The sequence below is a fragment of the Wolffia australiana genome, chromosome 4 (genome assembly GCF_029677425.1).
Source record: "Wolffia australiana isolate 7733 chromosome 4, ASM2967742v1".
Taxonomy (NCBI): Eukaryota; Viridiplantae; Streptophyta; class Magnoliopsida; order Alismatales; family Araceae; genus Wolffia; species Wolffia australiana.
This window is the reverse complement of record NC_135838.1, coordinates 18,072,551-18,191,771: the sequence shown is the minus strand read 5'-3', so window position 1 is coordinate 18,191,771 and position 119,221 is coordinate 18,072,551. Positions and strand designations below refer to the sequence as shown.

Genomic DNA, 119,221 nt, shown 5'->3' with positions numbered 1-119,221 from the left:
GATCGTGTTTCATGGTGCAGCGCAGCCTTCACACCACGGCTGACTCTCGCCGCGACCGCCTTCAGCTCACTCATCAGCGCCTCGGCCACCCGCCGTTTTCTACTTTACAGCGTTTGCTTCCGTCCTTATGTATGGGCTTGGACCTTCAGACCGTTGTTTGCGAGGCATGTCAGTTAGCCAAACATCGACGTTCGTCATTTTCTCCATCTACTTCCCATACGACGGTGCCGCTGTATCGTGTTCACAGTGATGTGTGGGGCCCGGCTCCGCGGCCTAGTCTGAAGGGGCACCGCTGGTTTCTCCTCTTTGTTGATGAAGCCACCCGCTACACGTGGACTTACTTGCTGCCTACCAAGTCCGCTGTCGCCGCCACCGTTCAGCAGTTCTGCACAATGGTTCAGACTCAGTTTGGCCGCCCAATTCAACGTTTCCGCTCGGACAACGCTCGCGACTACGTCAACCAGGAGCTGACCTCGTACTTTGCTACATGTGGTGTTCTCCATGAGACGTCCTGCGTTGCCACCCCGGAGCAGAATGGCATGGCAGAACGTCGGATTGGTTACGTGACATCTACCGCCCGCACTCTGCTCGTGAACTACTCCGTCCCTTGGACATACTGGGCGGCTGTCTTGACGGCCACCCACCTCGTCAACCGGCTACCGTCTCAGACTCTTCAGTTCTGTAGTCCGCTCGATCGTATGTCGACCGCCTTTCCAGCTGTGACATTACGAACGGGCCTCCTTCCTCGTGTCTTCGGGTGCACGGCATACGTCCACGACACGGCGCCCACTTTGACGAAGCTTGACGCCCGTGCCCTCAAGTGCGTCTTCGTCGGCTACTCCTCTCTCCAAAAGGGGTACAAATGCTATCACCCTCCCACTCATCGTTTCTTCGTGTCTGCCAACGTCACCTTCGCTGAGTTTCAACCTTTCTTCGCCGCCTCCTCTTCCGGCCTTCCGCTTGGCAAGGTTTCCTCATCCCCTTTGTTAGATCCCTTTCCTCCTGCTGCGTCCCCAGCCAGTCATTCCCCTACGGACGTGATTCCTCCCTCGTCGTCCCCTCCTCAACTGTCTTCCACTTTGGACCCAAGTAACCCCTCTCCCTTGCTTCCCACTCCACCCGAGTCCTTTCTTCCTGCCAGGCCGTCCTCTCCCACTTCCATTGCTTCCGCTCCTACTCCCGTTGGTTCTCCCTCTCCGTCGGCCCCCTCTAGTGCTGACGATGACTCTCTTGACTGGCCGATCGCTCTTCGCAAAGGCGTCCGCCAGTGCACCCGCACACCTCTCTACCCCCTCTCTCATTACCTCTCCTACGACCGCTTGAGTCCCTCATACCGTCTCTTCTTGACCCGCATTACTTCGGTCTCTGTCCCACGCCGCCTGGCCGATGCCCTTGCCTGTCCTCATTGGAAGGCGGCTATGGACGAAGAAATGCGGGCTCTGGAAAAAAACCATACTTGGGACGTCGTTCCTCTCCCCCCGGGAAAGAAGGCCGTGGGGTGCAAGTGGGTTCACACCCCGAAGCACCGTGCGGATGGCTCCCTTGAGCGTTGCAAGTCTCGGCTTGTCGCTCGGGGCTTTACGCAGTCCTACGGCATCGACTATTTCGAGACCTTCTCTCCCGTGGCGAAGATGGAATCCGTCCGTCTCCTTTTGGCACTCGCCGCTCATCATGGGTGGTTGATCCGGCAGTTTGACGTGAAGAACGCCTTTCTCCACGGCGATCTTGAGGAGGAGGTCTACATGAGCCACCCCCCCGGGTATCCCCTCGGTCCTCCGGGCACAGTCTGCAGATTGCGGAAGTCCTTGTATGGACTGAAGCAGTCTCCGCGGATGTGGTTCGGACGCTTCTCTTCCGTCATGTGCGCTGTAGGTTACACTCAGAGTAACGGTGATGCTACGATCTTCTTCCGTCACGGGCCGGCCGGGGTTGCCATCCTGGTGGTCTACGTCGACGACATGCTGATTACTGGCTCCGACACTGCTGAAGCCTCTCGCCTCGGTCTCGCTGTTGCTCGGGAGTTTGAGATTAAGGCACTCGGCCCTCTCCGCTATTTTTTGGGCCTTGAGGTTGCCTACTTGTCTCGCGGCATCTTCCTATCTCAGCAGAAGTATGCTGTTGATCTCCTGGCACTGATGGGCATGACTGATTGCTCTCCTCTCCGGACGCCCATTGATCCCAACGTGAAGTTGGGCGAAGAAGCGATTCTCCACGGTCAACCCCTACCAGTACCAGCAGCTGGTGGGAAGCTTCTGTATTTGACCCACACTCGCCCGGACATCAACCGCGTCAACCTTCTCAGCCAGTTCATGCACGCTCCGCATGAGATTCATCGCCAGGCCGCCAATCGGGTCCTTGCATACCTGAAAGGCTGCCCCGGGAAGGGCCTACTCTTCCCACAGAGCAATGACCTGACTGTGAAGGTTTATACGGATGCTGATTTTGCTGGGTCCGTCGTCGACTGCCGATCCACCACCGGGTATTGCGCCTTCGTGTTTGGTGGCCTTGTCAGCTGGAAAAGCAGTAAGCAGGACAAGGTGTCCCGCTCTAGCGCCGAGGCAGAATTCCGTGCCCTTGCCGATGGGGCGTCGGAAGGCCAGTGGATCTACGGGATCTTGTGCGAACTTCGCGTCAAGTATACCGCCCCGATTCACTTCTACTGCGACAACAAGTCGGGTATTGCCTTGGCCAAGAACCCTGGCCAGACTAGTCGGATCAAGCATATGGAGCGTGACCGCTACTTCTTCAAGGAGCGGATGGATGAGGGCATCTTTGACCTCCAGTTTGTTCCTTCCGCCGACCAGGCTGCAGATGTTCTGACCAAAGGCCTCTCCAACCCCCTCCTGCTACGTGCTGTCTCCAAGCTCGGCATGGACGACATCCACACCTCGCTTGCGGGGGGCTGTTAGTGAGATATATCTTGTATGGGTAATGGGCCTCTATGTTTAGCCCATTACCCTCTTATTCTCGTTTCTCTCTCCTAGGGTATATATACCCAACTCATGTACCTTCACTATTATGGGATTATTCTTCTTCTCTCAATCTCATCTTCTTCCTCCTAACCTAGGTTAGGGTTTCACAGTAGCAAAATTTTTAAGAATTTTGAACTAACGTTTAACAAGTCCTCAGACTCATAATCAATTTACTCTTTTATAAAAAAATAAAATATTTCTTCTTGAATCATCTTTTGCACAACCATAAATGTAACATAACTAGAATATATTTTAGGATAAAAAATAACATTTTTTTCCTTAAAATCAATGATATGATGTTAACTCGATAATTTATATTTAAAGCATTTCCTAACCAATCTGAGGTCTTGATGGGAAGGTTCATCGGTGATCCTGAAATTTTTTTCAAGCAGATCTGTCGTGATTTAAGGCTTTAGGTCAGGAAAAAAATCATCTTGGAAAGCCCATCAACTGAAGCTGTACCCGAGAAAATAACCACCTGGACCATTACATACAATGGGTTATCATCTTCATGGTGCACCACCAAAGTAGGTGATCTCAGTATCAACTCCTTTGAATTTGTATATTGTTATCCAGTTATTTATTTTATTTAATCTATCATTATTTTTCTTCTTATATTTTTGAGCTTTTTTCCTCGATGAACTTGATACTTTTCAACTATAGAATTTCAAGTATTTAAATATATTTGAACCATTGAAGGATGAGAAGGAGACTTTGGCGATCAAGTTATTTGATTTTTTATCTACTTAATTTATCTTTCAATTATGTTAAAATATCCAACAAATTATGATTTTCAGAATAGGTGTGAATGCCTCAAGGAATAATGAAATTACTCAATAATTAAATGATTCAGTCCCTAATAGAAATAGATGGCTTCTTCATACATAAAATTTCCCGAATTCTAAACTGAGGCAAAATGCATATTCTAAACCTTCACAAAAGTTCATGATAAAATGGAAAAAATTCTTTAAAAATATTTGTATCCAAATCATATGCAACAAATGGATTAGTGCTTATTGGGAGAAGAAGAGAGCGAGGAAAAAATATTTTGTATTAGGATGAAATAGGAAGAAACTGGAAACTCACTAGAAAACATAAGGAAGCTTGTATGGATAATTTAGGAATACAATGAAGTACATTACTCTTGATTCAAATGCAGGAAAATTTATTGAAGGGTTGACTAGGATATATTTACTTATATTTATCAGATTTGAATACATAAAGATTAGTGAAATTATGCAATGAAATATTTCAGTGTTTTATCATAACTGGATACTTTTAGTACTAGGAGCATGCACAAAGTGATGTGGTGGTACATCACTGAGTAAAACATCAACATGTTCCTTTAAAAACCTATTAAAAAGTAATTCATGCTCGCCACATGTAATAGGGACATGTCCGTCACATTACCTGTGTTGACCAGTCAAGGGAAAAAATAATTATAAATTAAAAAATTTCAATTACCTCAACCTCCACATGGCATTTCTTGTGAAAATATAGCTTATTTTTGGATTGGACAACACCATCATCTGCAGTAAAACAATATTAAAAATCTAGTCGGTAAGTAGTGACACTATGTCATCACTAGTAGCAAAGCCATAACTTTTTTGCTCGAATCATTGGCTGATGCTAGTCATTAATCAGATTTAATGTTTGCTTATCACAAATCATTAGCAGTAATCATCTACTGGTCACGTTCGATGAATCAAACAGCATGTGGCACAACAAAATACTTAATAAATCATATTAAATTAAATATAAAGCCAAATAAATAAATATATATTCTAGCTTAGAAACATAATATGTTTAAGAATACAATGTTGAATAATTCAGGAAAAATATATTCCGACTCAAAAAGTATTTAGTTTCACAATATGATGTCACAAAAATCCCTAAATAAAATTTATAAAAAATTAAAACATCATTCTCAAAATGGATTTTGCCATTTTTGGCTTGATAACACACATATGTAACCATTTTGTTGCAAATAAACATGTAAATAATATCATATTAACCTAATAGTAATATGACAATAACACCTGTTTAGAAATGGAGGCCGAGATCCAATCTGCTAGGGCTTCATACAAAATCGGTCTACAAATCTGTCAAGCTCATGTGGAAACCACTTCTCGAAGCACTTGGTTTAGGTGGTACCATAGGTTAGGAGCTATAGTTGGTTCTAGAGGCCTTGAAATGGATGAAAATGATGATTCCTCACTGCGGAAGACACGCAACATAATCAAAACGACATCGATAAATCCATGAAACGAAGTATCTTTGCACGGATTGAGATGAGTCGAGCTGCTCAAGTGTGCAGCCTCTATACGTATCCAAAAGATCCTCGACACGTCAAATTACCTCTTTCTCTTTGAAGAGGCCCGTTCAATCTTCGTCGTTGTCGTTACGTCGCCCCGATCGCATCAGGAGTAGAGATGGCTTGTGGGGAGAAGGGAGAAGAAGGGGAAGGGCCTTGAAAAATTCTGCCCTGGGTGAATTTTGTTCGGGGCCTTCCCCTATTTATACTTGGTGGATATTTTTCATAAAAACCCCAAAACTTAAGTATATATTTTGACGTCCAAAAGACCATTTGCGTGTGATCCTCTAGGCCCATGTATCATTCTAGTTAACAACTCTAGTGTCTCAATAACCTTTATTGGCCTTCCAAATTAATTAACTATATCATCATATAAATTAATTAATGTCGGATTGATTTAATCCAATTGATAGGTTAAGTCTCTAACATGTGGGTTGCCAAGCTACACCTCATGCTCTAGAAGATACAAAAGAGTGTGTATTGACTCACTCATGGAACTTGCTCGTCATCGGTTACCATGTACGTATAATCCCTCATCCACTTGATGCTCCTTGAACGACTTAGGGTATGGTCAACTATCAAACCCTAATCGCTCATCTAAGTTAGTACTCATGCACTAAAAAATCATTGGAGAACTTATTGAAATTTCACTGCGTTGGCCAAGGACTTCATCGCATCGTCTTCCTTGAGTTGTCACCTCTTATACCAAGGGTGGACGATCCCATCTTGACCACTCGATTGTCTTTGTGAATCTCTTGATGTACCCAAACTAAGACCGTTTAGAATCCCATGATTAGATACTCGTTGGCCATAGTCAAAGTACAACCGTTCGTCCACAAGACGTCTTTGGTGGCTCAGGTTTAAGGACCACTTACACAACTGTGACGTGAATCAACCTGATTGACAGTATGGTATTATACCATTCAGGGATTCTTACAGATCAATTTAGTGAACTCTTTCCACTAAAGAGCACCCACTATCTATCCTTAGTGTCTCCACACTAATGACTATGGGACTGGCCATACTCATCCTATGAGTGAGGCTAGATAGTGTTATTCTATCAAGATACTTCAATGTCCTTCTTGTGTATCCTTTGAATAGGAGTGCTAAGAACACATGCTTAAAAACTAGTGATCTCCGTATTACAATCTCATCATAATTCACTAAGACCGATCATGTATCCATGAACTTCATTATAAGCATCACACGTGCACTATAACGAATATGTTCTATTAATGAATATGGAACGAGATGTGGAATGTGTGATTGGCTTGCTGGCCACATATATTTCCATCAAGCTGCTCAACCCTATCTAGTCATGTGGTGCATCATATATACATTTGAATAAAATATACTTAATTATGATCTAAAATACACTTGATTAAAGGATGTTTCATGAAATAATCATGAATACAAAAACATACTATGGACTTGATTTAATTATTTTCTTCAACTATTTATTGGTCAAGACTTATTATTAAAATGAAGTCCCAGAAAACATTGGCTGTAACCCTTCAGAATAATTTTTTAAAATGTAGAAAAGCTGGGCTTGAACATATTATTTAAGTGTGACTAAGTTATTATTTCAGAGAGATACTTTTAAAGGATTTTATCTGTTCGTGGGAAAAACTGGAGACATGTAGAAACCAAGCATCCACTTTTGGGGCATTTGGCTGTGTGGAATATACCTATGTATATATATAATAATAATATGAGAAATCATTGCAAAGTTTTATGAAGTAGTAGCCCCTTCAAAAGTGTTCCAATAGCTCCAAATAATCATGATAAGTGTAAAATCATGTTATGTGCAATGTGAAAAAGTTTCATCTTAAAGTTCTAGATGATGATAAATAATTTGAATTACATAAGGTATACATTCATGCATCAATGTATTTACATCAAATTCCTACGATGAATGCCAATAATACATAGGTATGAAGTTTCACAGTATTATTTGTAGTGCTAAATACATCCAACCATGATGCATGAATCACATGTTAATATGCATTCATTATCAGTATTGATAACATGATAAATGAACCTATATTTGTATACATTTTAGATGTTTTTAGTATTATTAATTTATAATTTATCATGTTATTGTTTGAATTAACCAAATATTTATGCATTAGCTAATAATTCCAACTTTTGCACATTATGATTATTTTTCACTAACTTCATTGACTTCTATGAAGTCAATAAGTTTGATTTCTGATGAGTATTTTATAGTTCCAAATGTGCAGAAATTTACAGGAATTAGAAGATATCATTCTGAGAAAAATTGGAGGATTTTGGGAGCTTAGTGACTATCAAAATGGGCTACAAATGATGAAACGGTATTGTAGGCTTTTAAAGGAGAGATCAGAGGGGCTTGGACCACGACCTGAGCTACCTATTGGGCCTGAAAACACATTACAAAGGAAACAAACTGGAAATTACAAGGCAAAGCTCTCAACCGATGGAGAAAAAGAGGCAAAATGGCAAGAAAAGAGAATAGATAATGCCCAAAGGGGTATTTTAGTAATTCTCACAATGTATAAATAGACTTTTTCTCCCTCATTTTCCCTCATTCTGGACGTGCTCTAGCAAGTGGCTGGCCAGCAGGACAACGCATTCTTCAGAATCCAGGTTGTTCAACTTGCTTAATGTAAGTTTATTGAAGTTTTCTCTTAATCTCGTCTCTTGTTTGCATTGAAAAATGCCTGATCCTGGCAAAATATAAGGATCCATACTTGAGAGGAAGCATTGAGGGCTCAGTAAACTTGTATTGAGGCTTTAGGATCTTAGATTTCTACCTTCTCCATCATTTCCCATCCATTTACCCTTAAAATCCATCACTTTCTCACTCTAAACACTAATTTTCTCTACTTTCTCTCTCTAAAATAGGTTTTTTCTCTCGCTAGACCTTCATCTATATCCATAGTTACTCCCCTAAAAATTTCATAAAAAATCTCCTTCACTCCTTAATTTGCACATCCAAATTCTATCTCAAACTCCTTCTACACTCTCTCTTCATTTTCTCTCTCTATCTCCTCATTTCGGCCCTTTCTCTCTCTAGAATCTGTTATTTCTCTCTGTAGACGTCCATCCATATCCACAGTTCATCACCTCAAAATTTCATAAAAAATCTCCTTCATCTACACCTTCAAATTCCCTCTCAAACTCTCTCTACACTATCTCTTCATTTTCTCTCTCTATCTCTTCATTTTCTCTCTATCCTCTCATTTCGACATTTTATCTCTCTAGAAACATTTGTCTCTCACTATAAAATATCTCCCTATATCTCTCTAGATCCTCAAGCATTCCCTACTTCGAATCCCAAAAAAAATCGCATTGAAATATCATTTCTTATCTTTTCAAAACACTAATTTTTGTCTTCTAGCCGCCACCATGCGGTGTCGTGCGGCGCCGTGCGGTGCCTGTGCGGCAGAAACAGCCCTCTGCCCACCGGTCCGCGCGCAGCCAGCGCACAAGACCGCAGGGCACAGGGTAGCCCTGTGCAGGACTTAGCCAAATCGGCTAAGTCCTAGCCATTGGGTTAAGCCCAATAAGGCTTAAGCCCAATTTGGCTAAGTCTTGACTTAGTCAAATTGGGCTAACCTTAGTGGGCTGACCCACTAAGAGGCCAGCCCTCTACGGGCCAACCCAGGCCCGCCGGCCCATTCCGCCGCCGCTCCGCTGCCGTCGCCGCCGTCGCCGCCGCTCCGCCGCCGTCGCCGCGCTCCGCCGCCCGTCGCCGCCCGCTCCGCCGCCCGTCGCCGCCGTCGCCGCCGCTCTGCCGCCGTCGCCGCCGCTCCGCCGTCGCCGCCCGCTCCGCCGCCGCGCCGCCGCCCGTCGCCGCCGCTCCGCCGCCGTCGCCGCCGCTCCGCCGCCCGTCGCCGCCGCTCCGCCCGCCGTCGCCCGCTCGCCGTCTGCCGCCGCTCCGCCGCCGTCGCCGCCCGCTCCGTCGCCGCCGCTCCGCCGCCGCGCCGCCGCTCCGCCGCCATCGCCGCCGCTCCCGCCGCCGCCCGCGCCGCCCGCCGCCGCCGCTTGCCGCCGCGCGCCGCTCCGCCGCCGCCGCTTGCGCCACCGCCGCTCCGGCGGTCGCCGGAGTAGGTAAATTTCATATTTTTTCGTATTTAAAATTATTTAAAAAATAGAAAAAAAATCTGAAAAATCGGAAAAATTATTTTCTGCATTGAAAAAAATCCAAAAAAATTTGGAAAAAATCTATAGAATTAATATAAGTTATTTAAAGTCATTTTAACACCTAAAACATTTCAAAAAAAAAATATATTTCTCGTTTTTAATACTTATAGTTGTTTTTTGTATGTAAATTAATTCCAGAAAATTCTAAAAATATTTATTTCTGATTAATTTGCTAAGAGAAAATAGAAAAATTAGGTTAGAGATATGATTTTGTGTTTCTCCTTGTACTTTGGCTTAATTTAAATCATAGGGAATTTTGAAATTACCAACAAATCTAGAAACATCCCAAAAAAATAGTATTTTTCACGTTTAAAATCATTTTCTTCATCCCAAGCTTGGGAAAGAATTCTGAAATTAAATTTCTGCCTCTCTGTGGATCGACCCCTAACTTGCCCTATATTAATTTTAGAGAATTTAAGCGGAAAATTTTCATAAATATTGTTGGCTAAGTCTGAATCGAAACAACGGCATAAAACCCCGAAATTTGGACTTATCAAGTATGCATTAGAAGCATACCGGGACATCATCCACATCAAACTATGATATCTTGTACTTGGAATAAATCCATTAATAAGGAAGTGGCTGAACTTCATTATAACATAATAGTAGCCCAATCATGTTGACTACTTATCTTTAGGTTTGATATGGAATTATTCACCTTTTATGTTCAATTTAATATTTATTTTAGTAAACTCTATTTTTATGTATTTTAGTGATTTTGGAGACTAATCCTACTTGACTCAGATTCAAGTGGATCTCTCACATCTTCTTAAATTTTTATTTGAAACACAAGGTTAGGGAAATAAAATGGTTAATTTGGGATACAAATGGAAGGAAAGGATAAACTAAATCCATAGCCTAGATAATAAAAAAGGCCCAATACAAACTAAGTCCATTCTTGAAGTCCATTCAAGCCTTCTTTAAGAACTAGGTTAACCCACCATTTTAATTTGATTGGTCCAATTTTAATTTTGGGAAGAAGGGAATGTGGATTCAGGATGAAAATCAATTAATCCTAGTCCTCCAAACTGTTGCAAATAAATATAATGGTTGGGAGAATCAGGGCACTTCTACTTAAAACTCTTCTCCCCTCTGTTTGTATCCCATTTGGATCTCTACCCCAAGTTTATTGGTGGAGGTCTAGTGCATAAAATTTATTTAATACATTTTCAAGTGTGATCAAGATTCTCAGAGAAAAATCACCACTTGGACATTAAGGAAATGTGATAAAAAATTGATTTAAATTTTCTCAAATTTTGAATTACATATTCCAGGGGATAGCCTGGATGTCAAGGGACACAAAAAAGTCCTTATAGCAAAAGTTACAAAATATTTAGTCTACTACTTTCTGCTGTCCCATTCTAATGTCTGGCGGCATGCCACCACCTGTGGAGTGCGGGACGGCCATTGTGGCTGCCCACACATTTCACTATGGGGGGGTGGTCCAAGGTCCTTCTTAAAAAAAACAATTAATTTACCTAGAAAACCTTAAATTCTTTAAAATTATAATAAATTGTTAGAGCATATTAAAATAATATATATATTTTCTGTAATTTATTTAAAATATCTTTGAGTTGCCTTCCTTCATTTTAGTGAGTTCATTTTTAGAAAATAGTTAAATATCAAGAAAAAATTAAAATCACCTCAGAACGATATTCAAAAAAATATTTTAACCATAGTATACCCTGTAATCATCTGCTCCTTGTGGACTTGAGCCTTGCTTACCCTGTGCAAAGAAAAAATTTATAAATATTGTTGCATAACTAAGAGCCTTGAAATAACCTATTCAATCAAAATTCCGTTTTATCATTTCACATATTAGGCTGAAGGACTCTGCTTGACTTTGTATAGTAGTCGATGAAGCAAAGACACACAAGAAGACAACTCCCTAGAATGAGCAACATAACTCAGAGTTTGCTCTATAAACTCCTATTGATCTAATTCCTGATAGAGAAAGGAACTGAGATGTCAAGTTAATTGAGGGACTAAGAATGATTGATGGAAAATGATAGATGAATCCTGATGGAAATCAGACATAAAACATGTGAAATGGCCTTAGTGTGATCAGTACCATATGCCTAATTGAAACCATAAGGAACTAGGAAGGCTTTGGACAAGAGATAGGGCCATCTGGCTTGTACTTGAGGGTGAACACCCATTTCAAGGTCGCAATGTTAGCCTTAGAAGGATGCGTGACAAACTCCCATGTGCCATGATACACCAAGACTCGAGACCCATATGCCTAATTGAAACCATAAGGAACTAGGAAGGCTTTGGACAAGAGATAGGGCCATCTGGCTTGTACTTGAGGGTGAACACCCATTTCAAGGTCGCAATGTTAGCCTTAGAAGGATGTGTCACAAACTCCCATGTGCCATGATACACCAAGACTCGAGACTCAATGTCCATCCAAACCTTCCACCCATGAATCTTTTAGGCATCAAGAAATACCTATGGCAATGCATTGGAGGACATAGATTGGGGAACCTTTAAAAAACCCAGACATAGATAGTCACCAGAAAGAAATGAGAAATAGGGTGATGAGTAAAAGAATGCTTATCATTGTATAAGGTTATTGAAATGTGGAGATCACTAGGATTGGAAGGTAGTGACGGATCTGTCAACAGTGATCTATAGTTGGGCATATGTAATATATTAGGAATGTCAGAAATGGTGCCAGAACTGTTAGACTACAAGCCTCCTCAAGAAATTATATAGGTATTGATGGAAAGGAGGCAGAGATGGGGAGCCGGAGGGTGGAGAGAGGGAGAGAGATGGTAGGATTGGAAGGATGAAGTAAATGGTGTTCTTGAAAAAAGTTAAATCGGTAGATTTGACATTGTAACAAGAGTCAACAAGATAGGTCAGATTCCCCTTTTGTGTGCTGGGGAATATGATGAAAACACCCAATAGAGAAGGGAGTGTGATATGCTGCTCCCCTATCTAGCAAGACGGTGAACTAGCCCAGATGGGCCCAATACCGGGCCCTTAAGAGGGCATTTCCAGGATGGGAGAGGCACCTTTGACCATCGTAAATTCTTCTACGAATTCTGTCTAAGGTCCCCCCCGCACTCGTGTGCTCATCGTTTCCCTTGAAGAAGATCATCCCTACAGCAAGCAGTCGAGCTTGGAGCTTGTGACACGCATCATTCCGTCACCTCGGCGTGTCAAAATCATCATACGCTTTCCTTCTTGTGCTTTCTTCCTTATATTCTCTCTCCTTCTCGTGCTCTTCCCACAATTCAGACTACTCATCTCTTCTTTCGGACAAGATCATCACTGAAAGTACTAGTGTTTGAAGGTACAAGGGTCCTAACACTTTGGTATCAGAGCCAGCCCTTTGCCTTGGCCATGGAAGACCATCTTCATCGACTCGAGCTGCAGCTCGCGAGATTTATCCAACTGCTCGACATTCAGGGGGGACCGAGCAAGCGAACACCAGAGCCAGCATTGCCACCATCGGCGACACTTCCTCCACTGCCAAGGGAATCACCACCAGCAACGCCTCCACCTCCCCCTCCACTACACGGGGAGAATGAAGCATCTCCTCTGAGCGAGGAGCTTCCATTTGACCCCACAAACCTAGTGGGCTGAGGGAAATGAAGCGGCAGGCCCACGAGATCAATCCAGAAGGGAGGGGGGCCGTCTGAATAATTTAACAAAAGAAAGTCGTTGTCAGATGTTAGTGAGCCGTTGTTTTTGGGCTTCATGGAAATGGGGTTCACTGAACCAAAGTCACACGCCCAGATCACACTGTTTCATCATCCGAAGGACTCGGTAGACTTCTTACCATTGCAACATAATGTGGAAGAGAGCTATTGGACCTCCCAATGGAAGGATGCCAGGCTGGACCACCCATTCCCACCCTGCTTGAACAACCAACTGGCCGAACTCAAGCATGGCAGCAACAATAGTCCGTGGAGCAAGAAATGGACGAGGCAATGCGCCATCCGTGCAACCCCCCCATGAGATTAGGTATGAAAAAAGGGGCATATTGGGATGAGAGGATGGGGGGGGGGCACTCTTGTTGCCGCGCGACCCCAACCATTAGCACCAAGCCTAACCTCCTAACGACTCCTCTAGCGTTTACAACACATGTCCACGCCAAAACCATCTGTCGCAAAGATGACTTCTGGCATGATGCCACATCGTGACCTCAGACTTTGTGCACGTACCGACTGATTCAGATGAAGATGAAGAGTGAAATTATGGGGACGAGCACCTCCGAGAATGGACTTACCGTGGTCAAGCGCACCCAACCTGGAGTTTCGGGCGCCATAGTTCTGCAAAAATTCTGAAATTTTCTGGAGGCGATCCCGAGCGCTGGCTAAGACATGTCGAGCATTATTTTTGAGTGTACTCGGCTTAGGTAGCAGAGTGACTCCGAGCAGTGTCATCATAAATGGAAGGCAAATCCTCGGCCTGGTTTTGTTTCAAGGAAGACCGAGCTGGGTTCAATAGTTGGGATGATTTCATAAGACAACTTACTATCGCTTTGGATTACAGTCGAGGGAAGCTTAGCACAAGCTGTTCAAATTATAACATACAGGTTTGGTAAACGAGGTTGTTTTCGCATTTGTGGACCTCATGGCTATCTACCAGAAGTATAAGAAGATGCATACTTTGTATTCAGCTTTAAGACCTGCGCTACAAGTCAAGATCAGCTACTGGGAACCTCGCTCCACTAAAGACCTCATAGACTGCAATTTCAAAGCAGAGAAGCTGTTGTCTCAACTCGAACTAACAATGTAAAAATGAGATATCCTAGGACTACACACAACTACAGAACCATCTCGTAAGCGGATTGCTATAGTTATAACCGGGGCACTTGGAAGTGGAGCGTTCAAGTGGCCACCCCCGTTAGTTCCGACTTTCCACTGAAGAATTTGCCAACTGAAAGGCGCAAGGCTTATGTTTCCAATGCAATGAAAGTTTTACTCAGGGCATGCCTGCCAAAAAACTCTAAACTTTTCTGCATGATTACTAGCGGATGAGGAATTTGACTCCTAGACAGAGCAACGTCCCCCTGAGGCACCTGCTGTGGAACTCCGTCAGCTTTAGCTTCAAGCTGTCACCAGTATGTTGCTGCTGGAATCCCTTCAACTCAAAGGCACCATTTGAGGCCAAGACGTTACCATCCTCGTTGACTCAATAGCATGTGACAATTTTATCGACGACACTCTTGTGTGCAGACTAGACCTAATGAAGGGAACTATATCGCCTACCTGCATAAGCTACGGCGATAGCCACGGGCTTAATATGACTACCGTCTACCAAGGTGTCCAGATCCATATTCAAGAATACTCAGCCACTCTTGATTGTTTTCCAATGCCAAACCTTTGCCTTGACATTATCCTAGGGTTCTCTTGGCTACAAACCCTAGGATGGACATCTACCCAATGGGACTTACAACTATTGCAAGTCCAAGTTGATGGCATCTGGTACACGTTGCATGGAGATCCCAATGTGACTCAATTGGCTGCTGCATTAGCAGCTTTTCGACGAAAGAAGAGGCGCGCCTATGGCGCGACTATGAGCCAATTACCACTAATGTCGTTGTCTCTTGTGCAGAACTCAAGTGCCATAGCGCTCTTTGAACATTATTTGACATATTTTCCTTCAGTTTTCTAGTCAACCTTGACATTGCCGTCGCATCGCTCCTGCCACCACTAGATCACCTTACAGCCCCAATCACACCAAGACCACTATTGCCCGTATTGGTACTCACATTTACAAAAGAACAAACTAGAGAAATTGGTAGAAGAACAACACCTCGTTGGCATCATCCGACCATCTCGCTGCCCGTATTCCAGTCTCGCTGGACTAGTGAAAAATAAGACAAGGGGTTGGCACTTCTGCATGGATTACCACACACTCAACAGTGTTATCGTGCCCAACCGGCTCCCAGTTCTCGTCATCAATGAATTTCTCAAAGAACTCTATGGCTCAGAGGTCTTCTCCAAAGTCGACCTCAAGTCTGGTTGTCATCAGATCTGGATGTGAGCAAAAGACATCAAGAAGATGACATTCTGTATGTATTTAGGTCAGTACAAATACTTGGTAATGCCTTTCAGACTTTGCAATGCCCCAGCCACCTTCTATGCACTCATAAAATCTATATTCTATGTGTATTTGTGTGAATTTGTCCGTCTTTTTTGATGATATTCTCATATACAGTTGCTTTGACGTCAAACATCAGGAGCATTTGATGCGAGCTTTACAGGTGCTCGCGATCCACACATTTTGCATCAATTTGAAGAAGTGTCTCTTTGGCCAGTCGAAGCATGAATACTTAGGCCATTGGATTTCCACTGAAGGGGTAGCCACCGACATTGGAAAGGTGGAAGCATTTCAGACATGGCCGATACCCTAAACCATCCGACAACTAAGAGGCTTTTGGGGCATCTCAGGCTACTACCATTGTTTCATCACAAGTTATGAAGCTCTGGCTTGGACCCTCACGTGACTGCTAAAGAAAGGGCACTTCAAGTAGTTAGACGACGCCCAACATGTGTTCCATAACTTGCAACACGCCTTGTCATCAGCACCGGTACTAACTCTACCAGATTTTGGCCAACCGTTCACGGTGGACACCGACGCCTCTGGGATAGGCAGCGGTGTTGTTCTACTCCAATGAGAGCGACCAATTGATTTCTTCAGTCAAGCACTTCCTGTGATAGTACGGACATGCTCAGCTTATGACGGGAAACTGGTGGGTGTTGTCCTCGCAGTTAAGAAATCGAGGCACTATCTAATGTTTCAAGCCTTTGTCATGCGCACCGACCAGTGCAGCCTCAAGCATCTACTAGAGCAACGAGAAATCCAAGGGGATTATCGCCACCTTCTCACTAAACTCATGGGTTATTATTTCTCAATACAATACAAAGTGGGTAGCTCCAACCAGGTAGCCGACACACTTTCACACCAAGCCGCAATCGAAGAAATTCACCTGGGTGGGGTTTCAGTATCCACATGGGGCGACATGGGAGAAGTCCAACAGGAAGTGGTGGCTGATCCAAAAATACAGACTGTGATCCAGCAATTGTGCAGGGTACTGGCAAGTCAGGGGAAATTTTCATGGACCAACAATACATTACAACACAATGGTCGCCTAGTGATACTTGGTGGCTGTTCATTTATTCGTTGCATCTCAGCAGAATTCTATGATGGAGTTGTCGGGGGCCATTGGGGTTCCTAAAAATGTACAAGCGGGTAGCTCAGCAATTCTACTCAAGTGGTATGAAGAGAGATATTAAGAAGCACATCAGCGCGTGTCCTGAATGTCAACAGTTCAAATCATCCATTCTCTCTCATACTGGCCTCCTCCAACCTCTACAAATTCTGTAGCAGATATGGGATGCCATTTCCATGGATTTTATTGAAGGAGTTCCCATGTTCGGTTGAATGGACATCATCTTAGTGGTCATCGATCATATCATCTAGTAAAACCATTTTAATGGCTTGTGCCATCCTTTCTCTACTCGAGCGATTGCTGTCAATTTTGCACTCGAGATCTTAAAATTACATGGCGCTCCACTCATGATTGTCTCAATCATGGCAGCACCTTTTTAAGTCAGTTTTGGAAGGAGCTTCACACCTTGAAAGACACTCCATTGAAGCACAGTTTGGCATACCACCCCGAGTCAAACAGCCAGACAGAAGTGGTCAACCATTCACACGAAACTTACCTTTGTTGTTTTGCAAACGATCAACTAAGGAAATGGAGCGCGTGGCTCCATTGGGCAAAGCTCAGCTACAATACATCCTACCACATTTCCATTAAAATGTCTCCTTTTTAGATGGTTTACTTCCGAGAACCACCAATGCTCATGCACTACGTCAGCTCTACAACCCCCTTGGACGACCTCGACCGCCTCTTGCAAGAGCACGACCAGATGTTGATGCTATTGCGCCAACACCTGTGCATGCCCAAGCCACTATGGAAACAAAAACTTATCGTCACCGACGCCACATTGAGTTCAATGATGAGGCCATGGTCTACTTGAAGCTGAAGCCCTACCGCATGCGGTCCCTCACCTGCATTCCAATCGAGAAGCTAGAAACCAAGTTTTTTTGGCCCTACAAGGTCACTGAGAAGCTCAGACAACTAGCCTACAACCTTGACTTACCACCCAAAGCACAGATTCACCCATTATTCTGCATATCACAATTGAAGCCGATAGTGGGACCAACGTAACACATTCAACACCTTCCCGCTAGGCTTACGCACGAGAATAAATGGTCGGCCAGGATTGCAGCGTTTTGATTGTCTGCCGACGGCCTACAAGTTCTCACTCACTAGGAAGGAGTTCTTGATTTTGAAGCAAACTAGGAAGTCGCAAACGACGGCGGACTGGCCAAGATGGGCTCAGTTCTAGGCCCTTAAGAGGGCATTTTCAGGATGGGAGAGGCACCTTTGACAATCATAAATTCTTATACAAATTTCATCTAAGGTCCCCCACACCCGACACTCTCGTGCTCATCGTTTCCTTTGCAGAAGATCATCCCTGCAGCAAGAAGTCGAGATTGGAGCTTGAGACGTGCATCATTCTGTCACATGAGGAGATGATGATGAGTGTCAATGACCTTATCAAATATACATTCCCATGACCATAATTCCAATAGGGGAAAATGCAGGCAGGTAAAATGGGAGTGATGAGTGCAGTCGTGTGTTGTGAACATGTAGAAGCATGAATGAGTGTGATAGAGAGTGTAATTACATAACCTGAAGGGTATCCTCATACACCTTGATCAAGAATGGTAGGATATGTCAAGGCATGCACAAGAAGATTAGGCATCGGCTATGGTAATGGAAAAGTCAGGATGGCTGGCGGCATGGTTAGGGAAGGCATAGTGGAGGTCATGATAGGGAAGGGCATGGCAATGACACATAGAAAATCAGCCACCAAAGCATGACATACCAGATTAAGGACAGGTCTAACAACAGAATAGCATGTTAGTGTGTTCAGAAGCTGGGGAGTTTGCGCTAAAACAACATAACAATATGTGTACGTGGGGGAGCAACAAGGCAAGATATGTTTTGTCAAGCAGCTGCTCTAATAACATATTCATTAGAGAATTGATATCATAAATTCGAAATTTATACTTCCACTAAACCATATATAGATGTTGTCACAGATTTCTATGATAAAATTCATTTAGTATGATTTTACAAATTTCTGATTTTAAAAAATTATTGCTTTCATGGTTCTTATAAAATTTGAACCATCAATAAAATATTTAAAAGGTTGGAATTTATTTTTACTAAATCCTTAAATTGTTCTATTAATTTTATAGTCAATATGTTGCTTTTGAATTTTAGTTGTGCAATATGTCATAAATTTATATTTTTTGATTTTCCGCTTTCCTGAATATATACAAAGTTGTTATTATTTTCAATAATCAGCTACACCTTATTTCACAGTAGAAAATTTTTTTATAAAACTTGGGATAAAAGATAAATTTAATGTGACATGGTTTTTTACAAAGTAAACAATAAATTTGGGATAAGTAGCTGAATAAAAAATAAGTGCACACATCACTCGTAAACTATTTGTGATGAAAGATAGAAATAATGCAGTTGATAATTGGAGTATCTAACAACTCAAAATAGAGGGACTTAATCGAACAACTCAAAATCTTCCAACTTCCAATTACAAAAACTAACAACCCAAGGGGATATTTTAGTTTACTTTTGATGAATCCTTCACGTGATCTTCTCTATCTGTCCATGTCTAGAATGGATGGATAAGGAGCATCAGAGGATTGAGTTTGAGCATACAAAAATCCGTAAAAATTAGTCGAAATTTTTTGTTCATCTTTAGCATCATTTCTTTTCAAACCTCTTCTTAATGATGAGTATCGTGATATTCTAGAGAAGATAAAGTTTTTCAAGATCATATACTCCTCTCAAATATTCCAGTCTTACTCACACCTAAATTCTTCCATATTTTTCTCAAACTAAAAGTCATATTGATTGATCCTCCTCTCTATATTTCGACCACTTATTCAGTCAATATATTATATAAAGTGATTAAGGTGATTTTATACATTTTATAGCATAATTGTGAGGCCTAAAATTAACTATATATATACATTTAGGAATTTATATTGGAGAACTGATTGACAGCTCGATTCTGTGTTTACATTTTTCATAATATGACGAAACATTATTTAAAGGGCAAATATTCCCATATATCCCGGGTTTTTAAAAAGGTCCACAATCTATCCCAGGTTTTAAAAAAGTTCCGCCATCTATCCCTGGTTTATTTTATTCCGCGATCTATCCCAGGTTTTCCCGACGATGACGCGGCGTCCGACGCGGACGCCCAAGTGGGCAACTGGGCTGACCGTAATAGACGTGGCATCCAAGTCGGACGCCACATCATCGTCAGGAAAAAACCCCACTCTCTCTCGCCCTCCGCGATCTCTCTTTCTCTCTCTTCCGCAATCTCTCTCTCTCTCTCTCTCTCTCTCTCTCTCTCTCTCTTCCGCGATCACGTTCTCATTCTCTCTCCCGTGATCTCTCTCTAATTCTCTCCGGGTCTCTCTCTCTCTCTCTCTCTCTCTCTCTCCCCCCCTCTCTCTCTCCGCCATCTCTCTCTCTCTCTCCGCGGTCTCTCTCTCTCCCTCCCTCTCTCTCTCCACGATCAGTCTCTCTCTCTCTCTTCCACAATCTCTCTTCCCCTCTTTCTCTCTCTTCCGTGATCTCTCTCTCTTTCTCCCCTTCTCTCTCTCTCTCTGCCTCCCTCTCTCTCTCCGCGATCAGTCTCTCTCTCTCTCCGCGGTCTCTCTTCCCCTCTTTCTCTCTCTCTTTCCGCGAGACTTGGAGAGAGAATGAGAGAAAAATGAGGAGAGAGAAACTACGTGTCTGAAAATTTCCTCCAGGAACCTAGAGAAAGAGAGGCACCATAAAACCCATATGCGGCAATTTTACAGCATCCGCCGCCATCTCTCTTTCATACCATAGATAGAGAGAGAAAGAGGGAAAATTGAGGAGAGAGAAAATACATATCCAGAAATTTTATCCGGAAACCTAGAGAGAGAGAGAGAGAAATCAAAAAACCCATATCCGGAAATTCAGTAATTTTATAGTATCCAGCGCCGCGCTCTCACTCTCTCCCTAAGTGGGACCTTTACTTTCTCTCTCATAAGTCCCTAAAACTAACCCTTTTCTTCCATCTCCCGATTCCTCATCCCTGAATTATTTCCTGAGAGTAACGACACCTTTGGGCTAGTAACGACATCTTCATAATCTAAACCAGCTTGTCGTTCTTGTCCGTGGTTGAACTGCTCATGCCGGGGGAAATATGAACTGTTCTTGCGACTCCCGCCCACCTCGTTTAATAGTGACAAACTGGCCTCCGTAACTTCCCAAATAACTAGTTCTTCAGGGGACACCCGACGTCTGTATAGAGAGATACGTACCCCAATTTACTTATTAATGCAAACAACGTATTTACATGCAAAAAATAAATTAAACTTACGCAGTTGTACATTGTTCCACTAGCTCCATTTATTGCCCCATAAACTGGCTGTTCTGGTGATTTTTCTCTTTGTAATCGAACATCAGTACTTTGTTCCACTTGCTTCTTTCGTCCCTACAAAGGATACGGAACCGATTAGAGTATGGCAACTTACTAACAAGTACACCGCATATATATATATGACAATGAATCATACCGGTAACTTGCGGACGCTTTTCTGCAAATTTTTAAATGCGGAAGATGAAACCTCTCCCCTTTCATGCGTAGTGGGTCTAGGATATGGTTGGAGTACCTGCTGGCTAATTTCAGGAAGTTGGTTGTCTCTATCAGTTGTTGTGTGGTGATAACACCCTAGTTTCGGTCTTTATTTCATGTTATTAGCATGATTTATGCATTTAAAAGGCTTAAATTTAGGTTGTTATCATATATTTACACAAAAATAATGCTTCCAAGTAATTTATGATTTTTCCCTAATTTTCTGTTAATTATATGAATTTTTAAGGATTTATTGAAGCTCGAAATAATTATTTTTGGTTGAAAATGGCACATTAAAAAGTTTATTTCGACATTTATCAACATGGGAATTAATCAGGGAATTTTCTAGAATTTGCTAGAATTTTTTACGAAGTTTTAGGAATTTTCTGGGATTTATTTCAAGAAGAAATGCATTTATTCTATGAAAAAGGGCATATTTATAAGAGAAAAAATGTATTTCTGCAATTTCTAGACTTTTCGGGGCCTTTTTGCAACGTTTCGTTGCAAAAGACCCTGAAAACAGCTCTCGGTCGCCACGGCAGGCGTAAAGATCCTATTTAAAATCATTCAGGGTTTTATTGCAATTTTTAATATATATTTTTAATGTCTTAGGAGAAATCGGAGGAGAGAGAGTGCGCTAGGGGCATATACGCAATTACTTTTGGGCGGCGTCCAAAAGCAATTCCAGGCTTTTTAAGGACTTTTCTGCAAAAAGGAGGATTCAAAATGCGCCAGCCAATGAGAGAGCGACACGTCATTGCGTGTTTAAAACGAAACTAATAAATAAATCAATTTTAAATCCAATGGATTAAATTGGTTTAAAATTGATTTATTAATAAATTTTGATCCTGAAGTCTGATTGAGATGATTTTTTTATGGATTTGTTCGTATTGATCCCCTCTTTCTATCTGTATGGTTAGATCATTCAGATCTAGCCTACATTGATAGATAAATATTAAGTACTAAACGGGGGTAAAATGGTGATTTTTACCCTATAACCTAAGTATAAAAGCTAAATTTCGAGAGGGGGAGCTCATTCTGGATGGTGCTCTATCACAGCTGCAAGACAGGGAGGAGCTCTAGCTTGGATCAAGTTAGCTGGTACTTTTTTTCCTTGATTGTATTTGAACTTTTATGCATTTTGAATAAATTAGGTTAAGTTGTTTGTTTCTTCATCTCTATTCTGATCTGAACTTCTAAATCGCTTGGCTTGAGCGGCATGTACAAGCCCTGATTAGGATTGAGAGGAGAAATTGAGGGATTTACCTTGGCATTCTATTGCATTCCAAAAGAAAACTCTAAAAAATTTAGTTTTAATTCTTAGGAGATTAAGATTTCCCTTTTTATTTCTGATTTAGCAAATTCTCAAAACCAACCAAAACTTAAATCAAAAATTTCTTCCAACCTCTCTAATTGAATTCTTTGATCCATCCAATTGGATCAATTAATTCAATCTAGAGCCCACATTTCTTCTTTTCATCTCATCTCTTCTACCCCCCTCTCTAAATTCTCACCTAATTAGGGTGACTTGATCCTCATTGAAGATCAAATTCACTCTAATTAGGATCTAAAACACCAAAAATAAAATCAAATTGAAATTCCTACTTGCCTCCCTTGGATGACACTCATACTTATCACTATACATATTAAGTAGAGTTTTATAAATTTTATTGCATAAGCCAAAAATTCACAACGACAAGGGCTAAAAAATTTGCGTAATTTTCACCCCTATGTTTGGCTTATCATGTGGCATGCGTCATCCACCTCAAGCCGTGAGGTTTCTACGACTCCTTGTGAACCCTGAATATTTGTTTAAAACATGTTCAATTATCGCGGTTGAATAAAATTCAAAGAAGGTAAAGCTAGATTCGATTCATACCATGTCTGTAGCCTGATCACGTCTTCGAGGGCATGTCTTCCGATTGTGACTAAATTCTTGGCAAAGAGAGCACTGCTTCTGCGCGCCTTTATTTGTTAATCCTTGACGATTAAAATCAACTCTCTCAACCATGTCAACTCTTCTCTTCATCTTCGGCCTCCCAGGTTGTCGCTTGACTAGAGGAGGGAATACATAGTTCACTTCATCTTCATCCCACATGTTTCTCATATTCATTGGTGGTATACCCATATGATACGCCCTCTATTACATATCTCTCTTGTACCAGTCATCGACAAAATTTTCAGGGTCATCCTTGATCCAATGAATGCAAGCGATAGCATGGGGGCAAGGAATACCCCTTTATGCCCAATATCTGTAGCTACATTTCCGGGCCCGCAGGTCGACCACATATCCGTCTCCGAATATCATAACTTCGAATTGATAATGGCCAGCATGTTTGAGTGTGCATTTCCTAGACTTCAATTTGTCCTCTTCGAGCAAGCCTCTTATCCGGGGCCATAACTGGTCCGAACTGTTAGAGAACAAATCCCTTTTGCTCACTATCCTCTGCATGCATGCACTCCTGATATCTTCCAACATGTCTATGATACGTTTTCCTCTGTACGGCAAGATGTAACTATTGAAGCACTCTCAGATGTTGTTATCAATCATCTCACATTCTGGCCATTCATTAATAAACGTCATGCAAAACTTGTGCACACCTACGGCTTCAAAATCACGCGCGGCCTCAGGTTTAATTGACCTCATCTGTCGTAGGAGCTTCCAGAATTCTTCGGGATTTATGCACTTGACAGTCCTCCAAAAAATATTCTTCAACAGCTCAGTGGAATGCCCCCTCTTCTTCCAATTTGCGAAGATATGCCTGGCACAATTTCTGTGCTCTGCATTTGGCAACAGTTTTTCCATTGCATTACCTAGACCCTTCTGCTGATCACTCATAAATGTCCAACCGATACCATCAAAAATCCCTAGGTCCTGCATTAGCAATTCAATAAACCAAGTCCAGGAATCTTCGTTTTCTCCTTCGACCACAGCCCAAGCAATTGGAAACATTTAGTTGTTTCCATCCTTCCCACTGCACTCAACAACTACCCTTTCACCTCAGTCTTCAAAAAACAACCGTCCAGTCCAATGAATTTCCTACACCCCTCAAGAAAACCCCTAGCCAAAGACTCAAAGCATATATAGAGTCTCTTAAACCTAACTTGCGAATCAGGGGTGTCCGTATCGAGCACTAACTTGAAGGTGCTATTCTTGTTACAAAGCAAGATCTACTGCTCACAAGATGCTTCAGGGATCCCTGGATGACCACTACCACTTGTTGTCATCCTACGTAGTCTTCCCACCGTGATTCCAAATTTATGGTTGATCTCCCGCATCATATCGCCGACAGGCCAATCAATATTCATGCAAAAGTTCTCGATGAAATGATTCGCAATCCACTTATAATCAGCCTGTCTATTCTTTGCAGGCCGATTGCACGTATGTCTATCGTTTAATGTCTTCACGAGGATAGCATCTTCCGTCCGGCTCCAGCTAGCATATACCCGCCACGGGCAATCATTACTGCAGAGCACTTCAACCTTTGTCTCACAAGACTTTTTCAATCTAAAATTGAACCCATTCCATATGGCATGGTTCTTCATAGCCGCCATAAATTCAGCAGCCAACTCAAATTTCATGCCTACTTCAAACCTAATCTCCTCAAGGGGGCAACTAGGATCGTACCTTTTACAATGTGGCACAATCCTTACATTTCCAGACTCCTCATCTATATCAGTGGGAGTTATTATCTCATCTTCAGAATTAGCATACTCACTACAATTCCCTTCTTCACTAGAATATCCTTCAGAAGCACTTCTACACGCGTCACTTTCACAGTCATGCTCACTATCGTAATTATATCCAAATACATTTCTCGCCTCATCAGCCCTATTCAACGGAGATAATAAGAAACAATAACTGACGTATTGTAATAATTCTAATTTCAGATTCACCTATATGGTGAGGAATAATAACATATCGAATAAAAATTTAATGGGTGTAATAAATGTGTGCTTAGATTGTTTTTTACTTTAAGGTATGCTAGAAGAAATGATGAAAATTCGTAAAGGACTCCTCGAATTCAGCGTTGTCTCCAGGAACAATGTCAAATTTGAGCTGTCAAGATATATGTCTAAAATCAGATTGAGGGTCACAATGATTGAGCCGTGTTGTGAAATCCTGAGATTAAGAACAATCTTTCTTGGCTCAAATGATAATTATCGAATATCGAATACTGAATGCAAGATGGATATCGGATATCGTGTACTGAATTTATGGAGGGGATGATTCCATTGTCGATATCATGGTATCGAGGTCTTATTGGGATACCAAATGGTTCTAATTGGTATTGAAATACTGATATAGATATTCAATATTGAATATTGGATACTTTGACTCATGTTTAGAATACCAAGAGCAATATTCAATATCGATTGATATCAACATATCCAGCGATATCGAATACCACCGTTGGTATCGGAATAACGATATTGATGTTGGTATCCAATATCGCATCCATTTAGATCCGACACTGAGCGAGATCCTTTGAGATATTGATACCTAAACTAAATATTCGATATTCAGATCCATGTTTTGAAAACTGATTTCTGATCGGCATTTAATTAAAAAAAACCCCGTGGAAGAAGTATCGATATTAGTCCGAATATAAATTTTTTGGATCCGGTAAGGATAATGAATATCGATTATGGTATCGATATATCGATAAACATATCAATTCTTGAATCCAATTAAACCTGATACTGATCGTGATCCAATTGGGATATCTACATCTAAACTCGATTTTCGATATTCGATATTCGGACCCATGTTTCCGTATATGATATTGGGATCAATATCGGATACTGAAACTGAGTATTGAACACCAATAAGAATCAGTATCCAATGTTGATAAAGAAAAATCTCGGAAGAAGAAAAATCGCAGAAGAAGAAGAAAATTGCGGAAGAAGAAAAAAATCGTGGAAGGAGAAAAAATTTGCGGAAGATGAGGAAAATCGCGGAAGACAAATACCGGTTTTGCAGAGACGCTTCTTCGGGATCGATCCTTTGGCCCTTGAACGGATTGCTCGTCGAAATCGCTGGAGAGATGAAAAGGGTTTTTTCCCCGATGATTTTCGATCGAAGATGATGACTTATTAGGTTCTTTCCGACATTGATGTGGCGTCCGACATGGATGCCACGTCTATTACGGTCAGCCCAGCTGCCCACTTCGCCATCCGCATCGGATGCCACGTCAGCGTCAGAAAAAACCTGGGATCAATCGCGGAACTTTTAAAAAATTCGGGATAGATTGCGGAACTATTAAAAAACTGGGGATAGATCGCGTGAAAAGAAAACCTGGGATAGATCGCGGACAATTTAAAAAACCTGGGATACATGGGACTATTTTCCCGAAGACAAATTCCGGTTTTGCAAAGACGCTTCTTCGGGATCGATCCTTTGGCCCTTGAATGGATCGCTCGTCGAAATCGCCGGAGAGATGAAAAGGGTTTTCTCCCCGACGATTTCCGATCGAAGATGATGACTTATTGGGTTCTTTCCGACGCTGACGTGGCGTCCGACTTGGATGCCACGTCTATTACGTTCAGCCCAGCTGCCCACTTTGCCATCCGCGTCGGACGGCACGTGAGCGTCGGAAAAAACCTGGGATCAATCGCGGAACTTTTAAAAAATTCGGGATAGATTGCGGAACTATTAAAAAACTGGAGATAGATCGCGTGAAAAAAAGAAAACTTGGGATAGATCGCGGGCAATTTAAAAAACCTGGGATATATGGGACTAGTTGCCCTTATTTAAATTATATTGAATTTATATGTTGGATATCTGAAATACCAATATCCCACTCCTATATCTATGGAAGGACACGGTCTGACCAATGTTCGGTAAGACCGGACCAAACCAAACCGTCGGTCAGCCTTTTTAGGGCTGACCGAACCTTCCGGTTCGGGTCCGGTTTCTACATCAAACCGGACCAAAGACCGTTACTCTCTCTCTCTCTCTCACCTGCTCCCTCTCCCTCTCCCCCTCTCTCATTCTGTTTTTTCTCCCGTTCTCTCTCCCTCTCTCTTTCATTCTCTCTCCCTCTCTCCCTCTCTCCTTCTCTCCTGCTCATTCTATCTCTCTTTCTGTCATCCTCTTTCCCTCTTGCCTGCGCATTTTCTCTCTCTCTCTCTCTCTCTGTCTCTCTCTCTCTCTCTTTCTCGCGTTGTCTTTCCTGTTGGCTGAGATTCGATCTGAATCGTGAAGACCGATCTCAGTGCTTCCTCAGAATTCAATGAACGAACATACACTCTGATGAACAAGAATGAACAGAAAAAATGAACCTTGGCTTACTATTGAATGTAGCAACAATTGGTGCTTTTATACCCTCGAAGTATCTATTTCGGGAAAGAAAAGAAATAACTTCAGAGTAGCCGTCTCCGGTCCACGTGGACCAATCAACAACCGAATAACTCCTCCGTCTAACGACCAGTCACAATTCCTAAGTGAACCGTGAAGGGATCCAAGACCATCCGGGATCATATGCCTTCGATCTCCTCCTTAATCCTGGATGCCAGGGTCAATCTTTTGCTGCCCTGTTCTGTCTCGGAATTCTTAGAACTTGATCTTTCCCAGTGATTTGGTGAGGAAACCTGCAATCTGTTCACCAGTCCTCAAAAATATTACCTTGATCTGTCCTGCTTCCACACAGTCTCTAATAAAATAAAATCTCGTATTGATATGCTTACTCCGACTGTGATGCACAGGATTTATGCTCAACTGTATTGCTGAATTGTTGTCTACCATAATCTTGATAGCATTCTGTGATTCCCCTCTCAGCTCTCCTAGCAGTCTGCTCAACCAGATTCCCTAGCAGGATGCAGTTGAAAGAGCTATGTATTCAGCTTCACATGAAGAGAGAGCTACCACTTTCTCCTTCGAGCTACTCCAGCTCATTGCCATCTAACCCAAGAAGAATATTTGACCAGAGTTGCTCTTCTGGTCAAATGTATCTCCATCAAAATCACTGTTGCTTTGTAGCCTATCAACGCAACAACTCCTTGGCTTTGTTTATATAAAAGCCCATTGTTTTGAGTCCCTTTAACATACCAGAGTGTTCTTTAAGCGGCCAGCATATGAACTGTAGTGGGTTTCTGCATGAATCTGCTCAGAACACCCACGCTGTGCACAAGGTCTGGTCATGTGTGAGTGAGATACCTCAGGCTTCCCATCAATTTTCTGAAGTGAGTTGCATCAACTTCCCTCTCTTCTTCATCCTTAAGTTTGGTCAAACTTCCAAAGGAGTCAAGGAGCGAGTGCATTCCTCCATCTTCAAAAAATGTAACACTTTAGCAGCATACCTGCTCTGCATCATGGTAATTGTGGCCGATGACTGCTTTGCCTCAATTCCAAGGTAAGATGAGAGCAGACCAAGATAAGACATTTCGAACTCTTCTTTCTTGGAACCTGTGACAATCAGATCATCAACATACACACCCACAATCAAATTATTTCTGTCCTTGTGCTCCATGTACAGAGCATGTTCGAGTTTGCTTGTGCTGAAACCAAAAGAGGTCAAAACAACATCCAACCTGTGATACCAGGCTCGTGGAGCTTGTTTTAACCCATACAAAGCTTTTCTCAACTTCATAACATCATCTTCTCTCCCTTTATGGTGAAACCCTCAAGTTTTCTTACATAAATCTCCTCCTGAATTTCTCCATTCAGGAAAGCTGACTTTACATCTAAATGATAGATGTGCCAACCATTGAGTGCAGCCAGCCCAATAATCATCCGAATTGTCTCAAATCGGGCAACAAGGGCAAAGACTTCATCATAATCAATTCCAGGTCTTTGGGAGTACCCCTTTGCCACAAGTCGAGCTTTATGCCTTATAATCCTGCCATTCTGATCACATTTGACTTTGTACACCCACTAAAGGCCAACGGGTTTACAATCATTCGGTGGAGAAACCAGTTCCCAGGTCGAATTTCTCTCAAATGATCTGATTTCTTTCTCCATGGAACGTTTTGAATTCACATCTTCAGCTGCTTCACGGTAGCTTGATGGATCTTCATTGATCATAAGACAATTCTCATCAATTCTGGATGTTGCTGCTGGTACTGTAGCTTCATAGATTTCGTCGAGTGATCTCATCCTCACTGGAGTCTTTGAGGTGGAGCTCTTTGCCATTTGACTCTGCATTGATGATGATGACTCCGCAGCATCATCATCTGTAGGAGATGTTTCTTCTTCTTTAGTCTGATCAACTACAGCTAATGTAATAGTGGTGACCACCAATTCAGTACCCGAGGTGGCCCACGGACTGGACTCCCAATCCCATTCTTTTTCTTCTTCAAAGATTACATCCCTGCTGATCTGAATTGTAGAATTTTGTGGAAAGTAACATTGATATGCCCTAGAACCGCTCTCATAGCCAAAAAATACTGCTGGTTGACTCTTGTCTTCCAGCTTCTTCAGATGTCCACTGACTTTTTTAACATAAATGAGTGATCCAAAGATTCTCAGATGATCTATTCTTGGCTTTTGACAAGACCATACCTCGTATGGTGTCTTCCTAGCAAGACTCTTTGTGGATGACCTGTTGAGCACATAGATGACAATATTCACTACCTCTTCCCCCCCTGAATTGACATATTTTTCTCTTTGAGCATCGCCCTCACCAAGGACATTACTGTCCTATTACGCCTCTCTACCACTCCATTCTGCTAAGGAGTGTAGGGCGCCGTCAAATGCCATTTGATTCCATGTGAATCACAGAAGGCATTGAACTCATCTGAATGAAATTCACCACCTCTATCGGTTTAGAGACACTTAATCTTTTCACCCTTCTCTGTTTGTGCAAGTAATTTGAATCTCTTGAAGGCTGCCAAAGCATCAGACTTTTGCTACAGCATGGCCACCCACATCAATCTCGAATGATCATCTACGACCAGGAGAAAATAGCAGCTGCCACCAACTGATGTCGGTGAGATGGGTCCACATATATCAGCATAAATCAAATCTAGAGGCTTCAATAACAAATGATCCTTACCCTTTGGAAATGGTGCTCGGGCATGCTTGCCAATGATGCAAGATACACATCGATCTTCCAAAACTTTAATTTCTGGAAGACCTTTGAGTGTGCAGCTCTTGCCGTCTGATGAAAAGTGTGCAAACTCTGATGACAGAATCTGCGATGCCCAGCCTTGATTTTCTGCTGCTTTCCTTAGAGAGATAACAGAACTACACACATCCAACTCTAACCTGTAGAGACCGCCTGATTTCATCACCTTTTCCAGCAATCTCTTATCTATGTCGGAGATGAATATAGTACCCTTACAGAGATTCATTGGGTACTCTAAATCATCAAAAACACCCAAACTGAGACTGTTGACCTTCAGAGTTGGTGTATAAGCACCTTATCGAGTTTTAGCACACTTCCATCTTTATTTCTTGCATTGACTGTCCCCGTGCCGACATAGCTGATTCATGATCTATCACCAAATCTGACTGTGCCTGTCAATGACAAATCCAGGTAACTGAAATAATTTTGAATACCTGTCACGTGCGATGTGGCTCCGTTGTCAAGAAACCAGACATTTCAGGCTGGAGAATCCCCACTTGAACTCTAAAGTAGCATATCTGAGGCTTCTTCTTCAACTGCCATCAATAGTGCTGAGACCTCGTGATGCCGGACACAAAAATAGATTAGTGAATTTAGTAAAGTAACACAAATATGTTGTTAATTATGTATCCTTGAGGGTGATCCAAATTTGGTTTAATCCTATAGGAAGGGATTACGTAAATGGAGCAGGGGTTCTACGAGGCACTTTGGTAATACAATAACGTAATAACTAATGGAGATATAGTATTTGAAATGGTCATCTAAAGCTTAAAACTGAAAATTCTAAAGCAGCTTTCACTAGAGAAAATTAATAATTATCATAAACCATAAATATCTCAAAAGTTTAAGGTGTCTCAAGGTACCTGAGATATGGAGCCAATAGCTTGAGTATCTTGATGTTGAATGGCCTTGATTTACATTGGTCTGCAGCTCCACGAGTGATGTGAACGAAGATAGGGGAAAGTGTGGGAACGTGGATAAATGGAAGTGTGTGATTTGATCGGCACAAGAGAGTATTGATGGGTAAAGTGAAAGGAGTGGAAGTGAAGTGCGAAGTTGGATAAATTGGATGGGATAAGGTGTGCGAGTTGGTGAAGGGAAGAAAGGGGACAAGTTGAACTAGGTGAAAATGGTGGGTTGGGTTGAACGAAAGTATTCAATGATGGGGAATGGTGGGTATAAGTGGATAGAAAAATGATGGAGAGGCTTGAGTATGGAGAAAAAGGAAGAAGAAACCCAAGAGGAGTTGATGATGTTGAAGAAAGACAAACCATGTACTCGTTCTGTTGTCGATCTGTTATCCGTTGCCCTTATTGCCAGAATAAAATACCAAGGAATCACTCTTTTTCTCACAAAACACTTCACAATAATTCTCAAGAAAAAGTGTACATACAAGCAGGCTCATGGCCCCTCTAAAGGAAAAGAAAACATGCAGTTACAAAGGAGAAAAACCGTCAATTTGAAATGGTGCTTTTAAGAGAATGTGGTGTTCAGAATGGTGGTTCACTTAGAGGAAGTTGTGGGGAAAGGTGAGGGAGAGAAGTTAGAGAAAAGTTAATTCAGAAGTTGTAGAAGAGAGAGAGAGAGAGAGAGAGAGAGAGAGAGAGAGAGAGAGAGAGAGAGAGAGAGAGAGAGAGAGAGAGAGAGAGAGAGAGAGAGAGAGAGAGAGAGAGAGAGAGAGAGAGAGAGAGAGAGAGAGAGAGAGAGAGAGAGAGAGAGAGAGAGAGAGAGAGAGAGAGAGAGAGAGAGAGAGAGAGAGAGAAAAGGAGAGAGAGAAAGAGAGAGAGAGAGAGAGAGAGAGAGAGAGAGAGAGAGAGAGAGAGGAGAGAGAATTAGAGAGGGAAGAGCATGGTGGAATAGTCAATAATAGTGGGCAGTTAAGAAAGTGAGAGAACCGATAGAAAGAAAGAGAATAAGTGGAGAAGAAAAGTCAAAGAAAGGAGAGAGAAAAAGAAACATGGGAGAGAAGAAAAGAAAAGAAAAAAAAAAGAGAGAGGAAGAGGGAGAAGAAAGAGGGAATCGTTTCCCATCACCTCATCTCCACCAGCTTCGACCAGGTTTGCTTTTTCTTCTTTCTTCTTGCCTGATCTGCATTCAGACTTGTAGTGACCAAGTCTCTGGCACTTGAAGCACTGTATCTTTGACTTGTCGAAGACACGCTTCTCATTGTCATTTGAATATTCTTAAAAAGACTTTCCACGAACTCTGCCTCTTCCTCTGCTCCTTGATTTTCCTCTACCTGCGAAATTCTGTCTAGATTCTTCTTTCTTGAACTTGGACTGAGCTCGCATCAACAGAGCTTGCTCTTCCTCTCTCAACTCACGTTCATTCAGTCGCAGCTCATGAATCTTCAGAGAACCAATAGCCTCCTCCATTGTCATCGAGATCATGTCACCAAACTGCTCAAGCTACAGTGTCAGTGCATTCTACTTTGACGGTGTTGACCTGAGAAGTTTGCCAGCAACTTCACGCTCCAGGAGTCTCTCACCGAGACTCCTCAATGTACCAACGATCTGTGTAAATCTCTGCGTGAATTCACTTACAGCTTCGTCCTTCTTCATCGTCATGAGCTCAAATTAGCATCGCAGTCCTTGAATTCTCGACTGGATGATGCGATCCACTCCAAGATTTGATACTCACACGATCTTCCAATTTTCCTTCACTGATTTCTTGGGATCGAACTGATCCATCACGTCTTCAGGGATTGCAGAGAGGATGACTAACAACGCTTGTCGGTCCTTCTTCCAATTCATCTCCTCACCAGAGATAACCTCCCACAATCCGCTAGCATCCAGATGCACTTCCATTCGCATCACCCACTACCGATAGTTTGTCTTCGACAGTAGGAGTGACGGGAAATGACCAGACATCAAGCTCCGTACATCATCAACTTCTCCAGTGCTGATCTTCTCAGACAATGATGAAACTTCTCCCTTCTTTGGCATCTTCGCAGGTCCAGTGGATTCAGAACACGCTCTGATACCAATTCTTGGCTGAGATTCAATCTGAATCGCGTGGATCGATCTCAATGCTTCCTCAAAAATCAACAAATGAACAGACACTCAGATGAACAAGAACGAACAGAAAAAATGAATCTTGGATTACTATTGAATGTAGCAGCAATTGGGGCTTTTATGCCCTCAAAGTTTCTATTTCGGGAAAGAAAAGAAAGAACTTCAGAGTAACTGTCGCCGGTCCACGTGGACCAATCAGCGACCAAATATCTCCTCCCTCTAACGACCTGCTGCGGTTCCTCAATGAACCGTGAAGGGATCATACGCCTCCATCTCCCTTTCTCCCGCTCGTTTTTTCTCACTCTCTCCTGTTCGTTATCTCTCCCTCTCTTTCTCTCCCTCTGTTCCGGTCTCACTCTCCGTCCCATTCTGATGGCGAGGACGCCAATGCATCAGCCCGGGACACGTCACCGCAGGCAGTCGGGGTCAACACAGACGTTACGGATCCAAAGATGAAGTCAACAGAAGTCAACCCACCTCAGTCAACAGGAGTCAACGAAGAAGTCAACACGCCACAACTGTCGTCCGCCACGTCACCACCCGCGCACGTCTCCACGCGCGTCATGACACGACGCCAAAGGCAGATCCACAACTGCCCTTTGGCGTGACGTGATGCACGTTTTCCCTTGCGTGTCTTATTTTCTAGTTATTTTCTCTTTCCTCCAAGGCCTATATAAGGTCATTTGTTTCAAGAACTCATTAGGCAATCATAATTCAAGAATTGAGTTTTCTTTCTAACTCTTCTTGGAGGATTGCCCTACCCCTCATCTTGCCCTAAATGCGTCGTCATCACCCGTCGTCGCGCCGCCACCGCCCGCGCCGCCGCCGCCGCCGCCGCGCCGCGCCGCGCGGCGCGCGGTCACACGCGCGCGATCGCCGCGACCGCGCCACGCGTGCCATCCCGCCGCCGCCCGTGCGCCTCCGCCGCGCCGCGACCGCCGCGCCTCAAGCGCGCCGCGCGCTGGGTGCGCTCCGCCGCACTCGCGCACTCGCGCGCGCAGGCGCTCGCGTGCTCCGCACTCGGCGCTGCGCGCCTCGCGCTCGCGCACTCGCGCGCGCGCGCTCCCGCGCCGCGCGCTGCTCCGCGCCCGCGCGCGCTGCTCCGTGCTGCTCCGTGCGCTCCGCGCACCCTTCGCGCGCGCGGGAGTTCGTCGCGCCCGACCCGGCGTCCCCGCTTCATAAAGTCAACCAGGGCCGGACAACGCCCGGAGCGCCCGTTCCAGTATCACGCCGCCTTCGTCGCCACGAGCAGAATTACCTGCAGCCTCTACACGCACTACGGTGCTGAGGTATACCTGAACCCTGTGGTGTCGACGTGTTCTCCGCTCAGTATTGTCTCGGGAAGTTTCCACCGCCGTCAGAATTAGACTTGGATTTCCTCTTCTTCTCTCCTTTTCTCGAGTGTTTCTTCGCGACGTGAATTCGAGGTATTGATTTCGGTGCTTAGGCATCGTCGCGGTGGGGAAAGACAGTACTCCCGCCCTCGATAAGGGTCGGAGCTGCACCACCAGATTTCATCGGTCTTAAGTCCGAGAATCGACCGTGATTTCTATGGATTGTTTTATCCCTTAACCCATTCCTACCCATAGCCTCGTCATCCGCCCTAAATCGTCCATCCCATAGTCGTCCTACGTCACATTCGCTCTCCCTCCCTTTTTCCCTCCGTCCCGTTCTCACTCTCTCCCTCTTGTTTTCTTTCCTCTATCCGTCTCCCTATCTCATTCTGTCCCTCTCTTTCTCTCGCCCTCATTCTCTCCCTCTCTTTCTCTCACCCTCTCTCCCCCTCTCCCACTCTCCTTCCTCTCTTCCTCACTCTTTCACCCGTTCTTCCTCTCTCTCTCTCTCCCTCCCTCTCCCTCTCTCTCTCTCTCTCTCTCTCTCTCTCTCTCTTCTGGTCTTATTCTCTCTCTCATTCACTCTCCATTCCTCGCTCCCTCTTTCCATTGCTCCCGTTCTCATTCTCTTCCACTCATTTTCTTTCCCTCTATCTCTCTCTATCTCGTTCTCCCCTCCTCTCTCTCACCTTCTCTCCCGATCTCCCTCTCCTCCACTCTCTATCTCGTTTTCTCCTCCAGTCCATTCCGTCCGTCCAGTCCTCCCCAGATGACTTTTCGTCCCGTCCCGGGAAAAAAACGTCCCGTCCCCTGTCCCATACAAAAAAAAGCCATTTGATATTTTTAATATATTAATATTGATTTTTATAAGTTTTTGGGGAAATATAGAGGAGAGAGAATCCAAATGGACATAGGTACAATTATTTCTGAGCGGCTTCAGTTTGCACGCACGAAAAAATACAGGGACTTTGATGCAAATTGTCATAGCAAGGCCATGTGGCTATATCTCAACTGTCGGATGTGAATCCAACGGTTTTTCGTCCACATTCATCCGTCCATCGTCCGAGACCTTCGCACGGACGGTTTTTTCGTCCGACGGGACAAAAACCGTCCTGTCCGGTGGTCCCCGGGACGAATTTTTGTCCTGAACTTTGTCCATACCCTTCGACGGGATGATTTTTTTGTCCCAGGATGAAAAAATCGTCCTGTCCACGTCCCTGAACTACACTCTTCTCTTCCTTCTCTTTTCTCTCAATCTTCAGGTTCTTTTCTTCTCTCTCCTCACTCAGCCTTTTTCTTTGACTTTTCTTCTCCACTTCTCCTCTTTCTTTTTATCAGTTCTCTCTCCTTCTTAACTGCCCACTATTGTTGACTATTCCACCATTCTCTTCCCTATCTAAATTTCTCTCTCTCTCTCTCTCTCTCTCTCTCTTCCATAACTTCCAAATTGAATTTTCTCCAACCTCTCTCCCTCACCTTTCCCCGCAACTTCCTCTATGTGAACCATCAATATCTCCACTAATTTTCTTTAAAACTGACGTTTTATTTTCTTTGTAACTGCATGTTTTCTTTTCCTTTAAAAGGGCTATGATCCTGCTTGTAAGGACACTTTTGCTTGTGAATTATTGTGAAGTTGTTTGTGAGAAAAGAGTAATTCCGTGGTGATTTTCTGGCGATAACGGTAATGGAGAATCACCGGAGCGACTACGGGGGCTTCTCTTCTTCAACATCGTCAACTCCTCTTGGGTTGCTCCTTTTCCTTCCTCCATACTTTGTCATCTCCATCATCTCCCTACCATCTTATCCCCATCATCCCCATCATTGAACCACCTCTTCATCTCACCTCATCATCCCCATTTATTTCTCATTGTCTCCCTTCTTCTAAACTTCATTAATTCCCACCCCTTGTTCCATCCAATTTGTAAATCATTCTCCACTTATCATCTCCACCCATTTCACATTACACATCAACATCCTCTCGTGACGATCAAATCTCACACTTCCTTTTATCCGCTTTTCCACACATTCCCCTCTCTTTATTCGCACCCACTCGTGGAGCTGCAGATCAACGTCAATCAAGGCCATTCAACATCAGAACATTCAAGCTATTGCCTCCCATCTCTAAGGTACCTTGTGTCACCTTAACTTTGAGGTAATTGTGGTTCATGAGAATGGTTAATTTGCTCTGAGTGATTGTTTACATTAAAGTTATCGTGTTCTAAACTTTGGTCGTCCATTTCAAATATCCTATTCCCATTAAATTAGGAATATCATATGTATTACCAAATTGACTTTGTAAAATCCTTTCTCCATTGACTTAGTCCCCTCTATAGGATTAAACTGAATTTGGATCACCCTCAAGGAACACATGATTATATACACATATATTTGTGTTAATTTATTAATTTCACAAAGTCCATTTTCGTGCCCCACATCACTCTCACTCCGCTCTCCCTCTCCTCCTGTCTCTCTTTCTCTCAAGTCCCTCTCTCCCGCTCTCCCTCTCCTCCTCTCTCCCTCTCTTCCTCTCTCCCTCTTTCTCTCACCCTCTCTCTTGCTCTTCCTCTCCGCCTCTCTCTCAAGGTCCTCCCTCTCGCCCTCTCTCCCTTTCTCCCCTTGTCTCTCAAACTCTCTCCTACTCTCCCTCTCCGCCTCTCTCCCAAAGTCCTCCCTCTCGCCCTCTCTCCCTTTCTCCCCTTGTCTCTCAAACTCTCTCCTACTCTCCCTCTCCGCCTCTCTCTCAAAGTCCTCCCTCTCGCCCTCTCTCCCTTTCTCCCCTTGTCTCTCAAACTCTCTCCTACTCTCCCTCTCCTCCTCTCTCCCTCTCTCTCAAGCCCTCTCATTATCTCTCCCGCTCTATGTCACCCCCTCTCTCTTCCTCTCTCTGTCACCCTCTCTCATTCTCTCTCACGCACTCTCTCCCTCTCGCAATCTCTCTCTATTGAACTCCCTACCTCTCACCTGCTCCCTCTCCCTCTCTCCCCCTCACTTCCCTCTCAGGCTCTCTCCCTCTCGTTCCCCCTCTCTACATCTCTCACTCTCTTCCTCTTTCTCTCTTGTACTCTCCTTCTTACCTGCTCCCTCTCTCCCTCTTGCACACACACACTCTCTCTCTCTCTCACTCTCTTCCTATCGTATTCTCTCTCCCTCTCTCATTCTCACACTCTTTCACTATCCCCTCTCACTCTCTCATTATTGAACAAGTCAACTTAACATTGACTAGTCAACATAACTGACCAAAGACCGGCTCGGACCAAACTTCAGGTCTAGGTTTAGGTTTTCGTTGACTTAGACTGGACAGTGTCCTTCCCTACCTAGACAGTGACCTAGACTGGACAGCATCCAATCCCTGACAGAAGATACTGTGGCAACCGGCAACCGATGTTGGATTTTAGGATGGATAACGGCATCTGTACTGTGGCAACCGAAGTCCGTCCTAAGAATAACCGAATATCAGATTTCCCTTTGTCTCTAGACAGGAGAATACTACTTTGGACCATATCGTAGAAGCATTGAAAAGGTTTTAAATATGGGCTTCCATTCTGGCCTGATCTTACTAAAGCCGAGCCAAGTCCTTGAATCGGGCCACCGGACCCTTTTTCCTGTTCCCCATATCACCATATGTTCCATGAAGGTTAGCAATTCTCGTAGGTCTTTCTTTACCGTTACGATGAACGCTCTCTAATAATTCGCACGATTATTACGCGCCTCAACAAGAGTTCTGTTCCAGGAGGCGAGCAGGTTCTTCGGCAAAGGTCAGGATCTCAAGACTCAGGAGCCGCGCGGTACAGATCAAACGTTGTTTATTTGTAGATGAAACATTCTCATTCTTTTAAATTTTTTATAAAGTTCAAAAATAGGGAGCAAAGTCAACTGTTCTGTAGTCACTGGAGACGTGAGAGGCTGCCATTTTACGCATCCCATTCCAAGCGCCACATTTTTCATTAGCTGATGACTGGGTATTCTGAACACTGCCCATGGAAAACATGATTAATTCTTACCCTGTGGCCAATTGATGATGTTTACAGAGGAGTTGATAATCTGTAAAAGAATGGATATCTGAGTGAAACATAAAATAATAACAGAAAAACTGAGCATACTTAATAATATTCTCCCTCGCAACGCGGCAACCTTACGGCTGCTCAAGAAGAAGCCTTGATCTGAAGCAACCTCCGCCGGCTTTCTTACACTCTATGCCATACGAGCATATGCAACGGAGCTCATCGACCTGACAGCTCTTGAAGAGCACGCAACTGATCAGGGTATCAAGAACAAGGAGCAGGGAATAAATATAGCTAATGGTCGTAGCCTCTCCTATCGTTGCCGGAGTCAATCCTTTGGCGGCCACCCGGACCTGGAACACAGCCTCGGCCCCCGCCATCGTCAACGACGAGAACACAGCCAGCCAAAGCGCCGCCGCCTCCCTTCTCCTCAGCAAAAGGCAAGCTCGCACTACAGCGCAGAAGCTACTGCCGCAGTTGCCGGCCCCTGCCACAACCATCGCCAGCTTCCCCACCACCAGAGACTTGGCGAGCAGAACCACATACAACAGCCCCACGCAGCCGCATATGCCCATTACTAGCCTCTCCGACTCCGCCCCGAGCGCAGCGGCACAGCCCACTGCCGCCGAGACGGCGACAAAGGCAGCGCCGTTGGCAGCTAGCACGACCACGAACAAGCAGAGGTGGATCCGCAATAGACGAAGATACAGGTTCGTGGTTTTACCAAATACCAGAGCGATAACCCGGGCCTGAGCGAACACTAAGAAGGTGAGCACCAGGGGCAGTATCAAGACCGAGGAAACCGCAGTCTGGGCGAGCTTAAGGCTAGAGAAGGAGAAGACTGACGATCCCGTGGGCAGCCCGGCCGCCGCGAACAGCGCACTAAGGCGGGTCTGGGCCGCTGCCATCACCGTTGAAGATGTCAGCGCTGTTGTGCCCGACAGCAATAGCCCCAGGGAAACAGGCATGGCAAGGAGTGCCGGGCCGGAGGAGAAGCTCTGATAGCCCTGGAAAAAAGAGAAGACAGCCCGCCGGAGAATTATCCTCGCCTCCTCCATCTTCCCCCACCCTTCGCGTGCGCCAGAGTCCACCGGCTGCGATCTATCTCTATATTTTCAAAGAGAGAAAGATGGCCCAACGAATTACTGATAATCTAAGGCAGACGGCATCTCTAATCTACCGGCGGAAAAGGCCGTTGAAGTGGACCGTAGGATTCCGGCAGAACGTGTCGACTCGGCGGGCCCTCTGATTTTGCCGTCTCCGGTTGATTCTCAGCCCCGACTGCTGATCTGTTGGGCGGTCGTTGGCCTCTCCCGCGCGGACCCGTGACAGTTCAGTTCCCTACCGATACAAACGAAGCTTCGCATGGGTAGGGAAACGTCGCCTTTGCGATGGAAGTAGACGTCTGATCTTATCTGGTGGGTTCTCTCCGCTGCAAGTTGTCTTTGACCCAGCAACGTCCAGCATGACTTCGTCCCTAGTCGAATATAATGACGGGGGACAAGGTAGAATTGATTTCTCTCAGTAAGTCAACAGACCAGAGAGGAATAGTAGGTTTGTACTCTCGTCGCATCAAACCAACGGGGAAAAAAGCTAGTTTTTCTCGTACTAGGAATAAAGAAAGAGCACGGTGTAATAATCGATTGCTACTGATTCGATAGGCCCTCGTCTCTCAGTGGGTCTTCGAGAGGGTTGGTGGGTTGGGAGGGTCCAGAAAAAATGTAAAAAGGGTGAGCGATAAAGAGGGAGTGAGCGAGAGACAAGCAGGTTTTGGGTGAACGCAGAGGCTAAGACGGTGTGGCGTCACTGGCGTGTCTATTGGGCGAACGCCCATGGGGAAGAAAAAACAGTCTTATATTAATAATCTAATGATGGTCTAAATACCGTGGTGGTGGCCAAGTACTATTCCAACATTACGCTAAAGAGACTGTCAGATCTCCCCCAATTAGTTAAGTCTTTGAAATGATCTGCTTCTTGTTCGACATGATGATGATGATGATGATGATCGTGTAACGAAGATAACTTCAGAACAAAAAATTGCAGATTCTTTTTTTCATTATTTGATCACCTTGAAACCCAATTAGTTAAATCTTTTCTTCCAGATCTATTCATCAGCAAACGAAGCCATCCGAATCCTGTGAAGCGCACCCGACGGCGAAGTGTAAATTTGCATGGAAGACCTGACTACCACCTCCAGCATGATGCCCTTCGTCAACAACTTACTGTCAGAACAAGGATTAGATGAAAGGGAGAGAATGATCAATCACCTGAATCTCTTCGGTAAAGTCGCCGGAATCACTGGTCGTAAGCCGTGAAAATTTTGATATTTTCTTTTCATTTCCTTACAAAAGAATTCGCACCAAACAAAAGCCTACGCGGTGCGATTGTTCAGCGTTCACCATCACTTCTCTTCCCCTCAGCTTTGGCCCGAAACCTCCAATTCTTTCTCACACACTCTCTCCCTGATTCTTTTTTCCATTTTGTTTGGAATGGAACTTATTTACATTTAGTTTTTCATTTCTTATATTTACTGGGGCCTCGCGAATCACTGGCAAATGATTATTTGACGTGATAATTTCTTGTCTCATATTTGTATTATTCCTTTGGTCCGATGCGGCGGAACTACATGTAAAGTTTCTCTCCCTGGTACGTTGACTTGTTCTGAGAAATCCACTTTTCCGAGTCAGTAGTCACTAGAATTGAAATCAGTTTGGACGAACTCAACTCGTGAGAGCGGAAAGAACCACCAGATAAGATCAGACTGCGGTCACTCACAAAATGTCAAAATCTGTTCGCCGATCCAGACGAAGTTTCTTTGTATGGGTGAGGTCTGTCGCGTCGACACGTCACGCCGGACCCGCCGTTTCGCCACAACGGCCCGCTCCACCGGTGGATTCGACATGCCGTCTGTCTCAACGTTTCGTTGGTTCACCTCTCGCCTTCCACAGATGTAGAGAGATATGTATGCCGATGAACTCAGTCGACTGCGAAGAGGATAGAAGATGGAGGAGGCGAGGATAATTCTCCGGCGGGCTGTCTTCTCTTTTTTCCAGGGTTATCAGAGCTTCTCCTCCGGCCCGGCACTCCTTGCCATGCCTGTTTCCCTGGGGCTATTGCTGTCGGGGACAACAGCGCTGACATCTTCAACGGTGATGGCAGCGGCCCAGACCCGCCTTAGTGCGCTGTTCGCGGCGGCCGGGCTGCCCGCGGGATCGTCAGTCTTCTCCTTCTCTAGCCTTAAGCTCGCCCAGACTGCGGTTTCCTCGGTCTTGATACTGCCCCTGGTGCTCACCTTCTTAGTGTTCGCTCAGGCCCGGGTTATCGCTCTGGTATTTGGTAAAACTACGAACCTATATCTTCGTCTATTGCGGATCCACCTCTGCTTGTTCGTGGTCGTGCTAGCTGCCAACGGCGCTGCCTTTGTCGCCGTCTCGGCGGCAGTGGGCTGTGCCGCTGCGCTCGGGGCGGAGTCGGAGAGGCTAGTAATGGGCATATGCGGCTGCGTGGGGCTGTTGTATGTGGTTCTGCTCGCCAAGTCTCTGGTGGTGGGGAAGCTGGCGATGGTTGTGGCAGGGGCCGGCAACTGCGGCAGTAGCTTCTGCGCTGTAGTGCGAGCTTGCCTTTTGCTGAGGAGAAGGGAGGCGGCGGCGCTCTGGCTGGCTGTGTTCTCGTCGTTGACGATGGCGGGGGCCGAGGCTGTGTTCCAGGTCCGTGTGGCCGCCAAAGGATTGACTCCGGCAACGATAGGAGAGGCTACGACCATTAGCTATATCTATTCCCTGCTCCTTGTTCTTGATACCCTGATCAGTTGCGTGCTCTTCAAGAGCTGTCAGGTCGATGAGCTCCGTTGCATATGCTCGTATGGCAATGAGTGCAAGAGAGCCGGCGGAGGTTGCTTCAGATCAAGGCTTCTTCTTGAGCAGCCGTAAGGTTGCCGTGTTGTGAGGGAGAATATTATTAAGTATGCTCAGTTCTTTGTTATTATTTTATGTTTCACTCAGGTATGCATTCTTTTACGGATTATCAACTCCTCCGTAAACATCAGAAATAGGCTGACAGGATAAATATTAATCCCTTTTTCCATGTGCAGATTTCAGAATATCCAGTCATAAACTTATGAAAAATATGGCAGCCTCTCACATCTCCATTGACTGAACAGTTGACTTTTGATTTCGCTATTTCTGAGCTTGTTTCAAAATGTGAAAGAATGACAACTTATCATGCGCAAATAAACAATGCATGAAACGCCGAGGCTTGAGTTCCTGATCACTGTAGAATAATGTGTTCACCCCTAGGAGTGAGCGTTGATGAACTAGCCTAGGAAACAAATTATCATAATAGAGAGAAAGTTCTTCATCGAAGGAGGAGAAGGAGAATTTGGGTGAAGAGAGAGACGTGTAAAGGAAATCGGGTATTCTCCTACATGTAAAGAAACCACCTCATTTTCGTAAGTCATTTGGAGGATTTTATTTAAAGAAGAACAAAGGCGATTGAATCAAATCGTTTATATACGTCCACAAGATATTCAAGGACTTCCTAGTTACGCTAACATTTTAATGCATTTATGTACTCAAAAAGACCAGAAATAATCAAATCAATATAGCTTATTTTTTATCCCCAATTTTCCCACATGAGCCAAATTCTGAATGATTTAGGTTCCTACAAAAATTACAAGGACCAAAAAATAATTACATCAAGCTGGCTCAGTTTTATTTCCTAATTTTTTCCAAGGAACAAATTTTAGAATACTTACGTACTTAAAAAGAGTACTAGGGACCAAAATATACTCATATCAAGCTACCTGAATTAAAGAATACATGAGAACCCCTCGTCTCCTGGAGTGTAGTGGGCGTGTATTCCATAATCTGGGAGCAATCATAGAGTTGATTCCATCAGCAGTTTTACTTAATTTCAATATTTCACAACTCAAGTACTCTTCAGATTTTCTTAGTTCGCTGACAGGCTGATATGTTCTTTTCAAAGAAGTACAAGAGAAGGCATAAGATGCAAGCCGATCAACGGATCGTTGACCGCACTAACTGACTAAGGGGGCCAAGCCTTTTCATAAGAAAGTGAGATCAACGATCTTAATCCTTGTCTCCTTGTTCTGTCTCTTCTTCTCATCTATCTTTATTCTTATCTTCTTCTTCTTCTTCTACATCATCTGGAGACTTTTACACCTAAAAATAAGAATAAACATCGACGGGGAAGGGCAGGGAGTTTTCTTGAATTAGGAGGTCTACGGTTACACCGTTGGAAAGGCCAGAGCAGCAGGGGTCAGCTTGCTGATCTGGAGTGGAGCTTCGTCGAGAAGGAGAGCCACCAGTTCTAGAGATGGAGAGCTTCGCCGTGGATGAAGAAAGCTACCATTGATACTAAATCGTTGTATCACAAGCCAATGAATTGCCCGAGGTGAATGACTGGATACACCACAGTTTATCTCAGTGGTTCTAGATTCCCTCTGATTTCATTGTATCAAATGGATGTATCCAATTATAATAAGGACCATTTCAACATCCAAAAATAATGTCCGATTTGCCTGGTGGACTCTTAAAGTATAAGGTGGAGATTGACTGTTGGTATTTAAAAGAAACCAAATGTAAAAAATTTGGTTATTTGAGCTCTTTGGAATATGACGTTCAGGGAAGGATTAAGTATAATAATGCATTATGTAGAACATATTGGAAGCATCTAAATGGAAAGAGAAAAAGAATAATTTAAGTAGGAAGATAAAATTGTGGAAACATCTAAAATCTTCAACAGAATATGCATTATGGAAAATTGATCAAAGCGTATCATTATATCTTCAAATTTGAATTAGCGAGAACGAGCAGCTATAAAAGTTTACAAGTAGTGAAATTGGCATTTGATAGAAATTTCTGATTTTAAAGGAATTAGCCCTGATTTTGAACTCACCATCTTTATTTAAAAGAAGGAATCACCCCTGCATCTAGTTATGAAGGATATTTCACCCTCACATTTATAAAAATAATTAAATAAGTATTCGAGTAGTAAGATGCAGGCTTCATTTTCTATTTCATATAGTAAATTAGCAAATTACCTACAAAACCAGAACATATTGAATGTGGGATGAAATTAATTAATTTCCTGTACGATTAAGACTTGAAATTATAATAACAACTACGTGAATAGTTTGGAATAGAATGTAAAACATAAAATTCTAATTATCAATACAAATTTGTTTTCTGATCCCTTGATTGCAGTTACTGTATATTACATTTTACTGTATCTTGGATAACATAAGAAGATCACAATTACATTTAAATTTGGTACATCTAAATTTTCAAGAATGACACTTTGATTATGCTGCCGGTCATTTATCAGAGATGAATGAATAGTATATTAAATGATGAGGTTGGGCACAGAACAGAAGTGTCAATGATGATTTTTTTGTAGTGGGTGGATATTTTTTGAAATACTTAAATGTTAATGTTACAAAATATCTCAACAAATGTATGGACAAATATATGACACTTATATGTAAAAAGAGTTATGATGGTACAAGAAGGGGGTTACGACTCAATTTGTGTTTATGGAATGTGGTTTACAAGAGGAAAATGCAAAAATTAAACTAATTTGAAAAAATATAATTCATCCCACAAATATAAATAAGATACTATTCTTTATTAGTCTTTTTTGGTTATTAAAATGATATAATGTATTATTCAAATATTCAGATGATTGGTATTCTTATGGCATGCAAGTTGATTGCACATCTATTTCCCATTCATCATTCTTTATTTCAATCATAATCAGCATTAAGATTTTTTTATGCTTTTAATGAAGTCCAAAGTGTTGGGTTCTGGAGGCCTTGATGTGGATGAACACAAGGATTCCACGCAGGGGATAACAAAATCATAACGTCATCAACAAAACATTGAACGAGGCACCTGTGCACGGATCACATCCGTGATTTCTAAGATCCTGGAGCAAGATGAGTTGAGTTGCTTAAGTGTGCAGCCTCTAGACGTATTCCCACAATCCTTGGCATGTCGAATTTCCTCCTTCACCCTTGCGAACTCCGTTCACCCTCCATCGTCGTCCTTATGCCATCTTGATCACATCGGGGGTGGAGAGGAGGTGAGGGAAGAAGGGGAGGGCCCTTGAACAGTTCTCGCCTGGGTGGATTTCATTCAGGGCCTTATTTATACTAAGTGGGCATTTTTCATAAAACCCCCGAACTTAAGTGTATCCCTTGACGCCCAAAGACCATTTATGACTCCAGCAGCCCAATAACCTTTATTGACCTTCCAAATAAATAAATTATATCATCATATCGATTAATTAATGTCATATTGATTTAACCTAATCGATATGTTGAGTCTCCAACATGTGGGGTTCAAAGCTACACCTCGTGCTCCAAAAGATACAGAGTGTGTATTGACTCACTCATTGAACCTGTTCGTCATCTGTTACTGTGTACGTATAGTCCGTCATCTACTTGACGCTCATTGGACAACTTAGGATATGGTCACCTGTCAAACCCTAATCGGTCATCTGAGTTATTAGTGATGCATTCAATATTTTAATGACTTGGCTAAGGACTTCATCGCGTCGTTTCCTTAAGCTATCACCTCTTACACTAAGGGTGGACGATCCCATCTTGACCAGTTAATCATCTTTGTGAACTTCTTGATGTACCCGAACTATGACTATTTAGAATCCCATGATTAGAAACTCATACGTCATAGTCAAAGTATAATTGTCCCTCCACAAGACGTGTTTGGTGTCTCAGGTCTAAGGAACACTTACACAACCATGACGTGAATTAACTTGATTTACAGTTTGGTATAATATTGTTCAGGGATTTTTACGGATCAATATAGTTAACTCTTTCCACTAAAGAGCACCCACTATCTATCCCTACTGTCTCTACACTAATAGCTACGGGAACAACCATACTCATCACATGAGTGAGGCTAGATAGTGTTATTATATCTGGATACTCAGATGTCTTTCTCGAGTATCCTTCGAATGAGAATATTTAGAACACATGATTGGAGACTAGTGATCTTCGTTCTATGATCTCATCATAATTCACCAAGTCTGATAATGTATTCATGGACTTCATTATAAGCATCACACGTGCATTATAATGAATATGTTCTATTAAGGAACATAGAACAAGATATGGAATGTGTGATTGGCTTGCAGTTCACGTCTATTACCATAAAAAAAGATATGGAAAATGAGCGAATTATGATGAGATCATACTATACTGATTACTTTTATTTCAAACATGTATCCTAAAAATTCCTATTCATTGGATACTGTGGAAGTAAATAAATATATCCTAATAGAATATCATAGGCTGATAATGGTTGATCCAGGAAGCATTTAATTGGAAACATAAATGATAGATAGTAGTGCTACTCAGGGAAAAGTGCACTGAGCACACACACACACACACACACATATATATTGGTTAGATACCTAAATCTAAACTAGGTATCATATCACAATTGTGTTAGTTGACCTTATACTTGAGGCACCAAAGATAGCTGGGTGGGTAATGATTCTGTCTTGAATATGACATTTGAGTCTTGATCATGTCATTCCAAACAATGGCTGCTCAGATGTAGTAACAAGTCCACAAACATGATCATGTCTTCAAGATGGTATTGTCCACTCTCAGTCCAACAGGATACAAACTGAATGAAGATGATGTGAAATTCTAAACCAAGTTACTGGAAATATCGTAGAAGAGGTTTTCTTACGATTTCTGAATGCAGCAACCTTAAGTAGGATGATGGATTGGGATTTATGGTTGACCACACCTAATTCTTTCAAGGAATGTCACACAGATCACAGATAATATGTAAATTATATGCGATGACAAAAATGCTACATCAAAGAGCTGATGTACTCCTTTGTACCTTCTTGAGATGATGTAAAAATATTTAAAAATAACTATCTCCGATGATTATTAACATAAATTTAAGAGAATACATTGAAATAAACCGAATCAAATCTAAATATAAGGTCTTTTATTAGTTTTTTGATTTTATTTGGTGTGTCAGAAAGCTTTTTATCTGGTCTATCCATTGGAATATTTATAGAGAAGAGTTGAAAAAATTAAAACAAAACATACTGGAGATTTTATGAATCTTATTGTCATTTCCCCTAAGGGCCAAGTGGTGTTTTTTCTCTAAGAATGTTGATGAAACTTAAAAACTCTCTCCCACATTATTGAAGAACAATAATGTATCAAATAAATCTGATGCAAAGAGAGGGAAAAAGAGTTTAAGTAAATTTGACCTAGCTTTCTCAACCATTAGATTTAATTTCAGGGGTTTGGAGGGCTAGGATTATATGATTTAAAGACTGGATACACATTCCTTCCATACCAGATTTGAAAATAGACCTTTCAAATACAAATTGTGGGTTAGTTCCACAACTTTAGCTTTTAGTGGACTCAGATATTAAAAAGGGATCAAATGGGCTCCAATAATATATCCTTGAGCATTACTCCTATTTTTATAATCTAGGACATGGTTTGAGTTTCCTTTTTCCTCCCATTTGCATCCCAATTTACCATTTTCTTTACCTGAGTCCAGTATTTGAAACAAAAGTCCAATAACACAAAAACCAATGATAGAAAGGTTCCATGAGTGACTCAATACATTCCTTTGTATCCTCTAGAGCATGAGGTGTAACATGGTAATCCATAGGCTAGAAACTCAACCTCTTAATTGTGTTAAATTGGTTTGTGGTTAATTAATCTATATGGTGATATAGATAATTAACATTGAATGCCAATAAAGGTTATTTGGCCACTACAGTCATTAACTAGACAGATACATGGGCCTAGACGGTCACACACAAATGGCTTTTGGACATCATAGTATATACTCAGGGTTAAGGGCTAAAAGCTTGCTTTAAGGCCGTTTAGATTTTTGTTTTTTTCTCCTGCTACATACATCATTAATGTTTCAAGTAAATTGTGGCCTCAAAACCCTCAAAATGTGACTTCAAGTCAACCTTTTGTCCTTTAAATATCTATGTGCCCACATATTATTTAGAAAGTGATTTGATTCAATATTTTGACATTGGGTTGAAGTCTTCTCTTAGTGAAAAAGTGATACACAACGTTAAGTGGACAAAAGTAAGAATGACAAGAGGGCTATATTGAAAACTGACCATTATTGTGGTAAATAACAGATCAATGCCTCTATCAGAGCAATGCCAGTTTCTATAAACAATGACTTTGAAATCATTAGTTATTTGAGATATCATTTCCTCAGTTCCCCATGATTTAAAGGCTAAGGGTATGCATATTTGATATCGGTTATAGTATATCACAATATTATTATTTTAGAAAATAGGGACACTGAAGGTATCAGACAAGATATATATGTATAATACCATTTGTAGGTGGAAAGTAGGTAATGATAATGAACATAGTTAAGTAGATATCAATAAAGAAATCTGTAACAGTCACTGTGCGCCACTTGCTCTCTATCTCTCTGCCTCTCTCTCTCTCTCTCAAGGTCCAGGGCTACTTGATAAGTCATTTATTTCTTAAAATATTTTGTAAGTTGAATATACATATGAAATATTTTTGGACATTGGGCTTAAAATTGATATCTGATATTTGTTCACAATATAATGTATCACAACATACAAAATAATCTAAATATGAAATTCTAAAAGATAACAGACCCAGTAACAAATATGGTAAAAAAGTTTTTTATCTGTTATCGCTATCAGACATTGAATATGGATAATGGATTCCCAGAAACCGACGAAAGTTTTAACCAAAAACTTTTTGATATTGACATCTGATATCCAGTTTTAGATCCAACTTCTGAAAGGCATCATCCTATTATTTGAGGGTAGAAATAATGTCACATTTGGCCTTTTAATAACCCTTTCTAAGAGTACCATAGATCCGACATGCATTACCATAACCGTCACTCACATTATGTCTTTACTCCTTGTGGTGGAGTACATACACCCTTCATTGGGGAAATGACATAGGTTGAGAAAACTCATGTATTTTAATGTTAATCATTTTGGATCCTTTTCATGCCATTAACTCTGTTGTATCTGAAATAAACAAGGTATCTACCTAAAACTTGACTTTTACACCCATCAGCTATTTTTCAAAATCAGAGATGATGCGATTATACATCCTTTAATGGAAAATAACAAATACCAACTATAAGAGATCATAGTTTTCTAAAGATTACACAGAAAATATAGATTATCCTGGAAAATTCCGACTAAATTACATAATAATTTACAAATTTTATTTTGATTGGCTTAATTAACAAGGACAAAGCTAAAAAAATGACTTGTTCCCATATAAATAAATAGACATAAAAAGATAAAAGGGGATAAATCGCTGCATTAATCCAACATCATCTGCATTATCCATACTAGATATCAAGTCCATGAATTAAGTCAACAATACAAATCTTCATAGCATCATTTCCTTGTGAAATAAATATTGTCCCCCATATTATCACAAACCTTGCAGCAGCATGTGACATTACGATAAGGTTTCTTGATTCAGATTGCATCTACCATAGCAACCCTTTTATCAACAAACTTTCACAAAATCTACCCTGCTTGTGGGTCAGGTTGAGGTTACATTGGGTCCACCTGGTCTCTCTGAACAGGGATCACAAACATCATCTATCATGTCATTTGACACACTGATGCAGGCGTGGAGAGAGAAACAGAGAGAGAGAGAGAAGAGGAAACGAGAGATGGAGAGAGAAAGAGAAACAGAGAGAGAGAAGAGGAAATGAGAGATGGAGAGAGAAAGAGAAACAGAGAGAGAGAAGAGGAAATGAGAGATGGAGAGAAAAAGAGAAACAGAGAGAGAGAGACTGAGAGAGAAAAAGAGTAACCAAGAGAGAGAGTCAGAGAGACACCTCTAGACAAGATTGATAGAGAGTGAGATTCACACATAAAAAATTAATGTTCACATACGACCTAATGTCCTGTTCGACAGGGATGCATTCGGTGACCCGACGAACACAGGAAGTGATGGCCAGGGACATGTGGCACATCTATGATAGATTTCTCAAAACCTGGAGGCGTTTGATGAGACAAGAGATGTGATGTGCTCTGCTCCACAGTTTCCTCTGTCACCAGTCATCATCTGTCCCGTCACCTCCCGTTCCTTCTACATGAACATTTGCTTTTGGTTGACAAATCACACACAACCCTATCAGTTGGTAGACAAGTTTGGTAGGTTGGCAAGACAGGTTTAGTTACTTAACTGATGCACCTCTGGTTGTCATACTTATTCATTAGGGTTGTGTGGGCTTGCAGTCTAAGGTTGTTTACGCAACATGGTCAGCTATTTTATTCAAAACATATAATTTGTGAAAATGGAAATGAATTTATACATTTAATTTGAAAAGAGATGTAAATCTACTTGCAATATGAGTTCAATGGCTTTTGGAAGATAATGAGAATAAGATGACTTTTTTCAATGTCATATTTATTGTTTTAGTATGAACAGATAACGTCATAAATCAGTGATCCTTGCAGAGGCTCCTTGCAGAGGGTCCCATGGGTGGATGACTACTTAGACTAGGCCTTTTAAGACTCTATCCAGAGAGGCACGCGCAGGACAAAGACAGTGGGCAAGGCTCCTCGCGGTGGTATGGGAAATATGGCTGCACCATAATGAGATTGTCTCTAAGGGGAAGAATGGCTCAACAGATAATGTCTTTCATGATGTGGAGAGTTTTGTTCCACAATGGTTCAAAAGGCTGTGAAGGGTGGGAGAGGGCCTGTATGATGATTCATATATTTAATATTCATATATGCTAATGGCTTCTGGTTGATCACCCATCTAATGTGATCTTCCTCAATTTCTCTGAAAAAACCTTGACCCAACTCTGGTAAATAACCTGAGATGGCAAAGAGAGTGGGTCTGAATTGACAGTAACCCAGTTTTAATGGGTCAGTTGATTGGTGTAGCTTTCATGTTATTAATTGGATCCACATAGTATGAACTCAAATGTATAAAATAACCTATACCTAGTTGATGAAATAAAAAATGTATGATTAGTTTTATTACTTGATACATTGGCCGACCAGGCATCTGGTTTGCTGGCCCGACTGAAACCCACGGGTCAACTAACCAACCAAAACTAAATGCCAGTTAGATGGCTGGGTAGACTTTGGGTTGGGTCAATGGGCCAACCAATCCAACTATCGGACCCTAACCATGGTCGTCCAAAGTTTTCTGCTCAATTGTAACCTACCTCCAAATATGAAAACTTAGGAAAGCTAAATGAATGTCAGATAAGTCCACTCAGCTGTTTACACTGAATGCTCTCCATCACTTCTTTGACCCTAGACAAATTATGAGGTAAAGGGAGAAACTGCACACCAAGCAATTCAAAAACTATGAAAAAACACAAATGCAAAACTAATGTACAAATGTTAGAAAGAGATCACAAGAGAATCACATATTTTCTGCAATATGCATATGAATTTGAAACATATTTCACCTCCAAATAATATTAGCATGGCAAAGAAAAAGAAAGTGGCAGACAACATGATACGACGGCCGCTGCCCCACAGGCCGCCGCCCCAACGGCTGCGGTCCCAAAGGAGGCCGTCCCGAAGGCCGCAGCCCCGACAGCCGCCACGACGGCTGCGACTCCAACGGCCGCCGCCCCAACTGCTGCGGCCCCAAAGGAGGCCGCCCCGACGGCCGCCTCGACGGCTGTGACCCCGACAGCCGCAGACCCGACGAGCGCCGCCCCAAGGCTCACCGCCCTGATCCCGCCTTTGCGACCCTTTGACCCGGGGGGAGCGGCGATCGCCGCAGGCAGAGGCGCCGCTGTCCCGACAACCACTGTCCTGGGCGTCGGGGGCCGAGCCGCCACCGTCCAGCCGGGCGCAGCTCAGGGCCCGCCCTGGGGGCCCCTCGACCAAGAGGGAGCCATCGCTGCCCCAGCGACCGCCGCCTTGGGCATCGGAGGCGGCGCCACCACCACCTCCCCGCCGGGCGCAGCCCTGGGCTCTCCCTGGGGGCCACTCGACCAGGGCGTCTGCCCTAGGGCGAGACGGGCCCTGGAGGAGGGCCATTCCGGTCCGTCCTGTCGCGAGAAGGCCCGCCAGCAGGAAGCTAGCGGGCCTGCTCAACAGGGAAACGGGCCAGGCGTGGGTTTTCCACCCCGGGCCGGCCCGGCCCGCTATCAGGCGGGCCCATTTCGGGTGGGCGACCCAGAGAACGGACCCAGTAGTGGGATTTTCCCCACTACAGGCCCACCCTGAGTCCCCTTGGGCCCAAACCAACCAGAGGACCCAGTGAACGGACTGGCCATGGGTTTCCTAACTGAGACCAGCCCAGCCAGACCCTTGGCCGACTGTTTCCCCGGGGACGGTCTCAGCCGCACTCACTGCCTGGGGAATCGCCATGTGCTGCCAGTGGACCACCACGAGCTGCCCACGGTCCCACCACGATTTGCCAGCAGACCCGTCGTGCACCGGCCGGGAAACCGCCGTGTGCTGCCAGTGGACCGCCACGAGCTGCCCACGGTCCCGCCATGATTCTCCAGCAGACCCGTCGTGCACCGGTCGGGGAACCGCCGCGTGCTGTCGGCGGCTCTGCTGCTAGCTGCCCGGGGACCTGCCGCGCGCCAATCCGCGAGCCGCCCGCGGACCTGCCACAAGCCACGGGTGGACACGCTGCAAGTTCAGCACCAGCTTGAGGACAAGCTGTGTTTTTAGGGGGGAAGTATTGATACGACCCTGATGTATCTAAGTCTCTTTCATCATTTAGCCCAATAGGGGCATTTAGGTCATTTGGACCTTTTGTAATCTCTTTCAGTAGAGCAGCACTCCCTTTAGGAGGGCAGCCAAGAAGTATTCCAGAAATGTGTTTGGCTCCCTCCGGTGGCGTCCACTCCGCCTGCCCCGCCTGCCGTAGTCCATCCCGGCACGCCGACATCCATCCCGGCCCCTTCTCCCTCCCTTCCCGTCTTCTCACCAATACGAACCAGCAGGTTCGTATCACAACATCAGGTGATATATTGGAAAATAGAATCCCTGATTCCACATCTCTCTCTTAACAAAAACAATTAGGCTTGCCAGTTGTGTCTTCTCCTAGAATGAATCCAAGCCCGATTCTTACAACCCAAGAATCAATCTCAACATTACATCTGGAAAATTGTGAGAACTGTAAATCAAATTGAGTGATCCAAAATAAATCAGTAAGGTCCTGAATCATTGGGCAAATAAAAACATTACCTGATTTCTCCTTTACAAAAAGCTCCACTAGGTTACTAATATTTTGGCATTATAGGTTGAGTTACTTGACCTTTCACAAAAGCTGAAAAAGTTGATTCAGGTCCAAACGTCTTGATCAGCCGTAAGGTGGCTGCATTTTGAGGGAGAATAATATGTTGCACGATCTTTTTACTTCACATTTATTATTTTATCTTCACCATAAAAATTCCAACTTTTTTATAAACAGCATTTTTAAACGTTAAAAAAGAGCCTGCAATGTAAAAATTCTAGCATTTTCCATGTCTGGTCTTCAGAATACTCAGTCATCTTCTTACAAAAAATGTGCAGTGTGGCAGCTTCCCACGCTTCCATTAACTATGGTACAATGGACTTTTGCTTTCCTTGTTCCTGAGCTTGGCTAAAAAATGTAAAGAATGCTAACCTTGTATGTACAAATAAACAATAATTTGATCTGTACAGTGTGGCTGCTGAGGCTTGAGATCCTGATCTCTGCCAATGAATCTGCTTACTGCCATGAAATGGGAGTCAATGAGCCAGATTAAAATGCAAAAATAATCGCAGAAAAGGAAAATCTAAAAAAAATACTGACCTTCATGTACAACCGAGGAATGTAGTGGAGCTCAGAAGTCTGATTCAAGGCCTTGGCGCTGCTCAGGAAAGATCTCACAGGAGTGCAATCCTGTATTTGAAGCCTTTCCATGCCTCTGTGCTGAGCTACAGTGGTTGTCGCGGTCTCTTTCTCACAGGGTTATCTACCTTTGACTTGTCCATCTCTTCTTTCTGTGCTTTTTTCCTCTCAACTTCAAGCTGCTTGCAATTTTCTTGGTGTGCTTTTTTAAACATATGCACGAAGTTTGACAGGGTCGAAACAACTGCAGAGAATTTTTTTATTTTTGTTGGATATAATAAGAGAAAGAGTGAGGCAAATGAACTGAATATAATAAACTACAGCCTCAATAGTATAATAAAATATAATGAAGGAACGAATCATTCATTATGATGGAACTTTCTCCAAGAGGAGGATGCCAGAAAGGTTTCAAAATTTCTTGCTTGCTTTCATCCATTCAGTCAGTGGACAACACACAAAAAAAATTAAATACATTTCTCTCAGAATACAAGAGGTTTTAAGATGCACTTCTAAACCATTTTAATGTGGAAACTACAAGGAGAAAAAATGCTTTTAGAGACTTAAATGGAAGAGAGACCATGCAATTGAAATATCAATCTATCGGTAGGATGTAGCACAGATGTTATCCAAAGACAGGAATCAGATATAACACCAATGAACTGTAGATCAAACCTTTAAAGGAATCCCAAATCAATGATCACCAGAGACTCATCCGGAAAGAACATGTGGAATGGTGTGAAGAGGGTAAGGAAAGAAGGTAAGCAAAGAGGCACATGGATTTGGAATTACAATAGAGAATTGATGGCACTATGGAGTGAGGGTCTGCCCGGGGGATGGGTATTCCCAATAAGGTAAGGTATTAGGCAAGGTGAACTTTTCCAATGAACAAATAGATTTCTCTGTCCTCTGAAATCCTTGGGCTCCTGCCTAAACAGAGGGTTACCTTGCCTAAAGGCTAAACACAGAGGAGAACATAAAAAGGCTCCTTATAGGCCACAATGACAGAAGTACCCTCAATTGGAGCCCATAATTCCGGGACTTGGAGATTTTCAGCATTAGAAGGCCTCTAATCCTACGGGCATTCCCATGGCATCATTGACTTGAATATACAGCTCAAAGCATCCATCAAGATTCTCCACCAAAGTTTGCCAAAAAATTATTTTCAGAATGTTGAATGAGAATGAAACTGTTACGATCCACTAAGCCCACTAGGGCCATTATCATCTCTCGCACTTCCTCTGCATTTCCCTTCAAATATGTAGCCCTCCTCGTTGGAGGGTAGGACATGAGTTGTTAGAGTTATTTCCCTTCAGTAGTCTCTCTCTTTCTCTAGATGACGTCCACTCCGTCAAGCCCCATCTCTCTGGCGACGCCCACTCCGCCACTTCCTCAACAGTTCTCGTCCCCTCGGCATCGTCCACTCCACCAGGATCAACACCCTTCACGATAAGATCTGGGTCGGGATTCTATGAGAAACCAAAATGACTCGGTCTTTCTACTAAAGAGAACCTAGTTTAACTAAAAGCTTCACTAGCAGCTTAAGGAATACATATAATGTGCTAATCAACAGGTCTATAAATCCAAGCCAAATAGAAAATAAATATAACGATGAGAATACACATATTTTCTTTGGTCGACACTATGAATGGGTGCATTAGGATAATAAAATGGGAATATTTGCTTAAACGATCAACTATCATTGACATTGCGGCAAAACCTACAGTTTTGATAATTTCTGAATATGATCCAAGGCAAGATCCTCCCATATCTAATATGGAACTGCCAGAGATTGTAATGACCAACTGGAATTAGTGATGATACCTTGATGCACACACATGTAGCACACTGATTTACATGCACCTTGACTGTTTTCTTTAAGGAAAACTGATAGAGAAATTGATGTAGGTCTCTATTGTCACAAGGATTCTTGGAGAAAGCAAGAACTGATAGATTGAGAGTGAGAAGAACACAATCAATACAAAGGCAGCACGGGCCCAGATAGGTGCATCTACACTTGTAGGCATCAGCTCCCGCACCAAACATTCCTTTCCCAGGGAGAACCTCCCTACCTGTGAGACTCTTATTGAGTACCATCTCACCTGCTCCTCCTTTCCTCCTACTAGCCAAATCTGCCACAATGATTACATCTTCTTTCACCCCCATCGATGGTGGGGCTTCATTCATTTATAGAGTAAAAAACTAATAATGATAGACAAATATGTCCCAGCAATGGGTCAGGAATCTCATCAAGAACCAATGGAAATGTTTTAAATTGCATCCAATCACCGTATCATCCAACCTCTTGAAGGACTTTCTGAATTCAAGAAAAATATGTTTGTAGCATCAACCTCCCTTTGTGCTGTAGACTTGGTGGAGTGGAAAATTATCCACCGGTTAGACACAGTTTGACTAGTACTTCTACATTGTCTTATTCTTCAGTAAGTGTATTTATACCCTTTTTGTAACATTACTTGATTTTACCATTGTAAAAACACAGATTCGGATCCAAGGAACTGATAACCGCATGAAACATAAAAGAGGCATTTTGCACTCAAGACTTCTCAAATGTTTATTCTCTTGTCTCAGCCCAATGACACTTTCTCTGATTGCTGAAGACGGTGGCTGCTCTGGTCAGTAGAGCTTCTAACATGGTATCAGACCCTTTGCTGATGCGCTCTTGAAGCCTGTGAGCTTTGAAGTTCTCTAACCATTCCTGGATTGATCATGGAATCTGATGTCTCATTTGATCTTCAATGGAGAGCTCTTAAAGAGATCTAGCCCTCATTTTTCACAGAAGAGAATCCATCTTACTGGGAACAGAATCCATCATGAGCCATTACCCTGTACCATTACTGGGGAGAGAATCCATCTTGAGCTATAACCCTAACCAATACTGGGGAGAGCATCCATTGTGAGCAGTAACCCATTCCATTTATGGGGAGATAATCTATCTTGAACTGTAGCCCCTTACCATTACTGGGGAGAGCATCCATCGTCAGCAGTATTCCCTCATCATTACTGGGGAGAGAATCAATCTTGAGCCTTAGCCCCTTACCATTATTGGGGAGAGCATTTTTTGGAAAAGAGAGGAAGATCAACTAAGATTGGTGCTTCTCCCAGTGTGGTAAATATATGCTCGATGAATACACACAAGACCCACGGCACACTTCAGCACAGGAGCAGAATTCAATGGTATGGCACTCAGTATCTGCGACACACTTTGGATCAAAAAATATTCTGGAATAATGCATAAAATCTAAGAAGCCCATCTTGGTGATGTGCAACAATAAATCTGTCATAGAGGTCACACATAATCCAGTACACCATTACTGGACTAGGCACATGGAGCTAGAGAGATCATTCATTAATGACAAGTTTGAGAATGACCCCATTTGTACCTCTAACATCAGAACTGAAGAACAGCATGCTGACCTACTTATGAAAAGCTTCCAAAGCTCATCACTGTGGAAGCTTATTCACAAGTTGAGCATGGATAATATTCATTCCCAGTTCCAAGTTTAAATAAAAATTCCAACATGATCAAATAAATTTTGTAATAACATGGATTTGGATACAAGTATTGATATCCACATGTACTATAAACAAGGCATTTTGTCCTTACTCACTGCACAGTTCTATCAGATCCTTGATTTCTGATGCCAGTGGCTTCTTGGCCTTATCTAGCTTTTCGAGCAATCTGGGGCAAGGCTTTCTAGACAGCTTCATGGCGGGGAATGCAGCCAAACAATTTTGGGGTAAGGTAGTTACACAGAATGAGATGGGTTTATCCAAAGAGGATGAGAGGACGGGGCAATTCATGGCTGAGGTGAAGCTGCGACATCGTTGTGATGATTAAAAATGGGTGGCCATATTGGTGTATGGTCCCATCTCAAACTCTCAGAGAGCTTTGATCTGGGGAGGCTTATATGGGAGTGAATTCAACATCACGCTACAGACATTGGACCACCCTAACTGCTATGGTAGCTGAGACCGTAGGTCGAAGGAGTTTCGGGCTTTCATCTCATTTGCTGGGCTGCAAGAAATGGGACCTACCTATTGCGTTTACACGTGACAGAGCACGAAGACCCACAACACCCATACCTAATCGGACAGATTTCTCTGCTAAGTGGAGATGTTGGAACGGTTTCCCATGGCGAATGTTGCTCACTCCCAAAGCCACTGCTCAATTACACCTCAATTATGTGGCTGACACAAGAGGGTCATGGACGGTCAACATGCTTCAAGATGGACAGATCTCGGCTGAGGGCGCAGGCTTTCAAGGAAAATGTGAAAGACCGGTGGGCATCCCAGTCCATACAGGGTACAACCACAGCTAGACTGGTGTCAAGATTGGAAGGGCTCCAAGTACATCTCCTAGGGAAAGCACATCTGCGAGGAGAGAAACAAGCGTTGATCGGAGGTGTTGTAGGGCATAAAAAAATTATATGGTCTAGAGAACACAATAATCCTTACGGTGGAGGAGGCAAAGCAAAGAAAGAACTACTGAGAAGCTGTAGCAGCCGAGGATAAAAAAGTGGAGATGGGCTGGAAAAATGATCACGACAGATGTGGCTGAATTATGGGGATGCCAATACTCGATTCTTCCATCTCACACCAAACGGAAGGAGATGATGAAATAAAATACTCAAGTTACAGGTGCGGAATCAAGAAGATGTTGGGTCACGTATCATAGGGGGCACTTTGGCTGTCCATTTTTTAGCCTTATCAAAATGGGGGTCCCCAAGCCACTAGGAATAGAGTGGTAGAGGATCCACCAGAGTGACAGCGGGGCAACAACTTGAGTTGACAAGACTCTTCACTCTGGACGAAGTGAAAGAAGCCATCAAGGGGCTAAACGGAGAAGGTGCTCTGGGCCGGCGCCCCCCCCCCCCAGTGTCTGGATTTTTTCTTCAGAGAGTTTTCAGAGATAGTTGAAGCAGAAATCATGGGCACGCTGGTGGAATTTTGACACGGAAATTATGGCTTAGAGCACCTAAACAAGTCTCATCTCTTTCTTTCACTGAAATGCCGATGAGACTCTAGGATTAGTGACTTTCGGCCTATATTGCTGTCAAACTCCGTCTGCCTCATTCGGGCAAAAGTATTGGCTAGCCCACTCTGGCAAGGAATTGGCAATTTGGTCAAACCCTATCAATTAGCTTTCATCCCCGGTCGACAGCTGGTTAACAGCACAGTAGTGGCAGGGAAATCATAGTGGTGTATCAGGGGGAGGGGAAGAAGTGTTTCATGTGTAAAGTAGACTTTGCTGAGGCATACGACACTTTGGATTGGGACTTCTTGTGGGCCTCAATGAGGAAGAGAGACCTCCCAATAGAATGGGTGAAATGGGTGAGGTGTGTGCCCTCACACTCTTTCTATTTATTAGCGAATGGCACACCAGAGGATGGATGGATCCATTCCCTAACGGATCGATCCATCCATTGTTCACCTCTATTATTCATCCTAGCAATGGATGCCTCAGCCACATGTGCAGTCAAAGTATGCGTACAACGCAATCTGATTGGTTTCTAGTCCGAGAGTTTTCCGACAGGTATACCACTACCTCAGTACGCCGATGAAACTATCTTCTTCGTAGAAGTCTCAATGGAGGAAGCCCACAATCTTTCAACACTATAAGACCTCTTTGTAGACTTCTCAGCATTGCAGAATAATCGAGCCGAATCCGCTTGTGGGGTTTGGCCTTACATATGAGGAAGAAAGTCAATACTGTGTGGTTTTGGGGACTCCAATTGGGACATTACCATGCATTAGCTGGGATTGGCTTTGAAGAGGGGCGGACATCAAGCATGGATTGAGCACCGGTGATCGATTTGGTAGAGAGGAGAGAGGAGGTGCTGAGCCACTTGATGTCACGAGCTGATCTGCTGGTATTATCGAGATCGATACTCTCTGCAATTCAGATATTTTACTTCTTTAGCTTCAAGATGCCCAAGGGGTAGGCTGTCACTTGGAATCCTTGATAAGACGCTTCTTCTGGAAAGGGTCCAGGTTGACAAAAGGTAGTGTATCTGCTATGGTATCATGGGAGGTGGTTTCCCGACCAGTGGAGCATGACAGGCTGCAAGTGCCACACCTGCAAGACATGAACATGGAGTTGTTGACAAAATGGGTGGGCAGGATTATGGGACCGGAGTGAGACATAGTCACGAAAGGCATCTTGACATATAGCTGAATTGGGAACTGCGATGGACCCCAATTTGAGGGGCATCTTGTTTTTGGCCGGGCGTGGGACAGATTTTCCCACAAACTCAGGGATTTTTTGGTACCAAACTAGGGTGATGTAGCCTGCTTTCGATAGTTGTCAGATGATTGGCCTACCTGAGACAGGCTGCGAGAAGCCTTTCCCCCGTGTTTGTGTTGACACAGAATCCTCAAGCGTTAGGGGTGAGACTGTTGGATTGGCACATGGAACACGCACATGGAGGGTGCACTATCTGATTAGAGACAACAAGACCTCATCATGCAGCAGTCCATATTGCACCTACGGCCCACCACTGGAAGATGGGACAGCTGGGTATGGAGGGCCCCACCAATTTCAGTTTGGGAGATTTACAAGAGTACTTTCAGACATTTGTGGAAGCAAAATGTCCAGTTACAAGTGAGGTTTTTTGGATGGCTGATTCTTAAGAGACAATTTATGACATGTGTCCTTCGAAAGTGCATGATCACAGACACATCCGCATTATGCCCCATTTGAATGTTCTTTTGTGCAGGCAATTTGGAGATCACAGAAGCTCATTGAGATGAATGTGACATCTGACAAAGCATGTTGGAGATCGCTCCATTGGGGTGCATGCATAGGATGCTGGGGATGGGGAAGACACCTCGTGGTGCTGTGGCTGCTATGGCTTGATAGGTTCCCTATGCGGACCTATCAAAGGATGAAGAGAAGTCGTTTATTGAGTGACGTCACACGTGCCACGGAAGCCGCACCTGCGACACCAAACTAACCCTTATGTAGGGTTTCTTTAAATAAAGCGGCAGCCGAACTCTGGGGGCAGGAAGAAGTTTCCAAGCATCGTTGCTGTGGCAAGAGTGGGGATTCTCCTGCTCAAGAAGGGGGACGGAGCAGTTGCCGATACCGGCAGTCTTCCCCTGACCTCTCTTTCTGTTTCCAAACAGTTCTTCTCTACGTTCTCCTAGCGTTCCTACATCTTGTTTCTCTGAAGAAGAGATCTCTGAATCTTCTCAGAACGTACATTGATTTTGTGATCCGAGACTTACTTGATCAGCATTTCGAGTGGAATTACATTTTATCTTTCATCGTGCATTGAAGCCCTAACATGGCTGTACCGCAATGAGGTGGCATTTATGGGAACGGCCATGTCACTAGACTCGATACTAATGATGAGGAGAATTGTATATCCTACTGCTTTAGTAGGAAGTGAAGGACTAAAAATGGACCAGGATGGTCGATCATGTACTTTGAACAATCATATATATTATTAATTTCAGGTTGATCATCGATTTCAGATGATCTTCCCTTGTTTTCTTCAAAAGCGCGATCTGCAATATCTCCTGGAATGTTGTGAAGTTAGCATCACCTTCAATTTCTTAATTCAATGATGATAGACCTTGTAGGCGAGTCAGGGATATGCCCTCCCGCTCTTCAGTGGTAAGCATCAGCAACCTTAATATGCTTCCCTTAAAGTGTATGATAATTTGTAGCCCCATCAACTTAGAGATCCAACTTTGATATTCAAGATTCACCTCTATTTAATCAACCAGAAATCTGAGAGATTGCTTGTCGGTTCAGACCAAATTGTTTGAAAAGAAAAAATGCATCCCTTCTTGGCATCAGCTCTTGTCAAAATCCAGATTTCATTTTAAAGCTTGGAGCTAAGGCTTGACTGTAATATCAATGTGCAAGATTTCAAAATTAAAATGATTTCAATTTTTTACCACAAAAAATAGTCAACAGAATCCCACAAAAGTGGCTGGTAAGGTGATTAGCATACACAATCCATTAAAGGTGGTTGAGAGGACAGTAAAACCACTTTTTTGGCTCTTACTCAAAAGTTTAAGTCAAATCAATATTAACCCAATACAGAACCTTAAGGGAAGAAACCTAAATAAAAATAGCAGAAAGTATAACTAGACACTCAGACTTACATGACCACCTAACCATGTGTTGAGTGTTATTTGTAAACTGTACAGAAATCATCAGCAACAACAAGAACGAATTATTGGAAAAATAAATCTCACCTTGTTCAAATGGACAACGCGAAGGATCCTCTCCGAAGTAAAGTGCCAGCCCATCTGCATTCCTTCCCTGCATGAAATAAAATGTTACCATACATTATTTACAGGCCTGAAATATGAAACTCTGGATATGAGTCTTCAAATTTGATGAGAGGAGGCATACTGCTGTAACATAGAGAGTTTTTAACGATTCAACTTCCCCTTCAGCCAAGCTTACAAAACCTTCAAGAGCCTGCAGGGAACAAAAATTTCACAAACACTAGCAAAAATTTAATCCAAGATTTAAAATAAAGATGGATAATATTTATAAAGACACACGAAAGCCCATATCATACACCAACTACTCATGATGTATCAACCATCAATGGGACATAGGAATAACATATATAATTTGGAGCTCATTGAAAAGCCCTGAAGCCCTCTGCTAGTCGATCAGATAATGCACAACAGTATCACTTGACAGACAAAACTACAAAGTGCAATGCTACAGAAAGTTTCGAAGTATGATCTCTATCATCATCTCTACTATTATGTTCAATAACCCAAAAGCCCATCTAGGTTTACAAATTTCTCAATCATTCCATGAGGGCCTTATCCTTATCCTTACCCTTCCGCTTAGTGAAAACAGAAGGAAGGTTCCTCCCAAGGAGTACAGATTGTAGGAGTATTTTTACAACTTCTTAGTTATCTGTTATTGAAATAGGTGTAGTAAGAGCACTGTGATCCTGAGCATCAAGAATGACCTTCCATGTTTAGCAGTCGAGCTCTGCTGCTTTTGTAAGTAGCACTCTCACCTATGACAATATCTTATAATAACAATCAAACAATACTGACAATTCCTCATGTTCAAGCCTTTTTCATAAGCACAAATAAATGCGACTCGAAGCATCTCTTCAAGTCAGAGGTTCAAGGGCAGTGTCACTAATTCAAATAGGCGGTCGATGCCCTCACTGACCACAATGCCCTATAAGACACCAACCACCAGGCCATCTCTGTTTTTAGGTGGGAAAACCTCCTTTCACTCCAAAACAGTGCAATAGCAATAATTATTGCTACAACATAATGGCAGTTGAGCCAGATGATATCGAGGAACCTCAGATACTCCATTGCTAGCATCCATCTTTTCAACAGATATATGATTACTCAACAAAAGTCATCATCCATTCCACATCTTGGAGGAAATTCATGACCTTTTTGTTGCAGAATGCGTAAGTTTATAAAAGATTTATAACTGTATCCACCAGCAATTCTTTTAACTTGCAGTAAACTATGACATCAAGAACCGCATCGATGACTCATCAATCTGCTAAAAATGAAATAATTTGCCCCTTGCTCCCAAGGATGCTACTGCTGCTAACAACTCTACAACAAATCTGGGAGAACAAAGTCATGAATTTTAAAGCATCAGTAACCTCTGCCACTTTCCGGGAGTTTTTTATTCTTTGTAAAAGGAGTTGCAGATCATCCATCTACAGGCTGTGCCCCTTAAGATCCTCTCCAACCAAGGGGACAAGCTTGAAGCAAAGTTTAGACTACCATGACCTCGAGGCATACTTTTCACAGTTTTTTAGGAGAAAGTCCAAGAGCTGGAATTTGTGGCTTCACAAGGCAGACTTTTGAGTTATAACACTTATTGATACAGACTTTTTTGTCTCCATTCCGCTTCATAAACTTGTTCAAACAATAACTATGGATCATGTATATAATTTATATAATTTTTACTGAAAATACGAATCTGTCTTGACATTCAGCATGACAAGGATGATGAGGATGATGCCTCGTCATCCTCATTGTCAGTCTACAGTTCAGATGACGATGATGACCAGACGTCACGACAATGGATGAAGATGAAGTTTGTCATTGTCATTATCATCCCATCCACAGAAAGAGTGACATTGATGATATTGGTGATCTTCATTGCCCTCCAATTCTATTTGAGTACATGAGTTATTCCACATGGCACACAATATCCTGAATAGAGGATAAGGGAGGTTGACCAGAGTCTCGCATAACGATTTCATATACATTGCATATGAAACACTCAGAACATTCTGTAACTTGCTTAATTATGAACAAAGATTAAATAGTCAACATGCAGAATAGGAAGGTGAACTTATTAAGATTTTGATAGGCTTCCGATAATTACTTATCGGCGACAGGAAGGAGGCCAGGCCGAGCTATGCCAATGTCTTCACTTGGAGAGGTTATTGGGCCTGTTTCAGGCCCCATAGGCCTGAACCTAATTGGGTGAAGGGACTCCCAATATTAGGGCAGGGGAAGAAAGAGGCAGGAATTTAGGGAAGTGAGGAGGGGCTGGACAGGAGAGTTTACGGGGAGCCAGCAACTTGACAGGAACAGGGGTCCACGATCGGGAGCTCCCGTCATCTTCACCTTTTCCCATCTGCTACTTTCCCTCCTCTACCGGACATTTTCATCTCCTCAGAGATTCTGTTAGTCCAATGTATTCCTCACTTTCTTCCAACATTTTGGGTGTTGTGTGGAGAACTTGGTGATAGTGTATTCTGGGTTGTTGGAGTTATCCTGGACCCTTTATCTCTCTGGCTGAGTTGAGCCAACCAGAATTTCATTAAAACCAGAATTCTGGGAGCCGGTGAGACCAATCGTGATAGCCACGCTTTAAGAATTCCGCCAAGGGATGGGCAATATGGAGAGACTAGACATGGCCTACTTGTTTCTACTACCCAAGCAGCAAGGCGCTGAAAGAATAGAGGATTTTAGACCCATCTCCTTGTCCAACTCCACATACTTAATCATCGCAAAGGTCTTGGCAAACAGGTTGCGAGAGGTTATTGGGGACCTTGTCGGACAGTCCCAATCAGCATTCATCCCAGCCTGTTTGTTGGTTGACTGTGGCGTTGCAGCAGGTGAGATCTTAACAGCATGGAAATGACACCGAAGCAAAGGCTTCATAGGGAAGGTCAATTTTGCCAAGGCATATGACACACTAGACTGGGGATTCCTTTGGGCATCAATGAAAAGGAGGGGCTTCCCAAATAATGGGTCATGTGGATGACAATATGCATCACAACACATTCCTTCTCAATGTTGGTGAACGAAAGGCCAGAAGGCAGGCGTATACAACTGCAAAGGGGGGTGAAACAAGGATGTCTACTCGCACCCCTACTTTTTGTGCTTGTGGTAGATGCACTCGCCATATGCACCAACTTAGCCTGTACACATGGTCTCTTGATGGGCTATCAAACACTGAGTTACCCTGAGGTTATACCATTACTGCCGTACGCAAATCACACCACTTTCTCTATAGAAGGCTCTGTGGAGGAGGCAAAAAGTCTGTCCACTTTACTCGACTTGTTCACGGACTTCTAGCGCCTATGTATCAATCGGGCCAAGTCAACATTTGGGAGCTGTGGCCTTTCTCAAGAGGAGACACAATGTGCAGAGGCGTTGGGTACACTGATCAGCAGCCTCCCTATAAGATATTTGGGATTGCCACTGACCAGAGGGCCGATGAATACGGCAGACTGGCAGTCAATGATAGTGAAGATTGAGAGGTGGTTGGAAAGATGGCAAGGCAAAGTGTTGTCCAGAGGTGGCAGGCTGTTGCTTTTGAGGTCAGTACTAGCAGCTATTCCCATCTTCCATCTCTCAGTGTTCAATCTGCGAGTTGGAATCGGCCAGAGACTCGAAGGCCTGATAAGAAGTTTCTTCTTAAAAGGCACCGGAAACGACGAGAGTCGAGGTCTGGCACAGTTGGTATGGCATGAATACGTCACTATTAACAAAGTGGGTGACAAGGATCATGCAACCATGCAAGGACCAAGTCATACAAATCTTGAGAGACAATTACAGTTGTGGCTTAAACTGAGACGAGAAAATAGCCCTAGTCAGGGGGGCGTAATCATTCTCGCAAGGCCTTGAACAAATTTTCCCCAAAGTTCATGAGTTCTACTCTGCCCGAATAGGTGACGGTTCTCTTTATTGCTTATGGACAGAACACTGGTCACCGCGCTATCTCCTGCGAGAAGCATTCCCTCGGCTTTTTGCACTTGCTCAATGCCCCGAGGGCTCAATGGGAGAGTGTTGGGACGGCACATAGAACCCGTGGTTGAGGGTGCCCTGTCAGACCAAAGATTAGCTGATTTTTTGGGCATGCAACAAGCTCTGAACCAGATCTGCCCTCGACCCATAGAAAAAGGTGGCTGGGATTGGACGATAGCTCCCTTCTCAGTGTGAAAAGCCTACGCAGGGATCTGCCAGGGAAACGCAAAAGACCATGCTACTACCTACACGTGCCGAGCAATCTGGCGTCTAAAGGTCCCACTGAAAGTGAAGATCTTTTGGTGGCTATTATACCGTAGGATACTGGCAACATGTGTATTCTGCGACAGGATGTATCCTGATGCGTCGGCAGTATGTGTGTTGTGCACAGGAGTCGATGAGGATTGTAATCACTTTTTTTTTGGGTGCCCCTTCACACGCAGAATTTGGGCCACCCTGGAAAAGTTGGTCAGGAACGCATCATCAGAGGCATTCAGGGAGTCCATGCAGCGAATCAGTCCTAGATGAAGAGAAGTGGAGGACCGAGCGTTGACAGTGCTTTGGGGAATATGACTCCACAGAAATGAAGTGATCTTCAGAGGGAGGAAGGCCTCAACGGACAGGCTAGCCCATGAGGTTGAGGGCCTCATGGCGACATGGATCCCTCAAGATGATGGTGGAGAGGGAAGAGGTTGAGCATACATGTAATAGAGCCTTAGGGCTTGAGTCATGTACTTGTCGGGTGGTTACCGATCTATTTGGTTGACCACCTTAAATGTTTTCAAAAAAAAAATGAACCTATCAAAGAGTGCAGCAAAAAGATAGAAAGAATGAATAGGGACTTGATACCGAATATGGTATAGCTTGTCTGTTCAGACAAATAGCATCTCCTTTGTAATAAGATCTAAAAATCCAACTTGAAAAATAATACTGTATCAAGAAGTTAGAAAATTCCATGTCAACAAAGCTAAGACTTGCAACAACAAGAAACATGAATTCTAAATGATAAATTATAAGTTAAAATGAAAGATTACCCTGCAAAATGCATCAGAGACAGGACCATCATTTTGGGATTGGGTAAGCTCAATTTGAACCTTTTCCAACCCTTTAGTAATAGCTTGCATCTCTTCTGCCAATGGCTTCAGTTGAATCTGCACAAAAAAAAATGTACACTAAGACGAATTTTTCAAACTATTTTTTGAAATAAGGAATGACTACCTTTGATGATGCTTCCAAGCTCACTAGATCTTCATGAAAGTCAAGAAGATGGGGTGACCTAGAGGCAAGCACCTGAAGTAAAAAGAAAATAAAAATTTGCGCACAGAGAATTAATAAATATAGACTCTCATAATACAAAAGCCTTTCGAAAACCAGCTGTTTCTGAATACTCAAGAAACTGCACTATTTGATGTCCTCCCTTTGACATTTAGCCCCTTTAAGAAATTATATAGGAAATACTAGTGATAAACTCAAACCACTCATCAAGGTACAACACCCACAAATGAAAATGAGAACAATATCTCATGCTTAAAAAGCAAAAGTTACGGTTCCAGAATTGATCCTATGTCAAGACTGGAAAGTATATGACATGAATAATCTAATCAAAAGTTGAAAAAACAAAAACACAACAAAAACATGATATTACTCCAGAAAAGAATTCATTACTCAAAATGCATAATATAAAGATAGAGAAAAGAGAGAGAGAGAGAGAGAGAGAGAGAGAGAGAGGTTGGCCTACGCCAATAAACATGAAAGACCAAGATATTAAATCAGCCTACAAGCGAAAGCATAAGTATTATATGCTCCAAGTAATTTTGTATGATAGAATTGTCATATGCAGGAGAGGGAGGGTGTTTGTGAGCAGCTCAATTACTTGATACTTGAAGGAAATTTATGGCAAAAATAATATGTAACACTGGATGAAATGTGATGTAAAGAGCAGTCTGGTTATAAAACATGGGTGGAGAGGGAAAGACCCAAAGCTCTTTAAGGAGATGACAAATTGACTGATGATGGCGGGTAGTGTGGGCATTGTGTGATAGTTCATTTCCATTCTACAGTGAATATCCCTTTTATCTACCTAATCATCTAGGGAAATAGGCAGTGGTGCAAAGATGATCAACATGCAACGTTCTCAATCTACATCAGAATAACCATGGACATATGTGCATCCAGATTATTTGAATAAGTGTAAAGAATCCTATTCCAAGAGGGCCTTTAAAGTGCAGACAGAGGCTTATAATTGGATTGATATGAGGTATAGATGGAGCAGCCAAAAATGGACTGACTATGCCGAGGGCAATCAAGATAACCCGATGATCAATTGAATACACTGGTATCTGAAAGAACCTTGACGTTTGTATCTAGAAATTGATAGAACCCTGTTAGTTTTACGAGATGTAACTCCTAATTTCAACCGAAAGATAGATGAGAAGAATAAAGTATCAATCTAAGGAAGAAGAGGATATCAATTAGGATGTAGAACCAGCTGAATAACCAGTGAAGGAGAGAAATCTACGGGGTAGGGGTTCACGGAGCTAGCGGCAAGGGAGAGGCATGAGAGGAAAGAGATCTTGAGAGGCAACAGATGAACTCATCCTCCACCATATATTTGTGATCATGCAGAGGTAGGAGGCACTGTGAAGACCAGTCTGATAAAGACCTGGCCAGTAGGGACTGCCTTAGTCCTCAATGAGTAGTGTGGTCGTATCGGTCAAAATGGAGTTGCAGGTTGTCAGGCCTGTCTGTGATTATCCCTCATTGAGACCCAGTATGGCAGCTCATCCACCCACGCTGGCTGATAAATTTATGGATAATGAGACCCACGTTGCCTCACAGGAAAGAGGTTATACATCGGGCCCTTGGCTGGGGTGAACGGGGACTGACATAGAACCTCAGTGGTTCAATAGGGCCAAGTGGCCTGGGTTACGCCTGCCAGGTGGACTCTGTGTGTTAGGCCCAGGTAAATAAGCCAAATTCTATGCAAAAGGACCCTGCACCAAGCTGACTTGTGGACCAATTTTTCCCTATGGGACAAGGGCCAAAGGTCCTTCGCCTTAGTTTGGAGTTTTTAATAATATAAAATGCCAGAAGGCCCTGGAACTCAATATGAGAAGTCTAGAAAGAAACAAATGTTACAAAAAACTCAAAGCCTGACAAGGGATACATGAGCCTTCATAGAGGAAGGGTTATTGGACAGGAACAATAACCTAAGACAGAGAACAAAAATAAGGAAGGGAAAGGGATAGAAAGATAGTTCCGTCAACAAGTAGAAAGGGATAGAAATGGACAAATGGCCCTTCTCAGTCCAAAAACGCTGAGAGGAAGACACATCTCTAATCTGGGGATGCAGATTCATTTGCCGACAAAGAGACCTCCTGAAGATGAGGATCTTTGGTTGGCTGCTAGCATGAAAAAGACTAATCACAAGAGTCTTTCGCAAAAGGCTAAATCCAGACACATCGTCACAATGCCTGCTATGCTCTAATAGGAAGAAGACTACAACCATCTTCTTTGAGTGCTCATTTGCTCGCACTATTTGGCCCAACCAAATGTTATCAAGGGTGAAGGTGACATCCGAAGAGACTTTCTTGAACTCAGTCCAAAATTGTAGAGGTAGAGGAAATGAAAACGGTGGCTGGTCATTGGTGGTGTCGTGGGTCATCTGGTTGCATCAAAACTAGGTGTTTTTCAGGGGGAGAATGGCTTCTACAGATAGAGCCATACACAAACCAGAAGGTTTAACGGTGACATGGCTCCAGTGGGTGATAGGCAGAGAGATGAGGGTTTGAATATGATCACATTGCTGGTGAAGGGACAGTAAGGTCCTGATGGAGGGGTTCACCGACTGATTCATCTAGTGTTCACCCTTTTTGTATTTCAAAGAAAGAAACTACCTGATTATTGAAAGTGTTATTCTCTTAAATTTGGACGAATTATTCAGTCACGATACCTCATGTACAAGGCTGACATTCACATAAAAATAAAATCAGCGAGCGAGAAGGAAAATAGGGTGTCTGCTGCCAGATTGGCCTGTCCTTTTTCTTCTGCATCTATTTAGTATTTTTCAAATTTTTGATTCGATGCTGTTTTATTTCTTAATATAAGTGGGTTGTGTCTATTTCTTTGTCTATTAAGTAAATTCTGGAAGTGGGCCTCGTGTTTAAAGTGGCTTATGTCATTTGTGCTTCAGTTACTTATTCCCACATCAGAATAATAATTGAAGTCTGCTTTCGCTAACTTACGACTGAGCTGGTGAATCATATTGAGGTCCAATTTCTTCTGAAACCCACAATTGTGTTTTGAGGGCCTTGGAGGCGCTGGAGAAGGGCTTGTTCCACCCAACTGAGAAGCTTGATTGTGATATGATCCAGCAGCCAGTATATGTACAGAGGATGGCCCGACCAGGCCCATTACACAAGCACAGGTCCAACCCACAACTTCTACTTAAAGGCCCCACTCGAGGCAACAGAAGGCAGGAAATCACACTGTAAGCCATGCCCATTCTCTCGTCATCTCTCCCCCCTCGTCTTGATCATTACTTCTCCCTCTCTTGACTCGCAGGTCGACATCCTCACTTTCCCTGCGGAACCCACGGCTGCTTTCCGGCAAACTCTCGCCAATGCCTCTTGTCATTCCCATTTCCCTCACTACCCCAGGAACTTCTTCTACCCCTCGTCTCCTCTTTCTCTCCTTCTAGGTGTTGACGCTACATTAGTACTCCAGAACCTTTTGTTGTTGAATTGGAAGTACAATTTGCTCATCGATCCGTCCCCGACGCGTGAACGTATCAGATAGACACTAAGTTTGACCACAATCTTCACAAGTAGTGAAACTGAATACCTTGTGAAATTTACAAAGACTACATCTTCATATGGCATACAAACATAATGCTCTCTCTATGAATGGAAAGTTCATTTAAATTGTTGAAGGTGATCCCTTAATTAATGTACACAGATGTTTCACTACCCTATGCAAACCACTTCCAAGACAAAAGGGGACACAACTCCATCACCGAGTTATCCTGGAATGTAAAAATTTTCTTTTTTTTAAAAAAAGTGATTTAAGGTGGTCACCCGACAAAGCTGTATCCACCCGGAGTTACATGTGGAGATAGTTAAACTCTCCTCACCACCTGGCCAACCTCTCTCTTAATTGATTACCCCTCTAGTGAACCAGGATGCCATTACTACCTCATTTCGGTGAAGCCATATCGCCCAGAGCACTGTCAACACTCGACCTCCCTCTTCCCTCCTCCTAGGGCCCCCTTGCCTTATGAACTCCCAAAAAACCTCCTCTTACGAACGGGCGACTGGGCACTCCAAGAATATAAAAATTTTAGCAATGGATTGGTGGATATTGTTTCTTAATTTCACTATGAAATTCAATATATTAAAAGGAATGGAGAATGCATGAATTTAGTATGGACTTATTTCCTTCGAAATAACTTACCAAAAGCTTTAGGCACTGACTATTCAACATACTTAGACCACGAGAGGTAACATAAGAAAATTGTAATCAAAATTGTTCCAACAGAAGAAAAAGAAAAGGCATAACATATCAAATAAGAAGTCTGAAAATCTAGTTTGGTATTAGTCACCCTCTACTTTGAAATGTGAAATACCTCTGAAATATAGGTTTTTGGGCTGAACATTATTCAGAAAATAAAGCATTCAGAAGTATTTGGAGTAGGAACTTCTACGATACCTTACAAAGATAATGCATAAGGGTCATTTTGTTGTTTGTAGCACGAGTGTCAGTAAGCTTTAGAAGGCTATCTAAACGAAATCCTATTGCCGCACCTGTCCATATTGAAATAATTGGAGGCTATTAGCAAACAGTCAAAGAATCCTTAAAGACCAAGTACCAGTTGCCACCAAAATTTGATATCTTCAGTTTCAGCCAATCAATTGAATATTTGTTGAACATTAATGGTACAAGTATTCAAATATAGAGACAGAGAGAATATAGTTTTCATAGATATAATTTCTTGTAAGTGGTGTGGAGTATTTGTCAAGAAAAATAACTCCAACCAAGGGTTATTCACTTCTACAAACTTATGTGAAGGAAAATTGGGCAAGGGGGCTTCAGTTTTCTTGTCAAGAACAATTGTGAATGACAAAATACACATCAAATTAATTTTTTCCCACAAACTGAATTTTTTCGATGAGAAAGAAGATATTGATAACATGTATCTTCTTTTGTTTGCTTCCAAAGATTATTCTCAAAAGATAAAATAAAAAAATATAATTAAAAAATTTATATTCCTTTATTTTTCACAAAAAAAATTCCTGTAATCCTAAAAATATGATCAGTAATGTTATGGCATTATGATGTACTTCGTGAGTCTCATGTGCGATACACATGTTGAGGCAAATCCATCCGTTATATTGTCCTAGAACCTCCATATCAGGCCATAATTAATCCCCCCCATTGAATTCAAGTGTTTAGCAACTGTGCTAAAATCCATTACTGATAGCAAGGGAGCTACTTTTCATGTTTAAGCAGGATGTTGTTCTTCAACACGCCCCAATACACATCTGTATAAATCACTTACTCTCATTAGATAAAATGAACTCTGTATATTATTTTCCCATTCAACCAGTGTTTCCCTTACTCCTTGTGTTACGATCTTGTAACTCAACTCAACTTGATTGAAACTCCAAATACTGTAAAGGTCCACAATGTACTGAAGGGACGAGGTAGAAGAAGATAGAGAGGTAGACTAAGAAAGAGATAGGTGGCGGAGTTGACGACGCCCCGAGCCGACGGGTTGGACAACGCCTGGACTCGGTCCGATGGCCGCCTCGAGCAGGAGTGGACGTCTACAACGAGGAAGGTCAGCGATAGGCCTTCGAAGGAGGAATGCTCTATAGCACTTAACAGAGACAAAAGCCCCTTTCTCCTCTCTGTCATCTTGCTGAAGTAGTCCTCGCTAGTGGGCCGTTGGCATGGGCCTAGTCCAGCGTTCATAGATGCGGTGGCGTATCGCATCACGTTGTCTCTCCCTTCCTCTATTTCCTCTCCAGTTATCATGGTATAAGAGCTTATTGAATAGGAGTACAAGACAAATGCAGTGGATGATGCTTTGCATTGCCAGTGTCTTTCTGGCATGCCTTAGATTGGTGGATAACCCTTTGCATATCCCCCCTTGCATTACATGACAGCTCCTGCAATTTATTGAGTAATAACCTGACTAACTAATCTTTCCTTTTGGTATCGTTACCCTGGTTTCCTTTTTTTCTGAAAGATGCTACCCTGGTTTCCTTATTCAGAATAGCAAACTTCAGAGACAGTTTTCTTCCTGTGACAGCCATCACAGGTGAGATCATTAAAGTTATATCCTCTATTGTTCACTTGTTTCTTTGATGTGAACTGCCAGTATTACTGGGTCAGCAAAATCTGTCTTCAAAGCACATGTTCTATACAAATATTTTTTTTTGAAGAAACATGTTCTATACAAATATATTATTGTCCAGGCATCAAGAGCACGGGAAGTTCTACCATCCAGGACTTCATCAGACAAGGTAGACAAAGTCTGGCTTCTCCATCAGCAGCTGGGCCATCCCTTATCTCTTTTAATAAAAACTTTCTTCTATAATAGTTGCTAGGGCTTATGTATGCATAATTTTGTTTTCCAAGTCTTCCAACTATGCTAAACATAAACGCATCCACTTATTCACCAATGGTATTGTACGTTGTTTCAACAATTGTGCACTCATAATGGCAGGGAATTCATAAACTCTGATCTTAGAGCTTTCTTTTGGGAATAAGACATCAGCCACGAATCTTCTTCCCCACACACCTCAATAAAATGGTGTGGCCAAATGAAAACTTGGGCATTACTCATTCCGAGGTAACACTCCTAATCCTTTCTGGGCCAAAGCTGCCATGCTTTCACTTTACTTCATCAATCAGCAGCCCAACTCTTCGCTTAAAGGTCAAATTCCCTTAGAAGTAGTTGCCAGCACCTATGCTAATCCCAGGTCTCATGATGACAACTATCTTGAGACAGGATGAGAAGGAGAAAGAAAGTCCAGAGTTTTCTATTCAACAACACTTTTCATACATGCGATGTATATCGCTTTTTATAGAGTAGTACATAACGGTCATATAACGGTCATATAACGGCTAGTTTTACTAGCCGTTATCTGGCTATCGGGTGAGAAATTAAGCACGATAAAGGCCCGATCCACATCTCCTTGTTCTGGGCTATTTCTCCAACATATGCTCAACACATGATAAACCCAAACTGTGCATACTCGGAAGTGAGTGATAAGTGCATTTACACACTTTCCAAACTTGTAAATTATCTCCAAGAGATCTCCCATGTGCCTTTGATGGGTATTCTAACACACATAAGGCATATAAGTGTTACCATCCCCCTTCATGAATACTTCTGGTGTCTAAGGAGGTCATGTTCAATGAATGAAAGTTCTATTATCCACGTCCTCCTCAAACACAAAACCAACTTGTCATGATCCCATGCATTCTTTGCTAATTTATCGGCATCCCTGAACTCTACTTGTACATCTGCGGATACCACAACTAGAAAACCTGTAAGGAGAGAGGCTATCTAGGCTGTGGGTAGGGAGGATACCACTTCTGGGATCATTATGTCAAGTTGAATAAACCCCATATCCTTGACATATTATCTGGACATTGATTCAAGCCATACCTATTGCTTAACCCACTTTGGTTGAATTTGAAGTTCCCTTACCTCCCATTGGCTCAGAAGTTCCCCTGAATGGTGCGGCAGATGTTACTTCCTCCAAGGATGATAGCAATCTTTGGGACACCAGTACTAATCACCCCCACTGAGTAATGTTCTTACATACGAGAATGTATCTCCAGTGCAAAAAAACTTCCTAATGAATCTTCAGTCCTGATCTGTCCCGTTGGCACTTTCTCAACCCCAGTCAAAGGAATCTATAGATGCTGAAATGGATGCCTTGTATGCTAATCAAACTTCGGAAGTAACTCCCCTCCATGTAGGTTTCTAATTGTATGTTTCTGGGTCTACATTTTTAAATACCATGCTGATGGTCAGATAGAAAACTACAAAGCATGGTTAGTAGCTCAAAGCTAGACGCAAAAACATAGGGTTGATTACATGGAAACATTAAGCTAAAATGAATACCCTTCGGATTCTCATTTCCTCAGCTGCAAATCAAAATTGGGGTCTTCAAAAGTTTGATGTCAAAATGATCTGTTACAGGGCCATCTAACTAAATAAGTTTACATGCTGCGTCCCCTAGCTACAGCCTTCCCCGCAGAGAAGTGTGCCGCCTGTGCAAGGCACTATATGGACTAAAACAGTCCCCACGAGCATAGATTGAAATGTTTACTCGGGCCATGAAACTTCATGGTTATGAAAAATCCAATGGATATCATGTTCTTTTCTATCAAGAGATGTCCCCAGATACTATATTTATCCTTGTAGTCTATATTGATGATGTAATTATTATCCAAAATTCCTCTCATGACATTGCTACCTTCAGTCACCAACTGAGTCCAGAATTTGACATTAAGAGTTTTGGACAACTTAAAAAAGTCCTGAGAATTCAGGTGTCCCATAACTCCAGTTGTGTTACTTTGTCCCAGAAGAAATATATTTACGATCCTCTAAATGAAACCGACAATCTCCAGTGCTATCACATATCACTCATATGGAACTGATTCACTTTCCCAAGATTGGAGCAGAATCAGCAAGATGGATAAACCAAGAGCCTCCAAGAACTACCAAGAATAGGAAATTTAATATGGTGAATCCTCCCTCTGGATTGAGAATCATCCCGCTATTCAGCCGCTTGCCCCGAAAATTATCTTCATAAAAGACAATGCCCCATCTCTGTCATCTCCTGCATTAATTTATACCGATTGTTTCAATGGTTTGACCATTTCGCCTTGCCAGGTTGACCGAAGACAATTTCAGAAACATTAAGCAATTTCAGAAACATCACAATATATGGCTTAATAATTCCAAGTTAAAACTTTTCCCAGGAAAGCTAAAGTCCTCACAAACTCCAACCACCATCAAGAACACAAAGCCTAAGCAATAGATCGAAGGTGTTCCTAATGAAGTCCAACCTCATTGACATTGTCTACAGTTCCACCAATCAACAACAATTGGCAAATCTCATAATGAAAGGCATTTCCAGATATCAAAATGAAGCTCTGGTCTCCAAACAGGGAATGAAGGATATTCACTTGAGTCTCAGATGATATACACATTTTGAGGCAAATTTGACTGTTATATTACCATTACACCTCATATTGGTCCGCCATTAATCCAGCCCAATATAAACTTGTACATATCACTTAATTTCAATAAACAAACTGAGCCACTTTTTGTGTTTCATTCTGATACTCAGTCTCACATTCTTAGAACAGAAAGATTTTTTTTGAAACATTTTTGTACAGAAAGTGTTAAAGAAACTAGTTGTTAAGCTTTCATACTAGGCAATCTATGTTTCGGCCCAGTAACATGTGTATTAACCTTTGCCCTAAATATGAGAAGGATGTGTCTATTTTCCCCGTTGCCTTCTGCTTCTTGTTCTTCTTCACCAAAAATCTGTGTCTTGATATAGAAGCCCTTATTCATGACAGAAAGAATGATATTTTCGTTCAGCAATAGGAGTCAAACCCCTTCAAGACACGAATATAATCGAAATATTTTTGGAATCATTAATAGGATTGCGAAAATTTCATGAAACAAAATCAAGATATGAGTGGGAATCAAAATATTAAAGGATATCTACCCCTTGCAGTTCCCTGGTTAAGAGTGTTCCCGAGGAATAATATCTTCTTCATTATTTCTTTCAACTTCACAGAATTTCGCACCTGACACAGTAAGAGAAAAAGATGAAAAAGGTTAACATGCAAAATAAACAACATGAAACAGAAAAATGGAAAGATACCTCCTGACATGCATAACTGATTGTGTTCAAGCTATGCCTGAATTCTGATATCTGAACAAATAGAAAGAGAATAAACATTCTGGTTGCACATATTAAATGTAAAATGTACCAAAAGTAGAAGTATAACCTGGGAATGGAATTGGATCTTGAATGAAAAGACTCTTAGCTTTGACTCCACTCGGGGAACTTTCATCAACTCTAAAAAGAACTGCAGTCCATTATAGACCACTATTACTGATGACTGAGGATAGATGTCTTCTAATATGATGGATGGCCATAAAAAATGAAACAACAGTTTTCTCGACAAATCTTTATTGTGGAACCAACAAAACCGACAATATGCGCTACACAACACACTAGAGTGATACAAATATCCTCAGCTCAAGGTTAACCAAAGATCAGTTCCAGGTTACAGATATGTCTCAGCTCAGGGTTAACCACCCATGTCCTATGATTGCAATTATGTCATTTATTTACTAGCTGTTGTACCAAATGGATCCGGATACACCTGAAATAAGGATAGAAATGGACTAGCGCTGTATAAATAAGGGCTAAGCCCATGGAATAGAACTATCTTTTCCACCTTCTTGCCCTCTCTTTTTATCATGGAGCCCTAGAGCAATCAAGTTGAAGATCCTGTTCGGGTCTGTCTCTCTCATAATCTCTGGTTTTTTGATCTAGGTCTGCCCTTTGTCACGTTTCCCCGTAAGATTAAGCTTTATTGAATATCAAAAGAGATCAACAAGATAATACTAATCTTATAGCACACAGGCGATTTATTTTGTATTTTAGGTCTGGTTAGACTACTGAAAGTTATCTTAGAATGCATTTACCAATTTGGTCCTAAAGAGATCAAATTGTTGCTAGCTGCCTGGATTTCTTCATAGAATATTCAGGAGGCATCTGAATAATGAGAACGACACATTCTTTTCAACATCATGAGAACGCAAAGCTGATCCATTCCCTGGAGGGTTGGGCAGGGGGAAAAATTGTAGAGATTTTTAGCACTATTCAGGCTGATAATAGGACATAAGTAGTTGCTGACGCATACGAGGGGATATTTTTTGTTGTTTGCCCTGTTTATTGGGGGCTACTGACATCTCAGGAGAGGAACCATTGGAAGTTATTTATAGGTCTAAAAGCCTTCTGTGATACAATTTGGGTTCTCTTTCCACAGAACCAAGTTCTTCACGCCTAAAATCTACAAGGAGCACTCTCTCCGACAGATGACCCAAGGGGCCATCACAATTACGTTTCCTATGTTTCAGAGCTTCGTTTCTCTTAAGCTATCCTTCATTTTAAAAGCGGTAGCATGCTCATAGATACAGGCAGAGTATTGGACCGAGGAGTTGGTGAGTTCAAGATGATTGAGAAAGCTGATTCTGACGATCTGAATCCCAGGTTAGCTGATTCAAAAAGCATGGGTTATATAGATTCAGGCAAGCTTATTAAGACGATTGACCAATTGAGCTCTTGGTTTCACATTTATTTAGGAACAGACTCTTTAAATGTGTTCCTAAAATAAACAGCTATTTATGTTCCCATAAGGCATCGATTTACACCCAAATACAAGGCTGAGCGAAAAAGAAACACATACAAAATAAAATCAGGAGACAGAATCAAAAGCATCAGTCACACAATTCAGTAAAAATGATTTAGTATTTTTCCAGTCTCATACCTGTTCGCATCTTCCCAACTTCTCCTTTTCACCATTGTAGGCCTACTAGAGGAAACAGTTCGGTGAAGTCATTGCAATAAAGCAGCAGTAAAGGTTTATTTTGGTCATTTATAGAAGCAAAAAAACAAACCTTTAAAAGATCCATCTCTTCCTTCGTGGGACAGAACTTGATCAAATTTTCCACTTGATCAACATCTAATACAGATTCATCCAACGCAAGGACAGCCCCCTGGTGTGATATGAAACATAAAAAATATGACATTTTTGCATAAAATATACGAAATCAAAAGTCTGTTCGACCATGAAACCCTATGGCATCAGCAAATGAAAACTATCATAGTTCTCTTGTGTACTTCATTTTTCTTTGTTTGATGTATTCTTAACTGATTGATTATTTTTCAAAAAATTGTCTTCGTCAATAAATTTCAAAGATAGTTAATCAGGAGACCCCAGGATATTCTGAACTGACATCCTCGAGGAGATTGCCAACCGTGGTGATTACAATTCTGATTCCAGTTCGCAAGGTCAATGATTGGCGGTGATAGTTTGATACATCAATGCCATGATTAAGTTTTACAGCATGTAAATCAGAATAAATCTATACAAAACACATTGTTCAATGGTGTTTTTTTCCCGGCCCTGCCCTGTAATTTCCCAGTCTTCCACTGCTTTTGGGTCTCCTGGACTGACCCCTGGCATGTCCCAGTCTTTCATTTCTGCAAGAACCCCTCCCTGGTCCCTTCTGGATTCTCCCAGTCTTCCCGTACTCTTCAGGCTTTTCCCAATGCTCTTCGGGGTCCTCCCATGTCTCCACCCAGTCCTCCCCTAGGTGCTGAACTGGGGTAGGGAAGTTTACGGCAGCTAGGTCTTCAATGAAGCGGGTCCTTGATGTGTTCACAGTAAGGTCTTCAATGAAGCAGCTCCTTGTGACGGTGGCCCCATCTTGGGCATTGAATGGAGCCATCGGGTCACCGGCTGGACATCTTCCAAACAGACCCTAGGTGTCAGTGCTGCTGTCTCAACTAAACAGCCCTGAATGCAACACCTTGAAGTTTCTGCGACCAACTCATCATTAAATACCACAAACACAGTTTTGAATGACCTTATCGACCATCATAATAACGGCCCTGCCTCCTTGGATAGCAATTACTCACAGTTTTAATGGCACATTGGAGTTTTTGTGCACACTGAGACTATGCATCTGCAGTGACAATGGTGCAGTCAAGTATTTCATCAAATATCTGGCTGTATGCACTTTACAGTCTCCCAAGCTGGCTGTGCTTGTGCATTACATCAAACAACGGGAATGCTTTCCACGAACTGCCTGCACTGGCGCAGCAGCCTGTTGATGTCATTGAACATCTGGCATGGCCCCGCCTTCCCATGGTCTAACCTAGTGGCTCGGATATGGCAGACATTGATATAACTTTGATTCTGAGGCACTCATGATTGCCGCCGTTTGCCACAATCCAGCATAAAGAAGCAAGCCAATTAGCTTTCCAGAGATCTCCTAAGTATTTTGGCTCTTATACTAACTTCAAACAAGTAGGACTTGTTGCCTCTAAATTAGACTTGCCTGCCATGTTATCCACCCAGTTTTCCATGTCTTTAAATTCCATAAAGTTTTGGGTGACCATTAGACCATATTACCCACAATCACTAGCATTTCTGATGATTGAGAATGACAGGTCTATCCAGAAGCAATCTGATAGGTCGAGATGAACTTGAATATCAAGAAATTGATAGTACGCTTGGTAGAGTTGTGGAAAACAACAATGTAGCACAATATGAACGATCTTGCAAGTATTGGCGATCCCTTCCGTCGACGATGCTCCCCTCCCAACGAGACGACTCCACTCCACGTAGAAGTTCCTCCTCTTCAGTCGAGGTGGCTCCGGATCTCCGGATGTGATCCCTCTCTGGGCAACTCCTCTTCTCTGACGAGCTCCTCCCACCATTCGGCGGGCGAGATCCCTCCCTCCTCCTGGCCTTTCTGAACTGACAGTTCGGGTACTTTCTTCAAGAATGGAAAACATACCTGACCCTACTGGTGTGGGGTCTTTATTTATAGAGTCGAGGAGTCCTTCCCCCTCCTCGTTTACTGGTCTCGGTCAACGGCCTGTTGACCAGATCTTGATTTCCTCCTCCTTTGGTATTTCCGAAAGTGGAACTTATCAATACTCTCCCCTTGGAGATTCAGCTTGTCCTCAAGCTGAAAGTCTGGGAATGTCTTGCGCTAACGATGGACTTGTTCCCATGTAGCTTCTGTAATTGGGAGGTTTGTCCACTTGACCAGTAACTCTGTTCCATAAGGTGTATGTCGCACCTCTAGAATGTCTTCAGGAGTTACCTGCCATTCATAATCCTCAGTTAGACATAAGGGTAGAGGTTGGACATTCTGAAGATGAGGCCCTAGCGCCTTTTTGAGTAAAGAAGCATGAAAAACTGGATGTAATGAAGACGTGGATGGTAAATCTAATCTGTAAGCGACTGGACCAATCTTCCGAAGGATCTTGTAAGGACCGAAAAATTTTGGACTAAGCTTCTCACACATTCTTTTTGCTACGGATTTCATTCTATACGGTCTTATCTTTAAATAGACGAAGTCACCCTCTGAGAATTCTTCATCACGTTGGTGTTTGTCAGCTTGCGTTTTCATACATGACTGGGCCTTTGTCAAGTGTTGCTTTAAGATGATGAGTGTCCGATCTCTTTCTATTAGAAGCTGATCAATGGAGTCAAGTGGAGAAGGGGTTCATCCGTAATGGATTAGTGAGGGAGGATCTCTTCCGTATACTTCTTTAAATGGAGTAGTTTTGATAGCCGTGTGATATGATGTGTTATAATTGTACTCAGCCCAGCAAAACCAATTCTTCCATTTCTTAGGATTTTCGGAGGTGAAACATCTTAAGTAACATTCCAACCCTCTATTTGTGACTTCCGACAGGCCATCCGTTTCCGGGTGATAAGAATAACTAAATTTGAGTGAAGTCCCTTGAAGTCTATGCAACTCTTTCCAAAAATGGCTTGTAAATAAGCTGCCTCTGTCAGATGCAATGGAACCAGGAATACCATGCAACCTGATAATTTCTTTAGTAAATATGCTTGCTATGGTGATAGCCGTGAAAGGGTGGTTGACTGCTATATAGTGGCTGTATTTACTTAAACGGTCAACAACCACCATTATGGAATCAAAACCTTCTGACTTAGGTAATCCTTCAATGAAGTCCATGGTAATGTCTTCCCAAATTTGATAGGGAACGGGTAACGGTTGAAGCAATCCTGCTGGTGAAAGTGTCGAGGATTTTTGTTGTTGGCATATTGGGCAGTGCTTCACATAGGTTTTGATCGTTTTCCTCATGCCGGGCCATGAGACTTGTTGTGATATTCTCTTGAAAGTTCTAAGAAACCCTCCATGTCCCCCAATAGTAGAGTCATGAAATTCTTGCAAAATGTTTGGAATCAGAGAAGAATCATGTGGCAAGATGATTTTTCCTTTATGGAGTAATAGACCTTGGTGGAGAGTGTATTTAGGGATTTGATCATCGCCCAATTCTAGTCTTCGATATATCTCCCCTAATCTTGGGTCATCTCTGACTTCTTGCATAAGCTTTATCTTGTCTAACCAGTGAGTTACAGAGATGGAATCGCATTCCCCCGTTGAATCTTGGTGTGATCTTGACAATGCATCAGCCACAATATTTTTCTTTCCAGATTTATAGTGTATAATGAAATCATACCCCAAGAGCTTGGATGGTACTGAATTGGTACTTATCTTTGGTCAGATAAAAATCGAAGACTGAATTGATCAGTGAAAATCGTAAATCTGTTGAACATCAAATAATGCTTCCACTTCTGAACAGCCCATACTACAGCCATAAGCTCCCTTTCGTATGCTGATTTAAACCTGGTCTGGCAGCGGAAAGCCTTACTAAAGTAGGCAATAGGATGGTTTTCTTGTAGTAGTACTGCTCCAACGGCCATTTCGGATGCATCTGTTTTGATGCTGAAAGGCAGAGAAAAATTCGGCAATCGTAGGACTGGGGTGTCAGACATTGCTTGCTTTAACTTGAGAAATGAACTTTCAACTTCCTCATTCCAGGCAAAAGAGTTTCTCTTTAATAGAGCCATCAATGGTTGGGCCAGGGCAGCATAACGAGACACAAATCGTCTGTAATATCCTGTTAGCCCCAAGAATCCTCTTAATTCCTTGATTGTTGAAGGTCTCTTCCACTGCTTGATGATAGAATCCGATAGAACGAGTGGCGAATGTTCGTTTCTTAGAGCTCAGTACGTAGTGTAAAGGCTATAACACCCGAAGATGCAATCCGTAGAGGTAACAAGAACGATAATCTTCAAGCGTGAAGGAATCAACTAGAAGAACAATAGACGGCAGGCGAGACCGGATCGGCTCCCTCATCCTGAGTAGACGAAGGGGCGAGTCGAATCAACCCCCCCTCCTCTCGAGAGCTCCCTCGTAACAGCTTCTGAAAAAAATACGACGCCTTCTGCCTCTGCAGTGCCCGCTTTATTCACTTCTGCTCCCGGTAGTGCTCATTCGGTTGGGCGCCCGGACTCCCCTCTGGCATGTGACATGGACGCCCTCTTACGTCGTTTGCTTTGATAAGTCCTGGGGAGGACTTTATCACTTGATAGCTTCAATCTTGTTAGGGTCCGTTGACACCCCTTCAGCTGAAATTCCATGCCCTAAGAATTCTATATGATCACAGCCAAATTTGCATTTTTTTTTATTAATATGAAGATGATTTTTTGAGAGTACTTCAAAGACCGTAGAAAGGTTTTGCTCGTGTTGCTGTGGATTCTTGCTATATATCAATATATCATCGAAGAAAACCAATATAAATTTGCGCAGGTGCTTGGAAAAAATCGAGTTCATGAGGGCTTGGAAAGTCGCTGGAGCATTTGATAACCCAAACGGCATTACCATGAACTCAAAATGCCCATGATGAGTTTTAAAGGCAGTCTTATGTATATCGTCTGGATGCATGCGTATCTGATAAAAACCTCATTTCAAATCTATCTTAGAAAAAATTGTCGTTCCATGTAATTCCTCCAATAATTCATCCACCATGGGAATCGGGAATCTACCAGGGATCGTCATCTGATTAAGAGATCTGTAATCAATGCAGAGACGAAACCCTCAATCCTTCTTTTTAACAAGTAATACTGGGCTTGCAAAACAACTGTTGGAATGCTGAATAACTTTTGATTCTAGTAATTCTTGTACCAGGTCTTCCAGAATATTTTTATGAACATAAGAGTATCTATAGGGTCTTTTGTTGACAGGTTTTGACCCTGGGATTAGGTGTATCTGGTGATCGCAGTCCCTGATGGGTGGCAGGGTGTTCGGTTGCTCAAAAACATATGGGTAATTTTCTTTTATCCAATGCAAACCATGATCAAGAGAGAGAAATAGTACCTCGGAACTCTGGGTAGCCGGTTGATCTTTGATTTCAATGATTTGCTAGATGGACTCCTCCCACTTTTGATGAGCTTGGTCAACATAAAATTGAGAGTATCTAAGAGAGTTCAACTCTGGACCGGATATGATGGTGCAGATCTGACCTTCCCAGCAGATCTTGATCATGAAATGATGATAGTTACAGTGAAACCAACCCAATGTGTTTAACCACGGAATTCCCAGAATCATGTCACAACTACCCAATGGGAAAGGAATAAAATTTTGCTTGAAGGTCAACCCTTTGGGGAGATTAAGATAAATTCCCTCCGTTTGTCTGCGGAATCCGTCGCCCAAGGTTATGCTGAACTTATGATATGGATGAATCTTAATATTGAGCTCCTTAATCACTTTTGGCCTGATGAAATTAAATGTCGCTCCCCCATCAATTAGGACTCTAATTCTTTGATTGTAGAGGCTTCCCCATAATCTGAAAGAACCATGCGTCGGTCCCGTATCTGCATTAGGCCTTTGTATAGACATGAATTCCCCTCCTAAAAGAGGGCCATCATCCAGCTGCATTAAATCCTCTTCAGTGATAGGTTGATCTTCTTCTTCGATATCTTCTTGTAACATATAGATACTCAGCTTCTTGTGGCATCGATGTCCTGGAGTATATTTTTCGTTGCACGTGTACATAAGCCCCTCTCCTTTCTCTGTAAGAATTCTTCCGTGGACAACTTTGTAATCTTTTTCTTGTTATCTCTTGGTAGTATATCATTTCGTATTGGATGTTGAGCCTCCCGAAATTGTTGCTGAGGAGGCTGTCCGTCCCCTCTATTCGTCGCCATTGGTCTCAAATTATTGGTGTTGTGGTTGGCTCTGTTCAAATTTGGCGTTGCCCTCTCTTGACGTCCCTGTTCGTCTAGAGTTGCTAAATTACTCTCAGCTTCCAGAGAATAATCCATGATGTCCTGAATACCAAAAGGTCTATACTTGTTTAACTCCACTCTGATTTCGGGTTTTAACCCTTTAAGATAGGCAGTTTCCTGGATATCATTTGGTACATGTGATAAAAACGCAACCAAGTCTTCAAATTCAGATCTATATTCGGATACTCTGACTCTCTGTCTGAGGTTCATCAATTGCGTACACAGAGATCTTGTTGAAAAATTATACCTCTTTTCAAAATAATGGCGAAATCCCAGCCAATTTTCGAATCCAAAGTTCTCATCTGTGTATATATACCATCCTTGGGCTGCTCCTTCCATGTGCAAGGATACTAGTTGTAGCTTCTCTTCCTCTGTAAGCTTGTGAATCTTGAAAAACCTTTCAACACAATTTAGCCACATTTATGCATAGTGCCGTTAAAGTAGGGTAGATCTCCTTTGCGAAATATAGTCTTTTGCTCCATAGCTGAGTCTTGAATTATTTGCACCCTCCCGTGCTTGGGCAGTTCCTTGTGCACATTTCTTGATGCTGTGAGTGGAGGCGTCTCCAGTTTTGAATTCATAGCTTTCAGTTGTTGCAAAATTCCGGCTAAAATTTCGGCTGGCACAGGTACATCTTCACATTTCTCCTTTCCCTTGCTTCCTGTCTCTTCCATTTGTTTGTCGTAGCTGATATAATAGGAATGCGAAGTACAGAGGTCGGACTGATCTCTGTGCGCTTCGTCTTGCTTTGACTTCCAGACCTCGACCTTTTTCTTGACTACAGATGACTCTTGATTTATTGAGTCAAAGAGATTTCTGGTAGCTTCCGCTGAGGTTTTTCTTCTGAATGATAGCTGCTTCTTGAATCTTGCAGCTCAATATCTAGATCTCGAATCTTGAAGTCCGAGGACCGTTAGCTCTGATACCAGATTGATAAGTTGAGATGAACTTGAATATCAAGAAATTGATAGTACACTTGGTAGAGTTGTGGAAAACAACAATGTAGCACAATATGAACGATCTTGCAAGTATTGGTGATCCCTTCCGTCGACGATGCTCCCCTACCGACGAGACGACTCCACTCCACGTAGAAGTTCCTCCTCTTCAGTCGAGGTGGCTCCGGATCTCCGGATGTGATCCCTCTCTGGGCAACTCCTCTTCTCTGACGAGCTCCTCCCTCCATTCGGCGGGCGAGATCCCTCCCTCCTCCTGGCCTTTCTGAACTGACAGTTCGGGTACTTTCTTCAAGAATGGAAAACATACCTGACCCTACTGGTGTGGGGTCTTTATTTATAGAGTCGAGGAGTCCTTCCCCCTCCTTGTTTACTGGTCTTGGTCAACGGCCTGTTGACCGGATCTTGATTTCCTCCTCCTTTGGTATTTCCAAAAGTGGAACTTATCACAATCATTTCATACAGGTTCAAATAATTGACAGATAATCATTTAGGGATCTGATGAAAATAATTGTCAAATGGGAAGGTTTCCCAATTTATGAAACCACCTGTGAAGGGTGTGAATTCTATCAAAAGACGATTCCTGAGCTTCCAAATTGAGGAAAATTTGGCTCGCAAGAATGGCAGCATTTAGATGGACCTCCCAAAGACTTAATTGCAAAAACACATGAAACATCTCAAGCAAAAGGTGATTTTCTTTTAAAAAAAATGATACAGTCCAAGTCATGTGTCGATGGCTAGTTTCATCATTTCAGGCCCATAGTGTATTTCATTCTTAATAGGGATGCCCTCCATGGAAGTTCTGTAACCTCTTCTCCTGGTGATGTACTTCCAGCACCCTCATCTACTTGCAATCATCTTCCATCTTGTGCCTCAGCTGATGTTCTATCCCACATATTCGGTGATGGCCTTCTCATATTCCCATCTTCGTGATGACCTTACTGTTGCTCTTCCTCTACTATCGTTACTTTCTCTGATAATAAATCTTGGGCTATTATCACAAGGCACCTGCCATTTCAAGATGCACTAGAGAAGGATAGACTAGGAAGGAAACTCGCACTAAAAATAAAAAGATAAGCTCCATTGGCAATTGAAGATTAAACTTGCCGGAATTCATAACGGCAACCACTCGAGCATGGAGATTCTCCAATCCAGATGGAGAAGGCTGATGCTGCTGAGTTCTAATCCTTCTATCCTTCTTGTACTCTTCCTCTGACCTTTATGCTGCTCTCCCTCTTTCGAAATATCTCCAAGAATTGGATTCATGGGAATGACGGTTCTACATCTATTGAAATTCCTTTTTCTCGGTATTATCCTTTGGGATTCATAACACACAAGGAAAAATGCTGGTACTTTGGGAAGCCAGCGAGACAAAGCCAAGGAAATTTGGATGAACATGAAAAGGGAGATCTGGGCTCTGGTGAAGTGGATCTGCCTCAGCGCACCTCATCACACACAACTCAGGAAGTCTACAATTGAACAAAGAGCTTACGAAATTGAAGGTCATGCTTCACTAAACCTCCATAGTAAGCTCCAGTGGGTATCATGTTTGTCTTAGTCCTAAATCTTCTCATATCAAACGAGATAAGATCTTAGACTCAGGGTTGACTGATCACATCACATGACCCAATTTGGTGCAATTTTTTTACCATTTGACACCTAGTGCAACATCCTTCTCTGTTCGGAATGCTTAAGCAAGGCTCAGAAGACACATAGTGGAAGAACTGAGGACCATCTTGTTAGATCATACGGCCCAAATAACTCATGTATTACCGGGCCCATGTTTTATAAATGGGCCCGATCATAGTGAAATATGACCGTTGAGTCCAACGGTCATATCCCTCCAACGGTCGATCGGCCACCTCTCTAAAAGGAGGGGAATATTGTGTACTATGTGAGGTTTTTTTTGGTGTGTGTGAAAATAAGATCAATCGTTTTTCTTCTTGTTCACAAATTCCCCCTCTCGATAGTCAAGAAATCACATGGTATCAGAGCAGCGACCGTAGGCACACCGAAGGCGACAATTTTTTCTTCGGATAATTTCTATTTTCTCGCTCGGCGACGATTTCGGCGACGAAATTCTTCTTGCGATTTTGGCGGCAACTTCTTCCTCGGCGACTCTTAACTTTCTTTATCGGCGACTCGGCGAGCTCAGCCACCTTGGCGAACTCGGCAAACTCGGCGATGAAGTTCCTCTTGCGATTTCGGCGGCGACTTCTTCCTCGGCGACTCTTATCTTTCTCTATCGGCGACTCGGCGAGCTCAGCCATCTTGGCGAACTCGGCGAACTCGGCGATTTCAGAGACTGTGCGATTTCCCGAGCTCTTACCTTTGGAAGTATCTATTCACTCCAGGAGTACTTGATTGATTCGCGATCCACGCGTTTCAGAAAGACTCCACGCTTGGGGCAAGCTACGACCTGTGCAGACGAAGAGAGGAGTTTGGCTTTTTCCTCTTGAAGCTTCACACGGCGAAATTGCCCGATCAGAAATTGTGTTTATTTTTCGGGAAGTTCTTCTTCAGTGAAGACTTGCTCCGATCAGCAGCTCTTGTTAAGGAGTACTCCGTCTATTTTGTGCTCCGTCTATTCATCTCTAGATGGGAAAGTTCAGGGTGGCTGAGAAGGACTCCGAGATCACCTCCTCAACCATCGTTAAGACAGCCGAAACACCTGCTCAGCCAAGGTTGTTTTTACCGGACCTGGATATCAAATATAATGGAATCAATGGGCAGAAATGGATAACGTTGGTCCAAAGATCCCTTAAGGCTATCTACCTGGGGAACCACCTAACAGAAGATGCTCCTTCGGAAGACGCTCCCAAACTCGAAAGAGTAATTTGGGAATCTGAAGAAGCCTTTATCACCAATTGGATGATCAAAAATATGGAACCAGATCAGGCAGACGACTATCTACTTATTGACTGCGTACGAGACTTATGGCAAGAAATTCAGAGATCATGTGCAGAAACTCACAGCGATTATCGTGTCTATGACCTTCGAAAACAAGAGAAAGCATTGAAACAGGGAAATCTATCAATTTCTTCCTATTCCGCAAAATTAAAGGCCATATGGAGGGAGCTTGACCTTCTCTGGCCCACCGGCGACAAGAACTCACCATCTTATCTCAGAGAAACCAAATTCAGAACCCTCATCTTTTTGATGGGGGTGAATTCATAGTATGAGAATCTTAGAAGCCAATTGCTGCACAGAGAGAGGTTCCCCACCTTAGCAGAAGCTATCTCTGAATTGCAAGGGGCAGAGCGGCGGAAGAAGCTTAACTCTAAGGATGGCGAGGCGTCTACCCCTGTCTCAATGGCCCACGTGGCAAAGAAAGGGGAACCAAGGCCCAACATGAATAATGCAGCCACATCTTCTACTCAGCACCAGAAGTCCACTCCACAGGAAGGTAATTCTTAAGAACTTACTTGTGGCTATTGCAGGAAACCAGGCCACCTAAAAAGGGACTGCAGAAAGTTAGCCTGGAAGGAAGAGCAGATCAGGAAAGGGACGTGGAATCCAGGGCAGCACAAGAAAGCCTATGTGGCCAGTGAAGGAGAGGAACTATCTACCGCAAGGAAAGGGGAGGATGGAGGTGAAATTCAGAAACTTATTCAACCAGAAGTAAACAAGATCCTTCAGAAATTTGGCTCCACTTCACTCGTACAGTCAGGTAAGAAATTTATTTTTACTACAGTTACTAATAATACACCCACTACTGTTTCTTGGATTTTAGATTCTGGGGCGACAGACCATATGTCACCCCACAAAATGCTATTTAAAAATTATGAGCTAGAAACTAATAATCTCAGAGTTTTTACTGCCAATGGTGGAATATTAGAAGTGGCAGGAAGAGGATCAATTGAGATCAAAGGGAAATTGCTGAAAGATGTTTTGCATGTACCTGAATTGAAAGCAAATTTATGGTCCTTAATTCAGTTAGTAAATGATACTGGATGGCGATTTATTTTAGACTCAGATTTTTGTTTCCTATGTCTTAAGGAAACCGGACGGAAGATTTCATCTGTTAAGAGGAGGGGAGGTCTTCTCTTGCTAGATGGATTGGAGGAGGATGAAAAGCAGAAAGCCACCTATACTGCCCAGAGTGAAGAGCGGATCAACCTCCTGCATAGGAGATTAGGGCACCCCTCATTCCACATTTTGAAACATTCTCATCCCAATTTGTTTTAAGGGATTATTTTTGATAATTTGAACTGTGAAAGTTGCCAATTTGCTAAACACAAACGATCTTCTTTTCCAGTTTCAGATCACAGAACTCAATCAGCATTTGATTGTATCCATAGTGATGTATGGGGACCTTGCTCCACACTTGGACTATCCCATCACAAATGGTTCATCTTATTTGTAGATGATTTCTCTAGATATACATGGGTATATCTACTGAAATCTAAGACTGAAATTCCATCTATTATCATCAAATTTTGTGAGATGATTCATACACAATTCGGAAAGAAAGTACGGATATTTAGATAAGATAATGCAACAGAATTCTTTTGTGGAAAAATAACTAATTAAATGGAAGAAGAGGGGATAATTCACCAGTCCTCATGTGTGAATACCCCTCAGCAAAATGGACTTGCTGAAAGAAAGATTGGCCATATCATGTCTTCAGCCGGGGCTCTTTTATTTCAAGGGAATTGTCCCAAGAACTATTGGGCTGAAGCAGTCGCAACAGCCACTCATCTTATAAATAGGACGGCCTCAAAGACACTAAATTATCATGCTCCTATTGATCTTTTATCTGCTGAATTTCCACATTTATCTTTAAGAACTAACCTCCCAGCCAAGGTTTTTGGCTGTGTTGTATATGTTCAAGTTCATCATGCAGGGAAGTTGGACCATCGAGCCCTAAAATGTGTGTTTCTGGGATATTCGTCAACCCAGAAAGGTTATAAATGTTATCATCCAAGCTCCAGGAAGATCTTCATTACTGCAGACATGAAGTTTGACGAAGTCCGAATGTTTCATGCTCAGTTGGAACGATCAGAAGCGTATCTAGAATCTTCGGAGCAAGAGAATGATAGTATGCAGCGAAGTCTCTCCTCAGCATCAGAAACTTATGATAAGGACATGGCTATAATTACTTCCCCAAGTCCTCCTGAGGAGGAGGAGGAGGAGCCTTATAGACCACGTAACGACTCCAGTACAACAATACTGCCGGCAGGAGAAGAAGACTCAGGAAATGATGGTTGGTCCATTGCCACAAGCAAGGGAATTCGTAACTGCACGAAGACTAAACTCTATCCAGTCAGAAATTATATATCTTACTCCCGGCTCTCTCCAGAGTATAATCAGGTGGTTCAAGCCCTGATGACCGTATCTATTCGGAAGAATGTGACAGAAGCGATGTCATCTGCAGAGTGGAAGACAGCTATGGAAGAAGAAATGGCAGCACTAAAGCGAAATGGTACTTGGGAGATGGGCCCACTCCCACCCGGAAAGAAACTAGTGGGAAGTCGAAGGGTATTCACTTTAAAATATCACTCAGATGGGTCAGTGGCCAGACACAAAGCTCGTTTGGTGGCACAAGGATATACAGTCTTACGGCATTGACTACAACGAAACCTTTGCCCCAGTTGCAAAGCTAAACACAGTTCGGGTCTTAATAGCACTCGCAGCACTATTTAATTGGAAGCTCTATCAATACGATGTAAAAAATGCCTTCTTGCATGGAGAATTGAAAGAAGTGTATATGGCACCTCCTCCAGGATATTGTTTAAGTCAAAATTCAGGGGACGTATGTCACCTCAAGAAGTCCTTATATGGACTGAAACAATCGCCAAGAGCGTGGTTCGGAAGATTTTCAACAGTAATGTTAGCAGTGGGATTCTTCCAAAGTGAGGGAGACCACACATTGTTTATAAAGTATGGCAAGGATGGGAAGATTGCAATTTTAATTATGTATGTGGACGACATCATCATCACTGGAGATGACCACACTGAAATTCAGAATCTGGAAAAACACCTTTCACTATCCTTTGACATAAAGGCACTAGGTTTAATGACGTATTTCCTGGGAATTGAAGTGGCCTATTCTCGGGCAGGGATCGTACTTTCTCAGCATAAGTATATCCTTGATTTGTTAAAGGAAACTGGGAAGTTGGATTGTCGACCAGCGGCTACACCAGTGGATAGTAATGTTAAGTTAAAAGTTGAACAAAGTGAAAAAGACACACCAGTAAACAAGACTTCATTTCAACGTCTCATTGGTAAGCTACTTTATCTCAACCACACTCAGCCGGATATTGCTTTCGCAGTCAACTCTCTAAGTCAATTCATGAATGATCCTCGGGAATCACATCAACATGCAGCAGATCGCATTCTAGCTTACCTGAAGGGGTCAATTGGACTTGGCCTACTATTTAACAGAGGAAGTGAGCCAAATGTGGTTTTCTACACAGATTCTGACAATGCAGGATCATTTGAGGATAGCCGGTCTACATCTGGTTATTGCAGTTTCATAGGAGGGAACCTTGTCACATGGCGTAGTAAGAAACAGAAGGAGGTCTCTTTATCAAGCGCAGAAACTGAACTCCATGCACTGAAGAAGGGAGTCTGTGAAGGAATGTGGCTTAAGGGTATCTTGCAGGATTTGAAAGTTTTTTCAGACAGAGGAATGACTCTGTACTCTGATAGCAAATCGGCAATTGCTATGGCAAAAAACCCAGTTCAACACGAAAGGACGAAGCATGCAAGGGTGGCACGACACTATATCAAACAAAGCATCGATGAGGGCTTCATTATACCTCAATACATTCCTTCTCTGGAGCAGATTGCGGATATTTTCACCAAAGGAATTCCTGGCCCGCAGTTCCAGGCATTGGTGTCCAAGTTGGGCATGATCAACATCTATACCCAACTTGAGGGGGGGTGTTAGATCATACGGCCCAAATAACTCATGTATTACCAGGCCCATGTTTTATAAATGGGCCCGATCATAGTGAAATATGACCGTTGAGTCCAACGGTCATATCCCTCCAACGGTCGATCGGCCACCTCTCTAAAAGGAGGGGAATATTGTGTACTATGTGAGGTTTTTTTTGGTGTGTGTGAAAATAAGATCAATCGTTTTTCTTCTTGTTCACAAATTCCCCCTCTCGATAGTCAAGAAATCACACATCTACTCGTGTTGCATCATATGGAAGCAAAAGATCCCTCTTAATATAAGGTTCTTCTGTTGGCTGCTCCTTCAGCAAAGTCTAGTGAAAAAGGTTGTCAGGAAGAGGTGGCTGTCGCGAGCCATGGCAAAATGTGGTATATGAGCAAGCGTGAAGAAGACAGTGCCCATCTTGAGAGTCACGACCTGAACGGAGCAGAGGAGAGGGTTCGAGAGGGACTCACAAATGACCTTCTTCCTGCCCTAACCCTAGGTAGGAAGGGCATAAGTAGGTGCTGAAGCTGGCTGGGCCTGCAATTCTTGGTCGGCCAGCTATCGGGTCTTGTTCTGGGCATAGAGATGCCGATGGATCATATCACATAGCCATCAAAGCTCCCTGGTAAGTGGGATCTTCATCCAATTGCATAAGATTTTCTGAAACCAGGTGAGATTCCTCTTCAACTTCTTGAAGCATTTAGATACTCAAACTCTTCTTACACTTGTGACCCGACATATATTTTTCATTACAGTTGTAGCATATCCGTTTCTCTTATCTTTGTCGGAATTTTTCTGGAGAAAGTCAAGTTTCTTCTTCCCTTGTCGGATAGCTGGATCTAGTGTTGTCTGGTGCATGGTGGTCCTGACATGAGGTGTCACAGTCTCACTTCATCTCGTCTGTGCATGTGGTTGCTTGCTCGACTATTTGGTTTGGGGTGACATTAGGAGTACTTAGACAGATTGTAAGAAGGTCCACTATCCAAAATGTACAAATTTTTATCTGCTTCAAGAGAGTATGCATGAATCCATGAGTATCATAAAGCTTATACTTTTAAAGCTCAGCTCTAATTTAAGGTTTTAACCCTCTTAGATATGCAGTTTCATGGACACCTATGGGTAAATATGATATAAATGAAATTAAATCTTCAGACTCTGTCCCATATTCGAAAACAGATCCCCTCTGTCAAAGATTCATACATTGTTCACATAATGATTTGGATGAAAGACTATATCTTCTTTCAAATGCTGTCTAAATAGAAACCAATGATTAAATCAAGAGTTCTCCAAGGTGTATATAAACCAACCCTGATCACAGGGCCACCTCCCATATGAAGGGAAACTAAAAGAAGTTTTATGGAATATGGAATGTGATGTACCTTAAATAAATGCTCGGTGCAATTCAGCCTCGTTTGAGGATGAGTACCATTGTAATAAGCCAATCCCTTTTTCTGAATTCGGATTTGTTGTCTGTTGTGTTTTTTGAAGACGTGGGACGCTAGCATACCTTTCTTTCGTCGATGTGGTAGCTCTGGAAATTGTTGAGATATTACTTTTCACCATGGCATTCATTGCTTGAAGTTGCTGAAGAACATGCGACAGAATTCCGGCGCTTTCTGGTTGCTCATTGCATGCACCTTTTCCTGTATCTTATATCTCTTCGTTTAAATATGGCGGGGAGGATTTTCCGCAAGGATTTCTGTTGCTCTGTGAATTATCACTTTGCTTGATTCTTGGGTTGACCACCGAATTCCGGGTGGTCTTCCCTCTTTTTTTCAAAAAAAAAAAATCACTTTGCTTGATTCTGTGAGCAGAGGAATCATAATGACTTGACCTGATGTCGCATGCGGACAGATCTTGGTTCTGATACCAGTTGAGACTGTCATGGTATCTGATAGGTAAAGATTTCCACAATCTCCTAGTAAGAAGATTAATTCGAAGTTGAAAAACCAGTTCTTGAACAAGAACAAGAATGAGAGAGAAGAACATAATAGAAATGGAGAGAGAGGAAAGAGTTGACAGATGGAAGAGGGGAGAAAAAGATGCAACAGGCTTCTCCTGGTCCCCAGCCTCAATGCATGCTGCCAGAATGGGACTACTGACTTCCTGAAAATTTCTCCTCTTTCTTTTGCACCCTTTTATAAATGAGATGTCCCAGTCTTTCTTTACTTGCCACTGGCCGAAGTGGCTTTCCTCCATTTCTTGAATCGCCTCTGGTACATTCTTGCTAAGAACATATCAGTCACCCACTGCCTCGCTCCCCTTGTAGGGGGTCATTTTTTTGAAAGAACCAGTATGAAAGTTATTTCGTTTTATATTTTGATATTTTGATATACCTTTTCCCAATGTAAAAAAGAGATCAATAGGTTTTTCTTAGAAAAATATTGTTATGACTCTCTAACAATGGATCAGAGAAAGTGGAGATATGAGTTTTTGCAAAATATAAACAGAGACATGAAGTAATCTCAGAAAATTAAATGTAAATAAGGACCTTGATAACTAGTTTACCATCATCTCTTTAAAGGGCATCTTAATTTTGGTGAGCATAATCTCGCAATTGTTTGCCCTCCTCAGATCAACCTACAAGAAATAAAAAACATTAGCCCATCATTTTATCCCATTTTCCCCTGATTAGGCATCAATCAGATGGCAGTTAGATACATAATAAAATACCAATAGAAGAAAGAAAAAGTAAGTGAAAATTTCATAATAACCCTGATGAAGCTGTCAAAATACTATTAATTGGTACATTACAATCAAGATAAATTAGCCAGAAAATAAAGCTTATCAGCTCAATTTTCCTCCAACTGCAATAGTATTCTTTTTGCATTCGTCTAACATTTACTACCACAATGTCCAATATTGATCAAAAGTCCAATCAACACTATAGCACCAGTCCCTCTCTTGATTAGGGTTTGACAAATGAAAGACAACCAGAATAACTGAGATAATACATAGTTTATTTTACAATCCCCTTCAGGGGGCAGTACCCCTATAGGTATGTGAGGATGATATATATTAAACAACACACCTTACAGGCTATTGCTCTTATGTTGGAGGAAATCTGATTACATGGAAAGCAAGAAACAGTATGTTGTGGCAAGATCAAGCGCTAGGGCTGAGTTCATATCAATTGCAAAAGAGATTTGCGAGATGCTGCAGATCAGGAGAATTCTAAAATGTCCCTATATGAACCCCACTATGTTGTGATAGAAAATCAGCAAAGGATATTGCACACAACCCAAGACAGGATGGTAGAATCACGCATGCTGAGATCGATAACCACTTCACCACATAAAATATTAGATGAAATATATCCAGTCCCCTGATCAAGTAGATGTACTCACGGACTTCCTGGATAAGCATTCCAACAGCTTACTGCAAGCTAGGCACGCCTAAATGCATAACACCAGCTTGAGAGGATTACAGCACACACTGCAGTTTCAGACAATCTTGAGGGGGTTTACAGCCATTCCATGTCCAACTGAGTAGTCCAAAGCTGAGCAAAGCATGGAAAAGTCAGGTCCAAGTGAGATTCAAATTTCCCAACAACGAAAAAGGACCTTGGAACGCTGCCGAGAGAGAAGCACAGCCGAGGAGGGAGCGCGGTGCGGGAAGCCGGAAATGTGGCCGGAAAGAAGCTGCGCCGCCAGGAGCAGGTAGCCAACCGGAAGGAGAAGGAGCTCAAGATCGTGGCGAATGTAGAAACGCCAGAGATCGGAGCTACGGTCGAGCCCAGGAACCCGGATTAGGGTTAGGGTTAGGGCTCTGATACCATGAAGACAAGAAGAAAGAACAATTCTTGATTATCAAACAAAGAGATTACAAGGGGTTTTATAGGGAGCCCTAATGGGCTAATAATAGAAAGGGCCCTTAATGGGCTAATAATAGAAAGGAGCTAATAATAGAAAGAAGAAAAGAAAAAGGAAAGGAGACAATAATGTCAACACTCCCCCTCAAGCTGGAGCGTGGATGTTTTCCACACCCAGCTTGGAACAGAGCTCCTCAAACCGAGGGGCATGAAACCCTTTGGTGAAGATGTCTGCAAGCTGTTCAGCTGACGGAACATATGGCGTGCAGAAATTTCCCGACTCAAGCTTCTCTTTAATGAAATGTCGATCGATCTCAATGTGTTTTGTACGATCATGCTGGACGGGATCATGAGCAATGCTGATAGCCGATTTGTTGTCACAGAACAGCTGAACAGGGGAAGAAACCGGACACCTTAGTTCACGAAGCAGTTGGGTAATCCAAAGTGCTTCACAAAGACCATGCGCAAGGGCATGGAACTCTGCTTCAGCACTTGATCGAGAGACCACTTTCTGTTTCTTACTCCTCCAAGTAATAAGATTGCCTCCCAAGAAGGTGCAGTACCCAGAGGTCGACCGACGATCAACCACAGATCCTGCATAATCGGCATCAGTGTAGACTTCTAGACGCAGACCACTGTGACGACGAAATATTAATCCACGGCCAATGGTGCCCTTCAAGAAACGGAGGAGGCGATGGGCAGCATGAAGATGACTCATTCGAGGGTTCTGCATAAACTGACTTAGAACACCCACTGTATATGCAATGTCGGGACGGGTGTGGGTGAGATAGAGCAGTTTGCCCACAAGTCTTCGATATTGTCTGGGCTCAGCCGGATCTTCATTCTCATCCGCACCAAGTCGATGACTCACATCAATCGGTGTCGAAATAGGCTTGGAGTCTTCCTTTCCCAGCTCGCAAAGAAGATCCACTGTATATTTCCGCTGACAGATGAAAATCCCACTCGAAGAATAAGCCACCTCAATACCAAGAAAATATCATAATGGGCCAAGATGACGTATGGCAAAGTCCGACGACAGATACATAGCCAGCTGAGTAATGGACTCCGTATCATCACCCGTGATGATAATGTCATCCACGTACACGAGAAGAATAGCCACTCCCCCGGACGTGGAATGATGGTAGAAAAGCGTGTGATCTCTATTACACTGACGGTATCCCCGGTTCTTCATGGCCATGGTGAAACGGCCAAACCAAGCACGAGGAGATTGCTTCAAACCGTACAGCGCTTTCTTCAGGCGACAAACAATTGAACTCGGAGTAGACGGCACTAAGGAGGCATATCCAGGAGGTAAGGCCATATAGATCTCCTCAGTCAAATCACCATGAAGAAAAGCATTCTTGACATCATATTGCTGCAATATCCAGCCCCGATCGGCGGCAAGAGCCAAGAGAATCCGGACAGTGTTCATCTTGGCCACAGGGGCAAACGTTTCCTGATAATCAATGCCATACTGTTGGGTGAACCCTTGCGCCACAACACGTGCCTTGTGCCTTTCAATAGAGCCGTCGGAATTGTGCTTTACAGCATAAACCCAACGACTGCCAACCAAGTGCTTGCCCGGCGGTAGTGGAACCAGATCCCATGTGTCATTTAGGGCAAGTGCTTGTAACTCCTCCTCCATTGCCCGACGCCAATGAGGAAGAGAGAGGGCTACGTCCACCGTCTTTGGAAGGGAGATAGTGTCAAGGGAGGTGAGAAGAGTGTGGTAGGATGGGGAAAGACGATGAGATGAGATGGATGCGGCTAATGGAGACAATGGAGAAGGATGAGGGCAAGACACAAGTGCTAATGAAGGATTTTCAAGAGGAGTGGATGAGGAGGATGAGGGAACTTCAGGGGTAGGAGGAACACGAGGCTTGCGACGAGCATGAGTGATACCATAGCGTTTTTTTGGCAGGCAACGGCGTAGAGGTAAAGGGGCACAACATAGTGGGATAGAGGGATCCGATGGGGACTCTGCAGGAGGGTTCGATGAAGCAGAGGATGGATCTTTAGTAAGGACAAGTGGATTTGGGATTGGTGCAGGCAGAGGATCAGAGGACAAGGTGTTCATGGGAATATCAGATGGAGGCTCTTCGAGAGGAACAGGCAAGGAAGGACTTGGGACTGGTGACGAGGGAGATGAGTTAGGAAGAATAAGAAATTCAAGGGGATCTGATTGAGGTGGTAAAGAAGGAGAAGGTGGAGAAGAAGAGGGGTAATTCGGAGTGAATTCGTCAAAGGTAGCATCCTTGGTGACAATAAATCGACGAGAGGGTGGATGATAACATCGATAACCCTTTTGAGTAGAAGCATAGCTGACGAAGACACATTGGATGGCCCGAGGATCAAGCTTGTCACGACCAAGATGGTGGTTAGGAGCAAAGCAAACGCACCCAAAGACACGAAGGGTAAGATTGGTTCGGAGAGAAATGTTGGGGAAGGAATGCTGGAGACAATCAATGGGAGTAGAGTAGTTAAGTACGCGAGACGGAAGACGGTTGAGAAGATGAATGGCAGTTAGGACAGCTTCAGCCCAAAAATACTTTGGCACATGCATGTGAAATAAGAGGCTCCGAGCCATTTCAAAAATGTGACGAAATTTTCGTTCTACAACTCCATTTTGCTGGGGGGTGTAAGGACATGTGGTTTCATGGATGATGCCTTTTTCTTGGAAGAAAGTACTTAACGTGGAATTGACATAGTCTCGGGCATTGTCGGAGCGGAAGCGACGAATAGAAGTGCAGAATTGAGTTTGAATGAGAGAGTAGAACTGAGGAATAACAAGGGAGATCTCTGATTTATTTTTCAAGAGATAGGCCCACGTGAAACGAGTAGCGTCATCAATGAATATACATAACCACCGAGCACCGGACGTGCTATGAACAGGGGAGGGTCCCCACACGTCGGTGTGAACGAGAGCAAATGGAGTCGTCAAATGGGAAGAAGAAATAGGATACGTAGTACGATGATGTTTAGCAATTCGACAAGCATCACAAACAAAGAGGTCCACAGAGTGGCCTTGGAAAAGTTTTGGAAATAAACGATAAAGAGTAGCAAAGGATGGATGGCCGAGGCGTCGATGGAGAAGCCACAAACGCTCATGAGACGCCGAAAGGGGAACTGCAGCGGCAGCAACAGCGAGGGGAGACAAGGGAGATCGAACAAGATAGAGACCCTCATGCTCCTCAGCAATGGAAATCGTCCTCCCGACACCTTATCACGATAAAAACAGGTATTAGGAGTGAATGTAAGATCTTGGTTCAGATCACGAACAAGGCGGGATAAAGAAAGAAGATGATGAGCAAGCCGTGGAACATGAAGGACTTTAGTGAGGTTCATCGAAGGAGAGAGAGACACACGACCAATCCCAGCCACAGTGAGAAGATCACCGGAAGCTGTTTTAACTTTGGAGGAGCCGGAGACGGGTTCATAGGTCACAAAAGCTCTAGGATTGGGTGTCATGTGGGCAGTGGCACCAGAGTCAAGAAGCCAAGTGGATGATGATGACGACGGAGATGGTGAAGGAGGAGGAGAAGGAATGGTGGACATACCCGCGTTAGCTAGAGAGCACGAGCCCACGACTGGAGGGTCAAGCAATCGCGAAGACGCCCACTTCTTCAGGTGTAAAGCCGGGAAGAGAAGCACTCGAAGACGCTCCACTTGGAAGAAGACCATAGGACAGAGGCACTTGACCAGGCATCGGTACTTGGTTGACAGAAGGTGCAACCGTGGCGAGATTGCTCTGTTGTGTTCGCTTCCGTTGAAGCTTAAAGCACGCCTCCTTGGGTGACCCGCTTTGCAGTAATTGCAGAAAAGGGAAGGATCACCTTTCGAGGATTCCTCAGTCCGAGTAGATGGACCACGAGACGAAGCTCCTGCTCCAGTCGATGTGGTCGTTACCGAGGAGCGCGTGGAGGAAGACGAATGTGCTACAAGTGCAGAAGCCGGGGTCTGGGACTGCTGAAAGTGAGATTCTTCAATTCTCGCGCTGCGAAGCGCATCCTTGAAGGAAAGCTCTTTCTCCCGGTGTATAAGCTGAGCCCGTACCGCTTCATATTCCGGGTTAAGTCCTATAAGGAACTGAAAAACCCGAAGTTGAAGAGTGTACTTGCGATCCACCGAGTGAGGGTCCGGAGGCATGTAGTGATCAATCTCATTCCACAGAGAAATGAGTTCTGTGCTGTACTCCATGATCGTCCTGTCTCCTTGACGTAGATTGGCGGCCCGATGCACTAGCTCATATAGTGTGGCAATATTATTTTTCTTGGAGTGGCTGTCAAGGGCCGCTTCCCACACAGCCCGGGCAGACTCAAGAGACAGAAATTCACCCTTGATACTCGGTGAAATACTATCCAAAAGCCATCGATGGACCACCCCTTCAACGTCTAGCCAGTCATAGTACTTGGAGTCTGTCTTGGAAGGCCCTTCTTCAAGTAAATGACGCATCACTCGTCCCTTGAGAGTAATCTGGACATATTGCTGCCACTGAAGAAGGTTAAAGCCGGTGAACATCCCATCTGGAGGCATCTGAGGCAGAGAAAACGGTCCAGGTGAAGCCGACCAATTCCCCGACTCAAGAGGTGCCTCCGAAGCATTTGACGTTTGACCCACACTGGGTGGCGTCGATGCTGGTGTCACACCGGAAACCGATACAGGCTCCGTCATCTTGATCACAGAATGAAGTGTCGCACGAGGAGCACAAGGCTGCAGGAACGCCCGCGGCTATTGGCTGCGTGCGCGGCTGAAGAGTCGAGGAGGGAGCGCGGCCGCGACCAAGAGGAGAGCGCGTGGTCGAGAGGGAAGCGTACGCTGCCGAGAGAGAAGCACAGCCGAGGAGGGAGCGCGGTGCGGGAAGCCGGAAATGTGGCCGGAAAGAAGCTGCGCCGCCAGGAGCAGGTAGCCAACCGGAAGGAGAAGGAGCTCAAGATCGTGGCGAATGTAGAAACGCCAGAGATCGGAGCTACGGTCGAGCCCAGGAACCCGGATTAGGGTTAGGGTTAGGGCTCTGATACCATGAAGACAAGAAGAAAGAACAATTCTTGATTATCAAACAAAGAGATTACAAGGGGTTTTATAGGGAGCCCTAATGGGCTAATAATAGAAAGGGCCCTTAATGGGCTAATAATAGAAAGGAGCTAATAATAGAAAGAAGAAAAGAAAAAGGAAAGGAGATAATAATGTCAACAGGGAATAACATGCAGATAACATAAAATACGCAATGTCCACACTCCCCCTCAAGCTGGGGCGTGGATGTTTTCCACACCCAGCTTGACACAGAGTTCCTCAAACCTCGGGGCATGAAGCCCTTTGGTGAAGATGTCCGCAAGCTGATCTGCTGACGGTACATATGGCATACAGAATTTTCCCGACTCCAGCTTCTCTTTAATGAAATGTCGATCGATTTCGATGTGCTTCGTGCGATCATGCTGGACGGGATCATGAGCGATGCTGATAGCTGATTTGTTGTCACAGAACAGCTGAACAGGGGAAGGAACTGGACACCGTAGCTCACTGAGGAGCTGGGTGATCCAAAGTGCTTCACAAAGGCCATGCGCTAATGCATGGAACTCAGCTTCAGCACTGGATCGAGAGACCACCGTCTGCTTCTTGCTCCTCCAAGTAATAAGATTACCTCCCAAGAAGGTGCAGTACCCGGAGGTAGACCGGCGATCAACCACCGAACCTGCATAATCCGCATCGGTATATACCTCGAGTCAAAGACCACTATGACGGCGGAACAGAAGTCCACGGCCAATCGTCCCCTTCAAATAACGGAGAAGGCGATGTGCAGCATGTAGATGGCTCATTCGAGGATTTTGCATAAATTGACTAAGTACACCCACTGAGTACGCGATGTCGGGGCGAGTGTGAGTGAGATAAAGCAGTCTTCCCACCAGTCTGCGATACTGTCCGGGCTCAGCAAGAGTTTCATTTTCATCAACACTAAGTCGATGATTTGCATCAATTGGAGTCGAGATAGGCTTGGAGTCCTCCTTGCCAAGCTCAGAAAGAAGGTCCATCGTGTACTTACGCTGACAGATGAAAATTCCACTGGACGAGTAAGCCACTTCAATCCCAAGGAAATACCGTAATGGACCAAGATGACGAATAGCAAACTCCGAGGACAGATAAGCAGCCAGCTGGGCGATAGTTTCCTTATCATCACCCGTAATAATAATGTCATCCACGTAGACAAGAAGGATAGCAACGCCCCCTGACGTGGAATGACGGTAGAAGAGAGTGTTGTCGCCATTACACTAGCGATATCCACGGGTCTGCATGGCCATAGTGAACCGGCCAAACCAAGCACGAGGAGATTGCTTCAAGCCGTATAAAGCTTTCTTCAAGCGGCAGACAACCGAACTCGAGGTTGATGGAACTAAGGAGGCATACCTAGGAGGTAGAGCCATATAGATCTCCTCAGTCAAGGCACCATGAAGAAAAGCATTCTTGACATCGTACTGTTGCAAGGTCCAGCCACGGTCGGCAGCCAAGGCCAAGAGAATTCGGACAGTATTCATCTTAGCCACAGGAGCAAACGTTTCTTGATAATCAATGCCATATTTCTGCGTAAAACCCTGCGCCACAACACGAGCCTTGTGCCGTTCAATGGAGCCATCAGAATGCTGCTTCACAGCATAAACCCAACGACTGCCAACCAAGTGCTTGCCCGGTGGAAGTGGAACCAGATCCCATGTATCATTGAGAGCGAGTGCGTGAAGCTCCTCCTCCATAGCCCGACGCCAATGAGGAAGCGATAGGGCAACGTCCACCGTCTTCGGAAGGGAGATGGAGTCAAGGGAGGTGAGAAGAGCATGGAAGGATGGGGAGAGACGATGGGAGGCTACGAAAGCGGTTAAGGGATATAAGGGCGAGGGGCGAGTAGAAGAGACGTGGGCTAAGGGGGAATGGTCTGGAGTAGTGGAGGGGGAGGAGGGTAAAGGAGGAGTGGTAGTGGCACGAGATTTGCGACGAGCGAGTGTGAGACCATACCGTTTTTCAGGAGGGCATTGGTGTCGAGGGAAAGGAGCACGAGGAGGAAGAGATAGGTCGGAGGAGGGATCCCCGGGGTGAGTGGATGGGGCTAAAGGAACATCCTCGGGGGGATTAAGCGGAGAAGCCGAAGAGGGAGCAGGAACAGAGGATGACAGATCCACGGTGGGAGCTGGAGGTTCACCTTCAGACGGGACTGGCGAGGAAGGAGGGTTTTGGGAAGGGGGCCGGAGGAGCGGGGGAAAAATAAGAAATTCAAGAGGATCCGACGGTGGGATTAAGGAAGTGGAGTCGGGAGAAGAAGAAATCCAAGATCAGATGCACACGAATTATTTGAAGAAAAATAATGATAGGAGACTTTATGAACAAGTTATCAAGGTGACTCTCATTTACAAGGGCAACAGTCTGTGCAACAGTATACATGAGACAAATGAAAAGATTCAACAGCATGCTCTCTGAATGGAGCCGGATCATTACAGAACCATGACAAGTTCATAAAGTATAGGCCACCTGTGGACTAAGAATTTATTATACATGTTCCCAGTGGGACTTAGTGCCCTCTGAGGAGTCAAATTCTCAACAGGGAGAAGATCCCAGACCCCGAAAAGGTTATCCATAAAGTATTGAAAAAGAGAACAGACAGCAACTCACACCTAGAGCACGACAGATGAGACAGGCATAGTTTCGGTGTCAAATATCAGGTGATATTAGTCTACATCTTCATTCTCCAGGAGGAAGTATCAGGTTCTTGTCTCTTCACTCTTCTCCAAAGCAACCTAGCGAGTTCGGCGATACTGTCTAGAGTCCTGCAAAAGACTCTGGAGACAGATGCTTCAGGTGACATGGTAAAGGCTATCGAGGGGACCAGGCAAGTGCTACAAAGCGGGAGGACTATGCTAGCATTCTGCAAAGGTGCTTGGTGGGAGACATTTACGGGGGCTCTCCCGATTTGGAGGGGGTCAATAGGGGCCTACAGAGGAACTTCCCAGTGACGGAGCTAGCAGGGGTGCAGCAGTTGGATAACAATACCCTATTCCTCCGGGGGTATCGCTGAAGACTTATGTGGCGGTCTGTGGCTGGAGGCAGAGGATCGGAGACACGACGGAGGTGAGATGGCGCCGGGTCCTCCCCATGGACGGGGCAGAAAGGAGGAAACGAGGGGTAGTGGTGGAGGCGCATGGTGTCCCGTTGGTACATCGCAGAAGATTGACATTGGAGAGGATGGTCGAGTCTTTCGGACGGCTTACACATATCATCTCGACGGGGTTGGAGTCGGGGGACCCTAGAGTGGTTTTGATGGAAGTCAAAATGATGGGGGGAGATCCGATACCAGGGTCAATCCAAATCCATTGCTGTGATGGAACTTTCAGAGCGGGTATCTGAGCCAGACCACTCCCGCCGGCACCTTTCGGAACCAGGGGGCACAAGGCACGACAGGGAGAGGTGGTGGGGAGTACTCCCAAGCGTCCAGTCAGCAATAGAGGGGACCAAGCCCAGGGGGAATCTGTGACATCGGCTTCTCCGACGCAATGGACTGCAGATGTTCGAGCAACAAAGAGTAGCGGGTCAGACCCTCCACAAAGGTTGAAGGAATTGGATGCGCCAGCCATCCTAATACCTCAACAGGGTAACCCTGCCACAAAGGGCAAGGACAAAGGGGGAGGAGGTTAAGGGCCGCCCAAAGAACACGTCGTATCACCAAAGAAGATCTCCGTTGGTTTAAAGGCATTGTATATCGTCGGGGGAAGCTAGCCTTGACGGACGAGCAGGGTAAGGCGACATGGCTAGTGTCAGGGAAAAATGGTCAGATGCAGCTGAGAACGGAAGGACCATCAAGGAAGACAGGTCCGCGTCCGTTGGTGGGTGAGGGGACACAAACTGCCGCTGCCCCAAGCCAAGGAGTAGAATCCGTGATAGAGAGGAAGTCAGACATGCAGTTGACGATACGTGAACTGGCAGAGAGAGTGGAGCTCCTACCGGAGCAACCATTGGGGGGCCAATCACCATCACAATTATGAGGTGCATCTCCTGGAATGTACATAGTCTCCGAGATGAGGGGAGACGTGGTGTGGTGGGGGGGTATTTGCGACAATGGGGAGCTGATGTGGTATGCCTACAGGAGAAAATGCTGGAGAGGTGTGATACCAAAGAGTGGAACTTGGTGGGACGAGGGTTCTTGGAGGGTTTCGTGGCAGTCAATGCAATCGGCAGATCAGGGGGCTTTTGGTGGCATGGAACATGGTGACCTATGCTAAGGAGGGGTCTTGGACAGGGCAGTATGTGGCTGCAGTTAAAATCAAGAGAAGGTGCGACAACCGCCACTATGTGGTGGCATCAGTCTACGGCCCAGTGATTGCGGCACGCCGGTACATGCTATGGGAGGAGCTGGAGGCCGTGGCCTCGCTCTTCCAAGGGACTGCCATGCTTATTGGAGGGGATTTCAACGTGACATTAGAGTCGGGCGATAGGCCGGACAGGACGGGAAGGCAAGATCTGGGTTCGGAGGAGTTTTGGTCCTTTATATCACGAGCGGGCATGCAAGAAATGGGGCCGATGAATTGTGTCTACACATGGAGAAGTACGAGGGGGCCTAATACTCTCTCCGGGTTGGACAGGTTTCTCTGCTCAGTGGAGTTATTGGAAGAATACCCGTTGGCCGATGTGCGTGCACTCCCTAAACCGTTGTCGGATCACACCCCAATTTTATGGCAGAGTAATGCCGGCCAAAACAGACCCACATACTTCAAGATGGATAAATCATGGTTGCGGGAGAAAGGTTTTAGAGAAGACGTGATGTCATGGTGGTCATCTCAACCCAGCGAAGGCACAGCCACGGTGCAACAGGCCTCCAAACTGGCAGGCTTGCGCCTTCATCTATCAGAATTCAAGAAAAAGATCCGAGAAGAACGTCACCGCCGTAGAGATGAAGCCCTTACACGAGTTCAGCAGATAGATGTCCTCAAAGATGCACGGGGCTTAACTGATACGGAGCGCACGGAGAGAAAAAACTGCAGAGGGATAGTTGAAGACGAAGACAAGAAGCTAGAGCTGGACTGGAGGCAGCGATCTCGCCAACTATGGCATAAGGATGGGGACGCCAATACTCGGTTTTTCCACTTAGCGGCAAATGGAAGACGGCGCTCAAATCAAATACTCGGAGTGAAAGTGGGGGCGCAAGAATTTGTCGGGACACAGATGGTTGGAGAAGCGCTGGCAAACCATTTCAGAGAAGTGACCAGAAGAGGGCCTCGGAACCATTGGAGATGGAGCGGTAGAAGTGCATCCAAGTTAACACAAGTCCAACAAGATGAGCTGATGAAGCCATTCCTGGTAGAAGAAGTGAGGAAGGCAATCAAGGGCTTGAATGAAGTGGGTGCATCATGCCCCGATGGATTCCCAGTATTCTTCTTCAGTGAATTTTGGGAGGTCGTCGGATCAGAGGTGATGAGTACATTGGAAGAATTCCGGCGTGGTAATTATGGCTTGGAGAGACTAAACCGATCATATTTATTTCTGCTGCCCAAGCGCTCTGGGGCCATCAACGTGGGGGATTTTAGGCCCATTGCACTCTCGAATTCCATATATCTTATCATCGCCAAGGTGTTGGCAAACAAGCTAAGGGTGATAATTGGAGACCTGATCGGACCCGTCCAATCAGCTTTCATCCCTCGTAGACAACTGGTGGACAGTGCGGTGGTGGCAGGGGAGATCGTATCCACATGGAAGGCGAAGAAGAGTAAGGGTTTCATATGGAAAGTTGATTTTGCAAAAGCATATGACTCGCTTGACTGGAGATTTCTATGGTCTGTTATGCGCAAACGTAGGTTCCCCTATGAGTGGGTGACATGGGTGAAACTGTGTGTTACGTCTCACTCATTCTCGATATTGGTCAATGGTCGAGCTGAGGGGGGATGGATCCGGCCACAAAGGGGAGTCCGACAAGGTTGCCCACTAGCACCGTTGTTGTTTGTACTTGCGGTGGACACACCGGTCACATGCACAGTCAAAGCCTGCGAGCAGGGCCTTTTCAAAGGATTCCAAACAGCAAGCTACCCCGAGGGCATCCCGCTTTTGCAATATGCGTATGACACCACATTTTTCATTGAAGGCTTGATGACAGAAGCTCGTACTCTATCAGCATTACTAGATCTGTTTGCAGACTTCTCAGGACTGCAACTAAATCGAGCTAAGTCCGCATTTGTAGGCTTTGGACTTACTTCAGAGGAAGAGACACAATGTGCCGAAGCTTTAGGCACACCTCGTGGATCGCTCCGGATGTGTTACTTGGGTCTCCCATTAACAGGGCGACGTATTCTAGCAGCTGATTGGCATTCGGTGGTGGAGAAAGTAGAAAGGAGGCTGGAAGGATGGCAGAACAAAGTACTTTCGAAAGGGGTTCGACTGGTGCTTCTACGATCGGTGCTTTCTGCGATTCCGATATTTTACTTATCGGTATTTAAAATACCAGCGGAAGTGGTGAAGCGTCTGGAGGGGGCGATGAGGACGTTTTTTTGGGGAGGCAGTGGAGAGGAAGACCGAAAGGGGGTGCCGCTAGTAGCGTGGGAGATTCTATGCAGACCTGTAAAGCACGGAGGGCTGGGGATCCTACATCTGAAGTCAATGAATTTGACACTGTTGACCAAGTGGGTGGAAAAGATTGCGACTTCAGCGGAGGGGCTGGTTTTCAACATCCCGAGAGACAGATATGGCTCCAAGATAGACTGGGAGAGACGCTGGGCTAGAGTCAGAGGAAAGTCCCCTTTCCGGAGCGGCCTGCATCAAGCCATACCTCGCATTCTCCGGTTCTTTCAGCCCAGATTGGGAGATGGGACAATATTTTGATTTTGGACCGACAATTGGTCCAACCACGGCCCAATGCATTTGAGGTTCCCAAGGCTATTTGCGTTAGCACGGAATCCAGAGGCCACGGTCAGGGAATGTTGGGACGAAGCGTGGGTCCCTATGTTGACAGAAGCTTTATTAGAGCCGTGGTTTGGGGAGCTGATGGAGCTGCAAGAGTCACTGTTACCCTTCAGACCAATAGCTGATTCCCAGGACGGTTGGATATGGTGGGGGTCGTCCTTCTCGGTGAAAGGTGCATATTTGAAAATCCAAGGAGCAGCTCGGGACGACGAGACGACAAGTAAGGCCTGCCATATGTTGATGACGCGCAAAGTCCCCTTTAAAGTGCGACTCTTCAGCTGGTTGTTGAGGCGTCGAAGGCTTGTCACACGAGTCTACCGACGAAAATGGTCCCCTGCGGCTCCCATGACTGCCCTATGTGTGACGGGGGAGAGGAAAATTGCTCCCACCTGTTCTTCGCATGTCAATTCGCACAGGGCGTTTGGGCATTGCAACAATTGTTGGGGGTGGATATCTCCTCAGACGAGGCCTTTTTGGCTTCCGTTTCTGACGGAAGACACGGAAGCCGACTTGATTGGGGACGCTTGCTCGCGGTGCTCTGGACCATATGGATACATCGAAATGAGGTGGTGTTTAACAAGAGGCCGGCTTCAGTAGAGAATGCCGTTCATGATGTGGAGGCGCTGAAGTCGTTTTGGGGTGGAGGGAGAGGATAGACTTTTTTGAGTATGATTGTACATTGGTTGTACACAATTTTTATCGTTAATGATAGCAAGTAGGCCACCGGTTCCGGGTGGTCTTCTTTATTGTTCAAAAAATATATATTTTCAGACATTAACCCCCAGTTCAATGGGGTTACTATCTACCTTGGAGCAAGCTGGAAGAGCGATCCCTTGTGAGGAAGGGAATATTATCCTCCGATGAATATGATATCTCGCCAGAGGATCCTAGGTAGGACGAGCAAGCCCTTATTTGACTGTGGATTCTGGGGTTCATGAACTCAGAGATGGTGGCAACTTCCCATATGGTGAAACAGCGACTGAAATGTGGGATGAGATCAACAAGAATTGTGCCAAGCAGTACAATGGCTGGAGAATTCATGATCCTACTGTCAAGGCAATCCAGGATAAGCAAGGGGAGGATCCAGTCATGGCTTACCAATGCAAGCTAAAAGCTTTGTGGTGGGAGATAGGCCACTACTGGTTTATCAAGAGGTCCCAGTCAGAGAAAAGAAAGTTTATTTTTAAGCACAGGTTGTTCGACTTTCTCATTGGCCTCAACCTTGAATGTGAAACCCTGAGGAGTAAGATGATTTATCGCGAGAATACAACTCCAACACCACCCTTCCAACACCTGCTGCTGGCCTACAATTGCACCCCTTATGAACTTCCGCCAAGGGGCAGCATGTTGACCTTGCGATTCTAACGTGCGAGTTCAGCTCTCATACCTTGGGATTTTTTTCAAAACAAAAAAAAAATTCAAGCGCCAACAATTGTGCTTATATCATCTTGAATGTATCTGAAGAGGATGTTGCCCTCCAACACTAACATTATCAAGCCCCATATGCACCAATAGAACCCAATTATATGCTGAACCAAGAAGGGTATGTACCAATTAGTGATGAACTAATGTCAACTGCTACGGCTGAGCTCTGAGCTATTACACAGGCCAAAAGTAAAGTCCCATAAAATCAAGACATCTGTCAAGACTTTCACAAATCATATCTGAAACCAGTTCAAGTACACTGTGATAATGATCCAGCCCTTTGCATTTCACACAACGCAGTTCAACATGACTGCACTTATACGTCAAAATGGACTAATATTATATCAAGGAGACTCAAAACAGGTATATGCACCACGTGTCAAATCAATGGAATAATGTGCAAAAATCTCACCAAAATATGAACCCAAGATATTTTTTCTTGTGGAAACTAACATCAGGCATTCGTTTCTCTTAGCCTTGGAGCTTCAAATTCCTTTTTCAAAATGAAACAGGTTCATGCTTTAGAAAATGTATACAGCATGAAAAATACTTCAAGGTTACTGGGTTTCTGAAAGCAGTCCACCGGATGCACTCATCACTTGTATTGGAAAGACATCCAAAATGATGCAGGAATTCATGAAAAGCTACTGAATATTCTGCACTTCAATAATTTATGGTCAAAACAACGTCAACTATAAGACCAATTCCGCACTAGATATTTGCTTTGATATAAAATTCAATCTCAAACCAAAAGGATAAAGGAAGAAAATGATGTTTTCCTATTTCATAACATATTTAGGGACAAGATCTAACAAGGTATATGGAATAAGGTATATAATTCCAAAACAGAACATGAATTAAGATCCAGAATCATACCAGTTGGACTTTATCAGGTTTTGAGCCAACGGAGTTGCGACGTCCCCCTGACTTGTCACCATCATCCAATTTCGGAACCACAGCGGAGAAAAGCTTTTCAAGTTCTATCATGTCGAAATCGGATGAACTAAAAAAGGGGAAAACAAAATATACCACTAAAAACGCAAGTAAAACTGAATTCACCAGATGACAGGAAAGAAAATTTGATGAGAAAATCTAACAACGTATATAGCCATAAGAATCAATATACAAGAATGGATAGATAGCCGATACCTAGGCGAATCATCATATCTTTGCAACTCTGCCCACAAGCTTCCCTGAACTGCCCTAGTAACTTTTACCCAATGCAAGGGTTTTAATGTTGATTTGCGAGTAGAAGCAGAGCTTTGGCTCCCTAACTTTGATAAATTATTTCCTTTTCCATTTCCAAGATATTTTGGGGGTCCAGATCCTTGAGCACCAGGAAGAGGCCTGGGAGCACCAGGAGCCCTTGGTGGGGCTGGAGGACCAGAACCATGTGACCCCGGAGGTGGTGACAGGACGTTAGAAACCTTTGATGGTGGTGGGGGAGCAGAGGGAGGCATTGGTGGGGGAGCTGGAGTACTGGGAGCCCTTGGTGCCGTTGGCGGACCAGCCGCATGCCTTACAAGTGGGAATGGAGGTGGATGAGGTACAAAGTCATTTCCTAAAGAAGGTGAGGGTGGAGCGCCAACCACTTGAGGAGGCAAGGGAGGTGGTGGTGGTGGCAGAGGAGGAGAGGGTACATTTCTAAAACCTTGATGGCTAGGTGGTGGCGGCGGTGGAGGGGGAGGTGCTGTTCTACCTCCTTGTTGATGAGGTGGTGGTGGCGGAGGTGGAGGGGGTGGGGATGCTCTAGTTCCATGATGAAGAAGTGGTGATGGAGGTGGAGGGGTTGGTGCTGTTCTTGTTCTTTGAGGATGAGGAGGTGGCGGTGGAGGGGGAGGGGTTGGGGTTGTTCTAGTATCTTGAAGAAGAGGTGGTGGTGGCGGTGGAGGGGGTGGTGTTGTTCTCGTTCCTTGTTGATGAGGTGGAGGTGGTGGAGGTGGAGGGGGTGGGGATGCTCTAGTTCCATGATGAAGAAGTGGTGGTGGAGGTGGAGGGGGTGGTGCTGTTCTTGTTCCTTGAGGGTGAGGTGGTGGCGGTGGCTGCGGAGGGAGTGGGGCTGTTCTAGTTCCTTGAGGAAGAGGTGGTGGCGGTGGAGGGGGTGGTGCTGTTCTTGTTCCTTGAGGAAGAGGTGGTGGTGGAGGTGGAGGGGGTGGTGCTGTTCTTGTTCCTTGAGGAAGAGGTGGAGGTGGGGGGGGTGGTGCTGTTCTTGTTCCTTGAGGAAGAGGTGGTGGTGGAGGTGGAGGGGGTGGTGCTGTTCTTGTTCCCTGAGGGTGAGGTGGTGGAGGTGGCGGCGGAGGAGGTGGGGCTATTCTAGTTCCTTGAGGAAGAGGTGGTGGTGGTGGCGGCGGAGGAGGGGGGGCTGTTCTAGTTCCTTGAGGAAGAGGTGGTGGTGGAGGTGGAGGGGGTGGTGCTGTTCTAGTTCCTTGAGGAAGAGGTGGTGGTGGTGGTGGAGGAGGTGGGGCTGTTCTAGTTCCTTGAGGAAGAGGTGGTGGTGGTGGTGGTGGGGGTGGGGTTGTTCTAGTTCCTTGAGGAATAGGTGGTGGCGGTGGTGGAGGAGGTGGGGCTGTTCTAGTTCCTTGAGGAAGAGGTGGTGGTGGTGGTGGAAGGGGTGGGGTTGTTCTAGTTCCTTGAGGAAGAGGTGGTGGTGGCAGCGGAGGAGGTGGGGCTGTTCTTGTTCCTTGAGGAAGAGGTGGTGGTGGTGGAGGTGGAGGGGGTGGTGCTGTTCTAGTTCCTTGAGGAAGAGGTGGTGGTGGCGGCGGAGGGGGTGCTGCTGTTCTTGTTCCCTGAGGGTGAGGTGGGGGAGGTGGCAGCGGAGGGGTTGGGCCTGTTCTAGTTCCTTGAGGAAGAGGTGGAGGTGGCGGTGGTGGTGGTGGTGGTGGGGTTGGGACTGTTCTTGATCCTCTATCAAGAGGTGGGGTTGGTGGTGGAGGGGTTGGGGTTGCTCTTGTTTCCTGTAGAAGAGGAAGTGGTGGTGGTGGTGGCGAAGGGGGTGGAATTGTTCTGGTTCCCCGGGGAAGAGGCGGCGGAGGTGGTGGTGGAGGGGGTGGGGGTACTCTTGTTCCTTGAAGAAGAGGAGGCAGCAGTGGTGTGGGTGGAGGGGGTGGGGATGCTCTTGTTCCTTGAGGATGAGGAGAAGGCAGCAGCAGCGGCGGTGGTGGTGGTGGTGGAGGGGGTTCTCTGGTTCCTTGAGTACGAGGAGGCAGTGGTGGTGTTGGTGGTGGTGGAGGGGGTGGGGGTGCTCTTGTTCCTTGAGGAATAGGACGCATCAGTGGTGTGGGTGGGGAGGGTGGGGATGCTCTTGTTCCTTGAAGAGAAGGCAGTGGTGGCGTAGGTGGTGATGGCGGTGGAGGAGGGGGTCCAGTTTTGCATTCCAATTCACTGCATGGGATGTGCTGTTTGGGCCTGAACTTGAGATCAGAGTTATACCTTGACCCTGATTTAGCCCTTTCCATATGTTTTGCACTAGGATTAATAGCCTTACGACCACCCATCTGCACTTTTGATTCATACAATGAAGATACACCTGGTTCATTGTCTGCACTGGCTTTGGCATCTTCGGTGACCACGTCTGGTATGACTTCTCTCAGCATTATGGCTTCCGATCCAACTGCCTTGCTTGAAAGATTATTACCACGACCCTGATCCATGAAGGGACTTAAATGTATTGAATATTCAAGGCCAGAATCCCGCTGTACTTCTTCTGAGTCAACAGTACTAAAAATTTCTTCAGCTTCAAAAAACTCCTCTCCAGATGCATCTTCAAGCACCTCTTCATCTTCCACCGCATCTTTCAGGGGCAATTTCGATTGAAAAGAACCCACGTTGGATAATCTCACCTGAATTTAAACACATGCCTGTCCTTACTTTAAATCTTCTAACCTACATTTAAGTAAACAGAAATACCTACCTCAGCTTTGAAGTTTTCTGAAAACTGACCCACATAATTCCAAATCAAGTCAATTTCATTGTGGCTCAGGGTCAATGAATTATCCTGAATGAATGTTGTATTAAACATCACTCGGAATAACAATTCCTCATGATGTAGATCCCCATTTTGATAAAAGAATTCAAGAACAACATCTCCATGGACATGACATTGAATATTCAACTTCATCAGGGAAAGCTTTTCCTGCAGAAATACAATTGATAATTAGTACTTGACCAAGAGAAGTGGTCGGAATAAAAAAGCAACAACTTTGATAAAATAGAAGATGACCTGTTCCTGATACCATTCACTTTTCTTCATCTTCCCAGATGAGAAAAGAAGTGTGGACCTTTTCTCTGCAGAGAGCACGGGATCATAACCATGAACGCGGACCATGGGTGAGAAATCTCCATTCTCAAAGAAACTTGGAATGGATGAAATTACTAGACAATCTAGGATTGCAGGTGCATCTTTTGGTGACCATTCTGTCCGAACATTCATACTGGAAGAGTACTGAAGATATCTCAGATGGGACGGTTGATGGTTGAGGGAGGGGAACAAAAGCTCTGTTGGGAATTGCTTGTACATCATTTCCAATGTTTTCTTCTCCTCTGTGTACTGTCGGCGGTAAAGCAGAAGTGCGGCAAGCATGAATGCAAGCACAGGCCAACCACCTCTGTCGCAATGCATGAGCAGTATATTTTTCCCCCCATCCTTGGACAGCCAACTCTCACTAGACGTCAATAAATGATGGATCATCGCCAATGGGAGCAATGGGCAGCCTTCAAAATATTGTGGGTATTCCATGACTCTTACATCGTTCTCTGCTAGGACATAGGACGTCTGACTCCTCTTGCCCTTTTCTGTAAAGCTGCAAACCATATAAGAAGCCTCCGGGAAAATAACTTTCAATTGTTCCATGATGCCGCGCAGGTAATCCTCGTATTCATGTTCTCCCAGGGTTTCAGCAGCAAAGCAACAATCAAAAACTGAGCGTATAAGAACGCAAGAATCGTGAGACAATAGAAATTGCAAACTTAAAGAGCAGAAATATCTAAAAACAACATCCGTTCACGCATAAAACTGTCAAAAATCCGAGGAGGTCGCCCTTGTCGTTCCCGACTCCTAGAATTTTCATTGTAAAACAGCCAAAACCGATGGATAAGCATAAATTAATCACTTCACAAGAATTGCGGTATACGTGATCTAGACACCTGCGTAGCTATTTAACAAAATTTTGCGAAACAAAATTTTGCTGAAGACAGAATGCGACGAAGTAGGTATTCCATCGAGGAAGGAAACTTCGAAAAACTTCATCAAAATTGTGCGTTCATTCAAAACGTCAGAAACAGAACTCTTGACCGAATGACGGCGAAAGAAGCTCAGAATCTCGATAGAAAACACCATTTTGTGGCGCAAGTTATAGGAATTCACACCACTGCGTCACATTGACAACGAAACTATTACCGTAGATCCTTTCGGATATCTCTAAGAGGTGATCAGGGGGCTTCCGGTAGAAGAGCCTTTTGAACAGCGCCATTCGACAGCTCCGTTGCGGAAGCCAGCCCAATCAGTAATCCAAAAATCAAAGATAAAATCCCATCCCAGAGATGAGAGGAATAGTATTGCAACCCCGAGAGATCCAGCGTCTAGCAAATTTCGACGAAAACGGTCACGAATTTCGGCCAGCTGCTCCCCCTCCTTTCTCCTTTTTCTTTCCCCTTCTGTTTTGAGTTGGATACAGGACGACGAGTCACGGAGCCAAGTCTTCGGGACGGATGACAGAATGAGACGGATAAGATGTAACGGTTGACGCTGTAGTCTTGAGTTAATAACCGGCTCTCGATGACGTAATAGAACGATTTGTTCAAAGACTTTTGTGACGTAACGAAACGACGTGCCGTCGTCCGTCCCGGACTTATTCTCTGCCTTGGTGGACTGGCGGCTGCGTTGGTAATCTACGTGGCGACACGACGTCTACGCAAGTAAAAGGGCATAATTCAACTTTATAAATCATTGCCAATGGTGAGAAGTTACGGGGTCTCATGGCAATTAGAATTTCAGCTTAAAATGCCGAGGGCTTTAATGTTAGCGGCAAAAGGAGCAGGGGAAGTATATCTAGTCAACGCGATTCTCTGCGATTTGGGGAAGAGAAAAAAGAGAGACATTATCCTTACATTGATTGTGCCACCTTATATTGATTGTGCCCAATAAATATGTTTCAACATTATTTCATCTCCACTAAAATATGTTTCAATATTGTTTCGACATTATTTTACTTCTTTCAAATAATGTTATGGTATTTATTATTTATTTGATTTTATAGTTTTGAATCAAACGTAATTTAAATAGTAAATGATTTATTACTGTAGTTAGTGATGTTTCTGATATTTATTTCATATGGTTTACAACCTGAATGCTTCAGATACACTTACATTTATTTAATCCACCTTAAATAATGTACTTCTTACATGTTACAAATTAAATGTGTTATATGTTTTATCATTATCCTCAAATATTTTATTTTCTTCAATCAATAATGGTATATTTCATATTTCTTCCTTTTTTAATTTGAAGATTTCATTTTATTCCTAATATAACGTATTTTCAATTTTCTATTTTCTAAATTTCCACGTTTTTCTGATAAACTAAGTTACTCTATTAAGTATTTCTAAATTTGTACTTTCCACATGTATACCTTTTACTATTTCATATTTATTATTTATTAGTTTTCACTGCTGTGTAGCTTCATTTCGATTGCTTTTTTGAATTTCAGTTATTTACTTTTTTAATTAATTTTTCATATTTGCTTCAATTATCTTGGAGTTCTATTCTCACAATTAGAGTAAATATTTGTCAATTCATTTGTGTGTTCTGTTATAGTATTTTGATTGTAAACACTTACCAAAACTCTAATTTTATATTTTATTTCATTTATTTTATAAAAAATAAAATGAGGTGCTTCTTTCTGTTATACCTAAAATTATTTTGTTAATTTTTTTCATTCCTTGCTCATTTTTATGAATCTAAACATTTAATTGGAGTGTGGAGATTATGTAGTTGCTATGCAATTGGGTGGAGCAACTTCATTGTGGATGGCATCATGGAGATGCAATAGATCTCAAAGGTTGTGCTTGGTGAGGCATTTAATAATAACATGCCCATGAATAGGTGATAATTGATATTTTCATTTGCATGTAAAGCACCAACACTTGAGCAAAAATATCTTCTGGAGACATTTCAGATTTTGTAGCTACAAATACATGAGCATAGATTGATGGAGCTTCCCTGCTAGACCATGAAGATGAAGCTATATCATTACAAGAAGTCTCTACATGAGAATCAATACATGGGCCACAACAGTCATAATTTACCAATTTCAAAAAGTTTGAGATGCAAAAACAGATTGAATTTATACTATTAAAAAAAGAGTTTCCAAGTGTTTCTACCTCAGTTGTGCCCAATGCACTCATATTTTATTATTTTATTAGAGCCAGCTCATCCTGAGACAACCTAAGTCGCATCATCATGGAACATTCAGCTCTCACCAAGAATTAGAAGTGTGCAGAGTCGAATCCCAATTGATGACCCAAAGTAGATATTACATTAGTGTACATAGAAGAGAGAATAAGCCTTAAAGAGGATGGCTTTGTTAGGCAATACTCTAACAAATAAAATCCCGATGAAGTTGGTTGTAAGGCCCCAAAGTAGGTGGCATTCCTGCTTAGAGGCATGTGTGCTAACTACATAGGGTGTGGCTACATACTTGGACTAGGGATAAGATGCCGAGTTTGATTACTTATCATCATGTATAAGTCTAGCCTCTTCACTTCCTTGTCTACTTATATTTACTTACTATTCTTTACCGTTCACTATATTTAATCCTATTATCACCTCCTCTTGATTATAACTCTGTTACTAAATTCGCATCTTAAGGCCAGTCCCTATGGATACGACCCTGCTCCAATTATACATTTGAGTGAGTTTCTATTTTTATCAAATTTATTTGATTCATGCAAATTAAAAAAAATTACAACCACATTACAATTACATACGTAATTTGCCTTTATGACAAGTAAGATATAGAGAGGGAGAGGAGCAAGTGAGATATAGAGGGAGAGCAAGAGGGAAAGGGAGGGAGAGGAGCAAGTGAGATAGAGGGAGGGGGAGAACAAGAAGCAAGTGAGAGATAAAGAGAGACGAAGAAGTGACAAAGAGTGCGTGATAGAGATATACTTGAGATGGAGATAGGTATTTTTTTATTAAATTATTTTAAAACATTGCACACAACCACACATTCACGCAGCACAGTCCTCTTTGTGTTGTTGTGTGTTTTTTCGGGGGTGTGCAACTTGGAGTTTGAAATTCAATCTGATAGCAAGATTATCACACCTATAGCTGAGTTATTGTCCAAAATGATAAGAACATGAGGATTATTGCTCAAGAGATGGAGGTGGTCTCTAGCAGTGAAAGGGTAACATTGAGTAAAGAAAAAGATTGAGGGGGTAACTTCATCATTGGGAAAATGTAGCTAATGCTAATATTCTCTGCATGGCATTAGAAAGTGTCCAATCCACAATGAGAGATAGAATTGAG

General features: G+C 43.5%; 3 protein-coding genes across 6 annotated transcripts; 1 reads left to right on the top strand and 2 right to left on the bottom strand.

The window, feature by feature from the left end:
* Positions 1 to 38,458: 38,458 nt before the first annotated feature.
* Positions 38,459 to 39,830, bottom strand: LOC144702194 (uncharacterized). Its single transcript, XM_078574137.1, has 2 exons — positions 38,732 to 39,830; positions 38,459 to 38,602 (listed from the first exon to the last, which is right to left on the bottom strand). The coding sequence occupies exon 1, from the start codon at positions 39,688 to 39,690 to the stop codon at positions 38,764 to 38,766; it is 927 nt and encodes a 308-aa protein (XP_078430263.1). The 5' UTR covers positions 39,691 to 39,830; the 3' UTR covers positions 38,459 to 38,602; positions 38,732 to 38,763.
* A 1,630-nt stretch (positions 39,831 to 41,460) lies between these two features.
* Positions 41,461 to 42,655, top strand: LOC144702653 (uncharacterized). The gene has a single exon (XM_078574660.1). It carries the CDS (start codon positions 41,635 to 41,637, stop codon positions 42,559 to 42,561), a length of 927 nt encoding a protein of 308 aa, XP_078430786.1. The 5' UTR covers positions 41,461 to 41,634; the 3' UTR covers positions 42,562 to 42,655.
* An 11,481-nt stretch (positions 42,656 to 54,136) lies between these two features.
* LOC144702193 (formin-like protein 20) lies at positions 54,137 to 116,361 on the bottom strand. 4 transcript variants are annotated; one of them, XM_078574132.1, is made up of 18 exons: positions 116,093 to 116,357; positions 114,917 to 115,614; positions 114,608 to 114,829; positions 111,847 to 114,536; positions 111,574 to 111,700; positions 96,048 to 96,119; positions 79,477 to 79,575; positions 79,347 to 79,388; positions 77,796 to 77,876; positions 77,669 to 77,719; positions 77,510 to 77,591; positions 72,456 to 72,550; positions 67,968 to 68,039; positions 67,784 to 67,900; positions 62,893 to 62,961; positions 62,733 to 62,799; positions 54,468 to 54,750; positions 54,137 to 54,386 (listed from the first exon to the last, which is right to left on the bottom strand). In XM_078574132.1, the coding sequence occupies exons 1-17, from the start codon at positions 116,163 to 116,165 to the stop codon at positions 54,593 to 54,595; spliced, it is 4,815 nt and encodes a 1,604-aa protein (XP_078430258.1). In that variant the 5' UTR covers positions 116,166 to 116,357; the 3' UTR covers positions 54,137 to 54,386; positions 54,468 to 54,592. The 4 variants fall into 4 exon arrangements, with proteins under 4 accessions (XP_078430258.1, XP_078430259.1, XP_078430260.1 ...); XM_078574133.1 differs by lacking the exons at positions 54,137 to 54,386; positions 54,468 to 54,750; positions 62,733 to 62,799; ... (4 more) ...; positions 77,510 to 77,591; positions 77,669 to 77,719 and having other exon boundaries at positions 79,347 to 79,391; positions 116,093 to 116,361; XM_078574134.1 differs by lacking the exons at positions 54,137 to 54,386; positions 54,468 to 54,750; positions 62,733 to 62,799; ... (5 more) ...; positions 77,669 to 77,719; positions 77,796 to 77,876 and having other exon boundaries at positions 79,349 to 79,388; positions 96,031 to 96,119; positions 116,093 to 116,361.
* Between the last annotated feature and the right edge of the window lie 2,860 nt (positions 116,362 to 119,221).

Excerpts from the sequence above, each read along its gene's own strand:
- LOC144702194 (XM_078574137.1), bottom strand. The coding sequence starts at position 39,690 with ATGGAGGAGGCGAGGATAATTCTCCGGCGGGCTGTCTTCTCTTTTTTC.
- LOC144702653 (XM_078574660.1), top strand. The coding sequence starts at position 41,635 with ATGGAGGAGGCGAGGATAATTCTCCGGCGGGCTGTCTTCTCTTTTTTC.
- LOC144702193 (XM_078574132.1), bottom strand. The coding sequence starts at position 116,165 with ATGGCGCTGTTCAAAAGGCTCTTCTACCGGAAGCCCCCTGATCACCTC. Across the intron at positions 77,720-77,795 it reads AGATCCAATTCCATTCCCAG|ATATCAGAATTCAGGCATAG; the intron begins GTTATACTTCTA and ends CTATTTGTTCAG. Across the intron at positions 62,962-67,783 it reads TCTCTGATGCATTTTGCAGG|GCTCTTGAAGGTTTTGTAAG; the intron begins GTAATCTTTCAT and ends TGTTCCCTGCAG.